This window comes from Durio zibethinus, chromosome 13 (assembly GCF_047325235.1).
Source record: "Durio zibethinus cultivar Kanyao isolate XHJ-2024 chromosome 13, ASM4732523v1, whole genome shotgun sequence".
In the NCBI taxonomy this organism is placed as follows: domain Eukaryota; kingdom Viridiplantae; phylum Streptophyta; class Magnoliopsida; order Malvales; family Malvaceae; genus Durio; species Durio zibethinus.
In genome coordinates, this window is record NC_143174.1 from 3,783,874 (window position 1) to 3,928,052 (window position 144,179).

Here is a 144,179-nt window from a genome sequence, read left to right on the forward strand (position 1 = left end):
GTAATCGATTTTAAGATCGGTTAAACTAGTTAAATCGATCGGTTATCGATTTTTAAAATTGATAACCTAATTAACCGAATTAACCGATCTTATAATAACTAAGGGTAAATATGTAAATCTCTTAAAAAAACCCTAAATTTAACTTACCTTTTTTAATTCATCCACCCGCGTCGTTTTTTTTTTTTTGCTATTTGCTCCCCCTCTGTTGTATCTTACCGTGCCTCTGCCCTTTGCAATTTGATCTCCTTCAATCTCTTGCATCTTTTCCTCCCTCTTACTTTCGTGCTTGGCTACTTGCCTATTAATCTCTTGCTCCCTCTAATTTGCTATACAAGATCAGACAGTTGTAGAGATCAATCTGCTCAAGACGCCATCATAAGTTCTTAAATCTTAATAACCTTTATTTTTTCTTTTAGTGTGATGTTTAGAGCTATATTCTTTCTATATGTTTTAAGCTAAAGCATAACCCAAACGGCCAAACCCCAACCCTAGGGTGTGCCCACGGTAATTTTTTTTTTGCTGGTATTTTTTAGTACCTTTTGTTGTTTAGAGTGATTTGATAGATGGATCCTATCTCTAGCCCGAAAGGAATAGGTCTAGGACTTTCAGTGGCTTGTTTACTCCTTTAGTTGATTGACTAGGTTCTGGAACAAAATGATCAAAACCTTCCACGCCCCACGCTAGATTTACAGTATCTGTAGCGAGCTGTGAAAATACTCCTTTTGATCGAAAAAAACACTTTAACTTATAAAAATGAAAAGAGCAAGATTTTTAATAATAGTTTCTGCCAGTTCCGGTTTGCTTCGCTCCCACTGGTATTATTTTTGTCCCTTAACTCGTAGTTATGTTAGCTGTAATACTGTCATAGACTGAAACAGAACTGCACATCTTCTACATCTTTGTTCGATACACGGGTTTAGTGGACCTTGAAATTACTAGAGTTTCGGTATCTATATGAAGGGCCATAAGCTTGACTTTTTTTTTTACAGACCATAAGGGTCGGACACCCATATTCCAGAACCATACAATCCTGTTACATGAAATGCGCTAAAGCCAAAACAAGCCACTCTTGAGAGAAATAAATGAATTCCAAAAATCTTAGGCAAATCCAAAGAGGGTGGTTGATTCTTTCTTTCCTCCAACTTCCCCAAATTTTCTTCGTCAAATAAGCTAATGACTTGTTGGTATTCCAAGGTCTTTCTTTGCTTAATACAAAGGCATATCCTTCGAGTGATCTTCCTCAAGCTAAGCTAGGTAACTGTAATGCTTTTTGCTCGCATCTTGATTTATTTCTTAAGAGTAAAGCTTTTACATTGAAGTTGAAGAAGAAGTGTTTTATTCAATGTTAAAAAAATATTGGTATGGCAACATGGTAATGATGTGGACTAAGATGATTCGAGAATGGTCCCACAACTCACAAGCGAAAGACAGAAATCAACGAATGGAAGAGAGCCAAAGGATACCCTCTTGTCGCAAGTGAGCAGACAATTTCTCCCTGACATCACAGACGACGATTGTTTTTAGATAGCAGACTTTTTTTTTTCCAAAGGAATAAAAGTACTTACTTGATGGAGTAAGGGAGTTAGAATGCGCTTTGGTTCACAGGTTTGGTGGTATATCCTTATATAGATGGGCTCTATAGATTAATACAGGGAATTGGGGAATAAATAGTTTAAGTGATTTACACCTTAAAGTAGAGTGTGTAAATACTTGATGCATACATAGAGAGATAAGTTTAAAACACAACTATTCAGGAATAAATATTTTAAAGAAATCTATTGTCAAAGATCTAACACTTTTAAGTTTTAACTTTCTTACTAGATTTAGCAACTAATTAATCTAAATTATGCTAGATACTTAAATTAAAAGTTAAAATACATTACCCTAAACTATGCTCGACACTTACATTGTTTGTTGATAAAATAAGCAACTAATATATAGTTTGATTAACAAACTATTTCATTATTTGAATATCCAATGTGTTCAATAATTGTGTGACTACTACTTTATTATTTTTTCATTATTTGAATATAATTTTATTTTTATTTATTATTTTAATATAATATAATTATTTATTTTTTATTGTTTGGATATAATTTGATCACTTGCTTTTTTTTTTAAGATGTCAAATAAAGTGAATGATATGATTTTGGATTCTACACCTAATCAAACACAATTGGGCTCTCAACTTCCTGCATATGATGAGGTAATAAAAAGTGAAACTGCAAATTCCAAAGTGATGAGACAAGCATTTAAGCCATGGTCAGAGGTATGGGACCACTTTACTAAATTTGTTAATGAAGAAGGTAATCGTAAAGCTAGGTGTAATTATTGTGACAGAGAATTTTTTGCTGATCTTAAAAAGAATGGAACCACCGCTTTAAAGAATCACATGAATTCTTGTAAAAAGCTTTCTCGTGTTAGTGGAGATGATGGTACTCAAACAGAATTGGTGTTACCGTCAGGAGGAATGGAATCTTTAGGCACTTGGAAATTTAATCAAGATGCTGTTAGAAAAGTTGTAGCTAAAATGATCATTCTAAATGAGTTGCCATTTAGATTTATGGAGTCGGAAGGATTTAGGCATTGCATGTCAGTTGCATGTCCTAGATTTTATGTACCATCACGATGGACAGTTGTTAAGGATTGCTATCAGCTTTATATTGATGAAAAGACTCATTTGAAACAATTCATGAAATCATCTTTTACAAAAGTAACTCTTACCACTGACACATGGACCTCATTACAAATGATCAATTATATGTGTCTTACGGCTCATTTCATAAACAAATATTGGAAACTAAATAAAAATATATTAAATTTTTGTCCCATTTCTAGTCACAAAGGTGAAGCTATTGGTAAGACGGTTGAAAAATGTTTGCGTGATTGTGGGATTGATAAGATTTTTACTGTTACAATTGATAATGCTAGTTCTAATGATATTGCAATTGCATATTTGAGGAAAAAATTTAACAATGTTGAAACTAGTATTTTGATAGGAAAATATCTTCATTTGAGATGCATTGCACATATTGTTAATCTTATTGTTTGTGATGGATTGAAGGAAATGAATGAAGCAATTACTCGTGTTAGAGGGGCAATAAGATATGTAAGACAATTACCTTTTAGGTTAGCTAAGTTTAAAGAGTGTATTGTGAATGAACATATTCAAACTAAAAGTTTATTGTGTTTGGATGTTAGCACTAGATGGAATTCTACTTATTTGATGTTTGATGCAACTCAAAAGTTTGAAAGGGCATTTGATGCATTTGATGATGTTGATCCTTATTATAGAGGTGAGCTTTTGATGGGAGATGGGGTACCCGATCAAAATGATTGGGCAATTGTTAGGAAGTTTTACCTTTTCTTGCAACAATTTTATGATCTCACCGTGAAAGTTTCAGGTACTTCTTACGTCACATCTAATACGTTTCTTGATGATATATGTGATGTTTATTTCACTTTGCGAGAATGGCAATTAAATCCTGATGTTGAGTTGAATGCAATGGCAAAGAGAATGAAGGATAAATATGATAAGTATTGGGAAAATATAGAGAAGATGAATATGTTGGTTTATATGGCTTCTCTTCTTGATTCTTCAAAAAGGTTTCCTTTTGTTGAATATTGCTTCATGAAAATGTATTCTTCTAATGAAGCTTCTTGATGATTAAAAAAGTACAACAAGTAATAGAAAACTTATTTAATGAATACAAAATAATGTTAGAACCTCAGTCTGAGCAAGTTGGTGAAAGTAGTCAAGTAAGCCAAATGTCACAGCCCACTGATGATGAAAGTGAAAATGAAACAACAAAAAAGAAGGAAAGCTTTAAGTCCAAGTACAAGAGGTATATGATTGAACATGGCAAAGATGAACATAAATCAGAATTGGCTAAATATTTGAGTGAGGAGCCTGATGATGATGATAGTGATGACTTTGATGTTTTAACTTGGTGGAAACTTAATAGCCATAGGTTTCCTATCCTTTCCCATCTAGCTCATGATGTATTAGCAATTCCTATATCCACAGTTGCTTTCAAATCTGCTTTTAGCACTGGTGGTCGTGTGCTTGATGCATATAGGAGCTCTTTAAATCCTAAAATTGTGCAAGCCCTTATTTGTACTTAAGATTGGTTACGTAAATCTTCTAATCTTGATTCATTTCAACCTAAAGATGATTTGATATAACTTGACAAAATGGATTTAGGTAATATTTTTTTTATACCATCATTTATTTTTTAAGGATTATTATTTTTTATTTTTTTATTTGTTTAAAGCTTACTTTTGTTATTTTTTGTTTATATATTTTTAGATTTGTCAAAAATTGCCTTAGATCCAGTAATTGATTAAAACAAAGGTGCATAGACCTTTTGAGGTAATTTCATTATTAATTTTTATGAATATTTACATTTAAAAAATATTTATTGTATTCATTGACAACTAATTAAGTTTTAATCTCTTTAACATTTTAGGAAAAAATGAAGGATGTGCACCAAAGTTATGGGGTTCATGTATGAAGAATGCTGTTAGAACTTGGAATGTCTTTTAATTAGCTTGTTTTATGTTTTTTTATCAACTTTTATATCCATTTGTCAACTCGAAGTGTTCTTAGCTTGTTTTATGTTTTATATGAGTTGTTAGCTCAATTTGTCAATTTAAAATGTCTTTTATATTTTGCCCCAAAGTTATGAGATGCATATTTGCTTGATTTAGTTTTTTAAGTTGGCCTGTTGACCATTGAAAACTTGTTTATGTGTTGAAATGATAATTATTATGTATTGATGGCTTTGTTGGTTATTTGATATATGTTAAAGTAATCCTTTTTAAAACTTATTGTTTAATTTATTTTGATTAAATAAGTTTAAATGAGTATTTATTTGTCTTTTTTCTTGTAAAATATTGTAAAAATTATTAAATTCTTTAATGATTTAGTTTGAATGGTATGTGAATTTGAGTTTTATTAGATTGAATTTGTAGCTAAATAATTATTCAAAATAAGAGAAAAAATGATGAAAAATTTGGTTATTTAACCGAACTAACCGAATCAAACTGATTTTTGATTGGTTCAGTTAAATCGGTTAGTTAAAATTTTGTTGATCGGTTCGGTTACTGATAAAATAAAAATCGATTATTCAGTTATTGATTTTTTCAGACCGAATTAACTGAATTAACCAAATTAACCGACTGCATACCCATAATATTTTCTATTAAAAATTTTATATTTATACAAAATAAAAATATTATTTTCAACAATTCGATTTATTTTCCATATTAGATCGAAGACGGAAAGAGTCGTTTGATCTTTGTTGTTATTTATAGGTATAAAATTTTAATAAATAATAGATTCAAAATAAATATTTTAATAAAAAAATTATAAAAAGATTAATAAATCAATTTTTAAAATGATATAAAAAATTTTACTTAATATTTTAAAACAATATATAGTTTCTTACTTAATTTTCAAACTATTTTAGAAAATTTTATTTAATTTTTTAAAATAATATGAAAAATTTTAAAAAGAGTATGAAAATTTTAATTTAATTTTTAAAAATATTTTTTCTACTAAAAATAAATAATTATTTAAGTAATAATTATATTATAATAAAAATATAAAAATATAATTTTTAATTTAATATTTTATTAAATATATATGAAATATAAAAAATTTAAAATAATATTATTTTTGTTCGTAAACATTGAAAGAAATTTTATTTTAATATTTTTTTATTATATAAAATGTTAATTGACACTATACACTATCGATCAGTTAACATTTACTATCAACATAATCAATTTCGCAAATAAAAAGGCAAAAATAAAATAATTTTATAAAATTGGAGATCCTATTAAAAATTTTAATAAATAAAAGAATTGACAAATGCAATTAATCTTTTATACAAAAGATTCGAAGAATTCAAAAAACGAAAAGCCAAACTGATACCTACAAGATTACAAAAGCCAAACTAGATTTAGTGCACACTCTAAAGTTTAACATCTGTCTCCAAGTGTCATTGTCTCTTCATTCTTTATTCCATTTTCCCCTTCATTATTTTTTTTCTTTTATTATTCTCCCACAATTCCACAACTACTGGTACCCATGTTTGCATCGAGATGCTAAACCTCAAATTAAATTAAAAAAAAAAATCAGTTTTTTTTCTTTTTATCCCAAAATTTTTTTTGCCAAACCTTTATTTTTAGGGGTGAGAAAAATTAAGAAAATAAAAAATTAATATAAAATTATAGTATTTAGTGTGATATGAATATTTTTTATTTCATTTGAATCAAATTTAATTATTAAATATATATATTAAATTCAGATATAATTTTAAATTAAAAAATAAAAAATAAAAAATTTGGAATAAATTATATATATTTTAAATTTATAAAATAAAAATAATAATTTTATATTAAAATTTATTTAAATATATTAAAATTTTATATTAAAATAATATATAAAATTGAATTAATTAAAAATTAAAATATAATAAATTAAATAAAACTGATAAAATTGGATTGGATTTAATTCGAATAAAGTTTTGGTTAAATTTAAATCGAATTTTAAAATTTCATAAAAAATCGAATTCAATTTCATCCCAAATGTTATCAATTCTAGTTAACCCAAATTCAAGACTTGATTCAAAACGCAAAAACGAAAAGAAATTCTCCCAGGCACTTGTTCCTGCTTCCCTATCACTTGATTGTACCCCTCTTTTACTAAAACATTCAAAACGCTAAATTCTTAAAAAAGAAAAATAGTTTACATTTCTGTCATTTTTTTGTTCCTTGATGATCTGACCAGTCATTTTAGTTTTTCTGATCCAGTTTGGTCGGCAATGTCGGACGGTATGTTGTTACATTTCTCTTCAAATTCGTCAAACCAAGCGGACCATTCTTTGCCCACCAAGATTGCGAAGCTCGAAGCTCGCTTGGTAGGCAAGGCCTCTTCGGCAACTGCTTCTCAGCAACCGCCGCAAACTTAACAACTACAGCAGCAGCAGCAGCCTTGGTCTTCTCTATCGTCGGCTTCGAAATTCGCTTCTGTTGAGGACTTGCCCGAGGTTTCTAGCTCAAGTGATTCCGATGATGAGGTAAAAAGCCCTTACTATTCTTTCAACATTGTTTTTTTTTTTTTTTTTTTCCTTATTTCAAATGTGGAATAATAGAAAAATAACTGTAAGTTTTAGAGTACATTTACTAGCAACACTTTATTCTTGGTTGAACAATTGCGATTTGGTTGTTCTTATGTTTATTGTTTATTGCTTTGAGAAGTACTGGTTCAGCGTGGCATTGGCTTACTTTACGTTGCAATATGACATGCCTGGTAGAAATGATTGGTTCAGTTATGAATTTTGATTCGTTGTGGTGGATCATTGAAACGGATAAAATGTTTGGGTGAATAACTGCATTTTCGTACTTGAAGTTGTTATCAGTTTGTGGATAAATTTTATACCATTTGATCGAAAGAACAATCATATATACGACATCTTTGAGGGTTAACCATTTATATATACTATTTGGATTATTTAACCCCTATTTCCCTGTGTTCAAGTGTTTAATTCATTGATATCATTCAATTTTTAAGACTTGAATTAATGTCTTTTTATATGTCTTATAATGCTAGAATGGAGGAGAGTTTTTAATACAAGCCAATACTCTGAAGCGCCAGAAGGTTCAAGGAGATGATAACTCACATTTTATTCCTAGAGTCCTCTATATTCTGCCCTGTACAGTGTAAACTGTTCATGAGGAAGAAGACATATGAAGGAAAATAATAAATAAAAAAGGTTTCCACTGATAAGAGAAAATGCTTAAGGTTTAAACTGGAGCTTAAACCTGTGGGACTCTGGTGCCCAAGTGTCTGTCATTTTTCCTTCCACGTTTAACTGGTTTATTGAGAAAGAAAATTTAAAGGCTTTTTCTTCCTTAAATTTTGAAACAAATAGAGTAAAACAAAGAAAAGAAATTTTATTCTCTTCCTTTACATCATAGCAGACTAGTTAGCAAAACTACATAATTATTATATTAGATTATTTTGATATTTATATTCATCATGCAGGATAGTAGGCCTAAAGAGCAGTTCCTGACTGATGACCACACTTCACTAGAGGTATGTGGTTTCATAAAGTTTGTCTTCATTTTAACTATTTAAATTTGTTCCTCAGTTTTTTAGGCAATACAATTGACTTTTTTGAGTCCAGAAATGTGGAGGAAAAAGAACTATGATTTGCTTTTGCGAGTAGTTATTTTTTTTATAAAATATATTTTTGGGTCATTTTCCTTAGAGGTGCAGCAGATTTTTATAACTCACAGTTCTAATCCTTTTGGTTGACAACTTAACTTAGGAAGAGGTGACATCTTTACGTGCAAAAGTTGCTGCATTGGAGGATGACCTACGGAAATGTCGTCAAGAAGCCTCTGACTATCAAAATCTTTGTCAGCAACTAGAAAAGGTTTCTAAGTGCCTCTGCTAATCTGTGGTGCAAAGTTCTTTATTTAATTAATACTTACCTTTTAGTTTTTATTGTGTTTTGGCAGGAATTGAAAGATATTAAAGATTATGACCAGCAAATGAAGCCAAAGGCGATTATCACGCTTTATTGATGGATCTTAATGTATTAAATTTAGTCAATAGCCACAGATACGAGATTATTATGCTTTTATCACACCTCTAGTACACTTATCGTGTAGATTTTAGATAAACAAGACTTTTCTTTTGATGTTTTCCCTGCCTCAGAGGGAGGGGGAAGGAAAGGATTATAATACTTCAAGTAAGAAATATATAAATTCTCTATTCATGTCATTTACTAAATCTGGGAAGGGATCCAAAAACCCTATTTTTTTATGCTCTGAAGAAACTGCATTACTTTCACCCATTTTCGGAAATACAAAAAGTAACATATTTTAGTTGGGATAGTAGACTGTCATCGGTTTTAACATTTTTCTGGTATTTTGTTGGAATACTCAAGCAGCAAAATTCTTGTATACTGCATTGTAAACTGAAGTTGTAGTGAACAGGCATCCTTGGTTAGAAGCCCCTTTGATGCATGGAATTTATCTTCTAAGGCAACGTCATAAAAAAAACCACTGTTGGTCCAATGTAATTTAATTCATTTCTGACGGAAGCTTGCAATCTATGCAATAATGGAATCTAAGACACCGAGATTTTTGTTCTTAGCTAAATAAGGGGCTTGTTCTTTGCTTCAGTCTGCTATATAAAGTTTGCTTAAATTTCCATACCTGTTTCTGTAATATTCTTGTGAACTGTTAATTTTATACACATAATTGAACTTCTAAAAATATTCATTTCACAAGATAGAATATCAAGCTTTATAAATATGTTCACCCATACCTAAAACAGAAAAGGTAAATGATTATAAAAGAAATTATGTTTATTAAGTGTGCTTGATAGCAATTTATAGTGTCAGTTTTAATTCTGGCCCTCTTGTCTGATTGTGGTTTAGAGAACAAAAATGATATCTGATCTGCTGATAACGGTTTCAAAAGCTGAGAGACAAGAAGCTTGGATGAAAGTACGGCAGGATTCCTTGAGACTTGGGAATGTGGGTGTAATCAGGTATATACAGATTAAGAGCTGCCCGGATTTGGTTAATGTGGTTGGAACAGAATCTTCATGCCTGACATGGTGCTTAGTCTAAGAGAGAGAAAAAGCAAATAGAAGAAAATTTTGATAAAGAATGTTGAAATATTTCATAGAATGAAAAGCAAAAGAATGGTGACTATATTAAGTATTTAAAAGTGTTTAATAAAAGAATGCATTAATAAGCTAGGATGAATGCATGCCACAAAATCCTTGAGATATATAAATGAGGGTGTAATATGGTTTATAAAAAAAATTTTAGTTTTAGATAACATGTTTTGCATGGCATGATTAATGGATACATATTTTACTTATATTATTTGATTCTCTGCTGAACATTTTACAACAAAGTCATTTTGCAGATAGCTATGATACTCTTTGTGCAAGTACAGAATGGCATCTTGAATTCCATCACTGGCTCTAGGATATTAGCTTAGTGGAAAGACATGACATTTGGCTGGGATATTGGTTTTAAAGGATTATTAATTAGGATAATAGTTTTAAATGATGTAAATTCTTGATTGCCACGTGTTGATTCAGCTTAGTTACACTTGGATACCTTTTTGTCAAGTTTATGCTTGCTAATTTTCGGAGGAATCAAATCTAAATGACATATATTGTTAAATTTTCTGCATCCCTTGTTTCTTGCTTTTCGTTGTATCGCTTGTGCATGAGTTGCTTATTCTCTTATCGGACAATCAAATGGTATTCTGCTTTTTAACTTCCCTTGCTTTTATCTTTTGATAGCACTTGACTACTATGTTTGTATTTTCAGGAGCAAAAACTTCAGGAGGAAATTGTTGGGCTTAATGAGGAATTAGAGTGCTTGGATGGTTCTAGTGAAAGACGCAAAACTGAAATCAAAGAGTTAGAATCTTCAATCTCGCAGTCTCAGTTCAATTCTCAGAAAACAGAAAGAGATAAGCTGCAGGATGAAAGGAAGTACGTTCTTAGAAGCTTTTAGGTTTTGTCTAGTTAATATTCAAATACTCAACATGATTCAATTCTTTTTGTCTGGCTAGGTCCTTATGGGAAAAAGAAAGTAAACTTTCAGCTGAAATTGATAAGCTGAAAGCAGAAAAGAGCCTTGATCATGCAACTCCTGGAGTGAGTGATTATTTTCCCTTTTCCTCTCTCTCTCTCTCTCTCTCTCTCTCTCTCGTGCTTGCTTACTTCGTAGTCACCTGCTTGCAAGATCTTCTTCCTTGTTGTAGACCTTAGTAATGGAAGAACTCAGCTAATGCATATTACATTGGATGTGTTTTACTAAGTAATTATGTCATAAGAAAGAGTACAAATTGAATTAAATGCTCATATGGTTTGTGAAAATTACCTCTAGCCCAGTTGTTTGAATGTTATAACTAAACATCTTGTGATTTGTGCTGTTTGACATTAGAGGTCATGCTGTAAATTTTTTTTGTGAAATAATAACTCTCTGCCTACCATGTGTTTTGTCTCTATCTTTCATTTTATTTTTGTCCTTTCTGTCTGCTTCAGTGTCTTTTCTACCTTTATCTCTTCTTCACCTGTTCTTTCCCATGCAGATTTTCACCCAATCCCTAGTTATACTTTTCCCATAATTACCTTCATCATTTAAAACCTTTGCATGCATCAATATCTCATGGAATCTTGATAATGTTACTAATTTGCTCATATGGACCTTGCTGTGATGTTTTGCATCATACATTCATTAGTCATATCGATAAAATTGCTATTTGTTTTTTTCTTATGTATGTGTGTGTGTGTGTGATAGAGAAAGGGAGAGAGAGAAAGAGAGGAAGACATCCAATTCATAATATTTGAAACAGGCCTACTTTTGCATGGGATCTAGGCAATATGTCATGTGGTGCCTGTGTGTCTTTTGAGTCTTACATTGGATGTGAATTACTGATGTCTTGGCATGTATAGAGGGAAGATATTATTAGCTAATAGGGTAGTCTTTTAAGGTTGATAATTGATACCCAAGATTGTGCCATGTGGTATCATAGCCACCATAGGGGAGCGAACTATTATGTGGAGTTAGGGGCACAGTGTTACCTGTTTCACAAAAGTGTGTGGGTCCTGTGGTTGTGGCAGAGGTGCTATTGATTGGATGGCAGAGTCATGTGAAGCAGGTATATGTTGAGTCCACGTATTTGTGATGTCTTAAGCTGTAAGCATATATGGAAGGATGATTTCATCATCTGAAGGCTAGATTTTTGGGTTTAATCTTAGGTCTGTGACAACTGTATACACATTCATCTATGTGGTACGTATAAAGGGAATCTGTTTAACCAAAAACAGTACATGCAATGCCCTTTCTCATGCAATAGACTGCTATTTTGTTGTAAAATGAAATCCAAAGCATTTGCAGTTTCTTTTATATTTTTAGAGCCTTGAATGTTATGGTATGGTCAGATTAGATAAGATAAAGGTAATCCTACTGTAACTTAGAATTTTGTTCAAAAATTGCTTTAGCAGCAGATTTTTGTCTTTTTTGTTATCTTTTTAATGAAATTTTTGTTATTTCTTTTTGCTGTAAAAGTATTACAAACAATCAAGGGCTCTTAATTCTTTTAATAGCCCCCCTTGGCTTTTATGCTTAGAAAGGTTTACTTCTTGGCAAATACATTCTTAGATGGCAGTTAATTTTGTATGGGCTATACCTTCTTGGTGTTCCATGTAGCAGACTAGTCTCTGCTTCTTTTTTGGATTTGAAATATACTTTCAATTACCCCAAAAAAAAAAGATTCTTAGATTCAAATTTGCGTTTGACCGTAGCATTTTTTACATTTTTCTTCATTATCAGGATGTAAGGAGAGTGCTGAATTCTATTCAGAGGATCTGCAGAGAATATAATATTGGTGGAGTGTTTGGTCCAATTATTGAGCTGCTTAATTGTGATGAGAAATTTTTTACTGCATTTGAAGTAACTGCTGGAAACAGGTATTATCCTGCTGATGTTTATATTATAAGACTGCAAGTTGTTTCAATAACTACTTGACTTCTTTGTGTGCATGCTGGGCTTGACATGGTTTTTCTCTTGTTTTTCCAGAGTTTATTTCATGCGGTTGTTGAAAATGATGAGATATCAACATCTTAATTCACTGAAAGGCGGACGTGTTACTTTATACCACTTAACCGTGTGAAGTCTCCACATGTTACATATCCAAAAAGTTCTAACGTGATACCTCTGTTAAAGAAATTGAACTTTTCTCCCAAATTTGCTCCAGCATTTGCACGGGTTGGTTCTTCCTGAGTCTGTTCCTTGAATGGGCATGAGCATGGATGCCTGCAATGACCAAGATGAAATTTTAGTAAATTTACTTTTAGCTTTAATATTTCTTTTTTTTTTTTTCTCTCCTATATTCGCGTCTTTGGTTAGGACCTCTATTCAATCAGTAAATTAATGGCTATATTGCTAATTTTGTCATTGGAATTTGTTGCTTTTGCATCTTTAATTGTTCTAACCTTGATCCAAGCATTTACCTTCATGTTTTACAACTTTGGCTTAATTTACTTGGTTATGATGAACTTTATGGCCAAATTTGACATTGAGAATGGTTGAGAAAGAGGATTTGATTTGAACATTGGCACCAGTTAAATGAAAGAGTAGTTTATTTCTTCAATATGAAGAAGTTTGACGGCTTTTTCACGTTGTGTATGCCATGCATAGTGCCTAAAATATTGGAAGATTATTCCTTGTTAGAGACAACGATTTCTAATATTTGCTCAGGGATAACATTATCTTTGCTAATGGTTCTAGGTAGATAGGTTCAATAGGATTTAAGTTGTTTCACCATGTTTTATATAGGTTAAAGGTTTGGCCTTACTGATTTAGCTCAAAATGTGGAGTTGGAAGTTGGGGATTGTGGTATTATTTATTTTAAAATTTTAACCTCTCTGTGCAATAGTAAAAATCAAAGGAAAATTAGAGATGATCTGCTAAGATGTAAAGTTTTTTAGTGGATGTTATAATGTTTCCTCACTGCTAGCATGTGCGGATGTATTCTCACCATTCTCTTCATCCTGTTATATTGTGTATTCTATTTTTTCTCAGGTATTTGGTAGAACAGTGATCTGCCGAGATATAGATGTGGCTACAAGAGTTGCTCGAACTGATGGTCTGGATTGCATAACTTTGGAAGGTTGGTGATGATGATTTCTTCTATTATTTGGTTTGGCTTAGGCTTATATCTCTAATGCTATAACAAGTCCTTGTTGATCTGATAACAGGTGATCAAGTTAGCAAGAAGGGTGGTATGACTGAGGGATTTTATGATTACAGGCGCTCAAAATTAAAGTTCAGGAATGTAATCATGCAAAACACGATGTCTATTAATAAGAAGGAAGAAGAACTGAAAGGAATTAGTTCAAAACTTCAAAATATCCTTTTTCTGTAGTTTAAGGTTTAATTCTATCCTTTTTGTTGCATTTTCTCAGTTTAAGGTTACTTGTTTTCTCAGTTAGTTTTACATGCATCAAGGTATTAACTTCTTTGTTCGAGTTCGAGTTCTGGTGTCCGTGTGGTGAGCAGTAGCAAGTTTCAGTCTATCTGGGAATTTGGAAAAAAAAGATTGTAGACATTGAGCTTTTGTGCTTTTTGTTTTTAAAAATTTTTTACTTGTTATTGTGAACTTTGTACATATTCATGGACAAATTGATGTGAATTCTATTTACACCAAGACATCAAATATGAGTGTACTGGTTCTTTTCTTGATGAATGTCTTGGATCTGCTATGGCTAGTTAGAGAGGTTGAACCGTTGAAGTTGAATATGGGAGCAACATAGCTAAGCCTAAATGTAAAGGGTAAGTTGTGTCAATTAAGGAAGTGGATTTTTTGGAGTTCTCTCATGCTGTTGTGCATTATTTTTCCATCCATCTGCATAATCCAATTTATCAATGAACTTGGTGAGCTTTGTTCATGATGATTTTTGAATTCTGTTGCTCTTCTTCAATATCTTCTTAAATGAACTCAAGTCAGAGTAATTTACACTGTTGTACTGATCCTCAGTCTCAACTAAGAGTACTCAGATGCAGATATAGGTTTCTGTCTGTGGAATCTGGTAGAATGTTTTAGTACCTATTTTCAGATCCTATGTATTAAGGTGGGAAGACATGATGTGTAGTTTTCCTTTGTCTTTTTTTTTGGATAAGCATTATTTCCTTATGTCACCTCTATGATATTAGATGGGAGCTTTATTTCTGTCAATTCTGTGGTTGTGAACTTCAAAAATAGGGAAACCTGAAAGGAAGAAAGTGGTTAATTCAGGGATCTATACTTTCTCTGCATGTAAAGTCAATGCTTTTGTTGCTCTTCATGCTAACCATGATTACGTGGTCTTACCTGATTCCTTGCTTTTTAGTATGATGGTTTAGGGTTAACTATTTCCTTGTAAGTACTGGGATTTTTAGATGAACTTTTCCTTTGAAACATCTTATAAAAACATTTTGGAGGATTGATGGAATAAAAATCTGATGAGGAAATTACCATGCATGACATGTCAGGTCTGCATTTTTTGTAATCCTGAATTATTTTCCATCCATCCTTCTATGCTTTGTTTGAACTTAATTTAGCTCACAGTTAGAACAGAAAATTACAGCTTTTGTCACTGAACAGCAGCAACTTGATGCTAAGCGTGTTCTTGACAAATCACTTCTGGAGCAGCATAAGCAGGACATTGCCAATGCTAATAAGCAAAAGCAATATATATCTAAAGCTCTTGAAAATAAGGTATTTAAAGAACTTTTAATTGACTTCCTGTAACTTGTATTGGAATTATTCATTATTACCTATTTGCAATTATTCTATCTAGTTCAACCTGCACTGACTCTTGTCACCTGTTTATAGAAAAAGTCACTTGCAGATGTTCAGATGCAAATTGATCAGCTTAGAGCTAGTATGGCAATGAAACGTGCTGAAATGGGCACAGAGTTTATTGATCACTTAACACCAGAAGAGCAGGACCTTCTATCGAGATTGAACCCTGAGATAACAGATCTTAAGGAGCAGCTTATCAATTGCAGGAGTGATCGCATTGAGGTTTACACACTGAACCTTATTTGATTTCTTTTGCAGTGATATGTGTGCACTTACTTATTTTTCTCCATGTACAAATTCGATGGACAGACTGAAACGAGAAAAGCGGAACTTGAGACGAATCTTGCAACCAACCTTAAGAGGCGGAAGCAAGAGTTGGAAGCAATAGTATGTGGCAGAGGCTGATGCATTGCATGATGAAGCTGAATTAAAAGGGCAGGAGCTGATGGATGCCAAATTATTGGTTGAAGATGCAACACAGCAGCTTAAAAGTAAGAGCTTTGAATAGGTACCACAACATTTAGTTATGGAGTTAAGATCTAATGTTCACTGTTCTCGTTGGTTTTGCTCAGCAGGAGTTTCTGATAGAATTGATGAGCGAACAAAGCAAGTTAGGGGAATCAAGGATGAAAAGAACAATCTAAAGGTAGCTAGTATTCTGATAATATTTAGCACTAATCATTGATGCTTATTGTTACTGCTGAGAAGATCACTTGCTGGGGCAGGGATTGGAAGATGCCTATGTGGAAACTGAATGTATATTGAAAAACTGCTTATTTTGAATTATACAAGAATCTTAGGTTTATATACAACTAACTAGGGGTTAAACTAGGAAACTAAATCTTCCTTAATTCTAGGGATACAAATACTTAATTCTAGAGATACAAATATAAATATACAAATTACAAGATTATAACCAGCTGTAAATAAGTGTTTTCCCACACTCTCCCTCAAGCTGGTGAATAGGTGTTTTCCATTCCTAGCTTGGAAATAATTTCTTGAAATGTTGCACTGCTGAGACCTTTAGTTAACACATCTGCAAGTTGACCCTTGGTTGATACATAAGGTGTACAAATCAACCCACTGTCTAGTTTCTCCTTTATGAAATGCCGGTCTACTTCAATGTGTTTTGTTCTGTCATGTTGCACAGGATTGTGTGCAATGCTTATTGCAAACTTGTTATCACAGTAGAGTCTCATTGGTCCATCCCACTTGATCTTCAAGTCTTCTAGGATAATCTTTAACCATAGTAGTTCACAAATTCCTTGAGCCATTGCTCTGAACTTTGCTTCAGCACTTGATCTTGCCACCACATTCTGTTTTTTACTCCTCCAAGTCACAAGATTACCACCTAAGAAAGTGCAGTAGCCTGAGGTGGACCTTCTATCAGTTACTGAACATGCATAATCAACATCTGTATATGCTTCTAGAACTAACCCCGAATTTTTTTTGAATAAGATACTTCTCCCAGGATTGGCCTTCAAATAGTGCAATATACGGTAGACAGCTTGTAGGTGCACTTCTTTAGGACTATGCATAAATTGACTTACCACACTCACAGCATATGCTATATCAGGTCTAGTATGTGAGGGATAAATGAGTCTTCCAACTAATCTTTGGTACATCTCTCTATTTACAGCAGCATCTTCATTAGCTTCTCCAATTTTATGATTAGGATCTATAGGGGTATTTGCAGGTTTACATGCAAGCTTCCCAGTTTCCTTCAGAAGATCCATCACATATTTCTGTTGTGAGATAAAAATATCATGCCGTGAGTGAGCTACTTCAATTCCTAGGAAGTACTTCAATCTCCCTAGCTCTTTTATCTCAAATTCTCTAGCCAAATACTATTTTAGAGATTCTCTCTCTTTTTCATCATTTCCAGTTACTATTATATCATCAACATACACTAATAGAACTGTGACTCTCCATGAATCAGAGTGCTTGATAAACAATGTGTGATCTCCTTGACTTTGTTTATATCCCATTGCTAGCATCACTTTGGCAAATCTCCCGAACCAAGCTCTAGGAGACTGTTTAAGGCCATATAAAGCCTTTTTTAGCCTGCATACTTTGTTTGCTTCTAGATGACCTCTAAATCCCGGTGGAACCTTCATATATATTTCTTCTTCCAAATCACCATGTAAAAAAGCATTCTTTACATCAAATTGTTGAAGCTGCCAATTGTAATTTGCAACCAATGATAACAAAATCCTAACTGTATTCATCTTGGCAATTGGAGCAAAGGTTTCCTGGTAATCCACTCCATAGGTTTGAGTGTAGCCCTTAGCCACTAACCTGGCTTTATACCTTTCAACAGTACCATCTGCTTTGTATTTTACAGTGAAAACCCATTTACACCCCACTGGATTTTTTCCTTTAGGCAACTCTACCAGTTCCTATGTCTGATTTTTCTCTAAGGCCTCCATTTCTATTTTCATGGCTTGCCTCCATTTCTCACTGGATAATGCCTCGGATAATATAGTTGGAACAAAAATAGTGTTTAGGCTCACAAGAAAATTTTTTTGGGATGGTGAGAATTTTTCAAATGACACAAAATTAGATATTGGGTATAGTGGATGCTTGGTACATTCTCTGGTTCCTTTCCTAATGGCAATAGGCAAATCATAATCACTAGTTATAATTTTAGGAGATTCATGCTCATTTTAAGAAACAGAGTCAAAAATTGTAGTTATCTCATTTCCAGAGTTAGGATCAGGTTCTTGGACTGGCACTGGTTCAGGATCTGGAACTTTTCTTCTTGAGTACGCCTGTAATTCCTTCATAGAATCAAGAACAATATTATCCTTTGTCACATCTTCCGTATTTGGAATGGGTTCAGACTCAAATTCAGTGTTTGACTTGGGCTCAGTGGAAACAGGTTTCGACTCAAAAGAATTAATGGGTGTAAATGTTGAAGAAGGGGGCAAATCAAGCAAAAAGAAGTCTTTATCCTTATCTTCCATGAATGAAGTCTCCCCCTGAAGATAAAGTTGAGTAAAAAATGGTTTATTTTCTTCAAAAGTGACATCTGCAGACACATAAAATTTTTTGGTAAGAGGATGATAGCACTTATATCATTTTTGAGTTGAAGAATACTCCACAAAAATACACTTAATCGCTCTTGGATCCAACTTTCCCCTGTTATGACTGTGAACTTGAACAAATGATGTACAACCAAATATCCTAGGTGTGAGATTGTTTATGGTATTAAGGTTGGGATAAAATTGTGAGAGTAGTTCCATAGGAGTTTTAAATCCTAAAACTCTTGAAGGTAACCTATTTATAATGTGTGTGGTAGTGAGAACAGCTTCCCCCCAATAAGATTTAGGTACATTTGCTTGAAAAAGAAAGGCTCGGGTTGTGGCTAGTAAATGGCTGTTTTTCTTCTCTGCCACTCCATTCTGTTGTGGAGTATTAACACAAGATGACTCATGGATAATCTCTTCTTTTTGGAAATAGGTGGATAGACTCTGGTTGAAGTAGTCTCTTGCATTATCAGACCTAAATCTCTTGATTCTTACTCCAAATTGATTTTGGATCATGTTTTGGAAGCTTAAAAACATACTATTCACATCTGATTTGGATTTAAGTAAAAAAACCCAAGAGACCCTAGTACAATCATCTATGAATGAAATAAACCATCTCGCACCAAAAGTATTAGGAATTGTAGAGGGACCCCAAATGTCACCATGAATCAAGTAAAAGGGAGTAGAACTTCTTTTGTTACTGATTGGAAAAGACACGTCTATGTTTTGCAAATTCGCAAATATCACAATGAAAATCTTCACCATTTAATTCTTTGAACAAAGAAGGAAACATGTTTCTCAAGGTTCCAAAAGAAGGATGTCTAAGATGAAAATGATAAAGCCAGATTTTGTCTTTATTGTAAGATTTTTCAGAAAGAAATGACAAAGGTAAACTATTTTTTATACTACTTGTGTTATTTGATGTCTCAAGATAGTATAGTCCATCCTTCTCCTTAGCAAGTCCAATCATCTTCCCCAAACTCTGATCTTGAAATTCACAATAAAAGGGATAAAAAGTTACTTTGCAATTCATATCTCTGGTAAGTTTTTGTACAGATATCAGATTAGTAGACAATCCAGGAACATGAAGAACATTTTTGAGAACAAATGGGGGATTAACTTGAACATCTCCTAAGCCTGCCACTGTGGTAAGTGAACCATCAGCAACAACAATTTTCTTATTACTAGGACACATGTTATATGTACTAAACTTTTGTGGGGAATGTGTCATGTGGTATGTGGCTCTTGAGTCAATGACTTAAGAACTCGTAATAGGCTTAGCCGAGACATTTAATCCATGAGAACCGAAAGCTTTACCTGAACTAGAAACTTTACCCAAAGAACATACCATAGTAGGCTTTTCAAGGATTTTCAATAAGTTTCTCAGCTTTTCAATCTCTTCCTTGTTGAACTCTCCTTGTTTCTGAGACATCTATAGTACTCCAGTGATTTTTCCAGTTAACATTTCCTCAAATTGGGTGATAGTGATATCTTTCTTTGAAAGGGTTCGGCAATGAAAGCCTAAACAGGATTCGGAATGAAGGCCTAAAAAAGTCAGCAATGAAGGCTGAAAATTTTGCTTCTCAAGAAGAGCCTAAAGCTCTGAGACCATGTGAAAACTGAATGTATATTGAAAAACTGCTTATTTTGAATTATACAAGAATCTTAGGTTTATATACAACTAACTAGGGGTTAAACTAGGAAACTAAATCTTCCTTAATTCTAGGGATACAAATACTTAATTCTAGAGATACAAATATAAATATACAGATTACAAGATTACAACCAACTGTAAATAAGTGTTTTCCCATAGCCTATGAGAGGACACTTTAGGATGAAGCGAAAGAATTGGAACAATTGTTAAGTAAAAGGAGTAATCTTCTTGCTAAGCAGGAGGAATGCTCAAAGAAAATAAGGGAGTTGGGTCCCTTGTCATCGGATGGTTTTGAAATGTATATCTTCTACCTGCAGTTTTAGTTTCCTTCATTTTACCTCTAAATGTGATCTTGGACTTTGTAAAAGTTGTCATACACTTTGTCTTAGACTATATCTCAGTGAATATATTAATATAAGCCCTCTAGTTGAAGTTGGTGTATTTTTGAGTATTTTAATCAATGTACATGTATTTTTTTTGTTTATTTGATACTATTTGACATGTAACAAAATTTGGTGGTTTTTATTGTTTATTTTAGTTGTGGTTGTATCTGCTTATCTTGGTGATATATCCAAATACTTTTTTTTTTTCTTAAATTACTTAATTCTTTCTTTGCCATGTTGAAAATGATACGTATAAGCGAAAGCAGATGAAAGAGTTGCAGAAAATGCTTCATGGGTGCAATGAGCAGCTGCAACAGTTCAGCCATGTAAACAAGAAAGCACTTGATCGGTATGTTAACTTCACAGAGCAAAGAGAAGAACTGCAGAAAAGACAGGCTGAGCTGGATTCAGGTGATGAGGTAAATACTAAACATTAATTTCCTGGCAAATGGGCCTGTCAAATTTGCTCAGCTTACATCATTATATATATTTTTACAGAAGATTAAAGAACTTATAGCAGTTTTAGATCAGCGGAAGGATGAATCAATAGAATGCACTTTCAAAGGTGTTGCCCGACACTTCCAAGAAGTATTCTCTGAACTTGTGCAAAGAGGTCATGGTCATTTGGTGATGATGAAGAAAAAGGTTTGTTGGGGCATCTTAATTTTATTTATTTTATGTTTCATCTTTTTAAATCTTTTAAATTACATAGCCTCTAATCTATTGCCTACTTTGTGTTTGATTTGTTTCTCTGGCCCATTCATAGTTCTGTAGACTAATGGACTTGTCAGTTCTGATTTATGGTTATGGAGCATCAAAAAAATTATTTTTTTTGTTTGACTTTCTCTTCGGTATATACACCTCCTTGTCTTGCCGTCTGGAGGCTTCAATATTCCCTCTTTGATGAATCATATTAAGATTTATAATAGGTCCTGTCAATCTTTTCTTTGGTTTGGTGAATATGCATGAGCTACCTAGAACTGCAGCCCTGGGGGAAGTCGTCCCTCTAAAGCGGCTGGGTGAACCTTTGAGACTGAGCCCCAGGTTCAGTAGGTCCTGTTAGTCATTTTGCTTCTGTCTAACTTATTTCTTATGTTTATGGGAGCTGCCATTAGAGGATTTAGCCCTAATCATCCCCCTAAGGCAGCTGGGTGAACTAGGTTCATTAGGTCCTGTTAGTCATTTTGCTTCAGTCTAACTTATTTTTTACGTTTATGGGAGCTACCATTGGAGGATTTAGACCTAATCATCCCCCTAAGGCAGCTGGGTGAACCATTGAGATTGAACTCCAGGCTCAGCATGTCCTGATAGTCATTTTGCTTTTGTCTAACTTATTTCTTATATTTATGGGTGTCATAATGTATAGATCCGTGAACCTACCGTTAGATATGGACTTTAGGAGTTGTCATCAATCTTTTTTGTTTAGGTGTGATTGATCATCGAACTGAATCTGTCTCATTTTAAAAAGGAATCTCAAAGTTGATTTGAATACCTTTAAAAGGTAAATTCTAGTTTATGAAATTAGATTTTAAGTATGAGAGTGCAGTTATACATGCCTTCACAGTGTCTATCCAAAAAATAATATCAGTTTAATTTCAAATTATCTAAGCCATAAAGTTTCTTTGTAATTTTACCAAATAATTTAATTATTGAAAATTAACCTTAAAATTATTTCAATAGTTTGATAGTAATTTAAAATAATTTTCTCATCTCAGGAGTATTCATGGAAACTAATGCTCCACTCTGAAGGGGTTTTGTCGTTGGATTCGTTTAATTTTTTTGTGTAAAAAAAACTTTTATTTATGAAAACAATTTATTTTCAAAAATATCTTCCAATATGTTAATAAAATTTTTTGTCAAAAATTATCCTCCAATATGTTAGTAGGATTGAAAATTTATTTGTTTGTGAAAAAAAATTATTTTCAGAAATATCTTTTAATATATTGGTAAGATTTTTCGTCAATTATCCTCCAATATGTTTGTAAAATTTTAAAAAATATTTTTTTTTAAGAAAATTCATCAAGTCCTCAAATAGTTTGGTAAGATTTAATTCAAAATTTAAATTTTCCAATAATTTTGTATGATTAGAAATTTTTTTTTTTAACCTTTATTTTTAATTTAAAAAAATCAAATAAAATAAAAATTATCATGCAAAATAATATTATACAAATAATAATATAATATCATGCAATTAATATAAAATATTATGTAAATTAATTAATAATCATACAATTATACAAAATATATTTGATAGATTACACAATAAATATGAAACATGTAATTAGATATTAAAAAAAAATCATGCAAATATAAACTATTTTTTCTTTCTCTTTTCTCATCACACTAATTCAAATAACCATAATAAATATTAAAATATAAATATAAAAATAATATAACAAAATAGAAAAATAAAATAAGAAAATAAAAATCAAACAAAAAAATAAAAAAGAAAATAAACAAGAAAAGAAATGAGAAAACCTGCACTGCAAGTCGGGTTTGAAGTCGGGTTACATTTAGGTCCTAATGGATTCATGCAGATTTTGGGACTCCTCCAAAACCTCACCGTATTGGGTTGCTACAAAAGATCGCTTCTCAGCCTTTTCTTTAGTCCAACCTTGTTGTTTCTCTCTCTAACCTGGCTTTCCTTTGACATTCTCTAAATGCTCATTAGGAAATTTCACTGGCCAAGCAAATCCCAAATTCTGACGTCAATAAATTCAACTAGCTGTTGGAAAGTTCAAACTTTCTCAGAAATTACTATGAACCCATAATTTGGCCACTACAAAATCCTTCCCGCCCCTGTATACTCCATTGAAAAATTTAAATCTTCAATTGGAAAGTTAAAAAAGAAAAAACTTAGAAAACCCAAAAAATTCACAAAAAACTAAAAAAAACAAAATTTTTCCAAAAATTCAAATTTTCAAGCAATTAACCCAAAATTTTCTAGAAAACAAAAACCCATAAACAAAAATTTCTAAGAAAATCCTAGCAAACCCAACCTGATTCTAAAAATCAAAAGAAACAAAAACTCAAAAAAAATCCAAAACCCAAAGAACTAGCTTATGAATTTGCCTACAGATTTTTCCACCTTCCATCATTTTTGTGTGGTTGATTCTGTTCTTATAGTGATTTAATTCCTTTTGATTCTGGAAAATAAATCAAGTTTGTGATTTTGTTTGATTAATCTTATTTGATTTTAATTCCCTTTATATAAAAATTTTTTATTATTATTATATATATTTAACTTTCCATTTTCATTGAAGATTGGAATCCTCAAGAATCAAATTAAATCCCAAAATTCCCTTTTTTTTTGCTTTTTTTTTTACTTTTAAGTTTTTTTTTTAACCAAGTATTCACATAACGTATAGAATTGTGGATCTACCATTAAATATAAACTTTAAGATTTGCCATCGATTTTTTTTATTTAGGTGTGATTGGTCACAGAACTAAATCTATTCTATTTTAAAGAGGAGTCATGCACTTGATTTGGGAATCTTTAAAAGGTAGATTATAGTTTACGAAATTAGATTTTACGTTCGAAAGTGCAGTTACGCGTGAGGAAGATTATAGTATCCTTATAGCACCCATCCAAAAGATTGTATCAATTTGATTTCAAATTTTCTAAGTCATAAAATCTTTTTGTAATTTTACTAAATAATTTAATTATTGAAAATTGACCTTAAAATTACTTCAATAATTTAGTAGCAATTTAAGATAATTTTCTCACCTCAAGAGTATTAATAGAGATTAGTGCACCACTCTAAAAAGGCTCCGTCATTGGATTCATTTAATTTTTTTGTGTTGTAAAAAAATTTTTATTTGTGAAAATAATCTATTTTAAGAAATATCTTCTAATGTATTGGTAAATTTTTTTTCAAAGATTATCCTCTAATATGTTGGTAGGATTGAAAATTTATTTGTTTGTGAAAACAATTTATTTGTAAAAATATATTTCAATATTTTGGTAAGATTTTTAATCAAGAATTATCCTTCAATATGTTGATACAATTTTAAAAAATATTTTTTCAAGAAAATTCATTAAATCCTTCAATAGTTTGGTAGGATTGAAAATTTATTTGTTTTTTAATTTTTTTTTAATTTAAAAAAATAAAATAAAATAAAAATTATCATGCAAAATAATATTATGCAAATAATAATATAATATCATACAATTAATATAAAATATAATGAAAATTAATTAATAATCATGAAATTATACAAATTATATTTAATATATCACATAATAAATATGAATACATGCAATTAGATATTAAAAAAAAAACATCATGCCAAAATATTTTTTTTTTCTTTTCTCACCACATTAATTTAAACAACCATAATAAATATTAAAATATAAATATAATATAAAAACAAAAAAATAAAATAGGAAAATAAAAATCAAACAAAAAAATCAAAACAGAAAATAAATAAAAAAGGAAAACGGAAAACCTGTGCTATGGGTCGGGTCTGAAGTCTGGTTATGGATGGGTCCAGATGGATTCACACAGATCCTAGAACTCCTTCAAAAGGATGCCGTATTGGGTTGGTATAAAAGGTCACTTCTCAGCCTTTTTTTTAGTCCAGCCCTATTGTTTCTCTCTCTAACCCAGCTTTCCTCAAACTTCTTTCTAGAAGTTCATAAGGAAATTCCATTGATGAAGCAAATCCTAGATTTCGGGATCGGGAAATTCCATTGGTTGCCGGAAAGTCCAAACTATACCAAAAATCACTATAAGCCCAAAATCCAACTATCGCAAAATCGCTTCGCTCGTTGTATACTCCACCAAAAAATTTAAATCTTCAATCAGAAAGTTAAAAAAAAAAACTCAAAAAACCCAGAAAAAACAAAAATTTCCCATAAATTCAAATATTCGAGCAACTAACCCAGAATTTTCCAAAAAATAAAAACCCATAAACAAAAATTTCTAAGAATATCCTGGCAAACCCAACTTGATTCCAGAAACCAAAAGAAATAGAAACTAAAAAAAAATCAAAACCCAAAGAACTAGCTTATGAATTTGCCTACAGATTTTCCCCCATCCAATTTCTTTGTGGTTGATTCTGTTCTTATAGTAATTTAACCCCTTTGATTCTAAAAAATAAATCAAGTCTATGATTTTGTTTGATTAATCTGATTTGATTTTAATTTCCTTTGACTTTGCATTTTCATTGAAGATTGAGATCTTCAAGAATCAAATCAAATCCTAAAATTCCCACTTTTTTTGTTTTTCTACTTTTCTTTTTTTTAACCAAAATAAATCACAAAAATTGAATTTAAATTAAAATTAAATTGTAATTAAAAATTTTGTGCTTTTATCTTGTTAGGCCCAAAGCTTTCCAATTGGACCCACTTTATGGTTGAAGCTCATTTTTATTTAGGAAAAATTTTCGGATAAAATGGGATGTCTACAATGGGAGTTGTCATGAGAGGGTTTAGCCTTAATCTTTAGATTAGTTTCGTTAATCTTTACATTAATTTTGAATTCTCAATTTGTTCTTGTCTCCACTCTTATCCTTCCAAAGAATCTACTTGTTGATTTGATTGTGTGGCAAGATATAATTTTTATGAGTGCATTGATTTATTTACGTTAGACTTACACTATAAAAAATTAAAGAACAATTGTCCCTATTTCTTTTTATTCTATATACAATAAAAGAGTACATCTAAATAAATAGGAACAGTGGAATTCCTTATTAGAAAACAACTTACATGAAATAGAAAATAAAAAATAATAAAAGGAAGGAGAATTATTCTATTCTAAAATAGAAATAACTCCCTAAAATCTTGACAATCAGAATAGTTGACTAAATTAAAAGAGTAAACGAGAAATATTTTTAAAATAAATTAGGAAATCAAGCTACACTAATGTAGGAGAATCAAATTTCTACATTTCCCTTCAAGTTGGGTTATAAATGTTAATCATATTCAGCTTGGATTTCAATTCGTTAAAAATGCTTCTAGTAAGAGCTTTAGTTAGAATATTTACAATTTATGAACTTGTAGGGATATAGGCCAGTTTAACCGACCCATTTTCTATCTTTTTCTTTATGAAATGTTGGTCTAGCTCTATGTGCTTGGTCATATCATGATAAACAAGATTTTTGGCAATACTTATAGTAGTCTTATTGTCACAAAATAGTGTCATAAATGTTACAGTTTGAACTTTTAATTTTCCAAGTAACCTCATTAGCTAAATTCCTTTACAAATACCATGGGATATTGCTCTAACCTTAGCCTCAGCACTGCTCCTAGCTACAATAGTTTGCTTTTTACTTATCCAAGTGGCCAAATTGCCCCAAACATAAGTGCAATATCCAGTAGTGGACCTTCAATCTATTACTAGTCTAGCTTATTCAGCATTTGTGTACACCTCAACTGTCCTATCCATTGACTTTTTAAAATATAGACCTTCATCAGGACTCTTCTTTAAGTACCTTAGGATTCAATGAACAGCCTTGAGATGCTTCTTGGTTGGATTATTCACATATCTACTCACCATCCCTATTGCAAACCCAATATCAAGTCGTGTGTGAGAAAGGTAAATAAGTTCTCAACTAGTCTTTGGTATTGCCTTTTGTCTGTGAGAGAGTTTCCATTTTCACTTCCAATTTCAATAGTTGAGTCCATGGGTGTATCGGTAGGTTTGCATCCAATCATCTTGGTTTCTTTAAGTAGATTAAGTACATACTTACGCTGAGATACTGATATTCCATTTTTAGACCGAGCCACTTCCATCCCAAGGAAATATTTAAGGAACCCCAAGTCCTTTATTTCAAACTCCTTTGCAAGGAGTTTCTTCAAATCATCTATTCCTTCCTTGTGGTCTCCGATGATTATGATATCATCCACATAAACAATAAGAATAAATTTTTTTCCTTCATTAGTGAACTTAACAAACATAGTATGGTTAGATTGACATTGAAGGAATTCATACCTCTTCATTGCCTTGGTCAATTGTTCAAACCAAGCCCAAGGAGACTGTTTAAGTCCATACAAAGATTTTCGGAGCTTGCACACTTTGCCCATGTTGTCTTGCCTTTCAAAACCAGAGGGGAATTTCCATGTAGACATCCCCTTCCAAGTCACCATTTAAGAATGCATTCTTGCTATCAAGTTGGTGGAGAGGCCAATCCAAGTTGGCTGCTAGTGACAATAGAACTCTAATTGAATTGAGTTTGGCTATTGGAGCAAAGGTCTCCTTATAGTCTATCCCATAGGCTTGAGTGAACCCCTTTGCAACAAGTTTAGCTTTGAACCTGTTTATACTTCCATCTATATTGTGCTTTATTGTGAAGATCCACTTACATCCAATCGGGTTTTTCCCTTTGGGCAAATCTGAAATTTTTCATGTCCCATTTTTCTCTAGTGTCTTGATTTCTTCAAGAATTGCTGCCTTCCAATTTGGTTCATTGAGGGCTTCTTGAATACTTTTTGGAATTTGCACATTGTTAAGATTAGTAGTAAAGGCTCAAAAGTTTGGATTTAACCTGTCATATGAGATGTACTTTCAAATCGGTTATTGGGTGCATGATTTCACACGTTTTTTTTTTAATGCAATAGGAATGTCAAGGTCACTAGCTGGCTCACAAGTTTTAGTTGCAACTTCAATAGGGACATTACCTGTGTTAGTTTCAAGTTCTTGGAGACTTGGATCAAGTTGATTTTTAGTGCTGGGCTGTGTACAGTTGTCCACTTCTTCCTATGGTTTTTGCTTCCTTGAGTAGACTATCAATTCTTTTGTTTTTTCTTGCATAACTTTCGGGTTTGAAAAGTCCAGAGTTGTTTGAATAGGTTGGGTTTCGAAATCTGCGTGGCTGATAGGTTGGGTAGGTTGAGAATCTGGTTTTGAAGGGGCTGGTTGAGATTCTAGTTTTGAAGGGGCTGGTTAGAAAATTGGCAAGTTAACGGCTAAGAATTGATATTCCTGAGTAATGTTCTCCCCCTTAATATCATTCTTGCTGTAGTATGGAAGATTCTAAAAAAAAGTGACATCCATAGAGCTATAGAATTTTTTTTTGTGATGGGTGAGTAACACCTATAGCCCATTTGGTTTGGGGAATAACCAAGGAAGATACATTTTAAGGCTTTGGGATCAAGCTTGCTGCGGTTTTGTTGGCTAATATGAACAAAAGCAATGCAGCCAAAGAGTTTGATGGGAATGGAAGAGATCAACCTAGTTTGTAGATAGGAAGCAAGGAGAGTTTGACAAGGTGTTTTAAAGCCAAGAACTTGAGAAGGCATTTGGTTAACCAAATAAGTTGTAGTGAGGACAGCTTCTCCCCAAAAATATTTAGGCACATTGGAAGTCAACAAGAGGGATCTAGTCACTTCTATCAAAGGTTTGCTTTTGCATTTGGCAAACCCATTTTGCTGTGAAGTGTCAACGCAAGAGATTTGATGGGTAATGCCATGATTGGTAAGGTAAGGGCCAAGAATAGAGTTGAAGTATTCCCTTCCATTGTCAGTTTTAAGGACTTGGATTTTACTTGGATTTTGGTTTGGAATTGGGTTTGTACCATATTATTGAAGTTTTGAAAGATTTGGCTAACCTCAGATTTTTCTTTTATAAGGAATACCCAAGTGAGTTGAGTATGATCATCGATAAATGTAACAAAACACCTAGAACCTGTGATATTGTTAACTCTTGACGATCCCCAAATGTAACCATGAATCATTAAGAAAGGTTGAGATAATTTATAGGAAAGGTTAGGGTAGGTATTTCGAATGTGCTTGGAAAATTGACAAATTTTACACTGAAAATCTTTAGAGATGTTATTGAATAATGAAGGAAATAGCTTTTTTAGGTATGAAATATTTGGATGTCCTAATCTATAATGCCATAACATGATAAGCTCATCCTTACTAGTACTAGAGGCTAAGGTTGTACAAGAGTTTTATGGTCTCTCAAGTGCATCATCTTGAAGAAGGTAGAGCCCTGCACACATCCTAGCAATGCCAATAATTCTCCCCGAGCTCAATTCTTGAAATTCACACAAGTTGGGAAAAATTTAATGACACAACATCTATTCTTCGTAAGTTTATTGATAAAAAATAGGTTGCAGCTTATATTAGGGACATGGAGGACAAAGTCGATTGTCATGTCTTTCGAAACTACGATAAAACCTGTTCCTGCCACCTTTGAAAGAGATTCATTATCAATTTTTATAGTAGAACTATCATAGCAAGGTCTATATGTGTTGAATAAGGATGCATCTCCAGTCATGTGATCTGATGCTCCTGAATCAACAATCCAAGATTGTGTATTTCCTCGTTGAACACTTAAGGCATTTAGGAAATTACCTTTTTGTGCTAGTAAACTAGTTCCAAAGATTGCAGACTTGTTTTGAATGGTTTGTTGGAGCATCACCTCTCTGTGACTTTCCTCATGTCATACCTCTGCAGAAGAAGAGTTCTCACTTCTGCTAGCCATAACGGAAACTAGTGTGGCTACAGTCTAATAGTTCAGGCCGATTTGCTCTGATAGCATGTAGAAAACTTAAAGAACAATTGTTCTTTTTTTTTTCTTATTCTATATACAATGAAGGAGTACATCTAAATAAATAAGAACATTGAAGTTCCTTATTAAGAAACAACTTACATGAAACAAAAAACAAAAAATAATAAAAGGAAAGAGAATTATTCTATTCTAAAATGGAAACAAATTCCTAAAAACTTGACAATCAGAATAGTTGACTAAATTAGATGAGTAAATGAGAAATATTCCCAAATTAAATTATGAAATCAAGCTGTACTAATGTAGGAGAATCAGATTTCTACATACACTAATCTTGAAGTGAAAACCCAGATCAATAATAATAGAATTTTGAGAAACATTCTGTAATTGACTCTAGTTTCTCACCTATATAAACAAAGAATTTCTACGCAAATTAGGAATGAAAAGTTAAATCACTTCGGCCACCGTATACTCCATCGGAAAATTTAAATCTTCAACAGAAAAGTTAAAAAAAAAACCCAAAAAACTCAAAAAAATTCCCAAAAAACTCAGTAAAACAAAAATTTCCTAGAAATTCAAATATTCAAGCAACTAACCCAGAATTTTACAGAAAACAAAAACCCATAAACAAAAATTTCTAACAAAATCCTAACAAACCCAACCTGATTCCACAAACCAAAAGAAGAAACTAAAAAAAAAATTCAAAACCCAAAGAATTAGCTTATGAATTTGCCTACAGATTTTTTCCCCCTTCCCATTTCTGCGTGGTTGATTATGTTCTTATAGTAATTTAATCCCTTTGATTCTAAAAAATAAATTCATTAATCTGATTTGTTTTTATTTTCCTATGACTTTCCATTTTCATTGAAGATTGGGATCCTCGTGAATCAAATCAAATCCCAAAATATCCACTTTGTTTCTTTTTCTACTTTCCTTTATTTTTTTTTTACTTTTGACTTTTTTTTAACCAAAATAAATCACAAAAATCGAATCTAAATTAAAATCAAAATTAAAATCAAGATTAAAATTGAAATCAAATTACAATTAAAAATTTTGGACTTTTATCTTATTGGACCCAAAGCTTTCCAATTGGGCCCACTTTACGGTTGAAGCTCACTTTTATTCGGAAAATTTTTTTTGTATAAAATGGGTTGTCTACAATAGGAGCTGTCATGAGAGGGTTTAGCCTTAATCTTTAGATTAGTTTCCTTAATCTTTACATTAATTTTGAATTCTCAATTTGTTCTTGTCTCCACTCTTATCCCTCCAAAGAATCTACTTGTTGATGTGATTGTGTGGCAAGATATAATTGTTATGAACGCATTAGTTTATTTACGTTAGACTTACACTAATCTTGGAGTGAAAACCCAGATCAATAATAATAGAATTTTGGGAAACATTCTATAATTGACCCTAGTTTCTCACCTATATAAACAAAGAATTTCTAGGCAAATAAGGAATGAAGGAAATTTCTTACTCTGACATGTTGCATAATTTTGACATATTTGGCATATAAAAATGAAAGCTCAGAAATTGTGCATGATATGCATTCATGCTTTATCAGCAGAGTGATAATTTTGTGCTTAGTTCTGTTTTTTTTTTTTTTCGGTTAATATATTTATGTTATGTTAAGAACTAGCTTGTTCTTTCAGTAAATATGGCAATTCATAATAATTGTATTGTATTTTTTTTCCACAGGATGGTGATCATACTGCTGATGATGATCATGATGATGATGGGCCTCGTGAGGGCGATTTGGAGGGAAGAGTTGAGAAATACATTGGTGTAAAAGTGAAGGTATGTATATTTATACAGTATGATTTATTTTCTTTAACAAAAGTGAGATGGTTAACTATTGAAGCTTGTTATTTGCCTGACCTTGCTGGGCTATGGTGGAGCATGTGTTGATTTGTAATACTCTGTAGAAATATTACTGGTCTAGTCCTTATTTGTTAATTTTTATTCTTAATTTGGAAAGGTGGTAGAAGTTTAAACCTGAAAGTTAAGCTTGAAAATAGGCTATTGCATAGAACTCCAAGATTTTAAAGCTGAATCTGGAAGCATATTCAATTTCCTCTTGTTCATTCGGATATAATGTTTCTAAGCCTTGTTATTCATGTGGTAGGTTTCTTTTACTGGGCAAGGTGAGACACAATCAATGAAGCAATTGTCTGGAGGACAGAAAACTGTTGTAGTCCTCACGTTAATTTTTGCAATTCAACGATGTGATCCTGCACCCTTTTATCTGGTTGATGAGATAGATGCAGCGCTTGATCCTCAGTACCGGACTGCTGTTGGAAGTATCCTATTTCACACATATAGATAGTTAGTTCTGTCAATGATTAATATTTGTTTATGGTTCCATTTTTAAATTCATCTCTCTAAATTTCCTTCTTTATAATTATGCTCCCTCACAAACTCTTCATTTTCAGATGTGATACTTGCAGAAAGGTGAAAATCTGGGGATAGGGGCAAATCTGTGACCATCGCAGACCCTAGAATGAGGAACTTGAATCATAGAGTTATCTTGTTAATAGACATGCAGTTTAGAGCAAGAGATTTTGGCATTTTGCTCCTTTTCTTTAGCATCAATTGCTCCAATAAAAACCTTTTGCTCCGTGAAATCCCATACGTAAACAACTATCTGTCGTTGATTAACTCCTACTGGAAACTGTCTACAGGAGGAGTTGAATCCAAACTGTCGTTTGGAGAAAAGGTGGCAATTTGGCAGGTTGGGTTGGGTTTCGGTTTGGTTGGCATCATTATATGTTCAGGTTGCTTGCGTATTGTGTTTCGGTTGAGGTCAATTTACTGGCTGAAGCCTTTCCATAGGTTAAGTCAGGTCAATTGGATCAATGCATTTTGACTGCAGTGTGCATTCCTGTGGAACAGTGCATTTTTCTTATTTCTTTTAGTAATTAAACAAAAGAAATTATCATACACAATAGACTGCATAGTTGCGATTTTATGCAGCTGCAATTTTATGCCCAGGTAGGGAAGAATACACGATGAAAAAGGGCCTGCAAAATTGATTTGTTTCAGATGTTGGAGAATGTTAATTTGCCTTAATAATCTCTTCTATTAGCTGATTAAGTGGTTGTTATTAATTTTCATTTGCCACAGTTTCTTTGTTTTGTTTCTTAGCATTTGGTTTGTCTTGTATAATTCTTGAATATGTGAATATTCTAAATGTAAGTAGAAATGAGTAACTTTTGAATTGCTGTTGGATCCTTAATTACTTGTTGTTTAGATATGATTCGTCGTCTTGCGGACATGGCAAATACACAATTTATAACAACCACATTTCGGCCACAGCTTGTTAAAGTTGCTGATCAGGTTTATGGTGTGACGCATAAAAACAAGGTGAGCCGTGTTAACATTGTCTCCAAGGAAGATGCTTTAGATTTAATCGAGCATGACCAGTCTCACAATACTGATAAAGGTTTGGAACCCTTGTTATTTTATACGTTTACAAAGTTAGCATAAGCTTCTATTTTAGTGATCAGTCAATCCCACCTCCCAATTTGTGCCATCCCTTTACCCCAAGTTCCTTTTCCCCTTCTTTCTTTATTTTCTTTATGCAGTTCTATGTTTTGGGCTGACGGTTGTTTGTTGGCATGTGCAGAAAAGTCCCATGAAAAGAATACCAGCTGTTTGGACGCTGTGGAATATTTAATTGTCGGTTCAAGTCTCGATTATATAATTCGTATAATATTAGGTTTTCATGTGAAATCTTAGGGCTGTACAGATCTAAACAATTCAACATTAAGTTATTTTCCCTCTTATTTGTGTCACCCCAAGCGCTCCAAGGAGGAGTAGGCAAAATACTTCAATTTCACATCAGATATGAAAAATGGGTCATTAGGATATAAAAATGATGACGTTGCACATCTTGATTAGTCGATTTTGAAGAGAGCGAGCAATGACTTGGCATAACAAGTGGTATCATAGCAATTTCTGGACCTTTGACTCATGTTAAATGCTTCGAGAGACGGTAAGTAGGATGGTCAGCTTTCGTGATAAAAATGTCACGAGATTGGATGAAAAAGAATGTTATGTCAAAATTTTTAAAAAAGAGTAGGTAGGGTATTTCAATCTCACATCGGGCATAAAAGGGTGATCATTGGGTATAAAAACGTTAATGCTATACATTCTGATAAATCAGTTTTGAGAGGAGGATAATAGCCACGCGATATTTGCAGGTAGCTAGCTTATTACTAATGTGAATGGTAATATATGGAGCCATAGGCACTCAACTTGTTAGCATTGAATCGTTTTTAGTGGTCAGTGTTAAAATGAAGTTGGCAAGTTATCTTTTAATCAAAATTTGAAAGTCATGTTCATTTTCATTTGATCTTAGAAACTGTGTATAGTTGGATAAAAATAACATTACACTTTTAAGAAATTTTATGGTAAGATGTTCTAAGCCACAGAATCACAAAGTTATTTGATTCTATCTTTATAGGGTTGGCAAAAATTGATACATTTGCATGTTAGGAAGTAGTAAAAAGGGCAAAATACAACTCTTAAGTAAATCATTTGGTAACATTGAGACAAAATTCTTAACCATGTATCACAACAAGAGAAAATTTGAAAAGAGAATTGTCATCCATCTGAAACGCTTCTCGACAGCTTTGATAGATGATTATTGTGAACTCCTCAATGGAGAGGGAAAATAATCTAAGATGTTTTAAACCATGTAAAAATAGGAAAAAAGGTCAAATATAAAGTAGCAAGCTCTAAAGTGATCTTAGTTTTGCTTGGTAGGTTTAGTAGTCAAACCAAATCCAAATGGAAAGAGAGGGTCGTAATCTGAATCACCAACATTCATAGGGAGCTGGTCAACAGTCTTGAACCAGGTCCTTGCAAGCTTGCCAGTGAATCCATAGTCACCAAACAGAACATCAGCAACACCTTGGCCCTCAGTCCCTGGAAGCCAAGCAGCTACAAGTGCATCAATTGATGAGAGATAGGGCTGTATGACAACTGGCCGGCCAGAGATGACAACAACAACGCATTTCACAGCTCCACAAACATTGTAAATAGTGCTTGGACCAGGCTCGGATATTGTAAGATTCAGGCTGTCACCATTTGTTTCTGCATACGAGGGTTCTCCCACAACGACAACGGCATAAGAGAATTTGTTGGACTTCACAAAGTCTGCATCAGGGTTCTCACTGTAGACAACTTGAGTGGTTGGATCTACCGTATTTTTAATAGCATGGAGGATAGTGGTACCTGTTCATGCCGATTGTATTCGGTCAAATCATTCTAAATTAACATTAGATGACACCCTGGCTATTAAGTATTGGTTCCAGAAAGTGTTTCTTCCATGATACCCAAGACCAAAAGACATAGAACATAAGGGTAACTAGAATACTTACAAAGGCAACAACAAAACTTAAATGCTTTTCTGGGTCAATTTATTTGTCAAGACCTAAAGGCCAACAAAACCTATATGTTCGAATTGTTTAAAGTGTGAATTCAAACATACCACTGGTGAGATTATTGCCTTGAAGACCCTGCCATGTGATAGTCCAGCCTCCACATTGATAGCCCAAGTCATCAGCATGACTTCCAGCAACTAGTATCTTAGTTGTTTTCTTTGGAAGAGGTAACAATGGCTTATCAGCAGACTCGCCATTCTTCAGTAGGACAAGAGATTTCCTTACAGCTTCCCTTGCTAACTCCCTGTGTTTCTGTTCAAAGCATGTTTTCATTTAGTAAAGTCTATTTGTTTCCTTCTTCACCCATAAAAGATGATAAATGAAGAGCATCCAAGTCCATTTATAACAACAAAATAGATTCAATGTACCTGATTCCCAAGTTGGTCAACCAGGCTATTATCAGCCATTGGGCTCTCAAAGAGACCCATGACAAATTTAACCCTCAATATCCTCTTTACAGCATCATCAATCCTGCTCATGGGAATGATATTGTGCTTAACCTGATAGGTTAGGTCATCAATGAACTCTGTGAAGTTATAAGGAACCATGACCTGCAAAACACCCAGAGATTGCATTAGAAAACAATGAGGGAGAAAGGTGAATATAAGAATATTAAAATTCAACTCATCAAAAGTACCATATGCTAAATAAAAATTGGTAAAATGATGGCATCAAATCTTTTAATTGTATGAAATATATAATAGTACTAAATGACTAACCATATCAATCCCAGCACCAACTCCAACTTCTACAGAATACGAGTAGTTAGCATGCGGAGGAGAGGTAATCCTATCAAGACCCTGCCAATCTGTAATAACAAAGCCCTGAAATACACGCAAAGAGATGTATAAAACCATACGCTTGATACTGATTTTAGTGACTAGAGAGAAATTTAGTTCAAGTCATTTTTGTTACCCTGAACTTAAGCTTGTTTTTCAGTAACCCTGTCACCAGTTCACGATTAGCATGCATCTTTTTCCCATTCCAGCTAGAATAGGATACCATAATTGTTGCAACACCCTTTCTAATAGAGTTAAGATATGCAGGCAAGTGGATGCCGAGTAATCCATTCAAGCTAATCGCAGCATTATTCTCATTCATGCCCTTTGTCGTACCTCCATCTCCCAAATAGTGCTTAGCACAGGCTGCCACCTTTTTCCTAGATAAAGAAATTAATTGATTAAGGGGAATTCTTACTTTCAAAGTTAAAAATCGACACTTAATCCGACCAATTTGAGTAATTACTACATGCCTAATTTGAAAATGTACATTTGGAGAAACTACAAATCTTCATAACTATTTTAACATGATACTTTTCTTGCCAGCTGTGGACTTCAGCAGCTATCGATATGCTGAATCAGGTAAAGTGGTAAAGGAAAAAAGGAATAAATGTGTAAAACTAGAAAATCCATAAAGCTTGAATATATTGCTTGAGTTTCACCCTGCCTTCTGCATAAAGCACTAGATGGCTAACCACTACAGCAAAATGTTATACATCCTACAAATTGGACACTTTCTAAGCAGCAAATCAGATGATGTAATCTTACCTAACTAACAGGATATGATATTGAAGAGCTTAGTGGGCCTAGTACTTTGCTTTCATTATTCAAGTCATGTTTTATACTTAGATGACTAAATGGCCCACAAAGAAAGCCTGCCCCATGATTACACGTAAAGATGTCCAAAAGATTTAAGAAAAATTTGCCATCATAAGTAATATTTCCCAAAGTTGGAACACTAGACTTATAAGCGGCAGTTTATAGTAAAGACTCTTACTTTCCAGCAACAAAGGGAACACCCCTTTTAGAATTGGCAGGGAGATCTCCCTGTAAACCAGGTATAATCTCAGTCATTAATTGAACAATCTTATGATCCTCACTGTAGCTCTCATAGCATCGACCCCACCTTGGATCCCTGCAAACCTGTGAAAGATTGACAGCATAGGTAAAAACAAACAAACAAACAAACAATTAGTACACATGGTATAGGCTTTCACAATATTCAGCATTCAAGCATGTTCCTGTCTTTAATTACCGCAATGCATGGAGCAAAAACATAGGGAATTCCTGTAGCTCTAACTTCAAGAGCAGTTGCATCTCCAATCTTCTTGATAAGTTGAGGATCCCTGCAGAGTAAATAAAATGACCTAATGATTCCAACAAAGACTTGTAGAACCATTGATTTGACTTTAGTTGACGGGCAAAGCAGAAATAAAGCACTCCAAGACTCTCCATTCTAACTTCAAACAATTTTTCCACCTGTTTGATTGATAGGGTATGAAGACTCAAATGTCACTTTAAACTTTCTCATTATCATTCTGGAAATTCCCAGAACATTGTCCATTTTCTTGATATTTCAAAAAGCAGAGTAGCATAGACTACCAAATTCATGGGAACATCATTTGATTATTTTAAAGACAAGGCAATTCGCAATTGTTCAATGCGGGTCAAATGATTTGAATCTCAACGCAGCATTCCACTTCAATAATAAGGCACTTAACACAAGATATGATAACAGCTTTCTTTAAAAACAAATCTAAACTGAAAATCCATACCTCAGGCAAAATGTATAACCTTTAATAATAATAATAAAAAAAAAAAATTCAAAGAACATGTTTGCCTTAAGATATATAACTTGCCTGGTCACTCCAAGACCAACGTTATGAGGAAAAATAGTGGCCTTGTACACATTATTGTGGCCGTGAACTGCATCAATCCCATATATCATTGGAATCCCAAGACGGGTGGATAAAGACCCCTTTTGGATTGAGTTCACCATATTAATCCAAGTTTGAGGAGTAGCTTTTGCGGCTGGTACACTCCCTCCACCACTCAAAACACTCCCTATACACATGGATCCTCCAATTACAAGACAACTCATTTTTTATAAAGAACAGCATTAAGCAAGACATCAATTTAGATAAATTTAAAAAAATAAAAGATTATTGTCTTACACACTGGTAGTAAAGTTAAAAAAAATTTTATTCAATCAAATGTCTTTTTATTTGCTTATTACATGTCTATTTAACTATAAATAAGAAAATGAAAAAGTTAACATATCCAATCAAATGAATATTTGGCAAGTGTATAAATCCACTAGTAAATGGAACCCATGTAAGTACCAATTGAACAAATCCGAGTGGACTTTTCATCATATAGAAAAAACTAGGGATACAATTATAGAACAAATAAGATATAAACCATTTAAATAAAACATAAAAAAACTGAAATGTGGACATACTAAAGATTGTTAAAAGATGATTTGGTTTATACCAATAAAGTACTTCTTCATCACATCAGGGGTAGCAACACTGCGCTCGATCTGAGTCATTTGGCCAATTTTTTCAGCTAAAGTCATCCTACTCATTAAGTCTTTGATTCTAACACCCACCGGCTGCTTTGGGTCTTTGTATTTCAAATATGTTGCTTCTGTAACAGCTGCTAAACAGCATAACAGTAGAAATCCCAACTTGGGTATTGAAAATCTACCCATTTTTTCGAATTCCCAGATCAAGCTTTTAATCTGAAAGTTTAAACATTTAAAAAATAGTTAGGTAGTATGTAAGCTCAAAAGTGAAACTTTAGCTTAAAAAATTTGTGAAAATATTTTTTAGATAGATAAATCAGTAAATGGAATGAAACAGTGAAGATTAAGAACATAAAAATGGCAGAAAACTAAAAAAATCAAATGTGAAAGCTAAAAACTCAAATGCATTGAAGCATTTTCATTGCCATCACATAAATTAAAAAGTAAATGGCTGAAAAAAAAAAAAGAGAAAAAAAATCCAAAAAGAAAAGATTCCAAAAAAGAGGATTGAGCTGAAGCCCAGCAGCAGAACGATGAAGAAGCATGCAAATGTTATATCGGTTGAAGCTGTAACACAGAAAAATTGGTTTGAACCTTTGAACTTACATTGTTGAAAATTGGAACTATTGGCTGAGAAACTACAGAGAAAGATAAAGAGAGAGATTGATGAAGATATTTGCAGTGTTGATGACACAATTTGTGGCGATGCTGAGACTGAAAGTGGGGCATCTATTTATAGAAACTCTGCTCCCCCATTATCTCATATTATTACTTTCTTCTTCTGCTTGTCCGGTAGTTCTGTAGAATAAACGGCACCTGGTTTTGCTATTGAACCTCATATATTAAAATACATTATTTATGCACGAATTAATCATATAAAATCATATTTAAACATTTAATAAATCTAAAGTTGAAAATTTATTATCATTTTAAAAAACACGCTTTAAAACTTTGAATACAATGATGAGATGTTTTGATAGTTCTCTTTGATGCTTGCAATCTTTATACTCAAGATAAAAATGATTAATTTTAGCTTCTATTTCCTATTTTCTCTCATTTATGAATCAGTTGATGTTGTTATGAACATGAAAAACTATCGTTCACCTTGTCTTTTAATTTTCTACTTTTCTTCCTCTTAAATAAAAAATTATACTTTTTCCTTCACGTATTCTTCCCCTCTTTTCTCTTTTCTTTGTTTTTTTTTTTTAATCAAACACAATGTACTAGTAAAGAAAGTAGCCTGACGCGTCTGCTATGGGTTTTGACCGACCTAATTTTTTAAGGTCGTTTTTTTTTAAATCGGATACCCGATTGGGTAGGGTCAGAAAAAATTAAGTTTGAGATGATATTGGATTTTAGATAAATTTGATTTTATTTAATTTGATATATATATATAAATTATTTTTTATTAATTAATTTTATATTTATATATATAATTTCATATTTATATTAAAAAATATTTTATATTTTAAAAAAAATATTTTATTAATTTTGAATTGAGTCGAGTCTGAATATAATTTTTTTTTAAATCAAATCGAATTAAATTAAAATATTATATATAATCAAACCAAATTTAAAACAAGTTAAAATTTTTTTTAATTTGATCTGTTACCATTCTTATATACTAATAAAAAAAAGCATCAAACCTTTATTCAAATTCCCTTTTTTAGATTATTTTTTAATTAAAATTTGAAATTGAAGGTCAAATTAAAAGTTTGAACTTTTTTGGTATAATATACTTTTTGTTGGGCACAACATGCGCAAATTACGTGTATGATGCACCAACAGGCAACAGAAAACGTGGGTCATCCTTAAATTCCTCCATTGCTAAAAAAAAAAAAAAAAAAAAAAAAAAAAACCTTGCTACCTCAGCTTGCTTAGAAAATGAAACAAGTTCTCAACACTCAACTTTATCATGTCCAATGTCTTACCCTTAACAATCACAAAAGTTGGCCATTAATAATAGTCTTTTCGGATGCGTGTTAAAAAGGAATTCCATCATGTTTAGTTGTCATTTCTTGACTAAATCTTGGAGGGTTTTATCGTTTCGCATTCATGATACGAGAAAAGTCTTTCCACCGCACATTTAAATTAAAAAAAAAAAAGGATTTTGCAGTTATTTTTTATCAAAAATTGCTAAAAAATTATTTAATAGATTTTTTTTTTATCACGACAACGACAATCATAAATTCCATATATTACAAAATGAAATGTAATTAAAAATAGCTATGATAATTGGTATAGATCTCTCACTCATCATTTTTTTTTTAAAGAAAATTTAAGAGTAGATAAATTATTAAATTTTTTATATTAAAATAAAATATATTATATTTAATAATTTAAAATAAATAATTATAAATTATACATTCAAAAAAATTTTAACAATGATTATCCGTAAAATTTAAATTCAAAATTTTTTTATAAAAAAAGGATAGAGTCTAAAACCAACCGCTTGTTTAAACTTATTGTTTAAACGTGTGGAATGCGTCCAGACCGCCACTGAAAGTGGGGATCTGCTCACTTTTTCTCATTGAAGAAAGAAGAAGAGGGCCTCAGCGTCACATTATTTACTTTAATTTGTGTTAGGATAGGCTCATCTTGACTTTTATTTTGTTTTGGAAAATGACATTCTAACAGGAATTATATTTTATATCATTAAAAATAAAAAACTTAGGTACAAATTCTCTTATTTATTAGCTACACGTTAATTAAATTTTTTATATTTAAAGTTATTAAGACTTCAATTCTAATTATTAAAATTATTTCACTAATAAACTACTCGATTGTTGGCACATATTAATTAATTTTAGTAATTAGGATTATCAAGAAATTTTTTATTTAAAATTTGTTGGAAAATTATATTAAAAAAAGGCTTAATTGAGTGTTACACATTAAGGACATAAATGCTATAGACTTCAACATCTTAACATTGATATAATTATTTCCAATTGCTTGTGACTATTTTTTTAATTTTATAAAATTAAAAAAAAAGGGGAGATCTTGGTCCTTAGGTTTGAAAAAAAGAGAAATAATGAAAATTATATTGTAATGACTTATCTATTATAATGAGGCTTAAAGCCTATTTATATAAAGATAAAATTGTATAAAATAAAAAAATACAATCAATAGAAATAATGACAAAATTAATTCCTATAATAAACTAAATTAATATCTAATATTTTTTAAATTAATATCAAATCAATCTAGAATATTACCATAATATTATTAGAATATTATTGATACCATTTTGCAAACTCAATATGGTAGTGTAGAAGCTAACTTGGGTTTGAAAACTTAGATAAGAAATTAACCAGGTAGATGTGATTTAGTGAAAATATCTATTTTTTTATCAGCACTGGTAACAAGAATAAGTCGATGAGTTTAAGTAAACAGATGGTGACGGATGAAGTGACAATTAATTTCAATATATTTAGTACACTCATGAAAAATATCATTGTGAGCTATTTGAATAACACTTTGACTATCACAAAATATAGGTGTTCAAGAGTGATGAGAAATACCTATATTCTGAAGTAGCCATCGTAACTATAGAAGTTTTGATGTGGCATCTGTAAGAGCTCGATACTTAGCTTCAATGCTAGAGTGAGTCACCACAGTTTATTTTTTACTTTGCCAAGAAATAAGAGAAGAACAAAAAAAAAAAAAACAGTAGCCTGTGGTAAATGACGATCAATAAGATCTTCTGGCCAATCAATATTACAATAACAACGCAAGTCCAAAAAGGAACTAGAGGAAAAATTCAAAGCATGAAACATAGTACCCTTGACATATTGTAGGATTCAAAGGACCACAACAAAATGAGTAGATTAAAGAGTAGACAAAAATTGACTAACCAGATGAATAGCATAGGCAATGTCTGGATGAGTAATTGTCAAGTATACGAGACTACCCACTAAAGTTTGATAAAAAAAAAGATCTAAAAGTGGTATACCATCAGAAGGAGAAAGTTTTAAATTCTGTTCAAATGGTGATGATGCACTCTTGTTATTAGTTAAACCTGTTCAAGCAATAAGATCAAAAGCATACTTTGTTTGAGACAAATGTAAGTCAGTAGAATCATTGGTGACTTCAAAGCCTAAAAAATAACTCAAAAGACCAAGATATTTTATCTCAAACTTAGAATGAAGAAAAGTTTTCAGATCTTGAATACCATTTGCATCATTACTTATAATGATCATGTCACCCACATAAAGTAAGAGAAAAGTAGTATCATTTTCATTAGTTTGAGTAAAAAGAGTAGAATCATGATTACTATATGTAAAATCGAGTTGTGCAATAATAGTACTAAACTTTGAGAACTAAGCTCTAGGGGCTTGCTTAAAACCATATAGAGCACATTAAAGATGACAAACTATGTTAATAGGTACAGACTAACTAAGAGGTAACTTCATATAGATTTTCTCAGCAAGATCATCATTCAAGAATGCATTTTTAACATCTATTTGAAAGGTTGGCCATTTTTTAGCTATAGCAACAGCTAATAGTAAATGAACAGATGTGAGACGTGCAATTAGAGTAAAAGTCTCTTCATAGTCAATGCCAAATTCTTGTGTAAATCCTCAAGCAATAAGATGAGCTTTGTAACATTTCACTGACCCATTAGATCTAGTCTTGATCTTGTATACCTACTTACAGTCAATCGCTAACTTATCAGAAGGTCGTTTAATAATATCTTAAGTATTAGTTTTCTCAAGAGCCCGAAACTCTTCTATCATTGCTTGCTGCCATATAGGATCGAGATAGCTTCATGAAAATTATGAGGTTTATGTAATGCGGCTAAAGAAAAATAATAGTGAAAATTACGAAGTTGAGTGTTAGGCTCCTCTACTCAGGTGGAACCACTAAATGGAGATGGTATGTATGGAAAAGGGACAACTGTATCAACAGAAGCCTTAGTCAGATCAGATATAATAGGAGTGAAAGATGACGGATCATTGTTTGAGTCAGAAGTACCTATAATAGTCCCTTCATTTGAAGAAAAATCAAAAGATGAATTTGTAAAAATACATGGAGAAAAACATGATGAATGTAATGAGGACACAATAATGAACTTTTTATGTTCTAAAAAAACTACATGTTTTGAGATGCGAAGATATTTAGACACTGAATAATAACACTTACACCTTTTGTGTTCTAAACCATTATCTAAAAAATAACACAATTTTACTCTAGGTTCAAGTTTAGTCCTTTCATGAATAGGAAGTAGAACAAAGTAAGTACATCTAAAAACTTTGAAAGAATGATAATAAAATGCCTTATTGTGTAGACACTTATAAGGAGACTGTATGCCTAATACTAGTGTGAGAACGTGATTAATAGTGTAACAATAATAAGAATAGCTTTAGCCTAAAAATGTTTAGGAAAGAAAAAAAAATGAGAAGGGCATGTCCTATGTTAAGAATATGATGATGTTTTCCTTCTGCTCAACCATTTTGTTGTGAAAGTAAGACCTATAAGAAAGAGTAATATTATTTTTTAACAAGTTACAAAACTCAATTTCTATATATTCAACAACATTGTCAAACCTAAAAATTGTTATTTTTCTAGAAAATTAAGTTTGTATCATGTTATTGAATTCACGAAAAAATAGATAAAACTTTAGTTTTTTATTTGAATAAATATATCCAAGTATAATAAGAGAAGTCATCAATAAATATGACAAAGTAACATGAACCTCCTAAGGTTGATGTGAGAGTTGGGCCTCAAATATCAGAATAAACTAAATCAAAATGAGCAAATGAGATAGAATCACATTTATTAAAAGATAAAGCACTTTGTTTTCCAAGTTGATAAGACAAACAATAAAAAATATCATGAGAAACATTACTTAAGACACCAGTGGAAGTAAATGACTTTATTCGAGAAATAGATGTATGTCATAGCTTAGAATACCATAAATCTAAAAAAACTAAAGAGTTGGTTATAGCAACAGTAAGCAAATGTTGTGAAATTTTTAAAGTTTCAAGCTCAAATAGTATTCCAACCTTATGTCTTGTCCCAACTTTCTGACCTATTTGAGAATCCTGAACAATACAGTCATATCGTTGTGAAAAATGTAAATCAATATCAAGGTCACAAAGTTGGCCAACAGAAAGCAAATTTATGGCAAGATTAGGAACAAGGTAAGTGTTAGATATATATAGTTTTGAGGTTTCAATATTACCAATGTGATTAGCTTTTAAGACAGATCCATTTGTTGTTTTAATGATTGGACCATTAGGTACAGGTATCTTACTTTTGAATAAAAAAAGATCAGTAATCATATGATTTTCACAGGCAGTATCAAACAACCAAACATGTTTTGATATGACAGCAGACATGACAGGAATATAAGATCGAGATAATATTTAATTGAACAAAGTTTAAAGATCAGTGGTGGAAATTGTAATGGCCTCAAAAGAAGACTCAAAAGTATTTGATTCAGTGGTTGTTCTCGCAGTAGTCTTGTTAGTGCAAGGATTATGAATTAGACTATTGTTATAATCATATTTAGCTCTACATTTTTTAATAGGATGATTGGTTTTCTCACATCGTGAACAAGATTTATGAAAAGTAAAGCTAGTACTTTTTTGAAGAGTAGCAACAATAATAGTATCAACACTATGAGTCTAACTCATACCCAACCGAGTTTCCTCAGATATCAATTTCTTAATAGCATTATCCATAATTGGTAAGGGATGTCAACATAAAAGTGAAGATTTGGTATTCTTAAATTCATCTCGAAGTGTTATTAGAAATTGAATAAGACAAATTTGATTTCGATAAGTAATTAAATTACCAACATCACTTTCATTTTTGAATTTGACTCAAAATTTTCAAGCATGTCCTATAAATGTTGCATTTTAGAATGAAAATCATTAATTGACTGACTTGGTTCTTAACGAAGGTGAGATAAAGTGATCAAAATATGATATTGATGAACAAATGTAGTAGAGTTGTACCATGTGACAAGGAAATTTCAAGCATCTTTAGCCAGTTCAAATCATCCAAAATATACATTAATAGAAGAAACAATGGTGTTAGTGAACCATGTTAGAATTCGATGATTCTTACTTTCCTATTCCTCTAACCGATCTACAAATTTATCATCGGATTTTTTTTTTTATTGCTTTACATTCTCCAATATTGCTTTAATTAATGGAAATTGGTTGTACATTTTCTCATTGAATACTTGTCATTAAGGTTTTGAAAAAAAATAGAGATTTGAAAAGTTATGAGTATTGATATAAAAGATAAATCTTGAAGATGGGAAAAGAAACCCAAAAAATTAAAGCGTCGAAGCAAAAAAAAATTTTAAAAGGAGAATAAACCAAAGATGATAATAAACAAATATTAATTATTCTAAGGTGATTCACCTTCGGAACGAACCATAAAATCACTTTGATAACATGAAAAAAGACAAAATGATGAAAACTTTATTGTAATGACTTGTCTATTACAATAAAATTTAAAGCTTATTTATATAGAGATAAAATATTACAAAATAAAAAAAACAATCAATAGAAATAATGACTAAATTAATTCTTATAATAAACTAAATCAATATATAATATTTTCTAAATTAATATAAAATCAATCTAGAATATTTTTGAAATATTATTAAAATAATATCATCAATTTAAAATATTACCAAAATATTATTAGAATATCATTGACAAGATTGTCATCCCTATCATAGCGTATTTGAATTAATAAAAATTATTAATATAGACAAATAATTATTCAAAACAAAATCAACTTAGCTAGTAGCTATAGCATGTAAATTTGTCACAACTTGCTCGATTATTTTTGCCCACCTTTAAATTGAGACAAATATTTTTCATTACTTTTATACAGTTTCACCTTTTTACTTAGTCCACATAACATGATTATTTTAAAAGATTAAATGTAAAGAGATTAGCTTTTTTTTTTTTTTTTTAGCATTTGAGATTATTAGAGTTTAAACTTTATTAATTAAAACTAAAAATTCAGTATTATATAGGTTACATTATTATTGATAAAGATAAACTCAATTTCATGCATGTTTTGATATAAACCTATATTTGAGTAAGTAAAAAAGTTCATTTTTAAGTAAATATGATTGTTTTAGACTGAAAAACAAATGCGTAGGTAAAAATAAGATTATCCAAAATCGATATATAATAAAGTTAGTTTATGCCATTATTGTTAAGAAAATATTTAATAAATTTAAAATTTAACATTTATAATTTTTTATATAAAATTATGATTGTAATTTTTTTATTATCAAATTATGGTTTCATTTGTAAAAAAAAAAATGCATTTACTAATGACAAGAATATTCCATTGTTTCGAATTAGAAGAATTTTTTTAATAAAAAAAATGAAATTTGCTAAAGTCAAATCTTCTAATTGGCCGTTGCAATTAGACTATACTTATTTTAACAATTGTTATCGTTATGAAGTAACTTTTTCTTCTTTTTTTTTTTATTAACATTGTATAATTAATATATATATATATATATATATAAATTCTATAAAAACTAAAAATAAGTAGAACAGACAGAGACATGTGAGAAAAATAGAATATTTAAAAGATAAATTCAAGTTTGCATTCTGAAATAAAAGGTGCACGTGCGGATTTCTTTTTCTATTATTTAATAATTTATTGGCAATTTGCAAGGGATTCAAAAAATATAACCGTTGTGGAACCTAATCAACGATCCACTTGGCTCCAATTTTCTAAAATTATTATAAAAATATATATTATTTTTTCTTAAATTTGATTGTATTAAATTAAAAAATATGTTCTAAAATTATAGTTTAATTAATCTTAATAATTGTTAACGATAGCAAGCAAGAGTCCATTATCAATGTCATTATATCTGCTTAATTAATTAGCACTTAATGATATCATAAAAGTTATGTATAGTTAAATTTAAAAATCTAAAATATGATACGAAAAAATAATAAAAATAATACGATTTAAAATTTTATTAAATATTATATATGAAATTAATAAAATAAAAAATATATTTTATAATTCATGTTGGCGTGAATTATAATATATAATTTTATGTAAAATATTATATAAATTCATAAAATTTAATATTTTATACGATACATTCATATGAATAGTAAAAAAAAAAAAAAAACAGACCATCAAGCCATTATCCACCTAATTTGATCCATAAAACATGAATGCATTTTTAATCAAAATATTTAGTTGTATTTGACTTTTTTATAAATATATCTCTAGTTTTATGTTAAAGTATTAAGTTTTTATTTTTTTAATTTAAAAGAAAGTTCAATTTATGACAACCTTAAATATTAAAAAATAAAACTAAGAGGTTGTTATTTTGAAATTTGCTTTTTCAAAATCATTGTCCCCTTTTGCCTTGGTTCATCATCCCAGTCCAATGTTTCATGTGCTCATTACCGTGACAATCGAAAGTCAACATGAAACACCATTGCATTACCATGAAAGCATGGCCTTCAATTACCTTTTTCTTTTTTTTTTTTTTATTGATCTTCTTTTTAGGAGTACCTTTCTTTTTAATTTCCATCTCCAGATTAGATTGAAATCTGATTTGAGAAATGAGAAAGATGCAAGTATTATTGTTCATTTTAATGGTTTCATGACCAAATTAAGAGTTTTAAATCCATAATTTAGAAAGATTAATCATTTTGAAGACCATGAAAGGTTTTATGTACTTTGAAGTTGCACCATACGTTGAAAGGGAAAAAACGGTAAAAGGAATTTTACACCATCAATGTTAAGATTTGAGATAAACTGCTAAAAATTAAATTTTGATCACTAAAATTAAAATTTTAATACTTTATTATCAAATCTCGATATTATCTTTCTTGAGAGGATTAAAATCCAAGTATCAAATTATGGCTTTTTTCTATTTTTTTTATCTCCATATATACCCAAAAAATGTGGGCTTGGCCTGCTTGAAAATTGGTTTCGTTTGATGTTGGAGGACCAGATGCATGGGTTTAATTCATAAAATCACAAGGCTGGCAGCAACTTGGGCCTTTGGGTGCAATGCCATTATGTCAATTGTAATGGCTAATTTCAAGTATTCAATGTTCATGCCTGCACTAACTTTTTTGGGATTAACATTGCCATTTTCTTTCAAAAAAAAAAAGAAAAAAGGAAAATAACAAAATATTCATGGTTTTGCCAAGGTGGGTATTTAACATTTTTGGAGGAATTGTGAATGGGTGTCTAAGGAAGAATTATGGTACATGACAGGCCAGGCCAGCTGCCAGCATGATGATAATCACATGAATGCTACTTCCACGAAGACCAAGACATTGAGCAATCGTGTCAGGGGCAAACTCAGGACATTAATTAGAACTGTAACCCAAGTTTCATCTAGATGTTACAATTCAAAAAAAAAAAAAGAAGCAAATTTCCTTGATCTATATGAGAAACATATTTGACATTGTATTACTTCAACATTAACGACAATTATGACAAACAAAAGAGAGGCCAGGCATGGCTAAACAACAATAATGAAATCACTGAATTACCATGAAGGCAATCCAATCTACACACAGGGCAAGCTCATCTGAATATAGAGGTTCACCACCAAATACGGATGCAGAACCTACATTCGTCCCAGGAATGTCTTCAACAGAAATAAATGCAATGACTACAACCGGTGGTGGATGTAGGAACATTGGCTTTGCATACAAAAATCTCAAAGGGCATCAGAGCTATTCTACCAAAGTGGAAAAATAATGAAGTCAGAATATTTCTTTAAGCTCAGATACGTACCTGCAGAATTAATGTCTCCGCCTCTTAGAGCTTATTTGTTCTAGCAACTTTTCCTTAAAATGTTTTGTAATAAAAATTCATTCTTTTACATGCTTCAATTCTATATAAACTAGAATAAACATCAAGATTTACAAATTGCATTCATGTGTACAGGGACTTGGTTTTTATACACAGTTTGGAGCTCTTATCTATCTTTAGATTGGAAAACCATAGTTTTGATACCCCAAGGACCCTCCTTGGACAGAATGGCTTACAGGGTGCGACTGTTGCAGTGCAGGCAGCTGTTGAACAGAACCACCTGGCACAGAAACCCAATTTTGGTCAACAGGCGCATCCATCGTGCTGCTATCAACTGTGGTAATGTCATGGATGCTCGATCTTTTCCTTTCTTTCTTCACAGAACTCTGTCGAAGAAAGTACTTCTGAGCATGGCTAGCCACCTGAGTAGGTGTTCGAGTCACCACCACATTTCTTGATATACTCCGCCAATCACCCTTGCCAAATTTATGCAACCCAATTAAAAATAACCTATGAAAATGAGGTCAAGAAATCAGTGATATCAATTGGCATGTAATATCCAAATGACAACAAAATATCAATTACATTACACCATCAAAAAAATGCTATGAACAAAATCAATCAACCAATCAATAAAATGAAAAAATTTTATAAATATGCAAAATTAACCAATAAACCAGTTTTCAGCATGCGAATTTCTTAAAAACTCATCCCATGGTATCGATAAATTCAATTATTCACAGAATTCTTTATTTTTTTTTTAATTTTTAAAATAAAATATTGACAAATTCAAAACAAATTCAACCGCCCATTCAACATATTCACCCTACCAAACAACAGGTTTCATAAAACATTTTTAAATATAAAAAATTAAATTAAAAAAATTAATATACTTATGCTCTTCTTCTGTCCACGGCGTTCCCTTCTTCCTTTCATTGTCAACATGCTGTTTTGATTTCGAAGTGAAAGAGATTTGATTATCTGAATCCCAACCGGCCGACAACACAGTCGAATCATCAGCATAACTCGGAATCTCAACTCGGCCCGAGTCAATTTCGTAAACGTCATACAAAAGCATGTCATAATGCTCTTTCACTTCGCTGGATGACTTTCCAGGAACCCTCTCAGCGATCTTTTGCCACCGATCAAAACTTTCCTCCGGAAACATGACTAAGGCCTGCTCAAAAAGCTTATCCTGGAGACGAGTCCACTGAGTTTGAGTTGTCAAAACCCGCGTGGATGACTGACTCAAGAACGGATTACTGTTGTTATCTTGGTACATGCCGCTTCTGCCTTTGTGGTTTCAAATGAAGTTTTTCGAGATTTTGATTTTCACTGGAAATGGCTGTTGATGTTTCGTTTCATTTGTGAAAAGGGCTTAAGATTTTGTGATGTTTTGGACTTTTCTTAGCCATTTTTACCAGCTCAGACTTTTCATTCAACACGTTTTTGTTATAATTGGAAGAAGTTTCTTTTATAAATTTAGTTTTTTTTTCTTTTTTTTTTTTAATCATAAATCCGTCTGCATACAATTATTTTTAGTTTTTTTTTTCATCAGATACTATTTTTAGTTAATTATTATGTATAAAAATACATAAAATATAAAATTTATTATATTATAATTTGTGGTAACAAATCAAACACAAAATATATTTTTTAATACTTAAAATTTTAATTTATTTTATATTTAAATATTATTTTTCATAAATTTTTTACATTAAAAATCATTAAACGTTAATTTTATAAAAATTAAAAATTTAATATTCAATAAACCAAAATAAATTTTTTAACTAATAAAAATCAAGTAGAAATTAACAATTCGAAGAATATATAGATTGGATTAATTTTATTTGATTTATTTCTGTTAAAATGAAAGCGAGTATATATATATCCTTGCATTTTCATTTTGTCATATGGTCACATAATATATTTTATTTTGTCCTTTTTCTTTAATAATTTTCCTTTTTTTTTTTTTTTTTAAATTTTAAGTTGTTTCTAGATTCTAATAGTAATGCTTTTATCAAGGTTATGAAAGGCTTTTTATTTTTCAAAGTATACATAAAAGGCTTTTTATTAGTTTTTCTAGTCAGATTTATTTATTAACCAGTAGTTTATTGGATTAATCAGTTTAGATGAATATAAAATTAATTATTAATAAATAATATGGTTTTAATTAACTCATAATAATTTTAAAATAATTTTTTTCAAATTTAATTATAGATTAATGATATTTTGGCTAAAATAAATTGATCAGATTTGAAAAGAAAATAATATAAGTATTACAGGTAAAAGATATTGAAATCAGTATCCAATTCAAAACTTTTTGTGAGTTGTTCAATTATAATAGATTTAAAAAATTATAAACGAATTTATTAATTTTATTAATAAAATAAGTGTTTAAAAAATTTTGGAGATGTTAAATTTTTTTTTTAATTTTTAATTTTAAAGACATATATAGATATTTATATATGTGGATCCATTCCTGCGTAAAATTACACTATAAATTTTCAATACTATAATAGTTTTCCATCAAACTAACAAAAAAAAGATAAATCTATAGTACGTGTGACTGTGTATTTGTATGCATGAAATGTGTGACTGTGATGAATAATCTCTTGTGGTGAGATAGCTAACCAATTATTGTTGTTTACTGTTTACATATAGATAGACTGAAATTTATCCAAGCAGCCAGCCAGCCAGCCAGCAGAATTCCCTCACTAATTTCTGCCCATTTTCGACTGGAAGAACCGTTGAATGCTATCAAACCCACATAGCTCCTTCACAACAGGCATGGTGGCAGGTACCTTCAACTGGAATAATGTTGACTTAGACTCATCTAGGCCACTCCATGAGAAAAGCTGTTGTCTGGCTTCTTTTATTGCTGACCTTGTAGCACTGTGAACTGAAACTACTATCAGTAGTGGAGGCTCTCCAGAAGCTGCAAAACAACAGATAAATTCTAAATTTGCTGTAAGAAATATATTCACAACCCTTTTCCATGTCCCCAACCCATAGATTGACACAAACATGATTAAAGCAGCATCTTGATTATTAGTCTAGTCCATGAAACTGGATGGAAACGTAAAATAAGACTTGCAACAGCATAGTCAATGCAGGAAGACAAATAATAAGATGTGCAAGGAGAAAATTGTTCATTGGCGTGGATGGCTGTAAAAAAATTTTTTTTTTTAACGAACAGTTAACGAATAGACTCGATTTTTATTTGTTTATTAAATTTAATAAATGATAACGATAATATTTATAGAAATATAACAAAATTGCTCATATTTGAATTTTTTTGCATCCTAAACAATGCTGATTGTTGTTTGGCATAACCAAACACTTACTGGAGGTAAATGGATTAACTTGGTATGTGCGAAAGAGCAAACTTTAGCATTAAAAAGATGGCCCTACAAGCAGATTGGTCAACCAAAACAAGAATATTGTAATTATCAAGCAGAACAGTTCCACTACCAGACAAATTAGGTAAATCAAGAATAGAGAAAAGTGATTTGATGAAAATTAATACCAGGAATTTGCTTTTTCGAACAAGTACAGGCTTTTTATGTCCACTGTTCAGGATTTCAACATCAAATTGTTTGGGTATTGGTATTAACTGTAGGAATCTTATAAGTCCATGTACCATTTGCGATCGCTAATCCATCCGAATTTGTGGGGTATTCTTCAAGCATAAAGAACCCAATGCCTTGAACATAAGCTTCTTCAATCTGCAAAAGATAATTGCTGCGTCTTGAATCATATAGATCTTTTTAACCAATGAACTAGCTAGAACAAATAAAAATAGAGCTGTTTCCAGGCAGGCTTTGTACACAATTCTCACTCACTGCATACGTGAGCAGACAATTCTTTTACATAGCAACAATATGTAAAGTGGCAAAGAAATTTAGGCATTTCTCACATTGGAGATTTTGAGAGTTGAGAATAAAAATAGACAAGCTAAGGCTACAGAGTTATCTAAATTCATGTCATGCAAAAGAGTATTGTATTCAAAATAACCTGTCCTAAATCCACAGCAGGATTTAATCTTTGGCCATAGTGGGTCCGCAAATTTCAGATATGCCCGCATTGATAATGCATATGAACTTGGAATGAAATTGCTGTGGATAAAATATAAAGAATTTGTTTAGAACATGCAATGTACAATTATTTTCTTTTTTTGTTGGTAGGATAAATGTGAATGTACGACCATCAGGTTTGCAAAGATCTCAAAGTGTGAGAGGCATCAAAGTGAGAACAAAAATAATGTGATGTGTCACTTGTCCAAGTCTTCAAGTAGTCAAAATGCAAACATAATGAGATCAGAATATTTCTGATGGTCAGATATGTACCTCAAAAATCAACGTCTCCCATTCTATAGATTTCATTTGCTCCAGCAACTTTTCATTGAGATGGGTAAGTCTCTGAAGACCAAGACATTGTGGCAAAGTCCAATCGCTTCAGAGCTGGATTCAGATGTTGTGCTGCCAACAGTCATACCCCTAGAACTAAACTCAAGGTATCAGCTTGTTTGATCCTCACTCTCTGGAAAAGCTCTTCTGCTCCACCACATTTGACCAAACTAAGAGCATATGCGATCATCTGTTTTTCTTTTGTCCAGAGAACCTGACTCAGCTCAATTCTTCCAACTCTGACTCAGCTTGAACTACTCTTGTAAAAGAATTCGAGGCTGTTTTATACTTGTATGTGTGGAGATTAATATTTCTGATAGAATCCACTTCGATGGAAAGGGTGGATGCTACATGTTCAATTATTGCTTCAGCAATAAATGATCCCTGTAAATCTCCAGGGCCCTCATTGCTGATCTGCTCAGAAGGTTTGTTTTGCACACTTTAATGTCAAATAGTAAAGCCCCCAATCATACTTTTCAAGTGCTCCAAGAATCTGTCCAGGCATAAATAAACTTACATCCTGATAATATCCCTGCATCAAGTAATATATCAAGTTTTAGGGTTGTAATCTTCCAATTAGTTTTGAATCCTACACTGTAAGTTATTTTCATTGGATGCCTTCCTCCTGCCATTATGATCATATCAGTCTTGCGGTTCATGTGTATCCTGACTGGACGATGTAATTTGTAAGTAGCAAGTGCACATGCTATAGCAACCTACATTAAGTCATCTAATTAAGCGATACAAATAAGGAACTACAGAGAAGGTAGCACCAAAAGTAAGAAGCCAAAAATAAAAAAAATTAGATGGATATTATGCATAACAGAGGATCAGGAATCACTTCTACATGACTGAATAGAGGTAGACAAACCATTGAATCTACAACTAAATATGCTTAAGTTAGTATTCAATTCTGAATAATATTAGTTTTAGTAAGCTAAACATCTCTAACTCATTCACTAAGAAAAAGGAAAAGAAGATTCATTGAACCACCAAAACATATTTGGCTGCATATGAAACAATGATGGTGAAGTGAATTGATCTATCATAATGTGAATAGCAAAAGTAGCCAACAAGCCTAAAAGTCATTGTCAGTCCAAACCAACCAAACTGTAAAATTCAGAAGTTTTCAGCCCATTGATTTAATTAAAGACTTGTAGAAAAGACAATCAAGCACATGGATTAAATTCAGCCAACTACACAAAAAGCATTTTTCTATCTTATCATGTGTAAACTCAGGGAATTGATTAGAACTGTACACTATCAAGCAGTCGTCTTCATCTGGCACGGCCAGAGCAGTTTGTGTCCCCATATAGAAATAGTATTGTGACCCCAGTTTCATCTAGATGGTAGCAAGTCAACAGAAATACTAGTGAATTTCCAAGAAAAAGGTTAATCAAAGGTAGAAAATACAGCTTTGTACTGTTGTTGTAGCAGGTTAATTCAGACAAAGGAAAAGAACAGGTATAGTAGGAGAGATTACGAAGCCCTTTACAATCAAAACCTGACGATAACATTTATCAAGGTAAGAACAAAATTAACTGATTTTGTTATAAAAAACTTTCAAAAAGTTTTTCTGATTATATTCCTATACAGAACCTTTTTCAACGTAAGTTTTGTTTTCTTTTTCAAATTCCAAAAACCAAAAAAAGATATTTTTAATCAAATTGATATCTTTTTGTATAAACAGTTAATATTTGTTCGTATAAACATAGCTATTTAATTGTATGTACAAACAACTTTCACTATCGTATGCAACTAATACGGCTTATTTTGAAAATGTTCCAACATCACTTGCTGCCTATTGTCCACTGTAGGAACCTCTGAACACTATCAAGCCCACAGAGCTCCTTCACAACAGGCATGGTGGCGGGTACCTCCAACTGAAACGTTGAATTAGACTCATCTATGCCACCCCATGAATGAAGCTGTTGCCTGGCTTCTTTTATAGCTGCTCTTATAGCACAGTGAACAGAAACTGCTAAGAGTTAACGGTGGCTCTCCGGAAGCTGCAAATTTAACAGATGGCAGAAATTGATGATAAGTATCATGTTATCAGTCTCATACTTAGTTTTTCTTTTTTTCCCGAGTCTTACCCCTGTGCCCAAATGCATGAACTACACTACAAACATTATCAAGCAGCATTTTGATCCCCTCGAGCACCTAATACCGATAGTATAGAAGGAGAATGACAAAATGGAGGACTCTCTAATCCACACCGATTCTAGGTTAGCCCTTTCATCATTTGGTTCCAGGAACCAAATGGTCAACTTAAATTCAAATGGCCTCCTCAAGAAAAAAGACATTGGACATCGATATTGCAGAAAACATTGACCAACAATAACATAGTACATGCGTCACCATTCAGAAAAGCCACTTCGACATCAGATGAAAATTTAGGAAAATTCATGCACAAAGAAAACAGACTAGGTTTGATAAAAAAAAAAAAAAACTTGCCTTTGGATGAAAGTATACGGTTTTTATGATGTCCACTGTTCAGGATTTCAACATTAAATTTTTTAGGTATGGTGTCGACTGTAGGGATCTGGTATGTCGAAGTGCCTTCTGCAACTACTAACCCATTTGAGTTTGTGGGGTATTCTTCAAGCATAAAGAACCCTATTCCTTGAACAAAAGCTTTTTCAATCTGAAAAAGAAAATTGTTAATTCTCGAATTTAGTATCATCTAGATCATGCCGACCAATCAATTAGTTAGAAGAAAGGAAAACAGAGCAACTTTCAGGCAGATCCCATTCACAATCTCAACTCCCTGCATATCAAGACAGAGAAAATCCTTCTGTCGCAATGATATATAATGTAGAGCAAGGGAAATTTAAGCATGCTTGACATGTAAAGATTGAGCAAAAGAAAATTAGTAAAGGTTACAGAACAAATATTTTAAATTGATGTCAAGAAAAAGATTTGATTTGAGCCAACCTGTCCTAAATCCACAGCAGGATTTAAGCTCTGGCCACAATCATATATGATATCTGTCTGCAGTGTTGTGGTTTGCCCAGTCAAAAGATTTACCTCCACCTACAATGCCACATCTTCATTATTAGCAACTATATGTTTAAGGACCATAGCCAGATTCACTTCAGCAAAGACTGCAAATCATGCAAGACAAGCAAAGTACGGGCACTGATATACTTGCCTCACTCACTGCAGCGCCATAGTTTAGGTATTTCATGGAAGAAAAGTCGGGTACATATAATGAACTTGCAGCTAAGTTCACAGAATTCTGATATGCCCGCATGCGGTAGATTAGAAGTGTGAAACTGCAATAATCATCTGTATCTCATCAAGAATATAAACTTATCTCTTGAGCAATCTGTTCTTATAAACAAATTCTCATCATGCAAGTGCATAAGGAACTAAAAGGCAGAACAAAAATAGAGGCCCATATAAAAATCATTCCCATAACAAAGCTAACAGCGCCGCTCTTACTCCTCAGTAGCATATTTGGCATCCACATACTGTCTTTCTCATTCTAAAGACATAGTATTTACAGATTATCTGCAATGTTACATCTCGTTATTTCAAAATCACCTATTTAGAGAGCCGCCATATTTAGAAGTAAAAGTTAATGCCAAAAGTAATAAACATAAATGAAGAAACTATAAATACACAAGGCTTGCAGTTGTACCTAAAATAAAAGTGCACTAACAAGCAGTGGTCTTAAATATTATTAAGATATTAGAAACCTTAAATCAAGTGACACGCATTATCCAAAAAAATGAATGTTGATATTTCAGTCAAGAAATCCATTTTGAATCAGAAAACTGAATAAACAAATAATAGGACTCTTTTATCTTCTCTTTTCTTTTTCTTTCCTTTTTCCCTTCCTCTAATTATGGTAAGTAATGGACATAAGACCTTGAGTTTACCAAAGATCCTAAAGGTGTAAGAGGCATTAGAATGAGCATAAAAATGGGCTGCTCGTGATCTTAGAAAGGATTGCAACTCTCAAAGTCCTCCAGCGGCCAAAGTGAAAATATTATGAGGTGATACATAGAAGTGAAGATAGATACCTGAAGAATCAGTGTCTCCCATTTTATAGATCCCATTTGCTCCACCAACCTTTCCTTGAGAGCTGTAAGTCTATCGACCAAGATATTGCAGCAAAGTCTAACGGATTCACAGCTCGATTCATATGTCGTGCTGCCAGCAGTTAAACCACCATCAGCTTGTATGACCTTCACCTTCTCCAAAAGTTCTTCTGTTCCGCTAGATTGGATCATACTAATGTTAGGCAAAAAGCTCAAATCCAATTACACTAGTGGAAGCAAAATTAAATAATTAATTAATTATACAAAAAATAACAATTTAACGTGGTTCGGTCCAACTAACCTACGTTCATGGATGAGAAACAAGATCCACTAGTTGTAGAAAATTACAAACATACATCAAAATGTATCAACTACTTAACAATCAATGCTCATAAACCTTCTCAATCTCCTCTAGTCTTATGGATTATTTTCAATCCAAACAAACATATATCTATGTGCACCTTTTCAACACAATCAAACACATATCTATATACATCTATACATAATACCTATGTAGACTCTCTCAGTCTCCTCTAGTCTATTTACAAACAAACATACAATTCATTACTCTTATGGGGTGTCTATCCTACAAAACCCTACAACTCTCTTACATTTTTTTCTCATTCCTAACTTTATAAAGACATTGTCTATTTATAACCATACAAACTTGCCTATTAAAAATCTTTTTCCTTTTAGAATTCTTCTTCTACAAGTCTTTTTGTCCATCAAGTAATATCTGATCAATCCCAAATAAATCTCTTATGGGATTAGAGTAATTATTCTCAACAATATTGATTTTAACTCAAATTTCATCAAATCATCTGTTTTTATGCTAAACATGCTTGGTTCTACTTGCAATAAAAGTCTTACAATCATCTTTTTTTGCGTGTCTTCACGGTTCACGTAAATCGATACTCAATTCTCAAAACTTGAATTCGAACTCTTTTTCTGAATAGAGCTCCTTTGGACTTACCTCTTCCCATGTCTCGAACCAGGCACTTTTTTCACGTCTTAAACCTTCAATTTTTCTCACATCTTAAACCTTTAGCTCTAATACCACTTATTAGAAAATCATCACAGTTCTAATACCACTTATTAGGCAAAAAACCCTAATCCAATCACACCAGCAGAAGCAAAATTAAATAATCAATCAATTACACAAGAAACAATAATTTAATGTAGTTTAATTCAACTGACTTACGTCCATGAATGAGAAATAAGATCCACTAGTTGTAAAAAATTACAAACATACATAAAAACGTATCTACCACTCAACAATCAATACCTATAAACTCTTTTAATCTCCTCTAATTCTATGGAATATTTTCAATCCAAACAAACACATATAAATGTGTAACATTTCAACACAATCAAATACATACCTATATGCACCTATACATCATACTTATGTAGACCCTTTCAGTCTCCTCTAGTGTATTCATAAACAAACATACACACTCATAAGATATAAGTATTTATTACTCTTATGAGGTGTCTATCCTACAAAATCCTATAACTCTCTCACATCTTTTTCTCATACTTAATCATATAGAGAATTCACATATTTATAATCATACAAATTTACCTATTAAAAATCTTTTTTATTTTTTGAAATTCTTCTTCTACAAGTCAAACTTGCCTATTAAAATTTTTTTTCTTTAAAATTTTTTTTATTCATCAAACAATATCCGACCAATCTCAAACAAATTTCTTGTGAAATTTGAATCATTACTTCCAACAACTAAGAGCATAAGCAGTCATCTGTTTTACCTTCGTCCATCGACCGTGACCCAGCTCAATTCCTCCTACTTCAACAACAATAGATCTATCATGTAGACTGCTTACTTTCCCTGGGGTTGCTCTCAACAGTACTTCATGCACGATAGGCACAGGAGAGAGATTCCTCTTTTCTTCCATTTATTACACCTATTAAATTCTTTTGCAGTTTCAGTCCTTTGGTAACAGCTTGAAGACAGGGCCAACTTATCCCACACAGAAGGTAAAGTATACTCCAGTGGTTCACATAATTCAAGGCTGTCATACTTGTGGAGACTGATACTTCTGACTGAATCGACTTCCAGGGCAACGGTGGATGCCACATGTTCAATTATAGCTTCAACACTAAATGATGCCTGTACCTCCCCAGGGGCCCTCATTGCCGATCTACTTTGACGGTTTGTTTTGCATAACTTTATATCGAAAGCTAAAGCACCCCAGTCTTACTTTTTAAGTGAACCAAGCAAGTTATGCGGCATGATTGGACTTACCTCAACAGACATCCCTGCATCAATTAATATATCAAGTTTTAGGGTTGTAATCTTCCCATTAGTTTTGAATCCTACACTGTAAGTTATTTTCATTGGATGCCTTCCTCCTGCCATTATCATATCAGTCTTGCGATTGACATACATCCTGACTGGACGGTGTAGTTTGTAAAGCAGCAACTGCGCATGCTGTAGAAACCTATAACATCACTTTGTAAGCAGTATGTAGCAACATAAAAGGACTATAATTAAGCAATACAAATAGCACAACCTAGAGCAGGTTGCTTTAAGTTTTAGGCTAAGAGGGATGTTAGGCATGAGAGAGGATCAAGAATCACTTCAATATGCACTGAGCAGATAGTCTCCAAAACAAATGAACCTCCGACTGTATGCTTATTGTAGTTTTTGTATCCTACACAACTTTGCCTCCTTCTATTTTATTTATGTGAAGTCAACCAACATCAACTAAGTTTATTGTGGCCTTATATTCAAATTGAGCTCGCTATCTCTTTTGCTGATTGGTTTTAGGTTAAAAGCTTTATTATGATAAGCATCAGCCTTGTAGTTTACATATATCTTGAGCAGATTTTATTCAAGTTTCTAGTTAAAGGAAAAAAGAAACAAAACGATTGCATATAATTATGCTTGTGTCATGTGCAATAATATATACCAGCAATAAACGTGCTCAAAAAACTAGTAAAACGAACATGAAATTAGTAAATTAGCAGCTCTATTTCATTATTCCTGTCCCTAAGTTTTAAAATAATCAATTTCGAGGCTGGAAACAAGGCATACCTTGCAATACCTGAGAAGAAAAGTTCAAACAAAAAACAAAGAAGAAGAAGAAGAAGATGAAATAACAAGAGAGCACAGAATGATACTCACAGGCATTGCTTTTACGGCCTTTCCACCAAATCCTTCTCCAACCCTTCTTGTAATTACACGGACGTTGTGTCCAGGGACACCAAGGCATTTAGCTATTGCCTCATGCGCAAACTCGGCATTGACTAGAACTGTATACTATCATGCAGTTATCCTCATCTGGCACAGCAAGAGCATTTTGTGTCTCCATATAGAAATAGTATTGTGATCCGAGTTTGACCTACACGTCAAAATTCAAAATAAGTTAGCAATTTCCTATGATCCAAGTTAACAAATGGTTCTAAAAGAAATGACCCTAAATGAATTTGTATCATGATTATGTTTCAGAAAAAAAAGAGTGCAAAATTAGGTTGTACTAGTCGATATTCGTATAGGGAGAAAAAGAACAGATAGTTCGGCAAAAGCGAAGGATGAATAGGAGAAAGAGAGAGAGAGAGAGCAGAAGCAACAGTAAAGTATGATAATTACCTCAGCAGAGAGAATTTGATGATCAGCTTCAGCCATTCCTTTTGAAAAATCACCAACCTGTTCGGGGTAAAGGTAAGGAGGGACATAAAAAATGCTACATCTCTCAAAAGCCTCTTCTACGGATAATATTGGTTCTAGATCCTTCTAGTCATAATCAATCACTGCAAGGTTGGCTGCCAGGTCTGCCTTTTTCTGTGTATCTGCAACCTGAAATATTCATTTATATGATCAAGTTTTAAAAATGTCATTTTGTTGATGATATTAGACATTACCATTCTATTGCGTTCAGTATTTGTGAAGATTTAAAAAATAAAAATAGAGGCCAAAGAAAAGCAACAAATAGTAAACCATGGAATTACCACCAAGGCAATGCGCTGACCAGCACATTGAGTTAGCTCATCTGCATATAAAGGTTCAGTACCAAACATTGTCCAAGCACTTACATTCTCCCCAGGTATGTCTTTCAAAGAAATAACTGTGGTGACTCCATCCAGTGATGATACAGGCTTAAATTTATGCCCTTCACCCGTGCTAAAGGCTCAGTGCTATAAATAAATGCTCCAAGCAGGCAATTTCTTGGAGATGGAATGTGTAAATCCCAGCTCAAATAATAACTGGACTAGATCAAATAATAATTATGTTAGACTAATATCAAATTTATCAGTTTATTAAGATATTATTTAGTAAAAAAAAAAATGTTGTGACATTAGATGAAAAAAAGTCTAATTATCCTGAAATCGAAAAGAAATTGGAGTTCTTTTTCCTCACTTTCTTTAGGATTAGAGAATATGAAAAATCAAGTTAACGATTCAAAATCAGAGGCTACAATTAAATTAATCCCTTAAATATAAGTATATGCCCTCCTTTTATTTAAGAAGAAATATTAAGTTAATTGCTATTATTTGGAGTTGAAGTTTTGAGAGCAAAACTAAGAAAAATTATGAAATCTTTCATTAATCTTCATGATCTATTTGGGTAAATTACTGAGCATTGTTTATTTCATGTCCTTAAGATTTATTGATAATTATTGAATGGAGTTTAAATGTTGAAAGTAGGGATTTGAGTTTTTTTAAAGATTGAAGGAGAAATTCTATTTTTAGATGAGATGTTGTGATCTATAATAATGAACTAAAATAAAATTTTGTATTATTGAATAGATTATTGCTGTGATTATTATATATCATTGGAAAGTTTGCTGAATTTACATTCCAAGGAAATAAACGATAGTCTATTCCGAGGTTTCTATGAAGAGTAGTTTAATATTTACTTCAAGATGTGCAAACTGCCTAATAACAGTAGCAGTGAGGAATTACGAAATTCTTCTTAATTTTTATACAAAGAATTATGTATTGAGCCATGCATGTTTGAAAAGGTCATTGAGTCTACTTTTCAATGAAATAAGGGGAATTGAATTTGGAGTTTTCTATGAATAAATACATAATTTTTATTAAAAGGTATACAGGCTATCTGACAGCAGCATTTAACATGGATTGCAAAAATTGTTATAATTAATCCACAAAGAATTATTAAGATAAACCATATATGGTTAGAAAGTTTATCGAGTCTAGTTTCTAACGCATTAAAAAAATTTTAATTCCGAGTTGGATATCTTGAGATATGGTTATTTTAGTGAAAGTAGTGTAAGATGCCAGAATTAGTTACTTGAGTTATTTCTTGTTTAACTTAGTTGTTTTGGTATAAGTGGCCTCAAATGGATTGATTAATTATTGTCATGTTGAAATGATCTTGAATAGGCATTAATCATTTTGGGAGAAAATCTAAGTGCTGGAATCGAAAAGAAGTAAGTAGAATCTTACATATTTTGCTTGTTTTGAAATCTATGTATATATATATGTTTCTAAATACATGAATGTTTTATTTCATTATTTTTTATGTATGAAAATAGGATCAAGCATATGATTATTTTGTATTTTTGCTATGTAAATGATGGATCATGTTTATGAATGAAATGAGAAAATGATTTATATCTAAGAAACGATTTTATGATAGCTACATTTTTATATCTCTGAGAAGTGGGATCATCAACAACAAAACTAGTTCTACGATCCTGACTAATGGGTAATAGTAATTAGCAAAGACATGATTATACGACCATGGCTAATAGGTAATAGTAGTTAGCGTAAGATCCTGACTAGCGGGTTATAATAGTTAGCAATAATCATGAGGATGAAATTATCGATATGGCCAATGTCACGGGTTATAGTAGTGACCGTAGCTAACGATAAACGAATGATAATAATGATTTATGATGATTTTAAACATTGATTCATGATTTGTATGAAATATGTATTTGACCGTGTTTTATGATTTATAATTAATGAATTGACATGTTTTGATATTGATTTATGAATTTACGAAATATTTGACAGAACGATGATCTTTAAAATATTTTGATAATCATGATTTGATGAATATTTTGAATGATCTATATGATATGTATCAAGACGATGTTTGATTTGATAAAGTGTATGAGTCTATACTTACTGACCTGTGATTTACTCATTCCTCTTTTACTTTTTTTTTTACAGATGATTAAGTGATAAGTTTGGTTAGTCTTGTGTGAAGCTAGAAGATAAAATAGAAAAGATTACTTAGTTGTCGGAGAATATGTTGGTCAATGAGATCTTAAGAGACAGTTTTATATTTTATATGATTTGGTTTTGGATATATTAAGATGTATCATCAGTTGGATTAAAGATATTGATTTTACTTGGTAGATTATTTTAAGAATTTTAAAATGATTAAGAAAGAAGGCTTCGTATTACTTTGAGATTTTTTTCAAGGTAATATGACTGTATTGCGTCTTGGTCTCAGGGCGTAACATAAAGTGATATCAGAGCCAGGTTGTGATCTTTAAAGAATTTCTAAGAGTCAGATTATGATAAGATTTTCTTTAAAAAATCTAGGTTTTTTTTTTGGAGATTTTCTAAGAGTTTCGATTATGATCCTTAAACTATGTGAGATGTTAAAGAGCTTACAGTATGATTTTGAAGATTTTTTAAGAATTACAATTATGATCTTTAAAGATTTTTAAGAAATTAAATTATGATAATTAGATTAATGGTGGTTTTTCAAGAATGTAGCTAATGATTTTTGGGTTGAAGGAGATTCTATGAGTAAGGTTATGATTCATATACTATGTGAAGTTTTTTTTAAGAATTTAGATGATGACATTTAGATAATGTAATGATTTTTCAAGGACATAAGTTGGATTCATGGAGTATAGTAAGAGTATAAGTAAATGATTCGATGAATTTTGAAATAGTTAAAGTTTCAATGAATTTTGAGGAATCAATGATTCAATGAATTCTTAGTGTAATTATTTTGGTTGATATTTACATATTACTTTTGGATCTTATAGTTAAAAGAAAGTGTAATTACTTTGATATAATGCACTTTTATAAGTTGAAGAGATTTTTTATGCGACTTATAATAAGATATATTTTATGAGTTAAAGAATTATTCAAGAGAATGATTTGATCATTAGAGATCTTGTGGGTTTGAGAAAAGACCTTCAACTTAATGAGGTTTTAAAATTATTTGATAAGTGTTAAGTGAATCTTTGATCATGGATTAAGATTGAAATAAGAGTGTACATTGTTGGAATTAAAAGTATAGAATATTAGAGTTGGAATGAAATGATATGCTGAAATTTTAAAGTAATTATTTATGGGTTATAATGTTTGAGAATTTGTCTCAATGGATTTAATCCGAAATATGATAATTTTGGTAAATAGTTTAATATACATAAAGAAGGATATTCACTTGATTTGATTTTACATTTTTATTGAGAAAGTATTTAAGGTTTAATCATGCAAGTTGGAGGTTTGTATAATTAATTTAAAGATTGATCATTAAATTCTTATTTGGGGTGTACTGATTTTTTTTAATGGCTAAAGTGATTAATTTATGGTCATAGTTTCTAATTAAAGTATATTATTAGATTCCTTTAAATTTTATATTTATTGAGAATATTGTCTATTGTGGTACAAGGCTATGTATTTAGCAAGGAATTAAATTTGTGGATAAAAATTAAAGCTGTGGTTATCTAGATGATTTAGTAAAGAAGTTGGTTTTAAAAGAGTAATCGATTTACAGAAAAATATGCACGTTTTGGTTAAGAATGATTGTTTGAAATCTTATAAGTGCAAATGATTGTTTGAATTTTACAAGGGCAAAAGATTGGTTGAAATCTTACAAGTGATGATTTTGTGTATTTGGTGACGCTGAACATGTATTTGATTTTAGAGAAGTTTGAAAAAACTTCTGAAATAATGTGATGCATTTGGCTATTGTTCATAATTATACTTTTGGTGTGAATTCAAGTATTTGAAATTCTTACTAGTTCAAACTTTATAAGAGAATTTTTTTTTTATGGATTATGATGATAAGTCTTGATTTTGACTTGGAGATGATAGCAATATATTTAGTAAAAAGAAAATTTGAGACATTATAATATTTGTGAAAATTATAGAAAATCAATTGTTATATGATAATTGGTCTATTAAATTGAACGAACAATATTTGAAATTGGAGACAACTTGGGTAACCAAAGATTTATGTTTGAATTTATATGGTATAAATTTATGGATGTGATCTATTGTATCGATTTCATATTTTTTATAATGGTTAAAGGATAGAAAATTTCATATTGTTGGTGAAGAAAAAAAGAAAATTAAAGTACTATGTGATATCTTTTTGGTGACAAAATGATTTGTTGATATTGTTATTCAAGGTTGTTATGGTTATGAACACATGGTGTGAAGCAGATTACATGAAAATTTGTGGACATATGTTTTTCTTGTTATGAAATGGTATCATGAAAGTTAATTTGTTTGAATTTTATTAGAAGAAAATATCAGAGTGCACAGTGGAAGCCCGATTTGATTTAAGTTCTAAATTTTTTTATGCTATTGTTAATTGAGAAAGTGATGAATTTTTAATAAATAAGCACTAACGGATTTTGGATAATAATATTTTATGTTCTTTCTAGTTTTTGAAGCTTTATCTATGATTGACATTCTTTTAATAAGTGCTTATGTCATGACTTGAAGAGAAATATTTTATAACGATAGTGATAAGACAAATATTCAATGATTCATTTTGAGGTTTTGTATAAAAATAGATTTAAGTCTCAAACTTATTCGCATAAGGACAAAAAAAAATTTTTATTTCTTATATTTATGGAACAAATGACTGATAAATTTTGGTTGATTAAGCAATGGTTTAAAGTAAGCAAAAAAATTATTCAAGAATTTAGAGATATAATTTGTAACTTCAAGTGGTTAATCATTTGTTCTCATTGCAAGGATTATAAAGTAAGAAAGGTTAAGTTTGTATTATGTAAAGATATTTGAAGTTCTTGGTAAAGTGAAAGAAGTTCAAAATAAAAAATATTGTCACCTCTGATGTCTAGTGTACATGATGAATCTATGTTAAGAGAATATCTTGATGAAGCTATGTGGTTGGATATGAGTATTTAGAAATTCAAGATGATATAAGCTTTAACATATTGAAAATATCTTTTTCGAATGGTTGATTGGAAAGAACAAGTTTTGAGGCACAATGATTATTTTGTCAAAGTTCAAAGAAATAATCATACGGTAAAAGATATGATTGCAAAACTAGAGAAATGAGATATAGATGTAAATCAAGTTTTGAGGATAAAACTTCTTATAAGGAGGGGAGAATGCAATACCTCAGTCCAAATAATAATTGGGCTAGACTAATACCAAAGCCCAACAGTTTATTAAGACATTATTTAGTAAAAGAAAAAGGGCTGAGACATTAGATGAAAGAAAATCTAGCTATTGTGAAATCGAAAAGAAATTGGAGTTTTTCTTCCTCACCTTCTTTAGGGTTAGAGAATATGAAAAATCAAGTTGGTGATTCAAAATCAGAGGCTACAATCAAGTTAATCCCTTAAATGTGAGTATATGCCCTTTTTTTATTTAAGAAAAAATATCAAGTTGATTGCTATTATTTGGAGTTGAAGTTTTGAGAACAAAACCAAGAAAAATTATGAAATCTTTCATTAATCTTCATGATCTATTTGGGTAAATTACTAGGCGTTGTTTATTTCATGTCCTTAAGATTTATTGATGATTATTGAATGGAGTTTAAAGGTTGAAAGTAAGGATTTGAGTTTTTTTAAAGATTGAAGGAGAAAATTTGTTTTTGGATGAGATGTTGTGATCTATAATAATGAACTAAAATAAAATTTTGTATTATTGAATAGATTATTGCTGTGATTATTATATATCATTAGAAAGCTTGCTGAATTTACATTCTAAAAAAATAAACGGGAGTCTATTCTGAGTTTTCTATAAATAGTAGTTTAATATTTACTTCAAGATGTGCAGGCTGCCTAGTAACAGCAACAATGAGGAATTACGAAATTCTTTTTAATTTTTATACAAGGAATTATGTATTGATCCATACTTATTTGAAAAATTCATTGAGTCTACTTTTCAATGAAATAAGGGGAATTGAATTTGGAGTTTCCTATGAATAAAAACATAATTTTTATTAGAAGGTATACAGGCTGTCTGGCAGCAGCATCTGATGTGGATTGCAAAAATTGTTATAATTAATCCACAAGGAATTATGAGATAGACCATACATGGTTAGAAAGCTTGTTGAGTCTAGTTTCTAACGCATTAAAAAGGTTTTAATTCTGAGTTGGATATCTTAAGATATGATTGTTTTAGTGAAAGTAGTGCAAGCTGCTAAATTAGTTACTTGAGTTATTTCTTGTTTAACTTAGTTATTTTGGTATAAGTGGCCTCAAATGAGTTGATTAATTGCTGTCATGTTGAAATGATCTTGAATAGGCTATAAATCATTTTGGGGGAAAAACTAAGTGCTGGAATCAAAAAAAGGTAAGTAAAATCTCATACACTTTGCTTGTTTTTGAATCTATGTATATATATATATATGTTTCTAAATAAATGAATGTTTTATTTCATTATTTTTGATGTATGAAAATAGAATCAAGCATATGATTATTTTGTGTTTTTGCTATGTAAATGATGGATCATATTTATGAATGAAATGAGAAAATGATTTATATCTAATGAATGATTTTATGATAGCTACGTTTTTATATTTATGGGAAATGGGATCATCAACACCAGAACTAGTTTTACGATCATGGCTAACGGATAATAGTAGTTAGTAAAGACATGATCATACGACCCTAGCTAACGGGAAATAATATTAGCATAAGACCTTGGCTAGCGAGTTATAATAGTTAGTGTGAAAAAACTAAGAAATAAATTAATGTGAAAACTGAATGTATATTGAAAAACTGCTTATTAAGAATTATACAAGAACCTTAGGTTTATATACAACTAACTAGGGGTTAAATTAGAAAACTAAATCTTCTTAAAAAACTAATCCTATAATTAAGAGATTGTCTATCCTAATTTTTTATCCTTAATTCTAGGAATACAAATACTTAATTATAAAGATACAAATACAAATATACAAATTATAATATTACAATCAGCTGTAAATAAATGTTTTCCCATACTCTCCCTCAAGCTGGTGAATATGTGTTTTCTATTCCCAACTTAAAAATAATTTTTTGAAATGTTGTACTGCTAAGACCTTTAGTCAACACATCTGTAAGTTGACCTTTGGTTGATACATAAGGTATACAAATCAACCCACTTTCTAATTTTTTCTATATGAAATGTTGGTCTATTTCAATGTGTTTTGTTCTATCATGTTGCACAAGATTGTGTGCAATACTTATTACAGACTTGTTATCACAGTAGAGTCTCATTGGTCCATCCTACTTGATATTCAAGTCTTCTAAGATAATCTTTAACCATAGTAGTTCATAAATTTCTTGAGTCATTGCTCTGAACTCTGCTTCAACACTTGATCTTACCACCATATTCTATTTTTAACTCCTCCAAGTCACAATATTATCACATAAAAAAGTACAATAGCCTGAGATCGATCTTTTATCAGTTACTGAACTTGCATAATCAGCATCTGTATATGCTTCTAGAATTAGCCTTGATTTTTTTTGAATAAGATATCTCTATTAGGATTGGCCTTCAAGTAGTGCAATATACGGTAGACAGCTTGTAGGTGCACTTCTTTATGACTATGCATAAATTGACTTATCATACTCACAACATATGCTATATCATGTCTAGTATGTGAGAGATAAATGAATATTTTAATTAATCTTTGGTACATCTCTCTATTTACAACAACATCTTAATTAGCTTCTCCAATTTTATGATTAGGATCTTAGAGGTATTTACAGGTTTACGTGTGAGGTTCCTAGTTTTTTTTCAGAAGATTCATCACATATTTTTATTGTGAGATGAAATACCATGTCGTGAGTGAGCTACTTCAATTCTTAGAAAGTATTTCAATCTTCTTAGCTCTTTTATCTCAAATTCTCTAGCCAAACACTATTTTAGAGATTCTTTCTCTTTTTCATCATCTCCAATTATAATTATATCATCAACATACACTAATAGAACTGTGACTCTCCCTAAATCAGAATGCTTGATAAATAATGTGTGATCTTTTTTACTCTGTTTATATCTCATTGATAGCATTACTTTGACAAATCTCTCGAACCAAGCCCTAGGAGACTGTTTAAGGCCATATAAAGCTTTTTTCAGCCTACATGCTTTGTTTGCTTTTAGATCATCATGTAGAAAAGCATTCTTTACATCAAATTGTTGAAGCTGCCAATTGTAATTTACAGCCAATGATAACAAAATTCTAATTATATTCATCTTAGCAACTGGAGAAAGGTTTTTTTATAATCACTCCATAGGTTTGAGTGTAGCCCTTAGCCACTAACCTAACTTTATACCTTTCAACAATACCATTTGCCTTATATTTTAAAGTAAAAACCCATTTACACCCTACTGAATTTTTTTTCTTTAGGCAACTTTACCAATTTTCATGTCTAATTTTTCTCTAAGGTCTCCATTTCTATTTCATGGCTTGCCTATATTTTTCACTGGATAATACCTCGGATAATGTAGTTGAAACAGAAATAGTGTTTATGCTCATAAAAAATTTTTTGTGAGATAGTGAGAATTTTTCAAATGACACAAAATTAGAGATTGGATATAATGAATGCTTAGTACATTATCTGGTTTCTTTCCTAATAGATTCATGCTCATTTTGAAAAACAGAGTCAAAAACTGTAGTTACCTCATTTTCAGAGTTAGGATCAGGTTCTTGAACTGGCACTGGTTTAAGATCTGAAACTTTTCTTCTAGAGTACACTTATAATTCCTTCATAGAATCAAGAATAATATTATCTTTTGTCACATCTTTTGTATTTGAAATGGGTTCAAACTTAAATTTAGTGTTTAACTTGGACTTAGCAGAAATATATTTCGACTCAAAAAAATTAATGGGTGTAAATGTTGAAGAAAAGGATAAATCAAGCAAAAATAAGTCTTTATCCTTATTTTTCATGAATGAAGTCTCCTTCTGAAGATAAGGTTAAGTAAAAAATGATTTACTTTCTTCAAAAGTGACATCTGCAGACACATAAAATTTTGTGGTACGAGAATGATAGCACTTATATCCTTTTTAAGTTGAGGAATACCCTAAAAAAATATGTTTAATCGCTCTTAGATCTAACTTTTCTCTATTATGACTGTGAACATGAATAAATGATATACAACCAAATATCTTAGGTGTGAGATTGTTTGTGGTATTGAGGTTTGGATAAAATTGTGAAAGTAGTTTCATAGGAGTTTTAAATCCTAAAACCCTTAAAGGTAACCTATTTATAATGTGTGTGACAGTGAGAACAGCTTCACTCCAGTAAGATTTATGTACATTTGTCTAAAAAAAAAAAGCTCGGGTTATGGCTAGTAAATGGCTATTTTTCCTCTCTGTCACTCTATTCTGCTGTGGAGTATTAACACAAGATAACTCATGAATAATTTTTTCTTTTTGGAAATAGGTGGATAGACTCTGATTGAAGTAGTCTCTTGCATTATCAAACCTAAATCTCTTGATTCTCACTCCAAATTGATTTTGGATCATGTTTTAGAAGCCTAAAAATATACTATTCACATCTGATTTAGATTTAAGTAAAAAAATCTAAGAGACCCTGGTACAATCATCTATGAATGAAACAAACTATCTTGCACTAAAAATATTAAGAATTATAGAGGGACCCCAAATGTCACTATAAATCAAGTAAAATGGAGTAGAACTTCTTTTATTACTATTTGAAAAAGACACATGTCTATGCTTTGCAAGTTTGCAAACATCACAATGAAAATCTTCGACATTTAATCTTTTGAATAAAGAAGGAAACATGTTTCTCAAAGTTCCAAAATAAGGATGTCCAAGACGAAAATGATAAAGCCAAATTTTATCTTTATTGAAAGATTTTTCAGAAAGAAATGATAAAAGTAAACTATTATTGATATTACTTGTGTTATTTGATGTCTCAAGATAGTATAGTCCATCTTTCTTCTTAGCAAGTACAATTATCTTTCCCAAACTCTAGTCTTGAAATTCACAATAAGAGGGATAAAAAGTCACTTTACAATTCATATCTCTGGTAAGTTTTTGTATAGATATCAGTTAGTAGACAATCCAGGAACATAAAGAATATTTTGTAGAACAAACAAGAGATTAACTTGAACATCGCCTATTCCTGCCACTGTAGTAAGTGAACTATCTGCAATAATAATTTTTTTATTACTAGGACACAGAGTATATGTACTAAACTTCTGTGAGAAATGTATCATATGGTCTATGACTCTTGAGTCAATGACTCAAGAACTCGTAATAGGCTTAACCGAGACATTTAATCCATGAGAACCAGAAGCTTTACCTGAACTAGAGACCTTACCCAAAGAACATACCACAGTAGGCTTTTCAAGGATTTTCAACAAGTTTATCAGCTTTTCAATCTCTTTCTTGTCAAACTCTCCTTGTTTTCAAGACATCTATAGTACTCCAGTGATTTTTTCAGTTGACATTTCCTCAAATTAGGTGGTAGTGATATCTTTCTTTGAAAGGGTTTGACAATGAAGATCTAAATAGGATTCGACAATAAAAGCCTAAAATAGAAGTCAACAATGAATGCTAAAAATTTTGCTTCCCAAGAAGAGTCTAAAACTTTGATATCATGTGAAAAAACTAAGAAATAAATTAGTGTGAAAACTAAATGTATATTGAAAAACTGTTCATTAAGAATTATACAAAAACCTTAGGTTTATATACAACTAACTATGGGTTAAACTAGAAAATTAAATTTTCCTAAAAAACTAATCTTATAATTGAGGGATTGTCTATCCTAATTTTTTATCCTTAATTTTAGAGGTACAAATATAAATATACAAATTACAAGATTACAACCAGCTGTAAATAAGTATTTTCTCATAGTTAGCAATGATCATAAAGATGAAATTGTCGATACGACTAATGTCACGGGCTTTGTAGTGATCGTAGCTAACGATAAATGAATGATAATGATGATTTATGATGATTTTAAACATTGATCTATGATTTGCATGAAATATGTGTTTGACCGTGTTTTGTGATTTATAATTGATGAATTGACATATTTTGATATTAATTTATGAATTTACGAAATATTTGACAGAACGATGATCTTTGAAATGTTTTGACATTATGATTTGACGAATATTTTGAATGATCTATATGATATGTATCAAAACGATATTTGATCTGGTAAAATGTGTGAGCCTATACTTATTGAGCTATGGTTTGCTCAATTCTTTTTTACTTTTTCTTTATAGATGACAAGTGATAAATTTGGTTAGTCTTGTGTGAGCTAGAAGATGAAATGGAAAAGATTACTTAGTCGTCAAAAAATATGTTGACCAATGAGATCTTAAGAGATAATTTTGTATTTTATATGATTTATATTTGGATATATTAAGATATATCATCAGTTAGATTAAAGATATAAAATTTACTTGATAGATTATTTTATTGAAGAATTTTAAAATGATTAAGAAAGAAAACTTCGTATTACTTTAAAATTTTTTTTAAGATAATACGATCGTATTACGTCTTGATCTCGGACCGTGACAGAATGTCATCCACATAACCAGCCTCACCTACAAAATATGGTGGATGAGCAACATTGACAATATTTGATTGTACAGTGCTGGCAGCAGGTAATTGAAACTTTATAGATGAAAGCTAAAACAAGAGCGACTGTCACAGAGAAAACCTTGTAGACATCTGATAATACTACTCTTGATCAATCAAGACACGAAAAGTCCAATTTATCCACAGAAGCATTTATGTTTAACATTTTGAATAACAAGTATTATAACAATTAAGCTTAATGAATTTGAGGTTTCCGCCGGCACTAGTTTGAAGTACAACTCTCTGACACTTGCACTAGCATGTTCCAACCAATTAATTACCTTCACCAGGATTCATGCGACCAGGGAATGTTAGAAAAGCATCAATAATAAAAATAGAGGCTCCATCTTGTTGTCACTTATGTTACTTATTTTTTCTTTCGAAAATAAAAAGAAAAAAAATATCTTTGAAGAATTAAAAGTGAAAAACTAACTTTAATGGCAACAACATGCATGATTTTGCTTCCATATAGAATAGTAATTTGTGAATTTTTTAACCACATTTTATCAAATATGATTTTGTCTATTGCTATTTTATTTTTTGTTTTATAACCAATTTTGGAGGAAACATAACACAATTAAAAAAAAATAAAAAAGGAACAAGCAGCAACGTAAAAAACCAAAAGGGAGCCTTAAAAGTTGTTAATGACCTATGGTTTCTAGATCAAAGAATAGGACAAACCAGAAGCTTGGGGGGTAGCTCTAACTTTTGTAATTGGCTCTCCAACCGGATGATATTCTTCATTTAACTGAATCACCTGCTTTGCAGATGATAACAGAGTTGCGAAGTTGGTTTGATCAAACTGGTCAAAATTCTGTTTTATTTTGGAGTCATTGAACTGCAAAGCACTGTTATATCCATTACACGAAAAGCTAAAAATAACAGCAGAGTTGTTAATTAAAGGGCTTAGGAACTCGAAGAGAAAGCCAACGGCCAAGCTGGACCTAAAAGCTGGACTGGAGGTACCATCTTCAAGTATTACAGTACTTTCAAGAAGTTTAATAGCCTCATATAGAACACTATCACTTAGCAACTTCGCAGATAGAAACTCCTCGACTTTCCTCGCTCTAATCGAATGTTTTGTTCCATAAGCACCAAAAGCAAACCGACAGTTATTTAGCATAACTCCAGCAGAATTTTTACATAGCGAAACCTCAGCCAAGAAAGCAGCATTCAAATAGGGAAGTGCATTTCCAATAGGGCGTGGTGCAGCTCGATAGGTCTCATATACCAACTTATTGTAGGTTTTCGAAGAAAGATCCCTACTTGACCACCAGTATGGAATTTTAATGCCTAAAAGAACACTTTTAAGAATTAATGGAGGCCTCCCCAGGAACTCTTCCAGCGTGGTAGTTTCATGTCTCTGACCGGTCAATATATCAACCATTGTATCGACAGAAAGTAGTATTGTAGCAATGTCTGATGGAAAATGTTTCCTCTGGGCCATTATCAAGTTTCCTCCTATAGCTGAATTCCTTATGAACCCTGTGGCAATCCTTTCCATATGGTCGGCGAGCTTTACAAACACCAGTTTACCTTCTTGGTTAAATCCACCTTCATTTTCTTCCTTCAAAGCTTCAATTGCTTTGAAAATTGTCACAGATGCTCCAATTTCAAAACCCGTCTGGTCTTTCCTGATAATTGAAAGCTCTGGAATATATCGCAAATCGATGTAGTTTTTATGATGTACTAGTTCCTTATAATAACCCATTCCTGTGTTCCCAATAACGATCTTTGTTGAGGTTCCATCATTCACCACAACCATTTGCAATAAGCTTTGAAGCTGCTCGAGACTAACAGGACTATACCAATGACATCCTTCAGATGCCAGATTGAAACCTGCCTTAATTTTCTTCTTCAGCAACTCGGGAAACATACTAGTTGCATTATTATGTGCGTATGGAGGTAATCTACTCAGCTTTACTTCATCACTCTCTCCTTTTTTCCAAAAGGAGTTGAATCCCAAATCCTCCATATCAACATCAGCAGCAAAAGTTTTACAGGCATCAGCAATGGGTCCGTAACCAGTACAGCGATAGACTTTTCTGCTTCAGAAACTGTTAGCTTGGAGAATCCGGGACGTGGTTCTGGCCTATTAGTCTTATCTGCATTAACAAGTGCTGAATAAAGAGAAACACACATTCCAGGAGTTCAATAACCACATTGAGAAGCGTGGAAACCACTAAATCTTTCCTGAATAGGGTGGAAACCATCCTTGCTATTTCCAACTCCCTCAGCTGTTGTGACTGAACATCCATTTACACTGCAAAGTAGTTGAGGCATGCACTAACAGTAAAATCCTCAACCTTGTCAAGGACAGGGTCATACTTGGACAGCAGGAGAACACAGGCACCACAGCCTCCTGTTAAACAAGAAAACAGTATCAAGAAATCATTCATTTGGAAATGAAGGACAAAAAGAGATGCAAAAATTTTAACCGGATCCTGAAAACAGCCATATGTTTGTACAAAATTGGCATAAAAAAACTTCAAAGGAATGAACAATTCATCAAATTTGAAAGTGCACAACAAAGTGAAAGGTAAATTACATCCAATACAGCGATGAAAAACACATGACAAAAATATAAACTTTCACATTCAGAAGAAAATCCAACCATCTATCAAAGAAAAAGTAATCCAAACACAACTATCATATTGTAACATACATATGAGTCTATAGGCAATAACAAATATGAGAACCTGACATCCATCCATTCATATAAAGAAAACCCATCAACACATTAGAGAGAACTAATTCAAAATGAAACTAAGCATTCATATTCGATTAAAATTGCAATAAGAAAAAAGATTACTTTCATAAAGAAATAGAAAGAGAAAGAGAGACCTTCACCAGAGCCAAGCTTGACACTTTTGAAAGAAGCCTGGGAACGCAAGAACTCAAGCAAAGTAGTAGAAGTGTTGAGTTCAGAGAGCTCAAACCTCTCTCCATTAACTGCAAAAACTAAACTTTTCTCTGTTTGTTGGGTTGTTGTAGTTTGTGTCTGCTCGCTCATTTTCTAGCCACTGCTGAAACTAATACTAACTGATAACTGACAGTAGGATTGTTACTGACTGAAGTTCCAAAAAAGGTTTGTTCAGGAAAAGTATGATCAATTCAAAGGAATATCCATTATCCAACCTCTTTTCCAGTATTAAAATATACCCTCTCGTTCTCTCCGTTTAATCTTTTGTTTTTTTTTTTTTTTTTTAAATGAAAATTGAAGCAGAGAAGCTGAGATGGTGCTTGTCGTTGTGTTTTTTTGGATAAGTGGCGGTTGTCATTGGTTGTCTAGTTGTTTTGTGATGAAATGTCTTTTTCATCACTATCAAGTGCACTACATCCTGTAACGAACATTTAAGTACCTTATCATGAGGTTGAATTCATTTGAATTTCCATGAATGCCAAAACCCGAGTTTCTAATTCCTGTTGCATATGTTAACTCTCAGAAAGTACAGCATAAAGATTATGAACGCAAATTTAACGTTCAAATAACAGATTGGATGAGAGGAAATATAAAGTATTCCATCATTTGGATTGAACTAAAGATTTTATTCTTTGGAGATTCATTATTCAGTTTTGGCATTCAGAAACTAAATGGGGATAGATGAATATTGGGTAATTTGCCAACACTTGAAACAGGGAACTATCAATTAGTAATATATATATATATATATATATATATTTCACGACAAGAAGAATGAAGACAACTGAGTTTGACTTGAGAATTAAGCACTAACTTGGTTTGACTGTTGAGGAAAAAGAAATTATTACCAAATATCATATATGTTCACATGCATGAATATGCAAGAGTGGATATTTGTATCTCTGTATTCATGTCTCTTACTCTCTTGTACCTTTAATGAGCACCATTCGTCAGTCAATGAAAAAAAAGCAAGCTTCGCCTCCAATTGTATCAGAAAGTTGAATATATCAGCATAAATTCTCAATGCACGAGGAGTCAAAATATTGCTGTCATGCCACCAATCCACTCCGTAGCCCTGACCTAAAATGTCGAAGGAATGGAACACCTACCATTATTAACAGCCACCAGAATTAGGATGATGTATAAACCAAATGAATTCTTCTAGGGTGGAGGTTGAAAGGGCGGAAAAGGAAAGGAACAGGATCTGACACTGCCAATCTTTGAGAAATAAAGGAGAAGACTTGCAATAATGATAAAATTGCACCACTTGTATATGTCGATAGAGGCATCATGCCATTGACTAATAGTTTATCTTTATGATGGTCTTTTTCACAAGATGACCTCTGGAGTCTGGACTGACAACAACTCAACAAGTCCTTGACTTTCAGAGACTCCAATCAACCTTTGTTGCACACCATTTCTGTTGATTCTATGTTAAACTAAATAATTGTAAGCAATAAATTTTCGTATCTTTTTTGCTGAAAAATAATATATTATTCAAATAGATCATTTAAGTGACTATTAGACTGACAGACATACATGACGCGAAAGGGACATAATAAACAAAAAACCAATAAGCCCAGATGCCAACAAATAAAACCAAACGGAATAAACCAAGAAATATTGCCCTCCACTAAGAAACCATGTCTACAAAAATTAAAATTCATCCAATTTTTCAGAGATATGGAATTAAAATGATCTAACTTTGCACCCTGCATCCAATAAGCCCAGATGGCTTGAAATTCAAAACAATCTCTAAGAACATGTAAAATATTTTACACCTTTGCACCACGTCTTGGACACCAAGGTGAATTTGAGATCCGTCGCTTAACACAAGCCTCCTTCATTAACAATCTGTTATGCAACACCAACCAAAGAAAACATCGGATTCTAGGAGGTAATTCAAGCTTCCAAAGCCTTTTCCAGCAGAACTTTGTCCGCAAGTCACCCTTAATAAGAGAATAAGCCGATTTAACAGAAAAAAGCCCACTGGGAGAGGCTGTCCAAACTGTCTTAATCGCCTCTAAAGGCAATAAAGAGATCAATGAAATTTGATTAACAATCTCCCTCTGCAGGAAGTTCAATCTAGACCAGTCCCAATTACCCTTATCGTCCAAATAGTCACTAGCTCTGTCATCTATCCTCTCCAAAGGTATAGAATCCCCAATTTCCTCTGCTAGAATTTTATCACCAGTCCATCTGTCATACCAGAAGGGGGTACTCTGTCCATTACAAATCAAGCGAAAACAACCCATGTTCACCAGTTCTCTACCGGAACAAATACTGAGCCATGTAAAAGAAGTTGCACCTTTTACTGTATTTTGTAGAAAAGATTTTCCCCTTCAAATATTTGGACCGTAACACTTGAGCCCAAAGACTAGAATCACTCTCTTGCATTTTCCATCCAAGCTTAGCTAATAAGGCATTATTCATATCAGTTGTTCTCCTAACTCCTAATCCTCCAATATCTTTTGGCTGACAAACTGTCTCTCACTTCAATAGGTGAACTTTCTTTCTATCCTCGATAGAGCCTCATAAAAAATTCCTACTAAGAGCATCAATATCATTTGGCACTGAAATTGGCAATCTAACTGTCTGCATAGTATAACTGGCTATTGTGCTAATTACGGATTGCACCAACGTAGCTCTACCTGCTAATGAAAGAAGATTCACCTTCGATAAAAACAACCTCCTTTTAAATTTCTCCGACAAAATTGATAGATATTCTTAACCACCCTTTGAGAATGAATTGGAACTCCTAAATAAGAACCGAAATCAGAACAGTGTTGCATCCTAGAAGTCAACCGAACATTCTCCACTAACTCCGGTGAGCAAGCTTTTTCACTATGTATATGGCTCATAACTTGTCACTGGCGAAAGCCTTTAATTCAAACAAACTTAATGTTTGTTTTTTACTTGGACGGTCGATGGAAAAAGTATTCTTTGGCATCATCACATCATTTTATTGTTAAAATTCTAAAAATTTAATCTCAAAATGACATGACAGTGTCATGAAAAAATTTTCACCGACTATTCAAACAAAAGCGTACATAGTCTAGCAGTTTCTCTTCCAATTCTTTCCTTCTACTTTCGAAGTTGATATTTTTTCTTTCCTTACTTTTGAAGAAACAAATGCCTAATGAAAATTATTATTAGTATATCAAAGAGATTAACAACGTGTTCTTTTCTTTTATTCTCCAATAAAATGCATTAAAAGAAGCAGAGCTTTCAACTTTTGAAGCTGCAGCAAAGAACCTGCACTTTGCTTTTGCATAAGGTAACCAACGATTCGTTGCCAAAGCATATACGAAACCCTTAACCAGGCAGACCGACAACCCCGTAAGACAGAAAATCAAAAGAACAATGTATAATTCTATTCAAAGAAAACAGAAAAATCAGTCCTTTTTGGTTATTGCTTCTGCTCATATAAAACCAACAAAGCAGAAACTCTCATATTAGATTGATCAAAAGATTTAAAACAAAGAAGAGAAACAGAAGGCTAATAATAGTAAGACATATGGATTCGAAGCCAACGGCTGTTTATGAAGATTTTGAGGTACAAACTGAATGGGTTCATGAAGCTGTGGAGGACACTTTATTGCACATCTACCAGGTTTGTTCTTGTCCAAATTTTTATGATTTCTTTAGTTTATTGATAAAGCAAAGGATTTAGCCAATTTGCAACACAAAAATTGACGAGCAGTACTCTAATGATTCATTCAACAGGCTTTACGAAGACACAACTTAAGGTTAAAGTAACCAATGCGGGGAACTTGAGGATATCTGGAGAACGTCCAATTGGTGGCAACAAATTCAGCCGTTTCTCCAAGGAAATTCCAATTGCATCCAATTGTGACCAAAATAAAATCAGAGCCAATTTCAGGGGTGGTATGCTCCGTATTAAACACCCCAAACTGATCGTCCCGGCAGATGAGAAGCAGGAAGAAGCACAACCATCTGCAGAAGTTCCAAAGTCTGATCAAAACCATGCTCCACAGCCTCCAAGGGCTGCCGATGTGCCACGGAAACTAGGTAATGGTCCAGAACAGGCTGTTCAAGAAGCTCCTCCCGAGGCCACGGTGGAAAAACAAACAGGTGAGAAGAGAGATGGGCTAGCAAAGGAGAATGACAGTGTTTCAGAGAAGGAACCTGATAAAGAAAAGGAAATGAAAGACAAAAGCAACGCTGGTAATGGATCTGACAAGCCTATGGAGAAGGAGAGGAAAGGTTGGGATCAAGAGGAAAAGGCTTCAACTAGTGAAAAACCTGAAAAGTTTGGTGATTCTGTACAGGATACTGCAGAAAACGAAAATGTAGAGACTGAGAAACTCAATGGCACTGATCATAAATACCAGCCAACGAATTAACATGGTTTCGCTAAAATATAAGCAAGTTCTTGATGGTTTGGCCATGGGACTAAAGAATCCAAGAAAAATGATGAACATGGTTTTTGGCTGTTTTATTGGTTACGGTACTTGCGGTTTATGTCAGAAATGCGATCAGGTCTCTTAGGAACTACTAGAACTAAGCTTGTGGGAAGTTCATGGTGAATGTAATTTCTAAGTTGTACATCACTTGTATCTGAGAATCCATAAGAGTAATATATTAAGAGCTTGACATGTTTCAGATTTCTGGCTGATTTAGCTAAAAGAATCTACCTTTGATGTCTTAAAATGTATGACCTTTTAAGTTTTCGGTCTTATACCTTTATGGCCAAAAGCAGAAACCAAAAATATTTTTGAAGAAATGTTGAAAATATACGGTTGAAGTAGGAAACTATTTTAGTTAATTTATACAGTTATAGTTAAAATATGATATTTAACATATTTAAAATTTAAATTTAAGCACCTGTAACTTTTTTCTTTGCCTAAACAAATAATCTTTTAAAATAAATATATATGGTTACACTAACTAAAAATCTAATCTAGAGGATTTTTAATGAACTCGTAAATAAGTCTTTTTCACTTATTAAAAATAAAAAAGAAAAGATCCTGAATATTTTATTAAAAGCTCCCTAGCTCATTCATCTTAGCAATTTGTGATATTTGGATTAAATATTATCTATCATTTCTTGTTAACATATAATCTCGAATGTATATTTTTGTGATGTATAATTTATTTTATTTTAATTTGGAAAGATAAAATAATTTATCTATCTGTCTAATTATTTATTAGATAAACTTGTCCACCAATAGCAAAAAAGTACTAGCAAAAAAATATTATAATCTAAAAGGCTTGATCAAGATAGGATCGAGAGCAAATTTTATAACCAGACTACATTAATTACCCAATCACCATATGTTTATTAGGGTTCATATTAAACAAATCAAGCTTTTGTGCATATAAATTAATATGTTAGTTTTTGTTGGATGTGAAGTAATAGACACAACAACACGGAAGCAATATATCTTTAATAAATTGATAGTGAATAAACAATAATCAACAATCAATAACACAAGAAAAATAAACACACAAAAAATTATATGAAAAATCATTCAATGTAAAGGAAAAAAATCACAGACCACTAGAAAAAATTCTACTATTAAATAATGGGTATATAAAATTCTCCTTTAACTAAAATTAGAGAGAGAATTAGAGAAATATTACTAAATATGTAACTTAATAAATATACAATGGATCAGTTCTTAGAGAACTCTAACCCTGACCTCCATCATTAAAAATGTAGAGCATTGAGTTGTGAATATGTTGACAAAATTTCAAGCTTAATCAAACCGTGGATCAAATTCCATACAATCACATGATCAATCTAGAAGCATTCTCTTTCTCTTTCTTTTCTCTCACTCAACAATAATTTTTTTCTCTCTCAAGGCTCACTGTTTTTCACGTCCTTTAAAAAAAAACCTCACTTTTAGTTTTAAACGAGCTTTTAGTTAAAAAGAAACAAAGTTTCATAGCCTTTAATTAACCAAAAGTGAATGGGGCTAGACCTCACGTCATAACATTCTCCATTCCAAACCCATTAGGATGAGATCTGTCATCATAACAGTCTCATTTGAAGCTAACTTTAGTAAAAAATTTCATTCCAGCCAAGTTACTACAGAATTCAAATTTTTTCCTAAAAAGTGTCTTAGTTAACATATACATTGTTTTTTTATCAGAATGGACCTTCTTTAATTGCATTTATTGCTCTTCAATTATCGAATGCAGCCAATGATATCTAACACCAATATGTTTTATTCTCGTCTGTTACATGATATTCTTACTCAAATCTAAAGCACTCTGGCTATCATAAAAGATCACATACTTTTTCTAATTCAACCCTAATTAAAAAAAAATGTTTCATCTAAAGCATTTCTTTGCTTCAGTTGCTACAATATGCTCAGCCTTTATATTTGATAAGAAAATATACTTTTACAACTTAGACTGCTAAGACATAACTCCTCCTACAAAAGTAAAAAAAATACCTTGAAGTAGATTTTTTTTTCATTAAGATCTCTTACCATGTTAACATAAATAATCTCTTCTAAAACTGGTTGTATAGTTTCATAACTCAAGCATATTTTTTTGGGTACTTCTCAAATATCTAAAAATTTATTTCTCTATTTCCTAATGAATCTTTTCTATATTAGAAAAAAAAATTTTCACTACACCAATTACATGAGTAATTTCAGGCCATGTGTAAATCATAAAATATATCAAAGAATTGATTACAGATGAATAAAAAATACTATACATAGCTAGTTACTTTTTCTTAGTCACTGGATAATATTTTTTACTCAAATGAAAATGATTGGCAAGTGGAGTGCTAATTGATTTAGCGTGCTAGATGTTGAATCTATTAAGCACCAATTCAACTTATTTTTCCTATGATAATTATAACTTCTCATCTTTTCTGTCCTGGATAATATCTATACCAAAAATCTGTTTTGTTGAACCTAAATCTTTCATATCAAAGAACTTAAATAATTGCTCTTCAACCTACAAACGATACCAATATCATAACCCACAATTAGCATATCATCAACATATAACAAAAGAGTAATGAATTTACAATCAAAAATTTTTTTGATATAAACACAAAGATTTGTTGCCATTCTTTTATAATTGTGACTCATCATAAAAGAATCAAACTTTTTATTCCCTTACCGTAAAGTTTTGTAGCCATAAAAGCTTTTCTTCAGTTTGTAAACTAAATGTTTTTTTACTTTTCATTTCAAAACCCTTAAGTTAATCCATATAAATCTCCTCCTATAAATTACCATGTAGAAATGTAGACTTAACATTAGGTTACTCAAACTTAAGATTCAAACAAGCTGATAATCCCAATATCACTTGAATGAAACTAATTTTCACAACTGAAGAGTAAATCTCATTAAAATTGATGTCGGGTTTCTGAAAAAAAAAATTTATCACCAATCGAGCTTTGTACCTTACTAGTTTGTCACCATCCATTTTTTAAATTGAACACCCATTTATTCCTTAACAACCTTCTTATTTTTAGAATATTAACAAGATCATATATGCCATTTTTCATAATGACCCCATTTTTTCTTTTATTATTTTTAACCAATGTTTTTTATTTGGAATAATTTGCACATCTTGAAAGTTCTCTAACCCCTCTTATCGGTAATCAAAATAAATATAAACTTGGATACCTAATGGATGGTTGGTGCTCTTTGATAAATCTCATAGGCTAAGACTTTACGCTATCTGATGTTGTAGGTAACTCCCTTTACTCAACACTTTCTTATGGATATGATTGCTCACCTTGTTTAAGACTCTTTAGTGAAAAAGATTACATCTAGCTCATCACTAACTGTGGCTGGCTCAATTATATCATTGAGTTTTATCTCTTTTTCATTTTCGTCATCTGTGGCTCTTTTAGGTAGAACCTCTATTAGTGCTGAATCATCATAATCAACAGTAACTCGTATAGTCTTTTCAATCTTCTTAAGATTTGTTGTGATTTTTTTTTTTATGAAAAATCACATTTTTGCATCTGATTATCTTTTTCTTCACTAGATCTTAAAATTTATAGCCAAATTCCTCAGTATCACATCTAACTAACACACACTGTATGGTTTTATTTCAAGTTTTGAACTAAACTCTTTTGGTATATACATGAATGTTTACACCAAAAACTTTTAAGTAAGAGTATAAAACATCTTTTTTCATCCACTCTCTTTGTGGAATGTTAAAGCCGAAATGAACTAATGGTAATCTATTAATTAAATAACAGGTTCTGTTGATTGTTTCACTTGAAAATGGCTTGGATAATTTTGTCATCCTCAGTATGCATCTGACTTTTTTTTATAATGGTACAGTTTATCCTTTTCGGTACACCATTATGTTATAGTGTTTTAGGTTTTGCCATCTCATATCTAATCTCATATTTTAAGTAGTATTCTTCAAAGTTTTTAAATGTGTATTCTCTATCATTATCAGTTGGAATATATTTGAAGGCAACCCTGTCATCCTTTTCACCGTGACATAAAATTTTTGAAAATATTAGAGTATGTGACTTTTATTTTTCAACATATACACCTAAGCCTTAAATGAAACATCATTAATAAAAGTAACAAAATATCTGTTACCACCTAATAACTCAACCTCAATGGGGCCACATACATCAAAATGAATCAATTTCAATCTATTTTCTTTCTTTTGAGAACGTTTATGGAAGAAACTTTATAATGCTTACCAAGTAAAGAATTATCACATGAATTAAAAGACATACCTTTGGTCAAAGAAATGAAAAACTACCTCACCAAAATTTGTAACCCCTTTTTGTTCATGTGTACCAACCTTTTATGCCATAAATTTCCTAAAACATCAACCTCAATGGCATTTATCTGATTGACACTCAATTGCATCTACATCATGTACATTGTGTAGCATTGTTTAGCATTGTTTTCCCTTTGCAATTATCGTAGATCCTTTGCGAAGCTTTCATTGTTCATTATTTTGCTAACTTTCATATAATTTTTTATCAAAGATATTAATTGCAAGCAAGCTCATTCTCATATCTTAAATGTATTAGACATCCTTCAAAGTCAACTTGCAACCCATATTAGTTTGTACAACAATATCACCAATCTTAATAATTTGTGAAACACATTGTTTCCATCTTATTGCAACCAAAGTCTTCTACTTTGTAAGTTTTAAACAACTCTTTCTTGGGAACATAATGATATATCGCTCTTATGTCAACTATTCAGTCAATGCTTTAATCACCAATATGATTACAATCGTCAAGTGTATAAATCAAAGTAACTAAATTATTATTTGAATTTACTATAGCAACACTACCATCATCTGAACTCTTGTCTTTTTTATCTTTTCACTTTTATTTCAAGATTTTTTAGTTTCACTTTATGTAACTGGGTTTACCATAGTGGTAGTACTTCAATTTATCTATTGACTTAGATCTATATGTAGACTTATTATGACCTTTAGAGTTATGACCTCTATCAATATTTTTGCCTCTGTTCTATATGATAAGAACTTGATTTCCAAAGTCTAACTCTTTTAACCTTAAAATATTTTCCTTTGCCATCTTCAACGTCACGTTATAATTTTGAGTTAAATTTAAAATAGTCATAATTAGAATGTTCCAATTGTCTAGCAATGAACCTAGAAAATAAACTGTCTTCATTTTATGATCCATTTTATGCTCTATATTAGTCATGCAATTGAATATATCTTGAAAATCACTAAGTTCTTTGTAATTGGTCATCCATCCTTGTACTGTACAGTTACAAGCTTTTTAATAAGCATAATTTTATTGATACTTGTCTTCCTCTTATACAATACTGCTAATTTTTTTTCCAAACGTTGCAGGCGTTTGTCTTCTATGCCACATAATAGAATATACTGATATCAATCAATTTTTTAATTATAGCCAGCATTTTTCAATCCAGTTTCTTTTAACTTTCATCTTTCATATTTGTTGATTTAGCCAAATCATTCAATATTGGCTCTTTCTTTCTTTCTTTCTACCTTTTATGATTATTATTATTATTACTATTATTATTGGTATTGTCTTTGTCTAGCATGTTAAACCTGCTTCTTTGGATAAATAAAAACAACTTTAAATATAATAATAAATCCAACTAAAAATAACATTTAAGATAATTTCATCACAATTATTTCTTGGAATTGGACTACTCAAATTGATAAAACGACCCATATATATTTCTTTCCCAAACCCTAGTTATTTATTAAAAATCACATGTAAGATAGCATTGCATGCATGATGCATGCAAATTATATTAGATCCTTCATTTGTATAACAACAGATATGTAATACTAAGACCAGAACAATGATACCAGGTACGTACTACAGTACAGAAGCTAGTTAGATAACAGAGATATATGTGGAAAAACCGAATTAAACATGAAGTAACATCATATTATATATCATCTGAACGGTGGATAATTATTCCTCACACCATTACCATATATTACTGATGTTCTTAGTTTACCCATTTCCATCTCCACCACTACCAGGGTAGTTATTGAAATCCTCCCTAGGAATGTAATGGTGGTTGGTCACACTGCTCCCTTTGGCATTGCCGCCATCATCAAGCAGCGTCCGGCCATGGACAATGGTGGCGTCTTCATGCTTGAGCACATCTACTTTTGTAACTTTTCTGTTTGCAGCCAAACAGGAACTCACCATCATCAATATTGCTAGAGCAAGAGCCAGAACCCTCAGTCTTGCACCCATTGCCTTTTTGTGTCTACAAAAAATGGAACAAGAATAAAGATAACTAGACCAGCTCTTATATATTAAGTTCTGATCGTAAACCAAACTATCGAAGTTACAAATGTTTAATTAATAAGCAATTAATTTGGCAAGAAATTTACTTACCTACGTAGAGAAAATGAATTAGGGATCGAGTTGATGGCCTTGGGAAGAGCCAGGGAGGGGGAGAGAAAAGCCAAGCCTTATATAAGGAGAGAGGGTAGGGTTCATGTCACTGATATTAGAGAGAATTAATATAAATTTAGTGATGGGATCTCCACCAGATGAGCCAAGATAATTAAGTGGGATGACCATATTGTCTTATGCAAGTTGTTTTAAAAATAGATTAAAATGATGGAATTGAAAGATTTTTTTTTGTCCACATGGGCACAGCTATAAATAGGAAAATTCCACATTTGGAGGGTATTTATAGTTGATGCAAAAGTCAATGAAGCATGATAAGGAGTTGGTGTTCTATTGCCTGGTGATGTCAAATCAATTAGCATGGTGACCTAAAAAACAGTATTCCCCCGAAGTTTCTTGAAGCTCAAAAATTTGAACTATAAGGTCTAATTCAATCTTTAATGATTATTTCCTTTGAAATCAATCTTTCATTGACATATCTGAGTATATCTGGATGCCAAACTGATGAAAATTGTAAGCCATTTGGCCGCCTAATCAGCAACATATATTTATAGCTTTCCAGAGTGCCTATAAACATTTTCTTTTTTTCCTGCATTATTCATCTGGAATTGCATGAACATTTAGTTTCCATGATAGGTGTATGTATCTCTTAATTTAAAAAGTAGGGTTCGAACAAATCAAAGAAAAATAAAAATCCATCTGGAACTTTTGCTGAGGATTAAAAGAGAAGTGCTCACTTCAAACATGGCTGCATGATATCATATGTTAGTTCTCAAAATTTTGATAGTGCAAGAGTGCAACTAATTTTTATTTATATCATCCACAACTGAGATATATATAAATTTAGAAAACGATCACTTTCAAACTATAAAAGATCCCTTTGCATTTTATAAAGTGTAATGGGTTGAATTATTGTAGCCAATTGCAATGCTACAGATACTTCATCAATGGTCTCGTAGAACTTTGGAGGATAATTTGATTCACTTCACTCCAATATTGCACCTTATTGGATACACATAACACATTACTATCATTAACTTACAAAAAAACAGCAAAAGCAACCGAAAGATCTTTGGCTCTATTATTGTAGGTTTTTAGTCAAGGTCTGATGACACCTGAGGAAGAGAAAACAACTAAGAATCGGTATTTTCATGACCACAAAAGTAATTTACAACCTGAAGATCAGTTGTGCTGTGATAAACACCAACGTCAGTGCTAAAGGAATAAAATCGACTAATATTTTAACTCTTCAATTCTGATGTTCAAGGCTCAGTTTTCTATAATAGCAAATTGAAGATTACTGACTTGAACAAGCAAATTTTCATGCATCAATTGGGGGGGGGTATCTGGTTCCATCTCTCTTTGTGTAACGCGTGGTTGGAACTGCTGAACAACATATTTTTGGGTTGAAAAACCTAGCTAAGCTTCCACTACTTGTGGAATGTGGATTGAGTTCAATGGACGAGGATTGAGGAGAGAGGTTCTTATCTAGTTGTCTGTAGCTGGATAGAGCATACATCAAATCCAATGCTAGTTAATTGAAGTGAACTATTGTAATATCAGTCTGGTAATTATGATCGATCAACAATGTTAATTTTGCCTTCAATTATTATACCTCTAATCTTACCACTGATAGGCTAGCTAGATAGATATTTGGCCTTTAATTATTGTGATTTATGAATATAGCAACCAATAAGATTAATGCCCCTTATTTACACAACCCATTACTCTTCATTTTATATTCAAGGAACTAATGTAAATATATATCTTTGATAAAGAAAATAAAATAGATTAAGATATTATACCCAATCGGTTGGTGCAGCAAAATCTTAATCCAGACCTAGCCCAAAAAATTTTATCAAATTTTTTTTTCAAACTCAGCCCAGGTAATGCAGGCTCTAATCCACCCAAATCCCATGTCCTTGCCCAAATGATATCCAAATTGAAGATCTATCAGGTTTTTTTGTCAAGGTCAAACTATCAAAAGTTGCATTCTAACCAAAAAAATCGAAATTGTGTCAGGTTAATAGAGATCTGATGGCAAGTGTATCAGCAGCTTTCTAATACCATATTATCATAGATTTCCTGTCTAAATCTGATGGCACCCAAACCTCCATTTTAACAATTTACTTAGATAATTCCGACAATAAGTCAGTGTTATGATGGGGAATTTGGGCCGACGGCTGCTCTGGATTAATCAAGAATCGATATATGTATGTATAGGTTTACTAGCCTAACCAAAGTGTTTGTGACTGCAATGCTTGATGAACTAAAAAGCTTAATCAAGAAACAAAGCCCTCTGTTTAACTGAAACAAGGCTTGCCCCTGACGCTTTGTTTTTTTATAAATTTTCTCACCTATTCCTCCAAATATTGCGGAAGAAGCTAGCATTTTGCGTTGAAAAATTGCTCCCACACTTGTTGTGGATCAAATTCAATTTCATCTAGTTGCAAGTAATCGATAGTCGTTAACTCTATTATTGTTATAAAGCAGAGCTGGTTACTCATCATTAATTGGCTATATTTGAAACAGTAAAATAGAATCTAAAATTAATTTAATTAATTAATATAATCTTTCTTTAAAAAAATTCAATTTAAATTTTAAATTTTAAATCTTTTAACTCTTTTATAAAAAAAAAAAATTATTGTAATCCTACTTTAATAAAAACAATTTTTGGTACAATCCATTAAAAAGAGCTAATATATACGCATCTAAAAACCATTTATATATCTTCCGAAAATTTGGGGTCAAATAAAGTATACAAGTAATAGGTTTCATTATTCACAAGTCGGTGGGCCTGGCTGAGCTCCCTGACGCCCCTGGTCAGAAGCTTAGGTCCCCACTGGAAATTGATTGGACCTCCGTTGTGATGTGAATAGGCCCTTTTTTTTTTTGAGTCAATTGGCATTGTGATCATGTTTGAATATCGTGATTTGTGGTACGGTTGAATCTGTTGCCCGGATCGAAATTTTAACGCTGGATCACACAAAAATGGTCAAGTGAACCAACGATGTCTCAATTAGACCCTTTTATCTCAATAAAAATTTTTACATTTCCATTATGCCCTTAAATAAATTGTTATTTACTAACAATCTAGCTGTTTTTTTTTTTTTTTTTTCCATCAAACTATGCACTACGCCTATATGATCATAACTGAAAACCCATGTTCATGAACAAAGAATCCTAAATTACGTTTAATTATGATTCAAAAATTGTTAAGCAGTGAGGGTTAGGCTCAATGGCCCCTTGGATCTTAGTTGAATTTAAGTTAATTTAATATAATAAATAAATTATTTTATTATATTATGAACTAATAAATAAATAAATTTTATTATTATAGAATCAATATGAGTTAATTAAAAATAGATAATTACATTAATAATAAAGAAAGTATAAAATATTATTTCACATATTACTATTTTTTTATTAATTTTTAATTATTTATTAATAAAATTATTATTTGATATAAAAATAGTTTAATAATTTTTTAATAATTTATTAATTTCATAAATGTTAAATATTTTAATATTTTCATTATATATAATTTTTAATCTAATGTTTATAATTAATTTTGCATTTAAAAACATATATCATCTTTTATGAAGGTTATAAAAGGCTTTTTATTTTTTTAAGTATATATAAAAGGCTTTTTATTGTTAGTTTTTCATAGTCAGATTTATTTATTAACTAGTAGTTGATTAGAGTAATAAGTTTAGATGAGTTTAAAATTAAATATTAATAAATAATAATGGTTTTAAATTAAATAATAATGATTTTAAAATTAATTTTTTTGTTCTAATTATGTCACTTAACTAAAAATATAAAAAACAAAAAAAAAACCACGTATATTAATTGTCATGTGTTAAAAAACAACTATTTAAGGTTTTTTTTTAACAGTGATTGTAAATTATAGATTTTTTTAAAAAAAATTAATTATAGATTAATGGTATTTTGGCTAAAATAAATGAAATCACAAAAAATATTGATCGGATTTGATAAAAAAAAAAAAAAGAATATAGGTATTTCAGGTGAAGACAGTGAAATCAGTAGCTAATTAAAATTTTTTTTTTGAGATATCCACTTATAATATATATATATATATAATTACAGACTAATTTATTAATTTTATCAATAAAATAACTGTTTAAGAAAAAAATTGGGAGATGTTCAAAAATTAAAAATTAAAAATTTTAAAATTTCAATTTTTAAAGACATATATAGATATTTATATATGTGGAGCGGTCCCTGCATAAAATTACACTATAAATTATCAATTCTATAATAGTTTTCCATCAAACTAACAAAAAAAATTATGAATATATAGTATATGTGACTGTGTATTTGTATACATGAAATGTGTGATTGTGATGAATAATCTCTTGTGCTGAGATAGCTAGCCAATTATTGTTGTTTACTGTTTACATGTAGATAGACTGAAATTTATCCAAGCAGCCAGCCAGCCAGCAGAATTTCCTCACTAATTTCCGCCCATTGTACACTGCAAGAGCCGTTGAATGCTATCAAACCCACATAGCTCCTTCACAACAGGCATGGTGGCAGGTACCTCCAACTGGAATAATGTTGACTTAGACTCGTCTAGGCCACTCCATGAGAAAAGCTGTTGCCTGGCTTTCTTTATTGCTGACCTTGTAGCACTGTGAACCGAACTGCTATCAGTAACGGCGGCTCTCCAGAAGCTGCTAAACAACAGATAAATTCTAAATTTGCTGTAAGAAATATATTCACAACTCTTTTCCATGTCCCCGACCCATAGACTAACAAAAACATTATTAAAGCAGCATCTTGATTATTATTCTAGTCCATGAAACTGGATGGTAACATAAAATAAGACTTGAAACAGCATAGTCAATGCAAGAAGCCAAATAATAAGATGTGCAAGGAGAAAACTGTTAATTGGTGTGGGTGGTTGTAAAAGAAACAAAATCTTTGAACGAATAGTTTATGAATAAACTCGATATTTGTTTGTTTATTAAATTTAATAAACGATGACGATAATATTTATAGAAACAGAACAAAATTGCTCATATTTGATTTGTTTACATCCTAAACAATGCTGATTGTTATTTGGCATAACCAAACACTTACTGGAGGTAAATGAATAGTAAGATGGATGAAATTGGTACGTGTGAAAGAGCAAACTTTAGCATTAAAAAGATGGCCCTACAAACAGATTGGTCAACCAAAACAAGAATATTGTAATTATCAAGCAGAACAATTCCACTACCAGACAAAACTAGATAAATCAAGAATACAGAAAAGTGACATGGATTTGATGAAAATTAATACCATGAACTTGCTTTTATGAAGAAAGTGCAGGCTTTTTATGATGTCCACTGTTCAGGATTTCAACATCAAATTGTTTGGGTATTAGTATCTACTGTGGGAATCTTACAAGTCCATGTACCATTTGCAATCACTAATCCGAGTCGTATTCTTCAAGCATAAAGTATTGAGAATATTGACTCAAATCTCATAAAAGATTTATTTAAAATTTGTTAAAGATTTGTTTGAGATTTGTTAGATATTGCTTAATGGACAAAAAGACTTACAAAAGAAGAATTTCAAGAGAAAAGGGATTCTTAATAGACAAGTTTGACTTACAGGAGAAGAATTCTAAGAGGAGAAGAATTCTTAATGGGCAAGTTTGTATGGTTGTAAATAGGTGAAGTCTTTACAGGGTTAAGCATGAGAAAAAGATGTAAGAGAGTTGTAGGGTTTTGTGGGATAGACACCCCATAAGAGTATCGGGGTTCTACGTCTTATGAGTGTGTGTGTTTGTTTGTGAGTGGACCAGAGGAGACTGAGAGGATCCACATAGGTATGATGTATGGGAGCATATGGGTATGTATTTGATTATGTTGAAAGGATGCACAAGGGTTTGAGTTTGTATTTGTTTGGGTTGAGAATACTCTATAGGACTAGAGGAGATTGAGAGTATCTTATGAGTATTGATTGTTGAGTGAAGTTGATGATTTGATGTATGTTTGTAATTCTCTACAACTAGTGGATCTTGTTTCTCATCCGTAGATGTAGGTCAGTTAGACCGAACCACGTTAAATTGTTGTCTCTTGTGTGTTTGATTTATTATTTGATTTCACTTCCGCTGGTGTGATTGGATTGGAGGCTTTTAGCCCAACAAATGGTATCAGAGCTGTGGTATTCCCCAACAAATGGTATCAGAGTTGTGGTGATCCCCAACAAGTGGTATCAGAGCTGAAAGTTTGAAACGTAAGAAAAGTCAAATGTTCGAGATGTGAGAAGAGCTGATGGTTCGAGACATGGGAAGAGTTGATAGTTCGAGATATGGGAAGCGCATGGTTTGAGACATGGGAAGAAGCAAGTCCAGAGGAGCTCGATTCAAGAAAAGAGTTCGAGTTCAAGTTTTGAAGATTGAGGATTGGTTTGTATGAAGCGTGAAGACACAAGAGAAGAGAAGATGATTGTAAGACTTCCATTGCAGGTGGAGCCAAACATGTCTAGCATGAAGACAGATGATTAATGGAATTTGAGTCAAGGAGGAGATTGTTGGGAATATTGACTCAAATCCCATAAAAGATTTGTATGGGATTTGTTAGAGATTTGTTTGAGATTTGTTAGATATTGCTTGATGGACAAGAAGACTTACAAAAGAAGAATTTCAAGAGAAAAAGGATTCTTAATAGGCAAGTTTGACTTACAGGAGAAGAATTCTAAGAGGAGAAGAATTCTTAATGGGCAAGTTTGTATGGTTGTAAATAGGTGAAGTCTTTACAGGGTTAAGCATGAGAAAAAGATGTAAGAGAGTTGTAGGGTTTTGTGGGATAGACACCCCATAAGAGTATCGGGGTTCTACGTCTTATGAGTGTGTGTGTTTGTTTGTGAGTGGACCAGAGGAGACTGAGAGGATCCACATAGGTATGATGTATGGGAGCATATGGGTATGTATTTGATTATGTTGAAAGGATGCACAAGGGTTTGAGTTTGTGTTTGTTTGGGTTGAGAATACTCTATAGGACTAGAGGAGATTGAGAGTATCTTATGAGTATTGATTGTTGAGTGAAGTTGATGATTTGATGTATGTTTGTAATTCTCTACAACTAGTGGATCTTGTTTCTCATCCGTAGATGTAGGTCAGTTAGACCGAACCACGTTAAATTGTTGTCTCTTGTGTGTTTGATTTATTATTTGATTTCACTTCCGCTGGTGTGATTGGATTGGAGGCTTTTAGCCCAACAAATGGTATCAGAGCTGTGGTATTCCCCAACAAATGGTATCAGAGTTGTGGTGATCCCCAACAAGTGGTATCAGAGCTGAAAGTTTGAAACGTAAGAAGAGTCAAATGTTCGAGATGTGGGAAGAGCTGATGGTTCGAGACATGGGAAGAGTTGATAGTTCGAGATATGGGAAGCGCATGGTTTGAGACATGGGAAGAAGCAAGTCCAGAGGAGCTCGATTCAAGAAAAGAGTTCGAGTTCAAGTTTTGAAGATTGAGGATTGGTTTGTATGAAGCGTGAAGACACAAGAGAAGAGAAGATGATTGTAAGACTTCCATTGCAGGTGGAGCCAAACATGTCTAGCATGAAGACAGATGATTAATGGAATTTGAGTCAAGGAGGAGATTGTTGGGAATATTGACTCAAATCCCATAAAAGATTTGTATGGGATTTGTTAGAGATTTGTTTGAGATTTGTTAGATATTGCTTGATGGACAAGAAGACTTACAAAAGAAGAATTTCAAGAGAAAAAGGATTCTTAATAGGCAAGTTTGACTTACAGGAGAAGAATTCTAAGAGGAGAAGAATTCTTAATGGGCAAGTTTGTATGGTTGTAAATAGGTGAAGTCTTTACAGGGTTAAGCATGAGAAAAAGATGTAAGAGAGTTGTAGGGTTTTGTGGGATAGACACCCCATAAGAGTATCGGGGTTCTACGTCTTATGAGTGTGTGTGTTTGTTTGTGAGTGGACCAGAGGAGACTGAGAGGATCCACATAGGTATGATGTATGGGAGCATATGGGTATGTATTTGATTATGTTGAAAGGATGCACAAGGGTTTGAGTTTGTGTTTGTTTGGGTTGAGAATACTCTATAGGACTAGAGGAGATTGAGAGTATCTTATGAGTATTGATTGTTGAGTGAAGTTGATGATTTGATGTATGTTTGTAATTCTCTACAACTAGTGGATCTTGTTTCTCATCCGTGGATGTAGGTCAGTTAGACCGAACCACGTTAAATTGTTGTCTCTTGTGTGTTTGATTTATTATTTGATTTCACTTCCGCTGGTGTGATTGGATTGGAGGCTTTTAGCCCAACAAATGGTATCAGAGCTGTGGTATTCCCCAACAAATGGTATCAGAGTTGTGGTGATCCCCAACAAGTGGTATCAGAGCTGAAAGTTTGAAACGTAAGAAGAGTCAAATGTTCGAGATGTGGGAAGAGCTGATGGTTCGAGACATGGGAAGAGTTGATAGTTCGAGATATGGGAAGCGCATGGTTTGAGACATGGGAAGAAGCAAGTCCAGAGGAGCTCGATTCAAGAAAAGAGTTCGAGTTCAAGTTTTGAAGATTGAGGATTGGTTTGTATGAAGCGTGAAGACACAAGAGAAGAGAAGATGATTGTAAGACTTCCATTGCAGGTGGAGCCAAACATGTCTAGCATGAAGACAGATGATTAATGGAATTTGAGTCAAGGAGGAGATTGTTGGGAATATTGACTCAAATCCCATAAAAGATTTGTATGGGATTTGTTAGAGATTTGTTTGAGATTTGTTAGATATTGCTTGATGGACAAGAAGACTTACAAAAGAAGAATTTCAAGAGAAAAAGGATTCTTAATAGGCAAGTTTGACTTACAGGAGAAGAATTCTAAGAGGAGAAGAATTCTTAATGGGCAAGTTTGTATGGTTGTAAATAGGTGAAGTCTTTACAGGGTTAAGCATGAGAAAAAGATGTAAGAGAGTTGTAGGGTTTTGTGGGATAGACACCCCATAAGAGTATCGGGGTTCTACGTCTTATGAGTGTGTGTGTTTGTTTGTGAGTGGACCAGAGGAGACTGAGAGGATCCACATAGGTATGATGTATGGGAGCATATGGGTATGTATTTGATTATGTTGAAAGGATGCACAAGGGTTTGAGTTTGTGTTTGTTTGGGTTGAGAATACTCTATAGGACTAGAGGAGATTGAGAGTATCTTATGAGTATTGATTGTTGAGTGAAGTTGATGATTTGATGTATGTTTGTAATTCTCTACAACTAGTGGATCTTGTTTCTCATCCGTGGATGTAGGTCAGTTAGACCGAACCACGTTAAATTGTTGTCTCTTATGTGTTTGATTTCACTTCCATTGGTGTGATTGGATTGGAGGCTTTTAGCCCAACATAAAGAACCCAATGCCTTGAACATAAGCATAAGATAGTTGCTGCGTCTTGAATCACATAGATCCTTTTAACCAATGAACTAGCTAGAACAAATAAAAATAGAGCTGTTTTCAGGCAGGTTTTGTACACAATTCTCACTCATTGCATATGTGAACAGACAAAATTCTTTTATATAGCAACAATGTGTAAAGTGGCAAAGAAATGTAGGCATTTCTCACATTGGAAAGACTTGGGAGTTGAGACTAAAAATAGACAAGCTAAGGCTACAAAGTTGTCTAAATTCATGTCATGCAAAAGAGTATTGTATTCAAAATAACCTGTCCTAAATGAATCCACAGCAGGATTTAAGCTTTGGCCATGGTGGGTCCGCACAATTCAGTTATGCCCGCATTGATAATGCATATGAACTTGGAATGAAACTGCTGTGGATAAAATATAAAGAAATTGTCTAGAACATGCAATGTACAATTATTTTCTTTTTTTGTTGGTAGGATAAATGTGAATGTACGACCATCAGGTTTGCAAAGATCTCAAAGTGTGAGAGGCATCAAAGTGAGAACAAAAATAATGTGATGTGTCACTTGTCCAAGTCTTCAAGTAGTCAAAATGCAAACATAATGAGATCAGAATATTTCTGAAAGATATCTACCTCAAAAATCAACGTCTCCCTCTCAATAGATTTCATTTGCTCCAGCAACTTTTCATTGAGATGGGTAAGTCTCTTAAGACCAAGACATTGCATCAAAGTCCAATCGCTTCACAGCTGGACTCAGATGTTGTGCTGCCAACAGTCATACCTCTCGAACTAAACTAAGGTATCAGCTTGTATGACCCTTACTTTCTTGGAAAGCTCTTCTGCTCCACCACATTTGACCAAACTAAGAGCATATGCGATCATCCGTTTTTCTTATGTCCAGAGAACCTGACCCAGCTCAATTCTTCCAACAATGACCCAGCTTGAACTACTCTTGTAAAAGAATTCGAGGCTGTTTTATACTTATTTGTGTGGAGATTAATATTTCTGATAGAATCCACTTCGATGGAAAGGGTGGATGCTTCATGTTCAATTATTGCTTCAGCAATAAATGATCCCTGTAAATCTCCAGGGCCCTCACTGCTGATCTGCTCAGAAGGTTTGTTTTGCACACTTTAATGTCAAATGGTAAAGCACCCCAATCATACTTTTGAAGTGCTCCAAGCATCTGTCCAGGCATAAATAAACTTACATCCTGATAATATTCCTGCATCAAGTAATATATCAAGTTTTAGGGCTGTAATCTTCCAATTAGTTTTGAATCCTACACTGTAAGTTATTTTCATTGGATGCCTTCCTCCTGCCATTATGATCATATCAGTCTTGCGGTTCATGTATATCCTGACTGGACGATGTAATTTGTAAGTAGCAAGTGCACATGCTGTAGCAACCTACATTAAGTCATCTAATTAAGCGATACAAATAACGAACTAGGAAGAAGGTAGCACCAAAAGTAAGAAGCCACAAATAAAAAAATTAGATGGATATTATGCATAACAGAGGATCAAGAATCACTTCTATATGACTGAACAGAGGTAGACAAACCATTGAATCTCCAACTAAATATGCTTAAGTTAGTATCCAATTCTGAATAGTATTAGTTTTAGTAAGCTAAACATCTCTAACTCATTCACTAAGAAAAAGGAAAAGAAGATTCATTGAACCACCAAAATATATTTGGTTGCATGTGAAACAATGATGTTGAAGTGAATTGATCTATCATAATGTGAATAGCAAAAGTAGCCAACAAGCCTAAAAGTCATTCAGTCCAAACCAACGAAGCTGTAAAATTCAGAGGTTTTCAGCCCATTGATTTAATTAAAGACTTGGTAGAAAAGACAAACAAGCACATGGATTAGATTCAGCCAACTATACAGAAAGCATTTTTCTATCGTATCATGTGTAAACTCAGGGAATTGATTAGAACTGTTCACTATCAAGCAGTCGTCTTCATCTGGCAGGGCCAGAGCACTTTGTGTCTCCATATAGAAATAGTATTGTGACTCCAGTTTCATCTAGATGGTAGCAAGTCAACAGAAATACTAGTGAATTGCCATGAAAACAGTTAATCAAAGGTAGAAAATACAGCTTGTACTGTTGTTGTAGCAGGTTAATTCAGACAAAGGAAAAGAACAGGTATAGTAAGAGAGATTAGGAAGCCCTTTACAATCAAAACCTGACAATAACATTTATCAAGGTAAGAACAAAATTATCTGATTTTGTTAGAAAAAACTTGTAAAAAGTTTTTCTGATTATATTCCTGTACAGAACCTTTTTCAACGTAAGTTTTTTTTTTTTTAAATTTCAAAAACCAAAAAAAATATTTATAATCAAATTTATATCTTTTTGTATAAACAGTTAATATTTGTTCATATAAACATAGCTATCTAAATGTATGTACAAACAACTTTCACTATCGTATGCAAGTCATACGACTTATTTTGAAAATGTTCCAACATCACTTGCTGCCTATTGTCCACTGTAGGAACCTCTGAACACTATCAAGCCCACAGAGCTCCTTCACAACAGGCATGGTGGCGGGTACCTCCAACTGAAACGTTGAATTAGACTCATCTATGCCACCCCATGAATGAAGTTGTTGCCTGGCTTCTTTGATAGCTGCTCTTATAGCACAGTGAACAGACACTGCTAGAGTTAACGGTGGCTCTCCGGAAGCTGCAAATTTAACAGATGGTAGAAATTGATGATAAGTATCATGTTATCAGTCTCACACTTAGTTTTTCTTTTTTTCCCTAGTCTTACCCCTGTGCCCAATGCATGAACTACACTACAAACATTATCAAGCAGCATTTTGATATCCTCGAGCACCTAGTACAGAGAGTATACAAGGAGAATGACAAAATGGAGGACTCTCTAATCCACACTGACTCTAGGTTAGCCTTTTCATCATTTGGTTCCAAGAACCAAATGGTCAACTTAAATTCAAATGGCCTCCTCGAGAGAAAAGACACCGGACATCGATATTGCAGAAAACATTGACCAACAAGAGCATAGTACATGTGTCACCATTTAGAAAAGCCACTTCGACATCAGATGAAAATATAGGAAAATTCATGCACAAAGAAAACAGACTAGGTTTGGTAAGAAAAAATTAACTTGCCTTTGGACGAAAGTATACGGTGTTTATGATGTCCACTGTTCAGGATTTCAACATTAAATTTTTTAGGTATGGTGTCGACTGTAGGGATCTTGTATGTCCAAGTGCCTTCTGCAACTACTAACCCATTTGAGTTTGTGGGGTATTCTTCAAGCATAAAGAACCCTATTCCTTGAACAAAAGCTCCTTCAATCTGAAAAGGAAAATTGTTAATTCTTGAATTTAGTATCATATAGATCATGCCGGCCAACCAATTAGTTAGAAGAAAGGAAAACAGTGCAACTTTCAGGCAGATCCCATTCACAATCTCAACTCCCTGCATATCAAGACAGAGAAAATCCTTCTGTGGCAATGATATATAATGTAGAGCAAGGGAAATTTTAGCATGCTTGACATGTAAAGACTGAGCAAAAGAAAATTAGAAAAGATTACAGAACAAATATTTTAAATTGATGTCAGGAAAAAGATTAGATTTGAGCCAACCTGTCCTAAATCCACTGCAGGATTTAAGCTCTGGCCACAGTCATATATGATATCTGTCTGCAGTGTTGTGGTTTGCCCAGTCAAAAGATTTACCTCCACCTGCAATGCCACATCTTCATTATTAGCAACTATATAGTTAAGGACCATAGCCAGATTCACTTCAGCAAAAACTGCAAATCATGAAAGCCAAACAAAGTAGGGGCACGGATATACTTGCCTCACTCACTGCAGCACCATAGTTTAGGTATTTCATGGAAGAAAAATCGGGTACATATAATGAACTTGCAGATAAGTTCACGGAATTCTGATATGCCTGCATGCGGTAGATTAGAAGTGTGAAACTGCAATAATCATCTATATCTCATCAAGAATATAAACTTATCTCTTGAGCAATCTGTTCTTATAAACAAATTCTCATCATGCAAGTGCATAAGGAACTAGAAGGCAGAACAAAAATAGAGGCCCATATAAAATTCATTCCCATAACAAAGCTAACAGCGCCGCTCTTACTCCTCAGTAGCATATTTGGCATCCACTTACTGTCTTTCTCATTCTAAAAACATAGTAATTACAGATTATCTGCAATGTTACATCTCGTTATTTCAAAATTACCTATTTAGAGAGCCGCCATATTTAGCAGTAAAAGTTAATGCCACAAGTAATAAACATAAATGAAGAAACTATAAATAAAGAAGGCTTGCAGTTGTACCTAAAATAGAAGTGCACTAACAAGCAGAGGTCTTAAATATTACTAAGATATTAGAAACCTTAAATCAAGTGACACGCATTATCCAAAAAAATGAATGTTGATATTTCAGTCAAGAAATCCATTTTGAATCAGAAAACTGAATAAACAAATAATAGGACTCTTTTATCTTCTCTTTTTTTTTTCTTTCCTTTTTCCTTTCCTCTAATTATGGTAAGTAATGGACATAAGACCTTGAGTTTACCAAAGATCCTAAAGGTGTAAGAGGCATTAGAATGAGCATAAAAATGGGCTGCTCGTGATCTTAGAAAGGATGGCAACTCTCAAAGTCCTCCAGCGGCCAAAGTGAAAATATTATGAGGTGATACATAGAAGTGAAGATAGATACCTGAAGAATCAGTGTCTCCCATTTTATAGATCCCATTTGCTCCACCAACCTTTCCTTGAGAGCTGTAAGTCTATCGACCAAGATATTGCAGCAAAGTCTAATGGATTCACAGCTCGATTCAGATGTCGTGCTGCCAGCAGTTAAACCACCTTGAATTAAACTCAAGGTATCAGCTTGTATGACCCTCACCTTCTCCAAAAGTTCTTCTGTTGCACCACATTGGATCAAACTAAGAGCATAAGCAGTCATCTGTTTTACCTTCGTCCATAGACCCTGACCCAGCTCAATTCCTCCTACTTCAACAACAATAGATCCATCATGTAGAATGCTTACTTTCCCTGGGGTTGCTCTCAACAGTACTTCATGCACGATAGGCACTCGAGAGATTCCCCTTTTCTTCCATTGATTACACCTATTAAATTCTTTTACTGTTTCAGTCCTTTGGTAAAAGCTTGAAGACAGGGCCAACTTATCCCATATAGAAGGTAAAGTATACTCCAGTGGTTCACCGGCACTGGTCTTGAAAAATAATTCAAGGCTGTCATACTTGTGGAGATTGATACTTCTGACTGAATCGACTTCCAGGGCAAGGGTGGACGCCACATGTTCAATTAGAGCTTCAGCAACAAATGATGCCTGTACCTCCCCAGGGGCCCTCATTGCCGATCTACTTGGACGGTTTGTTTTGCATAACTTTATATCGAAAGCTAAAGCACCCCAGTCATACTTTTTAAGTGAACTAAGCATGTTATGTGGCATGATTGGACTTACATCAACAGACATCCCTGCATCAATTAATATATCAAGTTTTAGGGCTGTAATCTTCCCATTAGTTTTGAATCCTACACTGTAAGTTATTTTCATTGGATGCCTTCCTCCTGCCATTATCATATCAGTCTTGCGATTAACATACATCCTGACTGGACGTTGCAGTTTGTAAGCAGCAACTGCGCATGATGTAGAAACCTATAACATCAAATTGTAAGCAGTATGTAGCAACATAAAAGGACTATAATTAAGCAATACAAATAGCACGACCTAGAGCGGGTTGCTTTAAGTTTTAGGCTAAGACGGATGTTAGGCATGGGAGAGGATCAAGAATCACTTCAACATGCATTGAGAAGATAGTCTCCAAAACAAATGAACCTCCAACTGTATGCTTATTGTAGTTTTTGTATCTTACACAACTTTGTCTCCTTCTATTTTATTTATGTGAAGTCAACTAACATCAACTAAGTTTGTTGTGGCCTTATATTCAAATTAAGCTCGCTATGTATTTTGCTACTTGGTTTTAGGTTAAAAGCTTTACTATGATAAGCATCAGCCTTGTAGTTTATATATATCTTGAGCAGATTTTATTCAAGTTTCTAGTTAAAGGAAAAAAGAAACAAAACGATTGCATATAATTATGCTTGTGTCATGTGAAATAATATATACCAGCAACAAACGTGCCCAGAGAACTAGTAAAACGAACTTGAAATTAGTAAATTAGCAGCTTTATTTCACTATTCATGTCCCTAAGTTTTAAAATAATAATTTCGAGGCTGGAAACAAGGCATACCTTGCAATACCTGAGAAGAAAAGCTCAAACAAAAAACAAAGAAGAAGAAGAAGAAATAAGAAGAGAGCACAGAATGATACTCACAGGCATTGCTTTTATGGCTTTTCCCCCGAATCCTCCTCCAACCCTTCTTGTAATCACACGGACGTTGTGTCCAGGGACACCAAGGCATTTAGCTATTGTCTCATGCGCAAACTCAGGACATTGACTAGAACTGTATACTATCATGCAGTTATCCTCATCTGGCACAGCAAGAGCAGTTTGTGTCTCCATATAGAAATAGTACTGTGATCCGAGTTTGACCTACACATAAAAATCAACTTCCCGTGATCCAAGTTAACAAATGGTTCTAAACGAAATGACCCTAAATGAATTTGTATCATGATTATGTTTCAGAAAAAAAAAGAGTGCAAAATTAGGTTGTACTAGTAGATATTCGTATAGGGAAAAAAAGAACAGGGAGTTTGGGAAAAGTGAAGGATGGATAGGAGAAAGAGAGAGAGAGAGAGCAGAAGCAACAGTAAAGTATGATAATTACCTCAGCAGAGAGAATTTGATGATCAGCTTCAGCCATTCCTTTTGAAAAATCACCAACCTGTTCGGGGTAAAGGTAGGGAGGGACATCAAAAAAGCTACATCTCTCAAAAGCCTCTTCTACGGATAATATTGGTTCTAGATCCTTCTTGTCATAATCAATCACTGCAAGGTTGGCTGCCATGTCTGCATTTTTCTGTGTATTTGCAACCTGAAATAGTCATTTATATGATCAATTTTCAAAAATGTCATTTTGTTGATGATATTAGACATTACCATTCTATTGCGTTCAGTATTAGTGAAGATTAAAAAAATAAAAATAGAGGCCAAAGAAAAGCAACAAGAAGTAAACCATGGAATTACCACCAAGGCAATGCGCTGACCAGCACATTGAGTAAGCTCATCTGCATATAAGGGTTCAGTACCAAACATTGTCCAAGCACCTACATTCTCCCCAGGTATGTCTTTGAAAGAAATAACTGTGGTGACTCCATCCAGTGATGATTCAGGCTTAAATTTTATGCACTTCACCCGTGCTAAAGGCTCAGTGCTATAAATAAATGCTCCATGCAGGCAATTTCTTGGAGATGGAATGTCATCCACATAAACAGCCTCACCTACAAAATATGGTGGATGAGCAACATTGACAATATTTGATTGTACAGTGCTGGTAGCAGGTAATTGAAACTTTATAGATGAAAGCTAAAACAAGAGTGACTGTCACAAAGAAAACCTTGTAGACATCTGATAATACTACTCTTGATGAATCAAGACACGAAAAGTCCATTTTATCCACAGAAGCATTTATGTTTAACATTTTAAATAACAAGGTATTATAACAATTAACCTTAATGAATTTGAGGTTTCTGCTGGCGATAGTTTGAAGAACAAGTATCCGACACTTCACTAGCATGTTCTAACCAATTAATTACCTGCACCAGGATTCATGCTACTAGGGAATGTCAGAAAAGCATCATTAATAAAAATAGAGGCTACATCTGGTTGTCACTTTTGTTACTTATTTTTTCTTTCGACAACAAAAAGAAAAAAAATATCTTGAAGAATTAAAAAGTGAAAAAATAATTTTAATGGCAACAAAATGCGTAATTTTGCTTCTATATAGAATTGTCATTTTTAAAATTTTTAACCACTATTTATCAAAAATGATTTTGTCTTTTGCTATTATACTTTTTGTTTTATAACCAATATCGGAGAAACATAACACAATTAAAAGAAAAAAAACGAAAAAAAAAAAAGAACAAGCAGCAACGTAAAAAACCAAAAGGGAGCCTTAAAAGTTGTTAATGACCTATGGTTGCTAGATCAAAGAATAGGACAAACCAGAAGCTTGGAGGGTAGCTCCAACTTTTGTAATTGGCTCTCCAACCGGATGATATTCTTCATTTAACTGAATCACCTGCTTTGCAGATGATAGCAGAGTTGAGAATTTGGTTTGATCAAACTGGTCAAAATTCTGTTTTATTTTGGAATCATTGAACTGCAAAGCACTATTATATCCATTACACAAAAAGCTAGAAATATCAGCCGAGTTGTTAATTAAGGGGCTTAGGAACTCGAAGAGAAAGCCAACGGCCAAGCTGGACCTAAAAGCTGGACTGGAGGTACCATCTTCAGGTATTACAGTAATTTCCAGAAGTTTAATAGCCTCATATAGAACACTATCATTTAGCAACTTCGCAGAAAGAAACTCCTCGACTTTCCTTGCTCTAATCGAATGTTTTGTTCCATAAGCACCAAAAGCAAACCGACAGTTATTTAGCATAACTCCAGCAGAATTTTTACATAGCGAAACCTCAGCCAAGAAAGCAGCATTCAAATAGGGAAGTGCATTTCCAATAGGGCGTGGTGCAGCTCGATAGGTCTCATATACCAACTTAGTGTAGGTTTTCGAAGAAAGATCCCTACTTGACCTCCAGTAGGGAATTTTAATGCCTAAAAGAACACTTTTAAAAATTAATGGAGGCCTCCCCAGGAACTCTTCCAGCGTGATAGTTTCATGTCTCTGACCGGTCAATATATCAACCATTGAATCGACAGAAAGTAGTATTGTAGCAATATCTGATGGAAAATGTTTCCTCTGGGCCATTATCAGGTTTCCTCCTATACTAGCTGAATTCCTTACGAACCCTGTGGCAATCCTTTCCATATGGTTGGCAAGCTTTTCGAACACCAATTTACCTTCTTGGTTTAATCCACCTTTATTTTCTTCCTTCAAAGCTTCAATCGCTTTGGAAATTGTCACAGATGCTCCAATTTCAATCCCCGTCTGCTCTTTCCTGATAATTGAAAGCTCAGGAATATATCTCAAATCAATGTAGTTTTTATGATGTACTAGTTCCTTATAATAACCCATTCCTGTGTTCCCAACAACGATCTTCGTTGAGGTTCCATCATTCACCTCAACCATTTGCAATAAGCTTTGAAGCTGCTCAAGACTAACAGGACTATACCAATGACATCCTTCAGATGCCAGATTGAAACCTGCCTTAATTTCCATTTTCAGAAACTCGGGAAACATACAAGTTGCATTATTATGTGTGTATGGAGGTAATCTACTCAGCTTTACTTCATCACTCTCTCCTTTTTTCCAAAAGTAGTTAAATCCCAAATCCTCCATATCAACATCAGCAGCAAAAGTTTTACAGGCATCAGCAATGGGTCGGTAACCAGTACAGCGACAAAGATTTCCTGAAATAGACTTTTCTGCTTCAGAAACTGTTAGCTTGGAGAATCCGGGACGTGGTTCTGGCCTATTAGTCTTATCAGCATTAACAAGTGCTGAATAAAGAGAAACACACATTCCAGGAGTACAATAACCACATTGAGATGCGTGGAAACCACTAAATCTTTCCTGAATAGGGTGGAAACCATCCTTGCTATTTCCAACTCCCTCAGCTGTTGTGACTGAACATCCATTTACACTGCAAAGTAGTGTGAGGCATGAACTAACAGTAAAATCCTCAACCTTGTCAAGGACAGCGTCATACTTGGACAGCAGGACAACACAGGCACCACAGCCTCCTGTCAAACAAGAAAACAGAATCAAGAAATCATTCATTTGGAAATGGAGGACAAAAAGAGATACAAAAATTTTAACCGGCTCATTGAAAACAGCCATATGTTTGTATAAAATTGGCATAAAAAACTTCAAAAGAGTGAAAAATTCATCAAATTTGAAAGTGCATAACAAAGTGAAAGGTAAATTACATCCAATACAGCAATGAAAAACACATGACAAAAATATAAACTTTTACATTCAGAAGAAAATCCAACCATCCATCAAAGAAAAAGTAATCCAAACACAACTATCATATTGTAACACACATATGAGTCTATAGGCAATAACAGACATGAGAACCTGACATCCAGCCATTCATATAAAGAAAACCCATCAACATATGAGAGAGAACTAATCCAAAATGAAACTTAGCATTCATATTTGATTAAAATTTCAATAAGAAAAAAGATTACTTTCATAAAGAAATAGAAAGAGAAAGAGAGACCTTCACCACAGCCAAGCTTGACACTTTTGAAAGAAGTCTGGGAACGCAAGAACTCAAGCAAAGTAGTAGAAGGGTTGACTTCAGAGAGCTCAAACCTCTCTCCATTAACTGCAAAAACTAAACTTTTCTCTGTTTGTTGGGTTGTTGTAGTTTGTGTCTGCCCACTCATTTTCTAGCCACTGCTGAAACTAATACTGACTGATAACTGACAGTAGGATTGTTACTGACTAGTTCCCAAAAAGTTTTGTTCACGAAAAATATGATCAATTCAAAGGAATATCCATTATCCAACCTCTTTTCCAGTATTAAAATATACCCTCTCGTTCTCTCCGTTTAATCTTTTGTTTTTTTTTTTTTTTTCAAAAGAAAATTGAAGCAGAGAAGCTGAGATGGTGGCTGTCATTGTGTTTTTTTGGATAAGTGGTGGCTGTCATTGGTTGTCTAGTTGTTTTGTGATGAAATGTCTTTTTCATCGCTATCAAGTTCACTGCCTCCTGTAACGACCGTTTAAGTACCTTATCAAGACGTTGAATTCATTTGAATTTTCATGAATGCCAAAACCCAAGTTTCTAATTCCTGTTGCATATGTTGGGAATATTGACTCAAATCCCATAAGAGATTTGTTTGAGATTTGTCAGATTTTGTTTGATGGACAAGAAGACTTGCAAAAGAAGAATTCCAAGAAAAAGAGGATTCTTAATAAATAAATTTGACTTGCAAGAGAAGAATTCTAAAAGGAAAGGGATTCTTAATAGGTAAGTTTGACTTACATGAGAAGAATTCTAAGAGGAGAGGGATTCTTAATGGACAAGTTTGTATGGTTATAAATAGGTAAAGTCTCTACAAGATTTGATATGAAAAAAAGATGTAAGAGAGTTGTAGGATTTTATAAGATAACACCCCATAAGAGTATTGGGGCTCTACGTCTTATGGGTGTGTATGTTTATTTGTGAGTGGATTAGAGGAGACTGAGAGGGTTCACATAGGTATGATGTATGAGAGTATATGGATATGTGTTTGGTTATGTTGAAAGAGTGCATAAGGGTTTGGGTTTGTGTTTGTTTGGGTTGAAAATACTCTTTAGGACTAGAGGAGATTGAGAGTGTCTTATGAGTATTGATTGTTGAATGAGGTTGATGATTTGATGTATGTTTTTAATCCTCTACAACTAGTGGATCTTGTTTCTCATCCGTGGATGTAGGTAAGTTGGACCGAACTACGTTAAATTATTGTCTTTTATGTGTTTGATTTATTGTTTAATTTCGCTTCCGCTAGTGTGATTGGATTGGAGGCTTTTAACCCAACAAATGGTATCAGAGCTATGGTGTTCCCCAACAAATGGTATCAGAGCTGAAGGTTCGAAACGTGAGAAGAGTTGAAGATTCAAGATGTGAAAAGAGCCGAAGGTTTGAGACGTGGAAAAGCTAAAGGTTTAAGATGTGGGAAGAGCTTGATTTAAGACATAGGAAGAAATAAGCTTCGAGGAGCTCAATTCAAGAGAAGAGTTCGAGTTTTGAAGATTGAGGATTGATTTGAATGAAGCGTGAAGACACAAGAGAAGAGAAGATGATTGTAAGACTTCCATTGCAGGTGGAGCCAAGCATGTCTAGCATGAAGACAGATGATTAATGAAATTTGAGTCAAGGTGGAGATTGTTGGGAATATTGACTCAAATCCCATAAGAGATTCGTTTGAGATTTGTTAGAGATTTGTTTGAGATTTGTCAGATATTGCTTGATGGACAAGAAGACTTATAAAAGAAGAATTCCAAGAGAAAGAGGATTCTTAATAGGTAAGTTTGACTTGCAAGAGAAGAATTCTAAAAGGAAAGGGATTCTTAATAGGTAAGTTTGACTTGCAAGAGAAGAATTCTAAAAGGAAAGGGATTCTTAATAGGTAAGTTTGACTTACATGAAAAGAATTCTAAGAGGAGAGGGATTCTTAATGGACAAATTTGTATGGTTATAAATAGGTAAAGTCTCTACAAGGTTTGGTATGAGAAAAAGATGTAAGAGAGTTGTAGGATTTTATGAGATAGACACCCCATAAGAGTATTGGGACTCTACGTCTTATGGGTGTATATGTTTATTTGTGTCTTATGGGTGTGTATGTTTATTTGTGAGTGGATTAAAGGAGACTGAGAGGGTTCACATAGGTATGATGTATGAGAGTATATGGATATGTGTTTGGTTATGTTGAAAGAGTGCATAAGGGTTTGGGTTTGTGTTTGTTTGGGTTTGGGTTTGTGTTTGTTTGGGTTGAAAATACTCTTTAGGACTAAAAGAGATTGAGAGTGTCTTATGAGTATTGATTGTTGAGTGAAGTTGATGATTTGATATATGTTTTTAATTCTTTACAACTAGTGGATCTTGTTTCTCATCCGTGAATGTAAATCAGTTGGACCGAACTACGTTAAATTGTTGTCTTTTATGTGTTTGATTTATTGTTTAATTTCGCTTCCGTTGATGTGATTGAATTGGAGACTTTTAGCCCAACAGCATATGTTAACTCTAAGAAAGTACAACATAAAGATTATGACAGAAAATTTAATGTTCAAAGAACAGCGTGGATGAGAGGAAATATAAAGTATACCACCATTTGGATTGAACTAAAGATAATATTCTTTGGTGATTCATTATTCAGTTTTGGCATTCAGAAACTAAATGGGGATAGATGAATATTGGGTAATTTACCAACACTTGAAACAGGGAACTATCAATTAGTAATATATATATATATATATATATATATATATATATTTCACGAAAAGAAGAATGAAGACAACTGAGTTTGACTTATGAATTAAGCACTAACTTGGTTTGACTTTTGAGGGAAAAGAAATAATTACCAAATATCATATATGTTCACATGCATGCATATGCAAGAGTGGATGTTTGTATCTCTGTATTCATGTCTCTTACTCTCTTGTACCTTTAATGAGCACCATACGTCAGTCAATGAAAAAATAGCAAGCTTCGCCTCCAATTGTACCAGAAAGTTGAATATATCAGCATATATTTTCAATGCACCAGGAGTCAATATTGCTGTCAGGCCACCAATCCACTCCGTAGCCCTGACCTAAAATGTCGAAGGAATGGAACACCAGCCATTATTAACAGCCATCAGAATTAGGATAGTAAATAAACCAAATGAATTCTTCTAAGGTGGAGGTTGAAAGGGCGGAAAAGGAAAGAAATAGGATCTGACAATGCCAATCTTTGAGAAATAAAGGAGAAGACTTGCAATATAGATAAAATTGTACCACTTGTAGATGTCGAAAGAGGCATGATGCCATAGACAAATAACTTATCTTTATGATGGTCTTTTTCACTAGATGACCTCTGGATTCTGGACTGACAACAACACAACAAGTCCTTGAATTTCAGAGAGTCTTCAATCCACCTCTGTTGCACACCATTTCTGATGATTCCATGTTAAACTACATGATTGTAACAAATAAATTTTCGTATCTTTTTTGCTGAAAAATAATATATTATTCAAATAGATCATTTAAGTGAATATTAGACTGACAGACATACATGACGCGAAAGGGACATAATAAACAAAAAACCAATAAGCCCAGATGCCAACAAGTAAAACCAAACAGAATGAACCAAGGAATATTGCCCTCCACCAAGAAACCATGTCTACAAAAATTAAAATTCATCCAAATTTTCAGAGATAAGGAATTAAAATGATCTAACTTTGCACCATGCATCCAATAAGCCCAGATGGCTTGAGATTCAAAACAAACTCTAAGAACATGTAAAATATTTTCCACATTTGCACCACACCTTGGTGAATTTGAGATCCGTCGCTTAACACAAGCCTTCTTCATTAACAATCTGTATGCAACACTAACCAGAGAAAATGTCGGATTCTAGGAGGTAATTCAAGCTTCCAAAGCCCTTTCCAGCGGAACTTTGACCGCAAGTCACCCTTAATGAGAGAATAAGCCGATTTAACAGAAAATTGCCCACTGGGAGAGGCTGTCCAAATTGTCTTATCTACCTCTTAAAGCAATAAAGAGATCAATGAAATTTAATTAACAATCTCCCTCTGCAGGAAGTTTAATCTAGACCAGTCCCAATTACCCTTATCTTCCAAATAGTCACTAACTCTATCATCCCTCCTCTCCAGAGGTATAGAATCCACAATTTCCTCTGCTAGAGTTTTATCATCAATTCATCTGTCATATCCGAAGGAGGTACTCTTTCCATTACAAATCAAGCGAAAACAACCCTTGTTCACCAGCTCTCTATTGGAACAAATACTGCGCCATGTAAAAGAAGCTGCAACTTTTATTATTTTTTGTAGAAAAGATTTTCCCTTCAAATATTTGGACCACAACACTCGAGTCCAAAGACTAGAATCACTCTCTTGCATTTTCCATCCAAGCTTAGCTAATAAGGCATTATTCATATCAGTCGTTTTCCTAGTTCTTAATCCTCCCATATCTTTTGGCTGACAAACTGTCTTCCACATCAATAGGTGAACTTTTTTCTATCCTCGATAGAGCCCCATAAAAAATTCCTTTTAAGAGCATCAATATCATTTGCCATTTAAATTGGCAATCTAACTGTCTGCACAGTATAACTGGCTATTGTGCTAGTTACCGATTGCAACAACTTGCTAATGAAAGATGATTTCCCTTCCATAAAAACAACCTCCTTCTAAATTTCACCAACAAAATTGATAGATATTCTTAACCACCTATGAGAATGAATTGGAACTCCTAAATAAGAACCGAAATCAGAACAGTGTTGCATCCAAGAAGTCAACCGAACGTTCTCCACCAACTCCGGTGAGCAAGCTTTTTCACTTTGTATATGGCTCATAACTTGTTACTGGCGAGAGCCTTTAATCCAAATAAACTTAATGTATGTTTTTATTTGCACGGTGGATGGAAAAAATATTCTTAGGCATCATCACATCATTTTATTGTTAAAATTCTAAAAATTTAATCTCAAAATGACATGACAGTGTCATGAAAAATTTTTCACTGACTATTCAAATAAAACCGTACATAGTCTAGCAGTTTCTCTTCCATTTCTTTCCTTCTACTTTCTTTGTTGATATATTTTCTTTCCTTACCTTTGAAGAAACAAATGCCTAATGAAAATTATTATTAATATATCAAAGAGATTAACAACGTGTTCTTTTCTTTTATCCTCCAGTGAAATATAATAAAAGGAGCAGAGCTTTCACCTTTTGAAGCTGCAGCAAAGAACCTGCACTTTGCCTTTGCATGAGGTAACCAACGATTCGTTGCCAAAGCATATATGAAACCCTTAGTCTCGAAGGATCAGTGAGAAAATCAAGAGAACAAAGTATAATTATATTCAAAGAAAACAGAAAAATCAGTCCTTTTTGGTTATTGCTTCTGCTCATATAAAACCAACATAGCAGAAACTCTCATATTAGATTGATCAAAAGATTTAAAACAAAGAAGAGAAACAAAAGGCTAATAACAGTACGACATATGGATTCGAAGCCAACGGTTGTTTATGAAGATTTTGAGTTACGAACTGAATGGGTTCATGAAGCTGTGGAGGACACTTTAATTGCATATCTACCAGGTTTGTTCTTGTCCAAATTTTTATGATTTCTTTAACTTATTGATAAGGCAAAGGATTTAGCCAATTTGCAACACAAAAATTGACGAGCAGTACTCTAATGATTCATTCAACAGGCTTTACGAAGGCGCAACTTAAGGTTCAAGTAACCACTGCGGGGAACTTGAGGATATATGGAGAACGTCCAATTGGCGGCAACAAATTCAGCCGTTTCTCCAAGGAAATTCCAATTCCATCGAATTGTGACCAAAATAAAATCAGAGCCAATTTCAAGGACGGTATGCTCCATATTAAACACTCCAAACTGATCATCCCGGCCGATGAGAAGCAGGAAGAAGCAAAACCATCTGTAGAAGTTCCGAAGTCTGATCAAAACCATGCTCCACAGCCTCCAAGGCCTGCCGATGTGCCACGGAAACTAGGTAATGGTCCAGAACAGGCTGTTCAAGAAACTCCTCTCAAGGCCACCGTGGAAAAACAAACAGGTGAGAAAACAGATGGGCTAGCAAAGGAGGCTGACAGTGTTTCAGAGAAGGAACCTGATAAAGAAAAGGAAATGAAAGACAAACGCAATGCTGGTAATGAATCTGACAAGCCTATGGAGGAGGAGAGAAAAGGTTGGGATCAAGAGGAAAAGGCTTCAACTAGTGAAAAAGCTGAAAAGTTTGGCGATTCTGTGCAGGACACAGCAGAAAAAGAAAATGTAGAGACTGAGAAACTCGATGGCACTGATCACAAATACCAGCCAGCGATTAACGTGCTTTCGCTAAAATATAAGCAAGTTCTTGATGGTTTGGCCATGGGGCTAAAGAATCCAAGAAAAATGATGAACATGGTTTTGGCTGTTTTATTGGTTGTGGTACTTGCGGTTTATGTCAGAAATGCGATCAGGTCTCTTAGGAACTACTAGAACTAAGCTTGTGGGAAGTTCATGGTGAATGTAATTTCTAAGTTATACATAACTTGTATCTGAGAATCCATAAGAGTAATATATTAAGAGCTTGACATGTTTCAGATTTCTGGCTGATTTAGCTAAAAGAATCTACCTCTGATGTCTTAAAATGTATGACCTTCTAAGTTTTCGGTCGTATACCTTTATGGCCAAAAGCAGAAACCAAAAATATTTTAGGAGAAATGTTGAAAATATTCAGTTGAAGTAGGAAACTATTTTAGTTAATTTATTCAGTTATCCTTAAAATATAATATTTAGCATATTTAAAATTTAAAATTTAGCACCCGCAATTCTTTTCTCTTTGTCTAAACTAATAATCTTTTAAAATAAACATATATAATTATACTAACTAAAAATCTAATCTAGAGGATTTTTAATGAACTCGTAAATAAGTCTTTTTCACTTATTAAAAATAAAAAAAAATCCCGAATATTTTATTAAAAGCTCCCAAGCTTATTCATCTTAGCAATTTGTGGTATTTGTTTTAAATATTATCTATAATTTTTTATTAACATATAATCTCGAATGCATATTTTTGTGATGTATAATTTATTTTATTTTAATTTGGAAAGATAAAACAACTTATCTATTTATCTAATTATTTATTAGATAAACTTGTTCACCAATAACTAAAAAGTACTAGCAAAAAAATACTATAATCTAAAAGGCTTGATCAAGATAGGATCGAGAGCAAATTTTATAATCAAACTACGTTCATTACCCGATCACCATATGTTTATTAGGGTTCATATTAAACCAATTAGCATATAAATTACTATGTCATCTTTGTTAGATGTGAAGTAATAAACACAATAGCACGAAACCAGTATATCGTAATAAATCTACAATGAATAAATAACAATCAATAATCAATAATGCAAGTAAAATAAAATGCACCAAAAATTAAATGAAAAACCCTTCAGTGTAGAGAAAAAAATCACGAATTACTAGAAAAAACTTGATTATCAAATAACGGGTATATAAAATTCTCTTTTGGCTAAAATTAGAGAGAGAATTAGAGAAATATTACTAAATATGTAACTTAACAAATATACTATAGATCTTCTCTTAGAGAATTTTAACCCTGACCTCCATTGTTAAGAATATAGAACATTGAGTCATAAATATATTGATAAAATTTCAGCTTAATTGGACCATGGATCGAACTCAATACAATCACGTGATCAAACTAGAAGTTTTCGCTTTCTCATTCTTTTCTCTCACTCAACAACAACTTTTTTTCTCTCTGAAGGCTCACCGTTTTTCACGCCCTTTTAAAACAACGCTCACTTTTTGTTTTAAATGGGGCTTTCAGTTAAAAAGAAACAAAGTTTCATGGCTTTTAATTAACCAAAAGTGAATGGGGCTAAACCACACATCCTAACATTCTCTTTTTAAGCCCAATTAGGAAAAGATTTGTCATTAAAGCAGTCTCATTTGAAACTTACCTTGGTTAAAAAATTCATTCCATCTAAGTTACTATAGAACTCAAGCTTTTCCCTAAGAAATGTTTTAGTTAACATATAGGTTGTATTCTCATCAATATGGACCTTTTGCAACTGCATTTATTACTCTTCAATTATCAAATGCAGCTAGTGATATCTAATATCAAAATGTTTCATTCTAGTATGGTACATGACATTTTTACTCAAATTTAAAGCACTCTGGCTATTATAAAATATCACATACTTTGTCTAATTTAACTCCAATTTAAGAAAAAAAATGTTTCCTCCAAAGCATCTTTTTGCTTGCTTCAATTGCTACAATATGGTCAACCTCTATATTTGACAAGACAACACACTTTTACAACTTAAACTGTTAAGACATAGCTACTCCTACAAAAGTAAATAAATATCCTGAAGTATATTTTCTACCATCAAGATCACCTACCATGTTAACATAAATAACCCCTTTTTAAAAATGATTGTATAGTTTCATAACTCAAGTACATTTTTTAGGTATCTCTCAAATATCTGAATATCCATTTTGCTACTTCCTAATGCACATGATCTAGATTAGAAAGAAATTTGTTTACTATGCCAACTGCATGAGTAATTTCAGACCGTGTGCAAATCATAAAATACATCAAAGAATCAATTATGGAGGAATAAACAATATTAGACATAGCTAATTGCTCTCTTTAGTTATCGAACAACATTTCTTATGAAGATAAAAATGGTTGGCAAATGGAATGCTAATTGATTTAGCATGCTAGATGTTGAATCTACTAAGCATCCCTTCAACTTATTTTTTCTGTGATAATTATAACTTCCTAGCTTTTTTATCCTAGATAATATCCATACTAAAAATCTATTTTATTGGACCTAAATCATTCATATCAAAGAACTTAGATAATTGCTCTTTCAACCTACAAACGATACCAACATCATATCCCATAATTAGCATATCATCAACATATAACAAAAAAGTAATGAAGTTATCAACAGGAAATTTTTTGATATAGACACAAAAATTTGTTACCATTCTTTTATAATTGTGACTCATCATAAAAGAATCAAACTTTTTATTCCCCTGCTACAAAGTTTGTTCACAACCATAAAAGTATTTCTTTAGTTTGTAAACTAAGTGTTTTTTTCCTTTCACTTCAAAACTCGTAAGTTGATCCATTTAAATCTCATTATACAAATTACTATGCAAAAATACAATCTTGACATCAACTTACTCAAACTTAAGATTCAAATAAGTTGATAATCCCAATATCACTTGAATGAAACTAATATTCACAACTGGAGAGCAAATTTCATCAAAATTGATGACAAATTTCTAAAAAAAATTTCATCACCAATCGAGCTTTATACCTCACTAGTTTATCACTATCCTTTTATTAGCTTGAATACACATTTATTCTTCAACAATCTTCTCATTTTCAAAAGATTAATAAGATCATATGTGTCATTTTTTGCAATGACTCCTTTTTTTCTTTCACTATTTTTAACTAATGCTCTAAAAAAAATTTCATCACCAATCGAGCTTTGTACCTCACTAGTTTATCACTTTCCTTTTATTAGCTTGAATACATATTTATTCTTCAACAATCTTCTTATTTTCAAAAGATTAATAAGATCATATGTGCTATTTTTTATAATGACTTTTTTTTTCTTTCACTATTTTTAACTAATGCTCTTTATTTGAAGTAATTTATGTTGGGGAACACCACAGCTCTGGTACCATTTGTTGGGCTAAAAGTCTCCAATCCAATCACACCAGCGGAAGTAAAATCAAATAATAAATCAAATACACAAGAGACAATAATTTAAAGTGGTTCGATCCAACTGACCTACATCCACGGATGAAAAATAAGATTCACTAGTTGTAGAGAATTACAAACTTACATCAAATCATTTATCTCACTCAACAATCAATACTCATAAGACACTCTCAATCTCCTCTAGTCCTATGAAGTATTCTCAACCTAAACAAACACAAACCCAAACCCTTGTGCACCCTTTCAACATAACCAAACACATACCTATATGCTCTCATACATCATACCTATGTGGACCCTCTTAATCTTCTCTAGTTCACTCACAAACAAACATACACACTTATAAGACGTAGAGCCCCAATACTCCTATGGGGTGTCTATCCCACAAAACCCTATAACTCTCTTACATCTTTTTCTCATACCTAACCCTGTAGAGACTTCACCTATTTATAACCATACAAACTTGCCCATTAAAAATCTCTCTCCTCTTAGAATTCTTCTTCTGTAAGTCAAACTTATCTATTAAGAATCTCTTTTTTTTTTAGAATTCTTCTCTTGCAAGTCAAACTTACCTATTAAGAATCTTCTTTCTCTTGAAATTCTTCTTTTACAAGTCTTCTTATCCATCAAGCAATATCTGACAAATCTCAAACAAATCTCTAACAAATCTCAAACAAATCTCTTATGGAATTTGAGTCAATATTCTCAACAATCTTCACCTTGACACAAATTCTATCAATCATCTATCTTCATGCTAGACATGCTTGACTTCACCTGTAATGAAAGTCTTACAATCATTTTCTCTTCTTTTGTGTCTTCACGCTTCATACAAATCAATCCTTCAATCCTCAAAACATAAACTCAAACTTTTTTTTGAATCACGCTCTTTTAAGCTTGCCTCTTCCCATGTCTCAAACCATGTTCTTTTCACATCTCGAACCTTCAATTCTTCCCACGTCTTGAATTTTTTACTCTTTTCACGTTTCGAATCTTCAGCTCTGATACTACTTGTTGGAAAATACCACAACTCTGATACCATTTGTTGGGCTAAAAACCTCCAATCCAATCACACCAACAGAAGCGAAATCAAACAATAAATCAAATACACAAGAGATAATAATTTAACGTGGTTCGATCCAACTGACCTACATCCATGAATGAGAAACAAGATCCACTAGTTGTAGAGAATTACAAACTTATATCAAATCATTTACCTCACTCAACAATCAATACTCATAAGATACTCTCAATCTCCTCTAGTCCTATAGAGTATTCTCAACCCAAATAAACACAAACTCAAACCCTTGTGCACCCTTTCAACATAATCAAATACATACCCATATGCTCCCATACATCATACCTATGTGGACCCTCTCAATCTCTTCTAGTCCACTCACAAATAAACATACACACCCATAAGACGTAGAGCCCCAATACTCTTATGAGGTGTCTATCCCACAAAACCTTATAATTCTCTTACATTTTTTTCTCATACCTAACCCTGTAGAGACTTCACCTATTTATAACCATATAAACTTGCCCATTAAGAATCCCTCTCCTCTTAGAATTCTTCTCCTGTAAGTCAAACTTACCTATTAAGAATTCCTTTTCTTTTAGAATTCTTCTCTTGCAAGTCAAACTTACCTATTAAGAATCCTCTTTCTCTTGAAATTCTTTTTTTGTAAGTCTTCTTATCCATCAAGCAATATCTGACAAATCTCAAACAAATCTCTAATAAATCTCAAACAAATCTCTAATAAATCTCAAACAAATCTCTTATAAAATTTGAGTTAATATTTCCAACAATTTACACATCTTGGAAGCTCTCTAACCCCTCTCATTAGTGATCAAAATAAAATATAAACTTAGATACCTAATGGATGGTCAGTGCTTTTTGGTAGATCTCTTAATCTGAGACTTTAAACTATTTGATGTCATAGGTAACTCACTTTACTCAACAATTTCTTGTGGATATGATTGCTCACATTGTTTAAAACTCTCTGGTGAAAAAGATTACATCTAGCCCATCATTAATTATGGTTGGCTCATTTATATCTTCAAGTTTTATCTTTTGTTCATTTTCACCATCTATGGTTTTTTTAGGTGGAACACCTATTAATGCTAAATCATTACAATCAACAGTAACTCGTATAATCTTCTCACTTTTTTCAAAGTTTGTTATGGTTGCTTTTTCATGAAAAATCACATCTTTACTTCTGATTATCTTTTTCTTCATCGGATCTCATTTTCTGTAGCTAAATTTCTCAGTACTACATCCGACTAACACACAGTATGGCTTTATTTCAAGCTTTGACCTCAACTCTTTTGGCACATGCATGCATGTTTTATACCCAAAAACTATTAAGTGAAAGTATGAAGCATCATTTCCCATTCACTCTCTTTGTGGAATGTTAAAGCCCAAATGAACTAATGCTAATATATTAATCAAATAATAGGTTGTATTGATTGCTTCACTCAAGAATAGTTTTGGTAATTTTGTCATCCTTAGCATACATCTAACTTTTTTCATAATTGTGCAGTTTATCCTTTCAACTATAAGATTATGTTACGATGTTCTAGGTTTTACTATCTTATATTTGATCCTATATTTTAAGTAGTATTTTTCAAAGTTTTAAATGTGTATTCTACACCATTATCAGTTGGAATATATTTGAAAGGCAACCTTGTCATCCTTTTCACCATGACATGAAATTTTTTAAAATACTAGAGTATGTGACTTTTATTTTTCAAGATATACACCCAAGCCTTAAATGAAGCATCATTAATGAAAGTAATAAAGTATCTATTACCACCTAATGACTCAACCTCAATGGGACCATATATATATATTAGAACGAATCAATTTCAATCTATTTTCTTTTCTCTGAGAACGTTTATGGAAGAAACTTTACAATGTTTACCATGTAAAGAATGATCTAATGAATTAAAAGACATACCTTTTGTCAAAGAAATAAAAACTAACTCGTCAAAATTTATAACCCCTTTTTGTTATCATAGATCCTTTAAGAAGCTTTCATTATTCATTTTTTTGCTGACTTTCATATAATTTTTTATCAAGGACATTAATCGTAAGTAAATTCATTCTCATATCTAAAATGTGTTTGACATATTTCAAAGTCAACTTGGAACATATACTAGTTTGTACAACAATATCATCAATTTCAACAATCTATGACACACTATTATTTCCATCTTATTGCAACCAAAATTTTTTACTTTGTAAGTTTTAAACAACTCTCTTTTAGGAACATAATGATATGTCACTCTTATGTCAACTATTTACTCAATGCCTGAATCACCAATATGATTACAATCACCAGATGTATAAATCAAAGTAATTGAATCATTATTTGATGTTACTGTAGCAATACTGTCATCATCTTAACTCTTGCCTTTTTTATCATTTCACTTTTATTTCAAGATTTTGCAATTTCGCTTTATGTGACTAGGTTTACCATAATGGTACTACTTCAATTTATCTATTAACTTGGATATATATTTAGACTTATTATAACCTTTCGTGTTCTGATCTCTATCAATATTTTTATCTTTGTTCTTTATGATAAGAACTTGATTTCCAAAGTCTGACTCTTTTAATCTTACTTCTTGATTAAGCATATTGTCATTTATCATCTTTAATGTCACCTTATAATTATGAGTTAAATTAAAAACAGTCATAATTAGAGTGTTTCAATTGTCTAGCAATGAACCTGAAAGAAATAACATTTTCATTTTATGATCCATTTTAAGCTCTATAGTAGTCATACAATTGAATATATCTTGAAAATCACTAAGTGCTCCGTAATTGTTCATCCATCCTTATACTATAAAGTTATAAGTTTTTTAACAAGTATAACTTTATTGATACTTTGTCTTCTTTTTATACAATACTGCTAATTTTGTTTCCAAAAGTTACGAGCGTTGGTCTCCTACGAGACATAATAAAATACACTGATATCAATCAATTTTCAAATCATAGCTAGCGTTTTTTTATGTAGTTTCTTTCAATTTTTATCTTGCACATTTGTTAGTTTAGCCAAATCATTCAACATTGGCTCATATAAATTTTTGCAATATAAATGATCTTTCATCATTGGTTTCAAATTAAATAATTTGATGTTGATAATTTTATTATGAAACATGTATCACCTTTTATGATCTTAAACAAAATTTACTAGTAAATATAGTAACTTTGTTTCAGTTGCTATAATATTAACATCCCAAAAATAATCATAAATTTGATACTATTTGTTGAGCTTTAAGCGACAAATATTATAACGTGAAAATAATATATCATGATAAACCTCTAACGAATATATAACAATCAATAATCAATAATATAAGAAAAATAAAATATAATGAGAATTTCATGAAAAACTCTCTAATATAAAGGGAAAAAAAATTACGAACCATCAAAATAATTTTCATTATCAAATAATAAATATATAAAATTTTTCTCTATTTAAAATTAAAACTAAACAATAATTAAAGAGAAGATAAATCTCATTAAATAGATTGCTCAATAAATATATTATGAATATATTATTAGAGAGTTTCAATATTAATCTCTACCATTCAAAATATAAAATATTAAATTATGAACATACTAATAAAATTTTAATTTAATCAAATCATATATCAAACTCCGTACAATTACTTTTACTCAAATCGATAAACTTCCTTTTTTTTTTTTCTTCTCTCTCGACGGTAAATTTTTACTCTTAAGAAACTCATCTTTTTCACTATTATTTAAAGCAATCCTCATTTATTTAAAACAGCCCTTATTTCTTTTGTTTTAAATAGGAGTCTTAAAAAAAAGAAACAAAGATCCATGGCCCTTAGCTGGCCAAAAGTGAATGGGATTGTACCTGACATCATAACAATGTTGGTTTAAATTTATATCCTTTTGCTTTATTATAACTATCAAAGAAAAGAATTGGTTTAAAATTTATAATTGTTTTAATTTTCAAGAAGGTGTCAAACCCAAGTCTTAATTAATTATCCCCTCAACGACAACAATCTTATTTAGTATTTATTTTATGTACTTTTTGGTACTTTCCTTGGTTGAAAAGCACAGAGAATTTTCTCCTCATTCGTCTTCTTATCGTCCAGGAACTTTCTTTTGCTTTTCTTTCTTTTATTAGAGTATTAATTGTTTGAGATTTCAACTCTCCTACGTATGCATTTCGTGGTCAATAGGCAACCTATTTTTTATTTTAATAATTTTTATTAAAATAAATATATTTTTAATTTTTTAATATCTATTTATTTAATCCATTTGAGAAAAATATTATATGCTTAACTCTTCTCAAATCTATAATCTTAAAAAATCTTATCAATATATATGTCATTTCACCTAATATTAACAAAATTCTACTTTTTTTACTTTACGAAATTAATTTTACTAATCAAAATTAAGAACATTGCCATGCATTTTATTAAAGTTTTATCAACCCAAAAAAGAAATTTTACTAATTAAAAATATTTTTTTTACAAACAAATGAAAAAAAAAAAGGAAAGTCAACAAATAAATCTTGACCAAATTTAATTAAGTAAAAGAATAGTACATTCGTTGAAGCATATATCGAAAAGATGAGGTGACACTAGCAGCCTACACTATGAAAGCTTAAAAATGACGTCACATTATTTTTTTTACAAAACTAATGTCTTTTATTTATGTCTGAAATTCAAAAAAAGTCAGACAAAAAAACTAAACTTGCTTTCTCGGTCCGATGGTTCCCGGTTATTTCCTTCCACTTTTTCAACATCATGTTTTTAGTAGGCCCATCCCTACGCGTCTAGCATCAACAATGGTAAAATACATTGAACTTTGAAAAACTATTTATTTTAATTTATTTGAAGATAATAAATTAAAATAGTTTTAAGATATTTTATAAAATTATATGATAAGGTTTAAAGAGTTGGTTTGGAGAGCTTGATTCGAGTTTTGTTATTAACATTTTTTTTTCTGGTGGATCAAATTTATATGAAATTTAATGTAAATTTTTACTAAAATTTATAATATATTTTGATTTTAAAATGAAATATTTTTTTACTTAATTTTTTTATAAAAAATCAATTAATTAATAAATTATAATTGAAAGAATTAGCCACTCAAATTAATAATTTAGAAATTAATTTTTTAAAAAAAAATTGAGAGTTTGTATATATATATATATATATATATATATATATAAAGTCGAAGAGATTGTATCCATATATTTGGATATAATAATTTCTAAATTTATAAAAAATTATGTTTGTACCGTGAAACTTATTGAAATTATTTTTTATTCCATAAATTTTTCCACAATATCAAGAAAACAATAAGATCTCAAAATTGAATGACTTAATGTTCAAATAATCAAGACTTTTTTGAGGCAACAAAGTAAATTTTGATAATTTTAAATATCATATAAAAATTATATAAAAAACATTTAAATTTATAAAAAAATAAAAAAAAATATTTAACATATCAATATAATATATAAAAAATATTTAAATTTATAAAAAAATTATATTTAACATATCAATATAAACTTAATATTATAATTTTTTATTATATATATTTAATATAAAACAAAAACATTATAAATACATAAATTATTAAATTTATAGAAAATATTCAAGATATTTTTAACTGAAAATATCTACTTTAATAAATAGTATTATAGAATTTAAAACAAAACAGCAAAAAAAGCAACCAACCGCGTGCGGATGAGAGAAATATCAGATGCCTTAATTTGTGTTGGGCCCAAGTATGGGGCCTTTATATAGCCTTGCTATCCCCGTCTGAATTATAACATTCATTATTCATCATCGCACGCCTCATTATTTTACTCCGCGTCTTTTTCTCTCCCAAAAGGCTTCTTTTCGAGTGAAAGAAAAAGCTTAAGAGAAGCGGCAGAAGATGGCCGATCAGCTTACCGACGACCAGATCTCTGAGTTCAAGGAGGCCTTTAGCCTCTTTGACAAGGACGGCGATGGTTCCTTCTCTCATCTCTTGTTTTTATTGTCTTCTTGATGTTTTTCGTTTTTAATTATATTTTAATAATTTTCTTGTTTCAAAAAAATTTTGGTTCTTCGTTCTATTCAGCTACGATTCGCAGATCTAAGCACCTTTTTCGTTTTGGATGCTAAATTTTTGTTTTATTTTTTTATTTTTGCGATCGTTTTCTTTTGTGATTTGAAAGATGTGAGGGATCTAGGGTTCCGATTTATGAATTTATGATACTGCTTGATGATTTTTTTTATTTCATTTCTTTGATTTCTATTGTTGTGGCTCTTGATTTTTTTTGCTTTAAATGGTTCTCTCTCTCTCTGTCTCTCTCTCTGTCTCTCTCTCTGTCTCTCTCTCTCTCTCTCTTCATTTTCATAATTGTTGACCTTTAAAGGTCGTTTCATTGATTTAATTTATTTAACTTGTTAGAGTTAGATCTTTTTAGATGCAAAAATCACCTGCCTAGATTGTCATTTTATTTGGTGATTTATTGCGTAATTTATGTTTGAGATTTGGTTTTTGATTTGATGTGTTATTTAATCGTGACTAAAAGTTTCGGTTACTTTTTGTAAATTTTTAATCTGATTAGCTAGATTGCATAGGTTTTGGATGTGATTCCTTAATGAAATATAGGATCAATATTAGTATTTTATTGGACATGCGTATTGGTGTAAAGTCATTGATTCATTGTATTGTCCTGAAAATCAGCCTTAATGTTTGTATTAGGTATGCTTGATAGTTATGAATCTGGAATCAAAATGCGTATGGCTTTGCTAGTTCATGAAAATTCAATATTTGCCGTGGATGATTCAATTGATTAATTTCGTGACATGTAATCCTAAACAATGAATTTGGTACTACTTGAAGGTTATGGAATTAGTTGAGGATTGTAAAACATGTTTAATTTGTTTGTGCAATTACATGTTTGGTATTTATTAGCTGATCCATCAGCTATGAAATTTCTAATCATGGATGTCTATGCATTCGGAAACTTATCAGTATCTAGATTGTTTTAGCTCGATAAATTAGACCAAATATATTGCTGTCTATGCATCCATATCTTTATTTTTGGCATATTGGAAGAATGTTCACTATCCTCTTCTGCTTTTGTTTGGCTATGTATTTGTCTTTTTGAAGTATCTTGGTAGACATTTATGGCATTAGAAAAGTTTTAGTCATCAATTATCTTTTAACTTGAAATATTATTGTGCCTTTTTGTCTTCTTTAGGTACAACATTAATTGTTTGCCTGTTTTTCTTGCCAAATGCATTTAGTTGCGTTGATTGCTACATAACAGTTATTGTAGTCTTATTTTGTTGCATTTATTCGTATCCTGGCTGCAGGTTGCATTACTACCAAGGAGCTTGGGACTGTGATGCGATCACTTGGGCAGAACCCTACAGAGGCAGAACTCCAAGATATGATTAATGAAGTTGATGCTGATGGAAATGGGACCATTGATTTTCCTGAATTCCTTAACCTGATGGCAAGGAAGATGAAGGATACTGACTCAGAGGAGGAGCTTAAAGAGGCATTCAGGGTGTTTGACAAGGACCAGAATGGTTTCATATCCGCAGCTGAGCTTCGTCATGTGATGACAAATCTTGGTGAGAAGCTTACAGATGAGGAAGTTGATGAGATGATCCGTGAAGCCGATGTTGATGGTGACGGGCAAATCAACTATGAGGAGTTCGTCAAAGTCATGATGGCCAAATAATCACTTGTCCAATCAAAATCAAGATCCGAAACTTGGGAAAAAAAAAAAGGGAACAGGGCAGATAAGTTCGCTAATGTTTCTATTTTTCAATAAGACATCTATGTTTTTATGTTACTATGTTTTTATGTTTCTTGTTTGCATTATTTTGTGGACTGGACCTTAGTATCCTACTTGTTTGCTCTGTTTTTTTGTTCAATAGTCTTTGTTGTTAGTGTCTTTCTTTTAAGTTTGGTGCTCTAATTTCCATTCTTGGTGCCACGAACCTAGAACAATTTGGAAGAGTCCATGTTTTTTCTTCTTATGTGTGATTAATTTTTACCGTATTTCAAAATTTCAGTATATCTTTAATTTGTATGGATAAAAATTTTCCATACGGGCATCATCACTTTTGCTTATCAGCTCGCAACAATTTCTTGTTGCCAACAGTATTTGGTTTATAGTTGGTATTTATCTAATCTTAGTTTGGAATGATCCCCTCTACCCCTCTTTTTAAGGAAATTTGTCAAGGAATTTCTGTCAAGTCACCTCAATACTTTCAACAAGAGCGGTAAACCTGTTTGTTTGGACGGTATTGCTTCGGCTTTTTTATGGTGTTTCAACCAAATATACGAGTGCTAATAAATGTTACCAAACAAAGTGCCAAGATTTAAGTTTATAATAATAAGAATTAATCCTTTCTTACAAGTACCAAATCTTTCTTTCCCGATTAACCTTTGTCAACGAACCGTAAGCAAATATCCTTTAAAAGAATTTGTGCGACAAGTTAAAATAGATGTCAAGCGCTGTATTATATCAAGTCATTGACTCATTTCCCATTTCCATTTTTAAAGCTTTACGACAAGAAAAATAAACGATAGCGACTAATTTACTACTACTGGATATTAATTTTTTCAGAAACAAATTTTTTTTTCATACTTCGAGTAGAAGAAAAATATGAAATTGGTGATACTAATTGTAAAAGATTGAGACTGGGCAATCTTTTGTGCCCAGAATTAACGCGAAAATGATGCTCCTAGACAGAGAAAATTAGTTTATTGTCTTCGAACTATTATTTTCCAGTCAGTCATTGGGGTGGGGAGTAGGGATTGTGATCTTGGCTACTTGAAACATTCTTACGTATAGAACGGCAACGGGTCATTATCGGGCGGGTATCATATTTCTTGTTTCCGTACTCATTACACTACACATCCGTTTTCGTCGGTGTATCCGTTGGGTAATATTTTTCACATAATCCAAACCTGTTCCAAATACCGGTACTATGCGTTGCTACAACCTAAACGAACAGCAACAAGACATTCCAACGTAATCTTTGCCTTCTTAAGGAGCAAATCATCGTACATCTCTTGAGCATTGTTTAAAAAACACAACTAAGCAAAAGCTGGAGTATCCAAATTCCATCCAGGATCAGCACTCTGTAGAAATTAATTCATAACTCACCATGTTACAAACATATAAATTAGAACTGAAACTAAAATTGACCTTCTGATGGGTACCAGACAAAACCCATCAAACAGGAATCCAGAGCTGCTGACGTCGCCTGGTGCCGATGGTGTGCTTCTGGTGATGCGCAGCTTTTGGTCTGCCATGGAGGTCAACGTGAAAGAGGGAGGCTGGTTTTTTGAGAGTTGATCTACATTCTGCTAAATTCACTAAAAGTATCAAACTCAACGGACTAGTTCCACATATATGAACAAGTTTAAGAATTTTACATTACTAAAAAATTAAACCATATGATATAGATCTAAATATACACTAGAATCGAAATCATACTTAACCGAAATCGATATACAATTATTCATTAATTTGACATTAATCAATTTAATCCAAACCTAAGTAACTTTGTTGGGCCATCAATTTAGAGATTAATTCAACACACTCAACCACAACATTGGAATCACAAGACCGAAATCAGCCACAGTGCTTAACAACTACATAGCAAAGAAAATAATTTCTTTACTTATCCCTTCTACGTTAATCACATAACACGAACTGTAAAACCATCTGCCAGCAAATCCCCTATCTGTACGTTCTGCTACCTCACAAAACAGGGGCTGAGCATCTTCCGATTTTGCAGACCTAGTATGAGAGATTGGTATATGTGCAGAGGATCCATGAGCATCTTCCCATATGGGTACCTTGACAAGTGATATTCTCAAACCATGGTAGTTTTTCAGGGCTTAGTGGTGTCTTCTGTGACTTCCATACCCATACAACTCCTTGGGAATCTCTCACCTATGTTTTAAGGCAAGCTGACCGAGGAATTTTGGCATCAGCTGGAAGCTGTTGTGAATAAAGTTTATCAACGTGGTTAAATCAGAATAACGGAGAAGATTAATGCATCCGAAAAAGTGAACTTAGGCTAAAGTTAAATAGATGCAGACCTGAGGTATCTTGACACATTTTCCATTGCCTTCAAATCCCCAGGTGTCTATGGTTCGTAAAGACTTAATATAGCAGGATTTCCTAGCTAGTTTGGCTTTTCTAGAGATCAGCTCATTCACACAATTAAGGCAGCTAAAAATTGAATCAATGTTAGAGATCAAGTGGCAAGATTACCTTTGGGGACATCGACCTTGATAACGTTGAAATACTCCATTTCCATCTTTATACAACAGAGACTGGAGGCGGATCACTGTATATTATTAAGGTGTTAGACATTCAAAAAATTAAAAATAAAACACTTAAAGAAAAAAAAAATTTTGATATTTTTTCGTTAACAAAATTAATAAATCTAATAATTTTAAATGTTAAACACTAAAAAAAAAAAAAAAAAAACCTTGAATACATAACTAAAAACGAGCAGATGATCAAACACATTCAGACCAAGAGAAGAATCAACTGGTACATCCTTGGTGAGGCAAAGTGGGTACCATTCCTCTGTCCAATTATAGTCTGCCACGATACCACGCCCTTGGCTAAGTTTTCACTTTACGTGAACTATAAATATGATGTGAAAAAACACACAATAATCTATCGTTGTTCCATAATACCCTTTCTTTATTCCACATATTTCGAGGCTATTTGATTAAGGAGAAAGCAACCCAAGTTTGGCATTTTCCATATTGTTTCATGACGCTCGTGTTTGTTTTATAATGTTATTCCTTTCATTCAAGAGAATTCATTTTGGACAATCTGTCACTATCAAGAACTGGTTCTTCCAGTTTGAACTTTGGCTGGGAATTTCTTTGAAACTTTTACTGTTGGATTTAACTATTGAAATAATGATTACGGCAACTTTTTATATATACTCCAAAACGTTCAAATAGATATGGTTAACTGATTTTGAGACAATTCCAATATGATTGTTGTACTTTGTTGGTCGATAGTTGTCAAATAGGAGTATTTATTTTAAGCTCCTTTCTTATTTTTGACTCTTGGTAATCAAAATCCTATTCAATAAATCCAAACTTGAGAATAATCAAACCAAATTAAAATGAATACTTTCAGCTCTGGACCCAATTTTTTTTTTTTTATTTTGTAATTGTGGGTGCATTTGGATAACATTTTACCATGTATCTTTTTGGTTTCAACTGCATTGTTGGGTGCATTTGAGTAGCATCCCACGGTCTAATTGAAGGCTTTCAATCTTACTGTCTCTCCAATTGGAGATCGAAAGTCGAAGCATCCTGTAGTTTATTGTCCTTTCAGATAATCAACTTTTTTGTCTAAAGCATTCGACTATCTTAATGTAAATTTGAAACAGAAGATATTTTTAATTATGACAATCAGTTCCTTCTGTCGAGTATTGGATTGTTTAATTTTCAAACATGGTAATGTATTACCTTTGGTTAGACAATTAACTGTTATAATCAATTTCACTGTCAGCGCAAAATTTACATTTAAAGATATATCTTTATCATTAATTTTAATTTCTTCTAAGTCAATCATCTTCCTTTTAGGAGGTCAAACTCCCCCAAGCTCTTTACCGGCCAGACAGTTATTTTTGGCTTTCACTAGCACAATGAACTATATGAGTTACATAAACAGTAACTTAGGGAAAATGATGAATGCTATACAATTGTCCCCAGAGCAAGAAATAACATATACCATATTGGGTTGAACAAGATGTGATCTCTCGATGCTCTAGAGGAAAAAAAAAGAGACAACAAGGAAAACAGCCGGATTAGAGGACCAAGATGATTACTATGCTAGCTAGGTAAGTAAAGCACTACTGGTATACATATAATCTTCATCGGCTTAAAACTCACAATGACAGTGAAAGAAACCAAAACAATCCAACATTAATAAGGTAGACTTAAAAACAGCTGTCTTGGTCCAAAGTTTTAGTAAAAAATTACATAAAATGAGAAGAAAGGTACAACCGTCCTATTTTCTATGAATATCCCAACCACCAGCCTTAATCTTGACGCCCTCTAAAGTATACATAGAGCGATAAATTTTCTTGACATTTCACCAATAATAATTGTAAAGTAGTTGAAAAAAGAGATGAAACTTGTAGCATATACATGGATGCTACTCTGTACGTGCCTTTTGGGGCTTCTCACTTGTGGAGAAGCCAACCAGGCTGAAACGTTTGGTAGCTTTCTCAGGTCCAGATTGTCACGAAAACCGTCTCCAGCACATTCAATGGAATGGTTTCATAAAAAAACAGGGTATTCCTCCAATTACATCCAGCCTCAAGATGGCTCCATGGAGAGTGATAAAATTGGTGCATTGCCTGGAGAACCTAATGCTGTGGGTTTTAACCATTACGCAGGATATGTGACTGTTGATTCTCAGGCTGGCAGAGCACTTTTCTACTATTTTGCTGAGTCCCCAGAGAACTCTTCAACAAATCCTTTGGTTTTATGGCTCAATGGAGGTATGTATCAACCAACATGATGCATAGTTTTGGGCCTTTTGACCCATAAGCATTTTTCTAATCATTTCTATTAACTCAAGTAATGTTATTCTCATCTTGGCGCCTGTGGTTTCTGGCAATTTCAGGACCAGGATGCTCTTCATTAACTGGAGCAATGACGGAATTAGGACCTTTCAGAGTAAATAGTGATGGCAAAACACTTTTCCTGAACAATTATGCATGGAACAATGGTAAGCAAACTTGACTTGTCAGTAAACCCGGAGCTTAACTCGAGCATGTGTGGATTCAAATATCAAGATTTGCAGTCTCTTCTTTTATTCCGTACCGCTACCTCATTTATTAAAAAAAAAAAAAAACCCTTGACTTGTCACTTCTAGCTAATCTGTTCTTCGTCTACTTTTATGAAATTAACCTTGTATTCTTACTATTTTGATTGAGCTTGGCAGTGGCGAATGTGATCTTCTTGGAATCCCCAGCTGGAGTAGGCTTTTCCTATTCGAATACAACCTCCGATTACAAGAATACAGGTGACAAAAGTACTGCCGCAGATGCCTACACATTCCTCGTAAACTGGCTTGAGAGGTTCCCGCAATATAAAACCCGGGATTTTTACATAACCGGAGAGAGTTACGCTGGTCACTATGTGCCTCAGCTTGCTTACACCATTCTTCTCAACAACAAAAGCTCAAACCAAACAGTGATTAATCTTAAAGGCATTGCGGTACGTTCAATATCTAATAATGTATCTCTGTCTATACCTTTGTTTCCTTCTGGAAATTGAAAATAGACCTGACAATTGTGTAATCATATATGTGGTGTCTAATAGGGCCGTTAATGATACATTAGTACTCGTAAGCTACTCGAGTTTGATTCGAATAGAACTCGAATTCAGTTCGATTATTATCGAGTCGAGCTTGAGTAGTTCAACTCATCAATTGAGTCGAATTCGAGTATTCTTATACTCAGTTCAAGTAGCACGCGAGCGTAATCGAACTTTTATATTTAAATTTTTTTTATTATTTTAATTAATAAAATATCTCGAACTCGAGCACCAATAATCGAGCTCTTATAGAGTATAAAAATCGAGTTTATTTTTATATATTTTCGAGCTTAATCGAGTGAGTTCGAGTAACTTGAATTCAATCACGAATCAAAATCGAACTAAAAAAATGAAACTCGATCAAGTTCGAGCCGAATATCAAGTCGCGAGTTGGGAGTCGAGCTCGAGCTCGAGCTTCTCACTGTATCAACTCGATTCGACTTGATTAAACCCCTAGTGTCTAACACATATAAAATATGAAAATTTTGGCGTCATGATTCTTGTAATAATTTTCTTCTAACTTTGGTGAGTGATGGTAAAACATTCAGGTTGGCAATGGTTTGATTGATAATCGTACTTGGTATTTGGGGCAATTCGACTACTTCTGGACGCATGCTTTAAACTCAGATGAAACAAACAAAGGAATTCACACCTATTGCCACTATTTTAATGGAACGGATCCAAAGCAATGTGTAGACTTCATGAACAAGGGGTATAATGAGCCTGGTGATATAGATGGTTACAACATTTATGCCCCACTTTGTCAAGGATATTCTTCTTCATCAAAAAAAGGTTCATATGGTTCGGTACGTAGTATTGCATACATCAATTAAGGCCTTACTGTTAGATAAACAGATTGATCCAAGAAAATATGAATTATTGTATTTTGAAATTCATTGGTCTCATCATCCCTCCTTCAAGGTCAGTCTCAGACATAAAAGTATTTGGAGAAGGTAGAAATCTCTTTCACTACATAGTCTTAAATATTATGTAAGGAATTCTTGTACCTGACAAGACGTTCACCTCTGATCAGATCACACACACAATAACAACCAAAAGTTGTAATCATTACAACATAAATCAAATTAAACAATTGAAAATATCATTTATTTTTCGTTATCTTTTCATTAGATTGTTTGGATGATTCATTAATAATTTATAATTTTGAACTCAAATTTAAAATAATTAATTTATAAAATTATTTTTAAAAAATGACATTCAGTATATCTGAAGTTTAATTTTGAATATCAACAACTTTTTTTTTTAATATTTAAACTGCAATATTTTTTTATATAAAAAAAAATTACTAATTCTCTGTGACGTTGTCTTCTTAATTAACTTTTATATGTATGATATGTATCTTTTCTAGCTTTCAAGCACTTCATAGTCAAATATTTTTCAAGACGTTTCAACACAAATTTATTGCAAAATAATATTCAAGTTGAAACTCTATATTAAGTTTAGACTAACTAGTACAAGAATTACTTTTATAGTCATATTGATTCTCGTTTCAGGTAAACAGTTTCGATCCGTGCTCAAGCGACTATATGATATCTTATCTGAATATAGCAGAGGTGCAAAGTGCTCTCCATGCTAGGGTTTCAAAATGGTATCAATGCAGGTTATAGCCATGATCTTGCTCGTGTCCTGGCTCCTAATTGAAGTTTGTTAATTTTTTTGGTTAGTGTTTATTTTATTTTAATGTAACTGAAATCTTATTTTACTATACCACTGAGCAGCGACTTTAACTGGACTGATAGCCCAGTTACTGTCTTACCTATAATCCAGAATCTGATGGCAAGTGGTCTTAGAGTTTGGCTATACAGGTAAAACTCAATTTCAACCTAATTACCCTTTTATGGAACTAATTAAACGGCAAAAACATTAACTTTGTCATGAAAAGTCCAACATTGATTCCTGACTGCTACATAATCAAACATAGCTAAACATGAACTTACCAATATAAAAATTAGTGGGCAAATTAAGATAATAAAAAAGAGCAATGGTTTTTTTTTCAAGTACAAAGGAGGTAGTGAATTGAAATAAGTGTTGAAATTTAGTTCTTTTAACATACTGAATGTAGCTACCTTTTAAGAGTATTTACATAAATTAACTGAATTAAATCTTTCTTTGAAAAGCAATGTTATAGAGGTATTATATTAACAATTAAACAAGTTGTAATTTTTGAGAATAAGTATTATATACAAAGAGGTAAGGGTATAAGTGAAAGAGTGATAAATTCTAAAATTTGAATTTCGTTCTTGTTGAATACCATTTCTTAAAGATGGTAACATAAATAAATTGAGTTAAACTCGAATTCAACAGTTGTACGATCAATTTGAAATGCAATATTTGCAGCTAAGATGGAAAATTTTTGCAGCGGTGATGTAGATTCAGTCGTCCCAATTACCTCAACCAGGTATGGAATAAACCTCCTCAAGCTCCCTGTAAAGACTGCTTGGCGTCCGTGGTCCAACAATAAGGAGGTAAAACAAAAGGGAAATATTAACAGTTTGTGCTTTCATTGGACAGCTTGTTTCACTGCTTTGGTGACTTAAAAATTGTTGGATGAAAACAGGTTGGAGGATATTTGGTGGAATATGAAGGTCTGACATTGGTGACAGTGAGAGGAGCAGGACATTTTGTTCCAAGAGACCAACCCGCTCGTGCTCTTACCATGATTTCCTCATTCCTTCAAGGAGTTCTGCCTCCACCATGATCATTCTCCAAGAGCTAAAGCTGACTAGATGAATGTGATGTTCTAAACTTTTTCAACTAATAATTAAGGTATCTGAGATATAATAATGTTGTGAGTTGGAACACAAATTGTACATCAATGGATGAAATCTATGATTTGAAAATCCAATAATGCACTGTGAATGAGTGAATTTGAGTGAAAAGCTGAAGATGCAATTATTTTACCATAGAATTAGGGGCATATGCTTTATCTCGGAATAAAATCAGATGATGAAATGAACTTATTGGATTCAATTTGATCAAATACCAAATTGATAGTTTGAAGTTTGTTGCAGTAAATAGATGCATAAAGCTCTTATTTGAGTCAAATGCAAGACATTATTATCAAAAACAAAGTGAAATATCAGAAGCTTGCAAAGTCAAAAGGACGTTGGCTTTCGAGATTACTCAGCCTCGGAGGGTCGCCATGATTGGTACCTTGTCCAGTCTCTCTGACCAGGATTAAGTGCATGTCCTTTAGAATGGTAGATAAACTCATTACCCTTACCAGATAAGTTTTCCTTGTGCTCAACCCCATACCTCTTAGGTTTTAGCATCAAAAGCTGCCAAAGGAAAAAAAAAATTTAAGCACACAATCCCCATTATGTAATATAACATAGTCAAAACAGGACTTGCCTCATCTCCTGTGTGATCAGTTATGCAGTGAAGCCAACCATGCCATTCTGGTGGTACCTGAGAAGCATCATAGCGATCCTTTTTGGCATATTCAACCCACCTGTGTCTTCCTACAAATGCCATAAATAATATGCATCAGAAATAAACATAAATAAAGACAAATGACTTCTTGTTAAGTACATTCATAGAAGTTTATTGCTTGCAGCTAGTTGATTGTTATAAGCAAATCCATCCATGAATGCATGCAAGACAAGGAAACATGAAAACCGATAATCTCAAGAATACAGCTGAAGGGACTCTCTTGTTGATTGATTGAAGGAAGGAATTCTAGTATTTAAAGCTCAACTGTGCAAAAATAATCATCCTATGCTCCTTCTAGCAATTATTTCCAGAACACACTTCTTTTCCATCACTCACTTGGAACTGGTAGTACATTTTCAACACATGCATTATATAAAAAGAGAAAGGAAAGCTAACCAGATTGTGTGTCCCCAAGTTTCTCATAGTACTTATTGCCGAATTTATCAACACCCACAAGTGTTGCCCCTATGTTGTGGATTTTGGTTTGCCTGGATCAATCAACAAATTGCCATCAAAGATGCAATAGATAATAACGGTGAATATATGCAAATAACTTTAGAGCTCAAGGATTATTTTGATATAAGAAAACGATATATAGAGCTCCTGAGGTTTGAAACACTGGTAAGAATAAAATAAAAAAAATCAAACTAGAAAAAATAGTAAAAATAGGAATATTAAATAAGGAGCAGCTAATCTATAGGAAAAGATGCCTGTCTAGACCATATAAGTGCATGAAAGCCCCTATAAAATGAATTAATCAAAAAAAAAAAAAAAGAACATACAACATGGAACCTAAGTAGGGTTTTAAATGAAGAAAAAGCAAAATGTCCGTACAAAGAAATATTTCAAGAAGGTTTCTAAAATGAAGAATGATGTAGCTTCAGAGGAAGAAAGCTACGAGCCCAATAAAATTGCATAAGCCATTCATTCCCTGCTTGGTCACAACTCAGAAGCAATGCTTCTTGACTGCATTGCAGCAAACAAATATGTTTTATGAGACCAGCAAATAAAAGAGGTTAATTAGAACTCTATGAGCTTCCTCACGAAAATGCCAAGCATATTTCAAGAATTCATTCTCAAGAAGATGACACTAGACAGCAAAAACTGAGACCAAGGTTGATATGAACAATGATGAACAAGCCATTGTTTCCAATTTAAGGGCAATGAAACTGCAATAGAAGTATGATGCTAGTTTTCAGATTAACATGCCAATACAGATATTAAGTCTAAAATAAAAGTGTGTATGCAAAAGCAACCTAAGATATCACTTTCAATGAAAGACCACCGTAGGAAGATGTATCTAAGTACAGAATATTGCACTCATTGATCATGTCTTTGGGGTGTGGGAATCAGAATTGATCTAATATATCAAGGCTTTATGGAATGGATGGAAATATCATGTCCTTCTGTCTCATCATATAAAGTACAGAAGGCTTAATAGCTGACACTCATAGTGCTGCAAATATTTTTTTATCATTCTCACAAGGTTCCGAAATGCCAAGGGACAATGTCAGGTTAAGAGTCAGGACCAGATTGTATTTAATCATAACTGATGAAACAGTTAATCAGCACAATCATGGCAAGTTTTCTTCAATGACAACGCAAAATTTCACTAAAAACTGCCCATATCACTCATGGCCAACCTTGAAGTCAGTCACCATTCAAAACTTCTTCACAACCAAGGAAACTACCAATGGAAAATTTCATTTCTTCCCATCATATGTGAAGCAAGTAAAATTGATTAGACCCAAGGGAGCCGGGATTAAAATCCTAATGTTTATAAACAATTAAGGATTAAAAGAAACTTATTACGCATGGTTCATCAGTGAATTTTGTTTCTACAAACAAAATCTTCCCCCACTATTTTCCCTGCTGCCACTGAATGTCTTTTAAGTTGTGCATTTAGAATGTTCATATCAGAATCATTTCATTGAAACTGGATAATATTCCTAGTTCCATGCTTGTCTCCCAAATCAAGTTGATTTCCAGTCATTTTCTAGTCCTTCTTGGTTAACTTAAACTTTAAGGGTGTGCTTGGTAGAGTAGAAAAGTAGAAGGATAGAGAGTAGAAAAGTAGAAGGATAGATAGGGGAGGGTAGAAAAGTTGAAAGAACATGAATCATGAGTGTGCTTGGCAGGGAAGAAAAGAGAAAGAAAAGGAAATAGGAAACATGATCATTTTCCACCTTTTTCACAAAAACAAATCATTTCAAACTGAAAAGATAGCAGGATAGAAAATGAAGAGATGAGAGTCAAGTGTTGCATTGCATATTTGCAACATTTTCCATCATTTTTTAAGATTTTTTTTTATCTTAACTTACAAAAAACATAACAGTAAAATAATATCATTTTACAAGCAATAAACGAAAAGACAAATTTTTTTCTCTCTAACTTTCCATCTTTCCTGCCAATCATATAAGGCAAAGAAATAAATATATATATATATATATATATATTCCATCTTTAAAGTTTTCTCCCTCTCCATTTTTCTGTCTTTCCATTCTTCCATCCACCCTACCAAACAAAGCCTTAGCATTGTTTAACTTTCAAATTTTCCGTTTATTCTAGTGAAAAAATAAATAAAAAGAATCGGATTTCTAAATCCAATTGATATTCTGGCTGCATACTACTTATCCTAATTACAAATTTATTAAAATTTCAATTTCAATTACCTCTTAATTCTATTTTATATATAAAACCAAAAAAAATCCATTTGTCAAGTATAAAAGAGCTGGGAGATTATTAAAGAAAAAGAATTTGGCTTACAGAAGCTTTCCATCGAAGATGCATTTCCTGAAGGAGAAGAAAGGAATAATCAGCAAATATAATGAATTATTAATAGAAGAATAATGTTAAAAAAAAAAAAAGTTTTTCTTTTCTCCATCGAAGAATTATTGAAGTTTGAAGAAATCCAAATCATAAAAGGGAAGAGAGTGGATTACGAACGTGAAGCCGTCTTCCTTAAGCTCACTTAAAAAAGTGGGGGGACCTCTTTTTCGGATCGCCCCCAATGCGCTCTTCACCACCGTCGTTGCCATCTCCACCTCTCTCACTCTCCGCTTGCCGCCTTTCGCTTGCACTTTTCACTTTCCCGTATTTGGTAGCTAAAAAAGAAAAAAAACTTCCCGTCTCGATTTTTTCTTTTAAAAGGTCATTTGGTTTTTGCTTGGAACAAAAAAAATATTGAAAATATGTTTTGCAAGATTCCAAACATAAACGGATATATTTATTTATTTATTTTATCAAAAATTGAATTAAATATATATTAATTTTTGACATGTGTGCGGGGTACCTATAATTTTTATTTTTAAAAGTTTATTTCAATAAATAATTTTTTATATTATAATAATGATAAATACTAATAATTTAATTTTGATTTTAGTGTAATATAAGTAAATTTTGATAATTTTTTATAAAATTTTAATTTTGGTAATATTTGATAAAATTTTGAAAATCTTTGATATATTTTAATAACTTATGATATAATTTTGATAATTATTGATATAATTTTAATAATTTTTTATAAAATTTTAACAATCCTTTTATGTAATTTTAATAAGAATTAAATATATATTTGACTCTGAACTTCAAAATTTTATCTCATTAGTATTTAAAAAAAAAATTGTCACGTTAGTATATAAAATTTTAAATTATTATCACATTAAAACTTTGGACTAATATTATGAATCAATTTTATTAATGTAATATAAACATTTAACAAATTATTGATACATATAAAAAAAAGTTCAATCAACTACCATCACCAATGTCACATTATTTTTATAAAATAATTTTTTAAAAAATTCTAAAACATTCTATATTAAGTACACAATTTATCAGCCTTTTGATAAAATTTACTTTTCACTTTCCCATATCTCGTATCTAAAGAAAAGGTTTGTCTATAATAAGTACACAATTTATCGTCTTTATTTTAAAATTATGAGATATCATAATATTTCATAAAAATTTAAAAAATAATAAAAATGGTAAAACAGGTTAACAACGTAATTAGAAATATAAAAATTATTTTATTTATCATACAAAAAAATTACAAATTACATGTTTTATTCTTGTTTTCATCTATTCTTATAAATATAATATTAAAATAAAAATTCAATTATAGTTATGTCATATATTATTTTAATAAATAATATTTTATTATTTCTTCATTATTAACAAATAATAATATTACAACAATAATTAATACAAATTTTAGCATTCATCTTAATAAATTTTTATTTTTTTAGTTTTAAAATATTAGTTATTTTATATTGGTTTTTTTAATCTTAAAATTATTTTTTAGTTATACGTGTCATATATTTTACGATTTTATTTGTATGATTTTTTTAATAGTCTTAAAAATTTATTAACATAAATCATAAAAGTTAAAGTTACTATTGTACCATTTTATTTGTATGATTTTTTTTCATAGATATTTTGATTGTAAATTTTGATGTCTTTTTATATAAAAAAATTCAACATATTTAAAACGTCTTCAATCAAAATGTAATATTTTTTTACAATTACACAAATATTTTTACTATGCAATAGAAATAAAATTACTGAATAAATATTTACGTTAATCAATTTTTAAGACTAAAGTTGATACAATGATAGCTTTCAAGTATGAGAAAAATTTTACTATTCCTTTCACTTATTTACATTAATAAATTTTTTATTATTTATTACTTTTTTTATATATTTACAAAAATAATAGTTAACTTAAATTTTACATTACTAACTTAATTATTTATATTACAATAATATTTTTTCACAATTGTTCTTCCCTTCCGTTACGTTTAAAATTGTCATAATTTTTTTTTATTATGTTAAGACAATTTTTTCACATTTTAGGCCAACGATACAAATTTTACATTTTCTCTCACATATTTAAGTTACAAATTTTGTTATTATTATTTGTTGGATTTTTTTATATATTTATATAAACAATAATTATTTATGTTACAATAATATATTCTTACAATTGTTCTTATCTTCTATTATGTTTAGAATTATCATAATTTGTTTTAGTATATTATAGTACTTTTTAACTATTTTATGCCAAATAATACTAATTTTTCATTTTTTTTACTTGTTTACATTACCAATTTATTTGTTAATTTTACCTATTTTCCTTATATATATATATACAAAAACAATAATGAATTAAAATTTACATTACCATCTTAATTATTTATATAATAATAATATTTTTTTATGATTGTTCTTACTTTACATCAGGTTTAGAATTATTGCAACTCTTTCTTAATGTTTTACAACACTTCGTACTCATTTTATACCAAATGATACTAATTTTACGTTTATTACTTGTTTACATTATCAATTTATTTTTTAATTTTTAGTTATTTTTCTTATATATTTATAGGAATAATAATTAATTAAAATTTTGCATTATCAACATAATTATTTACTTTACAATAATTTTTTTATGGTTATTTTTATTTTTCATTACATTTATAATTATCATAACTCTTTCTTAACATATTACAACACTTCTTACTTATTTTACTTTAAATGATACTAATTTTACATTTGTTTTAACTTGTTTACTTTATTAATTTATTTTTTAATTTCTATCTATTTTCTTTAAATATTTACAAATTAATAATTAATTAAAATTTTACATTACTAATATAATTATTTACGTTACAATAATATATTATTATAATTATGTTTACTTTTCAATATGTTTAAAATTGTTATAACACTTTTTAGCGGATTAAAACAATTCATACCCATTTTATGGTAAATAATACTAATTTTACATTTATTTTCACTTGTTTACTTTATTAGTATGTTTTTTAATTTTTAGCTATTTTTCTTTTATGTTTTAAAAATAATTAATTAAAATTTTACATTGACAACTTAATTATTTTCATTACAATAATTTGTTTTTATGATTGTTTTCACATTTAATTATGTTTAGAATTATAATAGCTTTTTTAGTATGTTATAACACTTTTGTTTTGTTTTACACAAAATTATACTCATTTTACGTTTCCTATTTATTTTTTAATTTTTAGCTTTTTTATGTATTTAAAAAATAATAATTTTTTAAAATTTTACGTTGTCAATGTAATTTATTTACATTATAATAATATATTTTTATGGTTGTTCTTACCTTTTATTATATTTAGAATTGTCATAACTTTTTCTTAGTGTGTGATTTATCAATTTTATGTTAAATGATACTAATTTTACATTTCTTCATACTTGTTTATATTACTAATTTATTTTTTAATTTACAAGTATTTTCTTTATATAAATATATATATATACAAAAATAATAATTAATTAAAAATTTTATATTATCATTATAATTATTTACGTTACAATAATATATTTTTACATTTGTTCTTACTTTTCGATATGTATAGAGTTGTGATAATATTTTTGCAATGTATTATGACATTTCTTATCCATTTTACACCAAATAATACAAATATTATATTTCCTCTCACCTATTCATGTTATTTATATTTTTTATTATTAGATATTTTCTTTATATATTTGTAGAAATAATAATTAATTAAAATTTTACGTTATTATCTTAATTATTTATATTTTAATAATTTTTTTATGATTGTTCTTACATTTCATTAAATTTAAAATTATCATAATTTTTCTTAGATATTATGACACTTTTAACATATTTTACGTTAAATAATACAATTTTTAAGATTTCTCTTGCATGATTATGTTAATAAAATTTTTAATTTTTTTGAAAAAATCATTTCTTTTATGTTAATTTTTATCTTTGAATGTATTTTTTACTAATTTTGTTATATATTTATAAAAAATAATTAATTTAAATTTTACGTTGTTATATTAATTATTTATGGTAAAATAATTCTTCTAACACTTCTTCTTACATTCAATTATGTTTAAAATTTTTATAACTCGTTTTTTAGTGTATTAAGATACTTCTATCCCATTTTATATAAATTGATATAAATTTTATTATTTCTCTTATTTGATTATGTCAATCATTTTTTTGTCATTTTAAAATATAAATTCTTTTAAGTTAAATTTTTTTGGAAGAATTTTTATGTTAATATTTTTTAATTTATTTAGAATTGTTTTTTATAATTGTTTTAATTATTTTTGAAGATACTGATTATATTAAAAATTTTAAAAAAAATTTAATTATTATTTTTTTATTTTTAAGAAATTTCATAAACGTGTAATAAAATGAAAAATAAAAAATTATTACATAAAGTGAAAAATATTTAAATTATATATAGAATTTTATAAATTTTATTTTGTAATCTTATTGCTTGATCAACAAATTTTACCTTTTTTTACTTTAAAATTTAAATAATTGATATTTAATTGTATAAATCTAACGATTATTATTTACCGACCTTCTTGTAAAGTTTAAAAACTTAAAATTGCTATAGAAGTCCCCAAAATCTCGGTATATTTTTTGCTTTAGTTTGGAATCAAAAAATTAAAAATACGTTTTACGAGATTTCAAATATAAACATATATATATATATATAATATCAAAACTTGAATTAAATATATATATATATATATCATGAATTCAGAATTTTATTGTCGGAATATGTTGCAACATAAGAAAAAAAATTTCTTAAATCTTAGCTGAGCTAATTCTTTATTTTTTTTATTTATGTTCATTTTAACGTTGTCATTTTATTTTTTTATTTATAACATATAAAAGTATGAATGCGATTTTTTTTTTAATTCACTTTTATCTATAAAAGCAAGAATATAAAAACTCTTTTAAATTAAGGAAAATGAATATTATCGTTTATTATATTTTAGATTTATCATTTGATATTTGATATTTTTTATAACTATTAAGATTTATCAAATTGATTATTTAGATATAAATTAACCCCTAAAAAAAAACAATCAAGCTATTAGATTATTGGACATTCAACTTTATTATATATAAACAATTATTAGAAAAATAATCTAGCTACAATATTCGTCCTCATATGAACCATAAAGAAATTTCTCAATCTCAACGGCGAATTATCAGTAGCATCAGAGATGAAAGAAGAAGGCTCATTTAGAACATGTCATCTTATGATAATAGGCAGAAGCAAAATGACAATTTTTTGAAAAAAAAAAGGAAACAAATGAACATCATGCAGGATAAGCTCCTTTCTATGTATATATTGTACACCTCAAAAAAGCAATGACAGCTTATATGTTTTGATCGCATACAAGAGAACTACAGAATTTAGTAATGAAAAGGCGGAAACCTTCATCAACTCTTGGATTTCTAACTCCAACGTGATTTCTTATCAAAATTTTTCATGTTCTGCTCTAATTGTTCAAGTTACAGTTTTTTCAAAGATTCCTATGAATAGGGAAAATATCCCGTGCGCCTTGTGGTGTAACTGGCTGCTCTGTTATGCGTGATAAAAGAATGGAGACTTGCGAGGAAGATACCTGTCTGGAATCTGAAAGCAATTTCCTGTTGAGAGAACTCGAAGGGCATGTCGACAAAGAATTCCAAAGAACGCAAACTGATGGCAGTTGCATCTTATAATGCCTTCTTGAGGAACCCAATACACTTTCCAGCCTCCCTCGAGTTTTGTATGATGTCTTACAAGAAAGCCATCATCCATCTGAAATGATGCATAGTGACCAGCTAAAACTAGTTGTTCTTGAAGCTTAGAGAAGGCAAAAGGTGTGAGGATAGAGGCGGCATGAGATTCCATAGGAGCTCCTGTTTTTAGGCAAATGTTTTGAAGGTTCCGCTGCATTGTCTGTTGTTCTGCTGCCTGATCTTAAAATCCACAGCAACAGCAACCTGATTGATAAAGTTAAATCAACAAGGGAAGAAAAATCATGCTACACAACAGCTGATAACACAATGAATGAAGAATTGCGAAATCACCACTGCAAACTACAACCACATTTTTTATGCATTACAAGCAAAAACAAGTACAACAATCAAGAAAATGAAAATGCATGTCAAGATAGATGCAGATTTTGATTAGAAGCCAAATTCCAACCCCATCATTATGATGGTGACACGGAGATGACAAGATAATGAAATTTAGTCGAGCAGAAATAAGGTTCAGGTTTGTACTTTAATGGCAGAAGCTGTCTTCCAAACTCAACGTTTCTATAGAGACTGCAGCCTGGGGAGATTTGAGCCCATCAACTGATAAAAACATGGTTCAATACACTAGTAAGGGTTTTCTACACAGAAATCTTAAGCCTAACTTCTGAATCAGGCATTTTAAGGCAAGTTGATCAAACCCCAGCATCTAATCTAGGCTCTACATTTATCTTAATATAGAATTAATAATGTTTAATCATGTAGATAAGATGTAACAGTAAATAAAGTATAAGTCAGGTATAACTTCCAAAAACTGTTCTGACAAAGTCCACTGCTTTTCTACAAATA

General features: G+C 31.9%; 8 protein-coding genes and 4 pseudogenes across 14 annotated transcripts; 6 read left to right on the top strand and 6 right to left on the bottom strand.

Annotated features, from left to right (window-relative positions):
• Window positions 1-6,563: 6,563 nt before the first annotated feature.
• LOC149515250 (serine/threonine-protein kinase TOUSLED-like) lies at window positions 6,564-9,441 on the top strand (annotated as a pseudogene). Its single transcript, XR_016327057.1, has 5 exons — window positions 6,564-7,085; window positions 7,619-7,666; window positions 8,054-8,104; window positions 8,340-8,447; window positions 8,533-9,441. The product of XR_016327057.1 is annotated as a serine/threonine-protein kinase TOUSLED-like (transcript).
• Window positions 9,442-12,732: 3,291 nt separating this feature from the next.
• LOC111303851 (structural maintenance of chromosomes protein 3-like) lies at window positions 12,733-33,828 on the top strand (annotated as a pseudogene). The gene is made up of 13 exons (XR_016327056.1): window positions 12,733-12,891; window positions 13,635-13,722; window positions 13,811-13,960; window positions 15,158-15,309; window positions 15,427-15,618; window positions 15,706-15,887; window positions 15,972-16,042; window positions 20,720-20,881; window positions 20,961-21,107; window positions 31,616-31,714; window positions 32,043-32,217; window positions 33,168-33,280; window positions 33,543-33,828. The product of XR_016327056.1 is annotated as a structural maintenance of chromosomes protein 3-like (transcript).
• Window positions 33,829-34,443: 615 nt separating this feature from the next.
• LOC111303852 (uncharacterized) lies at window positions 34,444-39,377 on the bottom strand. The gene is made up of 10 exons (XM_022900327.2): window positions 39,277-39,377; window positions 38,637-38,886; window positions 38,003-38,207; window positions 37,399-37,489; window positions 37,141-37,286; window positions 36,280-36,523; window positions 36,084-36,188; window positions 35,733-35,915; window positions 35,412-35,616; window positions 34,444-35,155 (listed from the first exon to the last, which is right to left on the bottom strand). The coding sequence occupies exons 2-10, from the start codon at window positions 38,854-38,856 to the stop codon at window positions 34,668-34,670; spliced, it is 1,887 nt and encodes a 628-aa protein (XP_022756062.2). The 5' UTR covers window positions 38,857-38,886; window positions 39,277-39,377; the 3' UTR covers window positions 34,444-34,667.
• Window positions 39,378-49,082: 9,705 nt separating this feature from the next.
• On the bottom strand, window positions 49,083-50,846 carry LOC111303856 (transcription factor DIVARICATA-like). The gene is made up of 2 exons (XM_022900329.2): window positions 50,349-50,846; window positions 49,083-49,965 (listed from the first exon to the last, which is right to left on the bottom strand). Exons 1-2 carry the CDS (start codon window positions 50,735-50,737, stop codon window positions 49,632-49,634), a joined length of 723 nt encoding a protein of 240 aa, XP_022756064.2. The 5' UTR covers window positions 50,738-50,846; the 3' UTR covers window positions 49,083-49,631.
• A 4,673-nt stretch (window positions 50,847-55,519) lies between these two features.
• On the bottom strand, window positions 55,520-61,422 carry LOC111303854 (abscisic-aldehyde oxidase-like; annotated as a pseudogene). Its single transcript, XR_016327058.1, has 7 exons — window positions 61,063-61,422; window positions 59,646-60,376; window positions 57,897-58,106; window positions 57,019-57,115; window positions 56,802-56,900; window positions 56,322-56,511; window positions 55,520-55,873 (listed from the first exon to the last, which is right to left on the bottom strand). The product of XR_016327058.1 is annotated as an abscisic-aldehyde oxidase-like (transcript).
• A 12,640-nt stretch (window positions 61,423-74,062) lies between these two features.
• Window positions 74,063-77,291, bottom strand: LOC149515251 (indole-3-acetaldehyde oxidase-like). 2 transcript variants are annotated; one of them, XM_089742706.1, is made up of 2 exons: window positions 76,528-77,291; window positions 74,063-76,045 (listed from the first exon to the last, which is right to left on the bottom strand). In XM_089742706.1, the coding sequence occupies exon 2, from the start codon at window positions 75,656-75,658 to the stop codon at window positions 74,342-74,344; it is 1,317 nt and encodes a 438-aa protein (XP_089598832.1). In that variant the 5' UTR covers window positions 75,659-76,045; window positions 76,528-77,291; the 3' UTR covers window positions 74,063-74,341. Both variants share the same exon structure in this region, with proteins under 2 accessions (XP_089598832.1, XP_089598833.1).
• A 2,550-nt stretch (window positions 77,292-79,841) lies between these two features.
• Window positions 79,842-81,234, top strand: LOC111303855 (uncharacterized; annotated as a pseudogene).
• Window positions 81,235-99,168: 17,934 nt separating this feature from the next.
• On the bottom strand, window positions 99,169-107,661 carry LOC111303853 (indole-3-acetaldehyde oxidase-like). Of its 2 annotated transcripts, XM_022900328.2 has the most exons (10): window positions 107,181-107,661; window positions 104,998-106,698; window positions 104,020-104,273; window positions 103,661-103,867; window positions 103,207-103,425; window positions 101,562-102,527; window positions 100,685-100,780; window positions 100,468-100,566; window positions 99,988-100,177; window positions 99,169-99,542 (listed from the first exon to the last, which is right to left on the bottom strand). In XM_022900328.2, the coding sequence occupies exons 1-10, from the start codon at window positions 107,347-107,349 to the stop codon at window positions 99,325-99,327; spliced, it is 4,119 nt and encodes a 1,372-aa protein (XP_022756063.2). In that variant the 5' UTR covers window positions 107,350-107,661; the 3' UTR covers window positions 99,169-99,324. The 2 variants fall into 2 exon arrangements, 1 of the variants encoding a protein (XP_022756063.2); XR_016327055.1 differs by lacking the exon at window positions 99,169-99,542 and having other exon boundaries at window positions 100,138-100,177; window positions 100,685-100,808; window positions 107,181-107,588.
• A 4,843-nt stretch (window positions 107,662-112,504) lies between these two features.
• LOC111304392 (uncharacterized) lies at window positions 112,505-113,785 on the top strand. The gene is made up of 2 exons (XM_022900943.2): window positions 112,505-112,759; window positions 112,873-113,785. Exons 1-2 carry the CDS (start codon window positions 112,663-112,665, stop codon window positions 113,664-113,666), a joined length of 891 nt encoding a protein of 296 aa, XP_022756678.2. The 5' UTR covers window positions 112,505-112,662; the 3' UTR covers window positions 113,667-113,785.
• A 9,969-nt stretch (window positions 113,786-123,754) lies between these two features.
• LOC111303859 (calmodulin-7) lies at window positions 123,755-125,889 on the top strand. The gene is made up of 2 exons (XM_022900332.2): window positions 123,755-123,941; window positions 125,299-125,889. Exons 1-2 carry the CDS (start codon window positions 123,866-123,868, stop codon window positions 125,670-125,672), a joined length of 450 nt encoding a protein of 149 aa, XP_022756067.1. The 5' UTR covers window positions 123,755-123,865; the 3' UTR covers window positions 125,673-125,889.
• Window positions 125,890-126,032: 143 nt separating this feature from the next.
• LOC111303861 (serine carboxypeptidase 1-like) lies at window positions 126,033-134,149 on the top strand. Of its 2 annotated transcripts, none has more exons than XM_022900333.2 (8): window positions 126,033-130,494; window positions 130,620-130,724; window positions 130,941-131,215; window positions 131,863-132,120; window positions 132,829-132,935; window positions 133,054-133,140; window positions 133,695-133,800; window positions 133,893-134,149. In XM_022900333.2, the coding sequence occupies exons 1-8, from the start codon at window positions 130,119-130,121 to the stop codon at window positions 134,031-134,033; spliced, it is 1,455 nt and encodes a 484-aa protein (XP_022756068.2). In that variant the 5' UTR covers window positions 126,033-130,118; the 3' UTR covers window positions 134,034-134,149. The 2 variants fall into 2 exon arrangements, with proteins under 2 accessions (XP_022756068.2, XP_089598834.1); XM_089742708.1 differs by having other exon boundaries at window positions 131,863-132,110; window positions 132,828-132,935.
• Window positions 134,150-134,279: 130 nt separating this feature from the next.
• Window positions 134,280-137,962, bottom strand: LOC111303858 (putative NADH dehydrogenase [ubiquinone] 1 alpha subcomplex subunit 12). Its single transcript, XM_022900331.2, has 5 exons — window positions 137,714-137,962; window positions 137,534-137,560; window positions 135,164-135,255; window positions 134,687-134,796; window positions 134,280-134,613 (listed from the first exon to the last, which is right to left on the bottom strand). The coding sequence occupies exons 1-5, from the start codon at window positions 137,803-137,805 to the stop codon at window positions 134,455-134,457; spliced, it is 480 nt and encodes a 159-aa protein (XP_022756066.2). The 5' UTR covers window positions 137,806-137,962; the 3' UTR covers window positions 134,280-134,454.
• Window positions 137,963-144,179: the final 6,217 nt, after the last annotated feature.

Excerpts from the sequence above, each read along its gene's own strand:
- LOC111303852 (XM_022900327.2), bottom strand. The coding sequence starts at position 38,856 with ATGGGTAGATTTTCAATACCCAAGTTGGGATTTCTACTGTTATGCTGT. Across the intron at positions 36,524-37,140 it reads GTTCCCTTTGTTGCTGGAAA|GAAAAAGGTGGCAGCCTGTG; the intron begins GTAAGAGTCTTT and ends TTCTTTATCTAG. Across the intron at positions 35,156-35,411 it reads AGGCAATAATCTCACCAGTG|GTACCACTATCCTCCATGCT; the intron begins GTATGTTTGAAT and ends CGGCATGAACAG.
- LOC111303856 (XM_022900329.2), bottom strand. The coding sequence starts at position 50,737 with ATGTACCAAGATAACAACAGTAATCCGTTCTTGAGTCAGTCATCCACG. Across the intron at positions 49,966-50,348 it reads TGGACAGAAGAAGAGCATAA|GTTATTTTTAATTGGGTTGC; the intron begins GTATATTAATTT and ends TCATTTTCATAG.
- LOC149515251 (XM_089742706.1), bottom strand. The coding sequence starts at position 75,658 with ATGGAGGATTTGGGATTCAACTCCTTTTGGAAAAAAGGAGAGAGTGAT.
- LOC111303853 (XM_022900328.2), bottom strand. The coding sequence starts at position 107,349 with ATGAGTGGGCAGACACAAACTACAACAACCCAACAAACAGAGAAAAGT. Across the intron at positions 102,528-103,206 it reads AAGCCATAAAAGCAATGCCT|GTTTCTACATCATGCGCAGT; the intron begins GTGAGTATCATT and ends TTGATGTTATAG. Across the intron at positions 100,567-100,684 it reads ATGGTGCTGCAGTGAGTGAG|GTGGAGGTAAATCTTTTGAC; the intron begins GCAAGTATATCC and ends GTGGCATTGCAG.
- LOC111304392 (XM_022900943.2), top strand. The coding sequence starts at position 112,663 with ATGGATTCGAAGCCAACGGTTGTTTATGAAGATTTTGAGTTACGAACT. Across the intron at positions 112,760-112,872 it reads TTTAATTGCATATCTACCAG|GCTTTACGAAGGCGCAACTT; the intron begins GTTTGTTCTTGT and ends TTCATTCAACAG.
- LOC111303859 (XM_022900332.2), top strand. The coding sequence starts at position 123,866 with ATGGCCGATCAGCTTACCGACGACCAGATCTCTGAGTTCAAGGAGGCC. Across the intron at positions 123,942-125,298 it reads CTTTGACAAGGACGGCGATG|GTTGCATTACTACCAAGGAG; the intron begins GTTCCTTCTCTC and ends TCCTGGCTGCAG.
- LOC111303861 (XM_022900333.2), top strand. The coding sequence starts at position 130,119 with ATGAAACTTGTAGCATATACATGGATGCTACTCTGTACGTGCCTTTTG. Across the intron at positions 130,495-130,619 it reads GGTTTTATGGCTCAATGGAG|GACCAGGATGCTCTTCATTA; the intron begins GTATGTATCAAC and ends TGGCAATTTCAG. Across the intron at positions 132,936-133,053 it reads TCAAAATGGTATCAATGCAG|CGACTTTAACTGGACTGATA; the intron begins GTTATAGCCATG and ends ACCACTGAGCAG.
- LOC111303858 (XM_022900331.2), bottom strand. The coding sequence starts at position 137,805 with ATGGCAACGACGGTGGTGAAGAGCGCATTGGGGGCGATCCGAAAAAGA. Across the intron at positions 134,797-135,163 it reads ACTTGGGGACACACAATCTG|GAAGACACAGGTGGGTTGAA; the intron begins GTTAGCTTTCCT and ends TGGCATTTGTAG. Across the intron at positions 134,614-134,686 it reads CTGATCACACAGGAGATGAG|CTTTTGATGCTAAAACCTAA; the intron begins GCAAGTCCTGTT and ends TTCCTTTGGCAG.